The sequence below is a fragment of the Alligator mississippiensis genome, chromosome 5, assembly GCF_030867095.1.
Source record: "Alligator mississippiensis isolate rAllMis1 chromosome 5, rAllMis1, whole genome shotgun sequence".
In the NCBI taxonomy this organism is placed as follows: Eukaryota; Metazoa; Chordata; order Crocodylia; family Alligatoridae; genus Alligator; species Alligator mississippiensis.
Genome location: NC_081828.1, coordinates 214,402,284 through 214,546,047, shown reverse-complemented (window position 1 = coordinate 214,546,047; position 143,764 = coordinate 214,402,284). Strand labels below are relative to the sequence as shown.

Below are 143,764 nucleotides of genomic sequence, written 5' to 3'. Positions count from 1 at the left end.
GCCCGGCTGCTCCCAGAGACTCACTTCAAACTTGAGGTGTCTTTTTAAAGGGAGATTCCCATCTCGGAAAAGAAAAGAAGTGACAAGCTACCAGCGGCAGCTCAGCCATACTCACACAGTCCTGCTGGAAAGCATTAACACCAGCAGAAAGGGTGGAGTTTCCAGTCAAAACCCTAATGATCCCATTACATACAGAGGAAACAAAGTGGAAAAATCTTGTCTTCTGTAATCCCTTTTAAGTATAGTCATTTTAGGCCCCAGCCTGCAGTCAGATCCACTAAACCGTGTCTCGGAGGAACAGAGCCAAGAAAACCTTGCACGTGCATGCATACACATCTCCCCTAGCCTATCACAAGGCTGCGGCTTGCGCCACGTTGAAACACAGGGCTCTCAAGACATGGAGGCAGAAACGCCATGTCTCTGCATCTGGCAGCAGTTCAACCCCAGGCATAGCTCATTAACCATGAGCCTGTGCCTAACAGAGCTGCATCAAGTTGAGGCGAGCTATGAGCCATTATTAGTTCCCATAGCATAGTTCCCAGGCTGTAATCTGGCCTGAAACAGCCAGCTCTTGCACATATATATCCAAATGCATTACAAACCTTAACTAAGTCCAGAAATCACTGCTTAATTCCAGCTCATATCCCTGGGAAGCAACAAGGATCCAGGTAGCTGCTGGTCTCCCCTCTCCAGCCTCGCATCAGCGAGGTCCACTCACCCCCCCCAAAAAATCTGAGATCCATGAAATGCCAGCAATTAGCCCCACATACTCCTGACTGCTCTTCCCCCTACACAGAGCTCTTTTAGCCCTAATAGGCATCAGCTGCTCCTCAGACCATCCACCAGGCCCCAAACAGTCTGGATGATGCTGAGCTACCTGGTTCTTCCAAGCCAAGCCCTGAAGAACATCCTTAAAAATTAACCCCATGTGCCTGAGTGTTGTGCCGGGCCATTGCAGAGAGAGGATTATTTTGCAATGACTGCTTTTCACTTCCTAGCAGGGCTGTCCAGCTCATCCAAGCTGGTGGCAGAGCAGAAGTTTGGTGGTGCAGCTGTCAGAGCCGCTGTACTGACACAGCTGCAGAGCCCAAGGGTTGACGCCAATGCCACTTGCTCCCCCTTTCCCCTGCTACCCACTGGAGCCCCCAGCAGTGAATTCACTGGTGGGCAAGGGGGTGGAAACTGTGTTCACCCCCCCCCCCGGGTTGTGGAGCTGCACCCATTACCTGCAAGTCCCTTTGAATACATTGTTCCCTGCAAGCATCAGGTCAACCAGAACATTGTGCCTCCCATTTTTCCCCTCAGCTAATTATTTCTGAAAAAAATACTCAACTTGCAAAGAAAATATGTCCATCGTGGCTGTTTTTCAGCAGTGTCTCCTTCTCCATCTTTTTCCACTGGTAATGACCCCCAACATTGCGAAAGCCCTTACCCTTGGTGCACAACTACTGTCACTGTCTCCACCCCTTTGCTGTCATCCCCAAAAATGCCACCCTCCTTGCCCATCTTCTATCTATCCTCTGAGCTGCACGGAGATCGGGACACCACAGTCCCTCCAGATGATGAGATTGTCTCTATGGTGTGCAAGCTGGTGTGTGGGCGAGTTGTTGTGCAGAAGCAGCACCTCAAACATCTCTCTTTGGGGATGGACTCTCTCCATGAGATGCATCACTTTGTTCAGGGCTTTACCATACCTCCTTGGACTTTAGTGTGGGTCCCTTAGGCAAGAAGTCAACAAGAACATTTGCCATGTCCATGGCTTGCTTAGGAGATGGAAATTAGGAAGCATGACTTGCTGACTGACCCTCCTGTTAAAAGTGTGAAGGTTTCATCTAACTTTAAAAGCAACGGGAGTCTTTCCATTGACTTTAGCATTAGATGGTGAATTGATCTGAAACGCAATGAAATCAAAGAAAGGATTCCCAGGTCTGTTGATGAGCTTTGCATTTGCTCTGTATTGGTTATGAAGGACCTGAATTTGCGAAGAGGTATGCTTGCACATAACCTAAGCTGGTGATTCTCAACCGGGGTGCTGAAAATTTCAACGAGGCGCCCATCGTATCCTAAACCACAGCAGGTCAGAATGTCTTTCTGAGGTTTTATTGCAACCAATGAACTATTCTATTATTTGTCTGTGGTCAAAAATGTGAGTGAAAAAGAAGACCTGGCATTTTCCAAGGGGTACCCATAGCCTGAAAAAGGCTGAGAGCCACGGCTTGAAGCTCATGAGCATTCCCCTTGAAGTCAACAGGAGTCCTTGTGTGTTTAACTATAACCATGCAAGCTGAAAGAGTCAGTTGACATAATGGCTCATTGTTCTTCACTCCAAAGATGCTAATGATGGCTTCCTTTTTAGTGATCTTGATGTGACACTAATCAAGCTAACCTTTCTTAGGACAATTTTGCTGTCTGCTAACTTTTTCTGATCTTTCTTGCCCTATTTCATGGCTCCGGAGACTCTTTATCTGTTTTTCTGGCCATGGAAAGCAGTCATCATCAGCAGCTAGGTTTTCAGCTTTTTGTTAAGCAGGAAAGAGCGTGACAGTCAGATGAAGATTAGGGTGTGTCCCTTCTCTATGAAGGCACAACTCTGGAAAAGTCTGGGATTTTTTTCATTCCACCTTTAAAAACCAGGTGTGCATTATATTGTGGGGCAGGGGTAGATTCAGGGGAGATAAAGTGGTGCAGTTGCACCCCACTCTGATTCCTGCTCTACTCAAAGTTTAAAAGCAATATGAGTAGAAATAACTGATGGTGAAATGTTGGAGGGACTGTCAAGATGCTCAAGAAGGCTAGCTTTGGTTTTATGAATCTGAATAAGAGACATGCATTTAACTGCAATGACTATAGGACTAATGAGACAATATCTATAGCTATATCTATAAAATATCTGTATCTATGAAATCTTTTGACTATTTTTCACTTTTTTGCCTAGTTCATTTTGCTTTTAACTTACTATATAATCCAATTCGTGCACATTTCAATTGTTATATTTGTTTTTGCTTTGCACTCAAATTGAACAAGGTAGCGCTAGCCCCCTGACATATTAGCAAAGCATCTCCTTTCTCTTTAACTGGAGAAAAACACATGCTGTGTTATGCACCAGATCATTTGCACCCCCCTTTTTTAAATATTAGATCCACCGATGCTGCCATGCATCTGCACTCACTTTCATGCCAAGTAGCCACTTGCTCAAGACCACACAGGCTAGTCTTGGCTCCTCGCTGCCCATTCCTATTTCATTTAGACCTCAACCAATTTTTTGTTCCCTGTACCACTTGTTGGGTCAGCCACCCTATTGAACCACCTATTATTTGACCCGCTCCAGCTGTCATCCAACAAGCCCGCTCGCTCGTGAGAGCTGAAAATACAGCAGAAACCCTCCAAGGCAGCACTCAAGTGGAGAGCCTGCCCCCAAGGGAGCCCTACTTCCACTCCCGTGTTGTCTACGAAACGGATGCCTTTATTTAAACAAGGGGAAACTCGCTTCTTCTTGTTTCCGTTCCGCCCTGCTCCAAACACCAAAGCAGGAAGAAAGAGGCCGGGGGGGTTTTCAAGCCGCTCTGGGCAGCCTCTGCTGCTGCAAGCTGTTGACAATCGCAGGGGCTTTGGACATCAAAATGCTTGCCGCTGAATTACGGGAGGGTCCCTGGGCCCGTCCTCTGCTACCGCTTCTGTTCAAGGCACGTGGATGAGCGAGCGAGCCCATCCTCTCCATGCTTGGGCAGAAGGGACCCACACAAGCGATCTGGCACCACGTCAGCTGCAACGCAGCCAGAAGCAAGCTGAGCACAAATATTTTCGCAGTCGCCATATCAAGCCCACCCATCGAATGTGTGTTGAGTATTTTCCAGGGCTGCTGAAAACTCTCCCTGCTTTTATTTTTAGATGAAGGATGAATCTCGGTCATGTTATTTCTCTTTGCTCATTTCTTCTCTTGAATTGCGGTTCTTTCTCGCGGGGAGGAGGTGGAATACGCAGAACCCAAAACCCCGTTGCTGTGCAGATCCACGGGGGTGCGACCCATAGCATCATCCTCTACGGTCACCGTGTCCAACCCTCTTACCCAAATGCAGGAGTCCCTACCCCCCATTTACCTCCTTGGGACTCTCCTTGCAAACCTCCAGCAATGGAAATTCACTGCTTTTTCTGGGCAGCTTGTTCTACTGCGCTAAATAAATCCAGCCCATTGACTCCAGCTGCGCGCCAATCCTGGATATAATATTGCAGGAACAGAGGGTGGACCTTTAAGTGGTGTGGGCAGCTACATTGCATCCAGCTCGGTGTTCAATACAAGGCAGGAGCTGCATGATCACAGAAGCAGTCTCAACCACCATATTTCTGCTTGGAGACAGATGCCCTTTCTGGCACTAGCCAGCTGGCCTGGGGGAGAACCAGGGATTTCCCCAAGTATCCTCTTGCCTCCCCACTTTCAATTGCAGTTAAAGAACCCGTTGCAGGAGAGAGAGACCATTCGGCTGAGTTTGCAAGGGTTTTTTTTTTTTTTTAATCCCACTGCTTTTTATTATTGCTGTGACACTTTATCTGTGCGGTAACCCTAGAATTGCCCTCAGCAGGGAGCAGAGGGGAGAGAAAAGGGGTCTTGAGTTCTGTGATCGTTACACGCGATAATAAAAAGCGTAAGCTGGAAGCCACGTGAAACGCTGTTGAAAAGTGCCAGTGATTTATTTTCTTCCTTTTTCTCCTCTCGCCAGTTTTGCCTCGCCCTCTAAGCACTGGTTTTCCTCTGGGAAGCACGCAGGACTGTGGGGACATAGGGGTTGGACTAGATGAACGGCGAGGTCCCTTCCAGGTCTGTGATTCTGAGGAAGGAAACAAAAATGTGGAAAAAAGGATTTGGGGCTTTGAAAAGAAACCACCATTTCTCTCCAGCTCACTGTGGGATGATTTGGGCATCATTGGCACAATGGCATCTTCCACCCTGAAGGACCAATTTTGGTCTAGTTGGTCCTTTGATCTAGTTACACCTGAAGCAGCCAACATCTAAGCACTTCCCATGCTGGAACATGAAGTGCTGCAGCGCCGAGCCTCCACAGCTGTCGTGTGCATTTTGGCTACGGTTAACACAAAAGGGACAATTGCCAGCTACAAGAGGATGGGTTCAGCTTCATTATCCGGACAGAAGAAGCTTCCTTCAAACCCTTGCCAAGCCCTGCTTGAGTTTAGGATGGCTGTGACCTTGATTTCCAAGGGGAGGGGAGGGAGTTGAATGCGTGACCTTGAGCGGTAAGCGTGGGGGGTGTTTCCAGCTCCAGCTCTGTTTGACGGGAGCAGTAGGAGACGTGTCTTCTCTGTGTCTTTGCACACCAAAGCCAGAGTGGTTTACACGCAGATACAGATGAACACAACAACACTGGACGCTGTCTTCTGCTCTAAGGAAAGGAATAGACGGCTCGGGAAAGTTGCAGACCGTCCCAACCTGGAGGTTTTCAAGCGGAGGATGGATAAGCCTTGGGCAGGGGTGGTTTAGGGGTAGCAGTGCTGCATTTGTGCAGGGGGCTGGTCCCGATGACCCTTGAGATCACTTCTAACCCTTGGATGACCCAGCAGCGTCAAGCCACAGTGAGAAGTGCTGTCGGGAAGGCACAGTCTGCAATGCACGCTGTGATAGGACTGGACACCGCTTCCTCCCCCTGTTGCAAAGGAAATGCAGCACAGAACTGAAAACAAAATAAATACCCAGGGCAAACTTATTCTGGGGGCATCTCGTGCACACCCCGGTTGCAGAGTGTCCCATCTTAAGAGGCAACTCCCTGGTCTCAGCACATAACCCGGGACGTGTCCTTAGGTGCAGAGTCCTGTAGTCTGGGATGGCAGCAACGTGCCAGCTGCCTTAGGGTTGGATCCACTCCTGTAGGAGCCAATGCACGGCTCTCTTTTGCCTGAAGATGGTTGTGAATCCAGGCAATAAAACCTCAGTCCCAGCCTGATGTATAGGAAATAATAAAGAAGAGTGAGATCCAGTCTTAGTTTATCATCACAAGGCAAATATAGCCTGTATATTATATTGTTCTTTCACAGATAAGGAAAGTGAGGCAGGGTGAGATGTGGCATCACCAGCATCTCACAGCAAAGCCAAGGCAGAGAAAGAAATACTGAATAGGTCTCCTCAGTCCTGATCATATGTTCAAATCACAGGACAGAGCAATACTGGTTGTTCATACAGCTACAAGACCATACACACCCAGTGCATTGGGACAGCATGACATAAAACCCCGTTGCTCGCAGCATGAGGACAAATGGACAACGTGCTCTGGGAATCTGATGCTCTTGCTACTTTTCAAAGGTTGAAAAGAAACCTGAAAAGTCAGAAAGTGAAGAAAGGGACTGGTATGAGCAGGGGCCCAAAGCCGAGATCCTCTTCCACATTTGAAAATATGGCAAATTTAAGAAAAAAAATCTTTCCATTTTGTATTCTAAATGGTCAGAATAGCCCTAAAGCACTTACCTTTGCCCCTTGAATCGCTCTGCCATTGGCACCAAGGGGGGTGGTGCTGTATCTGTCTTGGAGCAGGGCACAAAAGCCTTTTTTCTTCTCTCCAGGCCTCAGCGCAGTAATTCTTCCTTAGCTTGAAATTAAAAGCACCGAGGAAACATTTGGAGGCAGCAAGGTTTTGTAAAATAGGAGGATGTCTGCTGAAATCCACCCAACCGAAAGCCTGCAGGCTTCTTCCTATGCCCGGTTGGCCGGCCGGGAAGGATATTCCAGGGGAAAGGGATGTCCCCTCGCGAAGGCCGTACCTCCAGGCTATGCAGAGAGGTTGTCTGTGCTATTTGTAGGTGCTGTGGCCAACTCTGGTTGGAATATGAATCAAGAGAAATACAAAGGAAGGATTACACAGTCTCTTCAAAGAGTCAGGTGGCGGGGAGGAGGGTTTGGGTTCAGTTCTCCTTCCTGCGTGATCTTGGCCAAACGCATCGGTGAAACGGGGTTTTACAACACAGCCTTTGTCTGCCTTGTCCATGGGAAGCTCCTCAAGACAAGTGCTGTCTCCTACCATGTGTTTGTCCACAATGACAGCCAGCTCTCAGTGCGCGGTTCGGGGGGCTCCAGTTGTATCAATAGTAATTATAGTCATGCCAAGCTCAGCCAAAGCCTGATAGATGATAAGCTGGTGCTGGCTGCCAACCAGCCCAGGACAGACCTTGGTTTGTCCCATTGCCTCTGGATGCTGGAGCTATTGAGAATGCCACTCACTTTAGGAAGGAAACACCAGCCCATAAATGTGCTTGTTGACCACTGGCTGACCTTCTTTGGCCTGTTTTATGCATCAAGGCAGAGTAGAGGCCCACACAGTGTGTGGCTATATGCACTGAAGGGTAGGATTTTTTTTTTAAGTCTTTGGCAATGATCTTGTTTTTTTTCTGTTGGCACTTCTGACTGCAATGGGGGAAGAGTGAAGCTAACCCGCAGTGCTTTAGAAAGCCTCGGCTCTAAAAAATAGCTTGCAAAGTCGAGGGGACGTGTCTACGGGTTCTCCAGACAAGACTTAGGAAGTTCTGGTGGTCTGTCAGTGGTTTTTACCCTTTTCTAAGTAATCCAGGTACCATAGACATTAGACTCAAAAGATCACATTTCCAAAGGGGGTTAGGCACCTAAAGGCACCTAAATCCTATCAAGCACCTCTCCCCAGTGTCTCTAAAGCCCTTGAGCATCCCATGTTGCAATAATAGGCTCGGTGCTAAGATTTCAGGAGCGCCGCGCCATTCTACAGAAGACCCCACAGCCCATCTTCCTGGTTTCCAGAAGAGTCACACTAGTGACATTTTCATATTTTCCCAAGCAGGAAGCAACTATAACCACCTGAAACCCGAGATCCTGCTCCTGCCTTTGTTTCAAGGTCATTTGCAGCATCACCGATCCTCACAGGAGGTGAGAGGCTCCATGCCAGCTATGAACTGCCTGCCCAGAGGAGTTTTCCATCTATTGACTTCTCTGTGAAATCCTATGAAATACGAACTTTCATTTCTACCCAGGAGAACTTTTACCATCTTTTCTCCAATGTCTGATGAAGGGTGTTGGGGCCCAAAAGCTTGCAATTAAAGAATTATTTTTTGCAATAATCTTGTTGAAAAGATATCACCTCTACCACGAGTCCTATATAGACACTAGGGTGCTTCAGAAGGGTATGGGCATTTCTGGGGGACTGAAGGACCACATCTCTTTTCCTGCTCATTTCATCACACTGTGATATGCATGCAACATCGACACAACATAGCCAAGGAAACAGGACAAGATCATGAGGTTTGTTTCTCAGAGGAGTCCAGAGAGGTGGCAAGTCCCGTTGGATGGGCATCTGACGGGGGTCATCTGACCCTGGCGCTCTTTCCTGCCCAGGCAGGGGGTCAAACTCGATGATCTGTTGAGGTCCTTTCCAACCCTACCAACTATGAGTCAATGAGTCTGTGAATCCCCCTAAATGCCAATGCGGTATTTGGAGGTAAATGGTAGGGTCATGAGATGGAGCAGGAGATACCAAGCACACACAGAGCAAGGGGCAAGATTCATTGATTGATTGATTGATTGACCAGGAGAGCCACCAAAGGAAACCACAGAAGATCTAATATTGCAGGGCACAACAGGCTGGAACGGCACGACTGATTTGGCCAGACACAGGGCTTGCTGGGATTTTAATCACTGACCCCAAATGCGATGGGATAGGCACTTTAGAGAGTACTCTGCTCAGCGCCATCAATAGGAGGGGAAAATTGTACCCAACAGCAGAAAAATCATGCAATCACCAACTGAACATGTAGGGCGAAAGACGGATGGCAGCTGTTAAACTGTAGGAGAATACATCCCAAGTGGGGACTCTTGCCCAATTTGCATCTCATGTCAATGGAACTTGTAGAAAAATGCGTAAAACCTTGGATTCCCACATCCGATTGGCTGACAGGGGTTTCGAGTGGAGTGATTACGTAACAATAATGCCATGGATCCGTCAGCAAGGGTAGTGACAAGATGGACAACTCTGGGGGCCTTTTGTATTGACCCCATTGTTTAGCAAACTAGAAAGCCTTCCTATTTGGTTAATGGGTCAGCAGACTCTGTTGCTTTAATGGTTAATCATCTACCTACATTGTTAAGCAAGTAACCCAGGCTCAGATAATGCTTCGGGCTCACAATCCATGTGACGGACTGAATTCATAGCTTGGGATGAGTGAGAGTACCTGAAAATACAGGAGTCAAAGAAGGAAAATGCAAGGCAAGGCTGTGATTTGGAAGGGGTTGAAACAACCGGAGCGTATATAGACACCAGGGTGTTTCTGAACATTATGGTTATTTCAAAATAAAACCCTTTTGTGTGCACTGAGTGGGAAACTACACCAATGGGGGCATAGCCAAACGCACCCATCATTTATGACTACATAGGAAAGTGATGAGGTCCAGTAAGGTGCAATGAATGCACCTGAATTTACTGCACAGAAAATTCAGGTGCATTAAACTGTGCCCAGGTGTACGTCTACATGTGTGCCCAAGTCAGGACAAATTGAACCCGACAGGATCAGCCTGGTCCAGAGCTGCTCCTGCCCTGCTGTGCCTCCCCCCTGGCCTCCCTGCAGCAGCCAAGGGGAGCTCCAGGCTCCCCCAGGTGCCAGCCCTGGGCTACAGGGGGCATGGGAGGTCAGGCCTGGGCTACAGGGAGGTGGGGGACAACTGTCCCCGGCTTCAGGGCAGCTCCCAGTTGCACAGAGCTCAGGATTAACCTAATGAGCAGGATTAGACTAGATTAGATTAGTCTAATGTGCAGTAAAGCGCACATGTAGACTCACCCTAAGTGATTGCGGTGATAACGGTGGAGAGCGTCATGCCTCCACAGCCACTCAGCACCTCACTGTCATCGTCAGCACCCTCTTACCTGGCTGTCACAAGGGATGAGCTGGGAGACCTTTGGCTCCCCACCCGCAGGCCCCCAGCCTCTTACCGTGCAACTCGGCTTGCTCCAGCAGATAAAGCGCAGACCTCCATGTCAGCGGACCTGAGTTGCAATCCCAAATGCCATTGGCTTGATGGTGTAACCTTGGGGGAATCCCTTAACTGGCTGTTTTCACAGGAGTTGGAGAAAAGTGGGAAGCTGCCCTGTCACACTGAGTCTTTCCATTAAGACAAGATGCCTTTTAGAAAAATGTGCTCTGAACCACCAAAATCTTCCTCATGAATCCAACGACCATAATAAGCTTTTCTTGGCCTTACAGTCCATCTGGCAGTGATGTGCATATATGCTTTAGCTAATTCAGGGCTTTATTCTTGGGTCTGAATCTTTCTTACCTTATCCCAGGCTTACAGTGATGTAACTCTGCTGAGATCATCTTGGGGCTGGACCCGATGATCTGTAAGGTCCCTTCCAGACCCTAATATCTATGAAAGTATGAATAAATCTCCTGACTCAAAAGAGTATAACTCAAAAAAGATTCAGACCCTTCCCTTCTCCAAATGGTTTTCTCTAGATGGAAGAAGGAAAAAGTACGGGGGCCAGGCCACACACACAAAACAATATGTGCTGAGGCCAAGTTCTGCTTTCCCTGACAAGTATAAATCCAGAGAAAAATCTATGGCTGGTAACAGAATTACACTGGATTTACATTGTCATCATTACTATGACCGCACCATGTCTTTTGGGATTCATGTAAACAATCTTTTGCTTTAACCCATAGTTACTAAGAAAAAACGTCAGATGGCAGGTAAAACCTTCATAAATGCTTAAGGCGGGGTGGTCAACCCACAGTTTGGGGGGCCCACAACTAGACACAGGACTCCAAATGTGACTGTACCAGTGCTGAATAGAGGAGAATAATCACTTCCTTCAATCTTATGGCAATGCCCCTACCAATACTGCCCAGGATGCCATTAGCCTTCTTGGCACCAAGGGCACACTGCTGGCTCCTATTCAGCTTCCTGCCCACTGTCACCCCCAGGTCCTTTTCTGCAGAGCGGCTGCCCAGCCCGTCACCCCCAGCCTGCACCGGTGCATGGGGTTGTTCTGTCCTAAGTGCAGGACTTTGCACTTGCCCTTGTTGAACCTCAGGAGAAGCACCAATGCACACCCACTTCGTGTGGCACAAGACAGATCTGACAGGGGATAGGGAGAACAGCCACAGATAGGGCAGGGAAGAGAGAGCAGAGCAATGGATTAGGAAAGGGAAAGGGTTTGGAAAGGCACTCTGGGAGGGGGTGAGGCTTACCTTGTAGCACGTCTACCAAAAAGGGTGGCTCCTGATGGCCTAAATGCTTTTAAACAAGCCTTTGTGACTTGCAGTCCATGGGCTGAATATGGCCCATGGAGTGATTTTATCCAACCCGCGAAGCCCAGATTTCAGTGGTGGGGAGCTTCTGCAGCGATTCACACATACAGGAGCAGCTAGATGTCATAGGGTATGTCTACACATGCAATTAATACAAAGCGAGAAACTCCAAAGTTTATTGCTCCGGAGTTTATTGCTCCAGGGGGCATCGTTTGAACGTGTGCCTGAAAGCAGTAAACTCTGGAGAAATTTGCCATTTGAATGTGATCCTGGAAGCACAACACACTGAGCCGGGTCAGAGCAACCGTGGCTAGTGGGGAGTCCTGGGGGGGTCAGGCTGCATTAGGACTGGCTGGGCCAGCTGGCAGGCAGCCCTCACACTGAAGCCAGCCCCATCAGCATCTCCAGGTGCACTGCTGCAGAGTCTTTTACTCCACAGCCTGATAGTACCTGCATTTACAAGTACTATCCTTCTGCAGAGTAAATTAAATTACTCCAGCCTAACAGGAGCACATGTGTAGACACAGAAGTCAACTGCACAGCTAATTAGTCTACTGCACAATAAGCATCTCGTGTAGATGCACCCAGGGAGAATCAGGAGCAGCGGTGGATAGGTTGGAAATGCCAGCCCACCTTCGAGCAGGTGGTATTATTTCAGACCACTGCTGCTAAGGGTTGCCAACCCCTGACTTAGCCTAAGTCCTGATTTCAGAAGTGACCGAGGCATTTCTATGCCAGCAAGGCACCGAAGTGAATGAATGCAGAAGGCACGTCTCAGACAACAAAGGCTGACAGAATAGACCAAGACTGCTAGGAGGAAATCTTGAGACCCTTGTGACGGGAAGCAGTCAACACGCTCCAAGTGCACTTTGCAACCACCGGTTACTGATTCAATCAACTTCATGTCAGTCGAAAATGAGTGTTATCCTTAAGGGAGGAGGGTAGCTGAACCCTCTTTAAACACTTGGAGTATTTGTTCCTGCCCTGCTGATACTTCTCACCTGGGAAGGGCTTCTCCAATTTTAAGAGATCAGGCGATAGACTTTGAAGTGAATGTCCCCATCCAGGTCTGGAGTGGAGGGCTAACACCTTGGCTTCTCTGGCTTTTTTTGTTGTCAAGGAGCAAGCAGCCTGCTCTGGGAAGGGGAGAGCATGGTCTGGAAGCGAGTGCAAAAGCTCGGCAATGCAAGCTTGAAAGCACCGGGGGCCTTGCCTTCACTAATAGGAGAAGGCGTGCTCCTAGCTCAGGGTAAACTCCTTGGGATAAACAGGCATTTTGTGACTTCCACCCAGGTTCACAAGTTGCGGTAAACCCTCGTCTTCACCTTTAACCTGACCTGCAGACTTGCACGGAAATCGCAAACGGTGTCATCGCAGGACTTGAATTCATGTGAGTCGATTCAGAGCACCATTTTCCCTAGCAAAGGGGCACCCTGCAAAGCTTTGCTGGAGGTTGGTTTTGATGCTCACGGGGGCCAGTAGCTTGCACTAGGTGCTACTGAAACCATATCATGCTACCTGCTGTTCTCACTGTGGGCATTTATAGACATACTTCAGGAGCCGGGGAGGGGATGGGGGAGCCATGCTAATTAAAGTGCCTGGAGCATCACATGTATCAGCGCCCCCGCGCTGAAACATGTCAGCAGGGCACTTTAACTAAAGCTCATTGAACCAGCTTTAGTTAAAGCATCCCCACCACCATTTTTCAGCGTGGGAACACAGATACACATGACAGTGGAGTCTGCTGGAGCGCACTAATTGCCATGCTTCAGCAGACTTGATTAATGAATTGCCATTACAACGCATCGGAGCCGCCTCTCTGCACGTGTATAGGTGCCCACTGCTCTCAGTGGGGGCAGATGACAGGACAAGGAGCAGTGGGCTCACATTGCAGCAAGGGAAGTTGAGGTTGGAGATTAGGAAAAACTTTTTTGCTAGGAAGGTGGTGAAGCACTGGAACAGGTTACCCAGAGAGGTGGTGGGCTTTCCATCCTTGGAGGCTTTTAAGGCCCAACTTGACAAAGCCATGGCTGGGATGATGTAGTTGGGGCTGGTCCTGTTTTGAGCAGGGGGTTGGATTAGATGTGACCTCCTGAGGTCCCGTCAACGCTTGTTTTCTATGATTCTGTGATTTATATCCCTTGTCGATAAGTGAACAGTTTAGAAGGACAAAATACCCTCAAACCTCCCCCACCTTCACCTTCACCATTACTAAGAATTACCCCTAAAAAAAAATCTCGAAGTATGCCAGGGTGCAGCAGCACCCTGGTTGAGACTCACTGGCCTAGGACAGATCGCTATCCTGGGATGGAAGTGGACATACAGCCTTATCCAGATCTAACTTCTGCTGGTATGGTGTTTACTATAGGCTTTTCCCTGGGGAGGCTAACTTGTATTCAATGCCAGTGCAGGCACGAATGTCATTTGCTCGCTCCTTGTTTGTACCATGTAAAAGCTGATTACACCACATCAAATGTGTCGTGTGCCCAAGCCCTCTGTATGAAGGGCATCGTAGAGTTCCCTGATGACCATTCCCCAGGGAATATCCCATCAAATACTCTCTATTTACACAAAGGACAGTTTCTGAACTGCCAGTGTGGGCCCAAGATGATGGGCTTGCTTACGTGATGGAGTCACTGCCACTAAAACTAACACGTGGGAACTAACACAAGTCCTCAGCGCTGGCTCTCCCTCCCCTTTGAAGCCACCAGACGCTGGACCTGGACATCTTTTGCAAGCGCTGAAAGACCTTTCTCTCTGGGCAGGCATCCAGGTTGTACCCTTATTAGTCTGGTGGCAAAAGGAATCAGGACACATGGTAGAAGTGATATCTTTTATTAGACCAACTAGATTTTTGCAACAACAAAAAAATCTTTAACTACAAATTTGTGCCCAAAAGCTTGCAATTAAAGTTTTGGGGGTTTTTTGCAAAAATTTAGTTGGACTAATAAAAGATACCACCTCTGCCATGAGTCCTGATTCCTTTCTCGCTGGGCAAGCATTTACCTGTCGAAATGAGGAGGACACGTTTAAGTTTCTCTGTTTTATCCCGATGTTATAGCTCTAGAGGGAAATGTGAAGGGAGAGGAGGGGATGAAGCACAACTGAACATAGGGAAGGAAGGAGCAAGGGAAATTCTTGCCTGCTTTGGGGGCTTCAAAAAGTCCCCAGCTGCTGCCCCTATGTCCCTACCTGAAAGTGGGGCAAACTGCACCACTGCATCCCCTTCCAGATCCACCCTTGCCTGTCACTCTCCTGCTTTTAAAGCGTTCTGTTTTCTTATTGCAAGCTGCCCCTTTTGGGAGAGGGCAGCCTATCCATCCAATCAATAAGTACATCACTCGAACTATGCTGGCATAGCTCTCTCCACAGAGCCCCTTTGTGCATGCACGGTGAAGACTGGCGGAAAGCCTCTTTCTGCTGGCCTGGCTGCGTGCCCTCCCAAACCACAGTGGCTTCATGTTGGTCTACATGTGCCCACTGAGGACCGTGTGCGTTTCCTTGGGGGAATGCCAATCAAGCGTGTTTCTTTTGATCCTTGCACACACCTTCCTAGGCAAGGATCTGCAGGGCAAAGCAAAACTTCTGCAGCTCAGTGTCTCCCAATCGCTGTCAGCAACCTCAGCTGCACCCATTGCTTTCAGCAGCCTCTGACTGGCACTCGCCTAACAATATTATTGGCAATGCAATCTGTGTACTAGAGTTCAGCTTCCTTGGCCATGATTGCCAAGGGGTCCTATACGCAGAAGATAAAGCTGAATGCACATGGAGAGCAGATCTCCAGGGGCAGATTGTTGCACCCCAGATCCTGTCTGGTAAATGGGATGAGGACAGGAAGGATGGGAAACTGAGGCACACAGCGATGGCCAAGGCCACCTAGGAAGTCACGGGGCAGAGATGAGAACAGAAGTCAGTTTGATAATGGTGTTCAAATGCATGAAGGATGAGAAGAAAAGACTTGCCATTTCTAGAGGTAGACCGTAGGGCCATCTTGCCCAGTCTCCACACAGCGGCAGAGAGTAGATGCTGAAAGGGAGAGAGAATTGGGTACAACCAGAGTTTTTTTCCACCATTTCTCTCTTGCAACCTCCAGCATTGAAGGTCTAGGAAATTCTGATTCGGAGGCCATGCCCTCGCTCCTGTGCTCGAGAGATACCGATGCTCCTTTCCTCTGAAAATGTGTCCGACCCCTTTTTGTATGATGAATACAAAGGGAATGGAGAATGTCCTGTCTGCAGGGACAGGACTAGGAGTGACTGCATCAGAAGAAAAGTAGGTTGGAGAATAGGAGGGACTTTTTGACTATGAGGATAGTCAAGCATTGAAACAGATTTCCACTCGTGAAAGTGGAAAGCCAGGGCCTGGGCTCCCGCTGCCAGTGCATGCATGTGTTGTGGGTAGGTGGTGGCAGGAAAAGGGCCTCTATCGTATGTCGGGGCACGTCAGCACCTGGGACTCCACTCGGTGCGTGCCAGCATGCAAAGCACTCCAAGCCTGTAAATCATTGTTAGCACACGCGTGTATTAGGTCATAGTTCAAAGGCTGGCTAATGGAGCATCCCCTTTCAAACCCAGGACGGCATCCCTGGTTTGTGCCCGCGGACCCTGCACACACCCCCTCGCGCTTGAGGGAACAACCCACGCCGAGTTCCTGCTTCTCACCCCGCGGAGACGCGCCGGGCGCCCAAAGGCCATCGACTGCAGCTGGGTTGCAAAAATGGTCCACAGATATTTTTGCTGACAGGGGCAAAGGGCAGTCGTGTTGCAAGGAAATGTGGCTTTCAATGGAATTGTTGGAGGGGAAAAAGTGGAAACGGCCGGTTCTGAAGTCCTCATTTCAACTTTGTTATACATTTTTGATTTCAGGAGAACAACTCATTGTGGTTTCACTTTCTCGAGCTGAGTCCTTTGGTTTTCATTTACGTTCAACAGTCATTTTAAGACAACAGTGAAGCATAAGACGTAACTGCCCCGTGGTCCTTTTTCAATGGCCTTGTGCTTTACCAAGTAACATAATGATCACTATCCCCATTTTACAGTTGGGGAAAACTGAGGCAGGGAGCACTGAAGGCTCTTGCCTGAGGTCACCCAGCACACACGTGGCAGAGCCAGGATTTGAACGCAGCTCTCCCAAATCCCAGGCAAGTCTTTTCCTTTCCTCAGCCTCATGTGAGAAAAAGGACTCATTTCTTCTTTAAATAAAGTATGCTGATTTTTTTTTAAATTTTATTTCTCTTTCCCCTCAAATGTGGGTTCTGAAAGAAATTTGAAAATTTCATTTTTCTTTCTCACTGGGGAGAAAACCCAAATGTGGACATGTCAGGTTTTCCCCTAGAATGGAAATGCTGTGTTCCCATGTGGCTTACTTGATTAAATCCACACCATTAACATCACGCAGCAAGATAGGATGTGGGCATGGCTGGTCTTCTCAGACTTCAATTCATTCACGGCAATGTTACCTATTTGCATTGCAATAAGGAAACAATAATCAAGACAGAAATACTCCAAAACAACAAGAAAACAGCCAGGGCCCTGGCACTTCAGAGCCGTGTTCAAAGCGGGAGACTACTTTGGCCTGGTGAACCAAAGCAGATGCGGAGGAATGGGATGATGAGCCACATCGATTTTATTTCTCCACCCGTATGCAGCATTGCAAAGCATTTCTTCCCGGAAAGGATTTCAATCGCAGTATGGCCATTGGGTCGTCTTTGTGCAAACAACACCTCGTGAGAGGCAGCTCCTGCTGCAGAGACATTACAGCCCTAACGAACCAGCAGTGGAGATACGGTGGGAAAGTGCCTATGGTTACACCCCAGGCCATCGATACAGATGGGAACTGAACCCCGCTGTCCTCGTGCTTTGGCTAATGCACTACCTATTACACCACCCTGTCTCTCCAAAACCTTCCTAGCCCTGCCAGTTTTAGCTTTGTTTCCCTTTCCTGTGCACCTGCACAATGATGACTACCATTAAGTGGAGGAGAAAAGACACCCCACCCGTGCTGTCTGAACCATCCAGACGGGCCTGTTTCAAAGGCAACCTCATGCTCCCACCCTGGAAACCCGGCTGCTGTGAAGAACTGGAAATCTCTTGGAAGCTGCCGAGGCCTTCAAAGACTTTGACTTTGCTACAACATCCAGGTTTTCAGTGCTTCCTAGGAACCAAAGTGGAATTGCAACCTGGGATACCCTCATATGTCACAGAGAGGTGTTAAAATGATGTCTTGTACAGGTTACCAAAGGTTAGGTGATTGCCCTAAAACTGGTGAGGGTCATTCCTCTCCAGTGCTCCAGACGTTGCAGGTTATATCAGTCCTATAGGCTATCCTCCAATATCTAAGACGCTTTTCACTTTTCTTTGGAGGAGGCCGTTTACATCAGAGAAAGCACAGAGACAAGGAGTCTCACACAGCGGAGGAAGAAATGCATCCTAGGTGTAAATGAGCCCTTAGGGAAGATCTTATGAAGTTAGCAGGCAATGTGGGCACAAGATTTAATGGGAGGAACCTGGGCTTGAATAAATTTAGTTTGGAGGTTGGGTGAAGGTTTCTAATAGTCTGAGGACAGGGGTTTTGGAAAACTAAGGCAAGACAGGGCAAGAAAGCTGACAACTCTTAGGAGGGTGCTGTATCAGTGTTCAAAAATTGAGGAGATAGATGCCTACAATCACAGAGGTCTGGACTTGACACCCCAAGAGGTTCTTCTGATCCTCTGTTTCCATCCATTGCATGCAACAGCAAGTCTCCCACATGACTAGTTGTTGTGTGACTGTCATCTGAAGCTTTTCCTACCATTATTGGGCAATATTGAAAGGTACAGTTGGACCTGCAGCCTCCGGACATATCTTGTTACACAGTTGGTTGGACTTGTCTTTTCTGCAACGGTGGTTGTTTTAAATGCTTTGCTGAATTATGCTCTCGGTTTCACACTCCGCTGTCATGGTACCTCTGGCCGAGAGGGTCTGAGGAAGGAGGGGGAGGTTGCACGCATACAGCTTCAGTGTTATGGGAACTTGGGATTCATTAGACACAGGAAACACTTTCATCTGATGACTAACAACCGCTCTGCACCACCTGGAGCAACTGATGCCCTTGATGGAATAAGGAGTTTGCAAATTATCACAGTGCAAGTGATAAGTGTGTCCCGCTGATGTTAGCAGAAAGTGCTCACAGGTTCTAGCTCTCACTTAGGTTATAAGGCGAGGACGGGGATTACTACAGGGTAGAAAGGTGCAATGTAGTATGGAAAGATGTGTAACGCTCTCTTGAAAGTCTCCATCAGCCCCTTAGGACAAATCTTTGTTTCAGCACAGCCAAATCATGATAGCAAGGCTCAGGTAGAGCAGGGCAATGGCTTTTCCTTCCCCCACGGCAAATTTAAACTTTTAAAAACTTCTGCAGCACTTGTTTAGCCTGACATTTTTCAGGCTTCAGCAGTCGGACATGTTCAGATTCCCGGGCGGGGGAGAAATACCCAGGGCAGCAGATACTTTCCCTGAAAATATTAATTTTGTGCAAAACTCAAGTTTCCATTGGAAAAAAATACTTTTTTTTTTCCTACCAGCCCTAGGTGTGAGGCAGATCAGAGGATTTGACACTTAATTTATCTACTTATAATAACCTAAGCCTGAAGTCTGCAAAGACATATCCATTGTCACAGGGCAGGCTGGTCCTTTAAAGACCAGCCAGAGTCCTCCCCCCTCATCTCCTTTCATACAGGTATGCTGGGACTTGTGGTCCATTGGAGGGATCGTGGGCAGGCTATAAAACAGCTGCCTTTGGCTCAGGAGAGCATAAGAGGTGTGCATAGGGAGGGGCAAACGTGAGCACAAGTCAAAGAGACCTGGGAGGAGTTTCCAAGACCCTTTGCTGTTTTGGCCAAGGTCAATGGTGGGCTCTTCACTCCTCAGGGAGTTGGAAACATAATCTATGAGAAAACTGAAAAATCTTCATAAAGGGCATCAGAGTATCATAGAAAAGTAGGGCTGGAAGAGACCTCCACAGGTAATCTAGTCCAACCCCTCCCTGTGGCAAGGTCAAGGTCATCCCTAGCCAACCATCCCATACAAATCCATTGCCTAACCTCTTACCCAAACTACAGTCAACCCTGACTAATGCAGAATAGCTGGGGGGTGGTGAAAGGAGTGGTCTCACTTCATGAAGCAGCAATGCAGGCTTGCTTCGGGTGGGTTCCTTTAATACAGAAAGTCTCTTCTGTAATATCTTCTATCTAGGAGAGCAAATGTCACCTACTTTTTCAACCGAGCTGACTCCAAATATGCCCAACAATAGCCCAAAAGCTGGCAATTAAAGAAATGTTTTTTTGCAAAAATCTGGTTGGTCTAAGAAAAGATAGCGTCTCTACTACGAGTCCCGATGGCCCTGTTTGTCACCTTTCCATTGATCTCTGCTTCACGCAAGCTTCCCTTTGCAAGCAAAATGGCCGGTTCTGCAGCTCCTGGATGCCTCCCCCTCTTGCTCCCTCTGGATCATCAAGCACCTGGCTGCTAAATATCTGACCTCTGCAAGGCTTAAAAAGCAATCACCAGTTGCCCTAAGAAAAAAAAAAAATCTTATGCCTGTGGCCTGGACAGATGAAGCACTGATCCTGGCATAATTGGCATTGCACCAGTGTGTGTGCTGGAGGGAAGGGGGGCATGGGGAGGCACACAGATTGGCCAAGGCCCTAACTGCAATAACTTCAGGCAATCTGGTAGAAAACTGCCTCTGATAAAATCAGGGGTACGGGTACAGCGAGTGTAAAGTACAGTGGTTTAAATATTGTCCGTCTGTACCCAGCTTGGGGTAGCTGTTGCATGTGCCGGGGTGTTTTACATGTGCCAGGGTCTTTTCAAGCCTTCCTCAGAGTCATTGGGTGTTGGCATGCATCACCTACCAGGGCTGTAAGCGTGTGTCTGCACTAGGCCCTGAAGTCTGATGGGGAAGGTTATTGGCAGCTGACTGGGGGGCACTGGAAACTGTGAAGGCCTACTGGGAAAATGGATTCTGGGCATTGTGGCGGGATCAGCAATGGGTGTTTTTAAGGCAATCAGCAATGGGTCAGCAATGAGTGTTGCCTTCATCAGAGGCACTGGGTGTTGGCTGCAACCAGGATTGTGATGGGGCTGTGCCAATCAAAATTGGCATTTGATGGGGCTTAAAGCAGGAGGTTCCTCACTACAGGGTCTTGCCCCTGCACTCAGGGTCAGCTCAAGCACCAGATTTGAGGTCAAGAAGGTATTTTATCCCCTGGTCAGACTGGTATGGACTGTGGTGGGTTTTGTCTTCCCCTGCAGTGTGGCCCTCTACCTGGGATCTCTTGAGTACATATTAATAATCTTTTGTAGAAGTAGGATTTGGCTGCCGAGGCCCCCCTGCTTTACCTGTACAGAGTAGGGTGATATGTTGTGTCAGGGTAGCAAAAAAAGACAATCATCCTCAACCGCGAAGGGCTGCAGGTGATGATGTGTCAGGGTTGATGGCAGTTTTATGAACAGTTTAGGCAATGGTTTGTATGGGATGGTTTGGACAGGGATGATCCTTCTTCAGGCAAGGGGTTGGACTAGATGAGCTCTGGTGCTCCCTTCCAGCCCCATATCTCTGTGATCCTATGATTTCTCTACGCTCCCTGATACCTAGTGGAAATTCATAGCAATTGCTGCCTGTTCCTAGGATCACTGCATGTCTGTACAAAACCAGTGTGGACCAGTACGTGGGTCTGCGATCATGCATGTGTGCCATAAAGGCTAATCTGCATGGAGAGACTTGGCAACTTGCTCAGCTTGTCCAGGCTGCTTGTAGACCTGCAAAATGAGACAATGCCTCTTTTTTGCAAGGTTTTGCTCATTAAGTGCAGGACGATCAGGCTGCAATGCAGCTTAAAGCCGGCGTTCTGCCATAGTGGGAACCAGAAAACAAATGCACCCCTGCGGTCTGGCTCTGGTCAGCAAGCCAGGTGTCTGACCCCAGCCTGGGACCTCCTGCTGCTGCGATTCATGAATTTGGGACAGCTGGATAAGGCAAGTGGCTGGATGCTTCTTATCCCTACTGCTTGGCTGGGCCTGTGCAGGGAAGGACCCAGTGCTGTCCAGCGTGGCAGTGCTCGTCTCTGGTGGCTTCATGCATTCAGCCAAAGAAATGCTGCTCTTCTAGAGGATAAGAGGTGATCTCATGTCAAGCTTTCAGTCTCCTGGGATGAGTGTCGGTCTCTTGGGCAGGGCTGTTGTGGAAGAAAAGTGCTGGTTTCATCCCATTTGGGGAGTTAGTCCCGGGGGAAGAGCTTTCTGCTTGCGAGGGAGGGCACCTGGGTATGGGGCACGAGGCACCCATCACCTCTGATGCCTGCGGCATCTCCCTGGAGTTGAGCCAATAACCAGATGTGCTCATTAACGAAGAAATGGCACCATCTCGTGGCCAAATGACCTTGTCTCCTGCTTCCAGCTGTTCTCACTATTTGTTCCCAGCGCTTACCTTTCAGACACACTGAAATTGGGCACGTCTGCTTGCTATCGAGCAGTTGGGGAGAGAGGCGGGGGACGCTCTGCAGTCCCCTCCCTCTGCCTTGAGGGTTGTTGGTGCACAGGGCAGGCTCGGAGGGACAACTGCGTGCGTATCAGATCCCTGTGCAGGCTGGGTATTTAACTACAGATGCAGGTGGAGATAGAGCCGGCTCGGCAGAGCGGTGCTGCAGTGAGTCTTGTCAATGCTCAGACGTCCAAGTTGTAATGAATGGCTCTTTCATGTCCTTCCCTCTTGCAGAGTGCTGGGATATTTGAAAAGGCGGGTGGAAAGGGGGCTGGCTGAGTCAAGAAGGAAAAGCAAGCCGTGACTGCAAGAAAAGCCCAAAAGGAGAATGGATGCAACTATGGCATTTGGCTTTGCAAAGCACTAGTAGGAAAAAGTAGTGAAACACCTGGGCCCTGAAACTTGGACTTCAATAGGGATCACTCCGGGGCTGAGGTCTGGGAATGGATGGGCAGCGCTGGAGGGATGCAATGACTGCCGCCATGTCGCACGCTGCTTGGCATCCAACACGGTGGGCAGACCATGACCTGAGTGGTTAATCCCGTCTCCTTCACCAGAATGACATATTCTTTGAAGTCAGATTTAATGGTGGTATCTCCAGAGTGAGGGAGAAAGGAGCCCCCCATGCAGGTCCCTTTCATATATGGGAGGATGTGAATGTTGAAGTCAGCCCAGATAAAACTACATGCTTGCTTTATGTAATACAGACAGCCCATGGGAACTTCTTCATGGACAGGTAAGGAGCCGATGACTTGAAGCTGAGACTCTGTTGCTGCATGGGTCTCTCGTGAAAAGCCAGCACCACCTAGTCCAGGAAAGTTTGCACACCCTCCAGACTTTGGGGGGTAAGGGTCTCAGCTATGCTGTGCTATGCGACAGATGTGGATGCACCCAAAAAGACTTCAAGGGGCTGGCAGCAGCCTCTGGAGGATGCACAAGCTGTATTGTTTGTATTACTCTGCATCTAGGCCAGGACCCAGGTGCTATTGCCCAAAGAAGGCAAAACCAGTCCTTACCTGCATCGCTGACAATCTAGCCCTGCTTCCTGCCCTTGGCAAAAAGGGGCAAGTCAGGGCTCTGCTCATACTACATCTTACAACCATTTTTTCAGCTCCTTTGGGAGACGAAAGGAAAGAAGTAAAATAGAGCAGCCTTGCTCTTGGTTCTGAGCAGGGTATTCCCACAAAACAAGGAGCATCAATGTGACTTCAATCCACCTTTCCTCCTTTCCTGCCCTCATTGAAATAACTGAGAGTTGGGAGGTCTAAGCTGGATTCTGGGAGGCTTGAACAGCTCTAGAGAATTAGGGCATTTGATCTTTCCCAAAGCAGCTCGCAGGATCAGGCGTTTGAGGATGAAATCATATAAAGCAATGGCCAGGTTACCCAGGCCTCACTGAAATCACGACATGGCATGCTGATGGGTCCGTCCTCTACAGAAGGCAGCATTACGGAGTCATGGTTTTAGGGTTGGAAGGGACCTCAGGAGGTCTCATCTGGTCCAACCCCTGTTCAAAGCAAGATTGCCCCTGTCTAAACCAGCCCAGCCAGGTGTCCGTCAAACCTGCCCTTGAACTTCCAAGGATGGAGAGCCCACAACCTCTCGAGGGATCTTTCCCAGGGCTCAGCCAGAAAGCGCTTCCTAATATCCAACCTAAACTTCCCATCTTGCATAAGACTGACTCCTCGTCCTGTCTCCTCTGGATGCAGAGAATAATTCATCTCTATTTTCTTTGTAACCACCCTTCATGCTCTGGAAAGCTGTAATCATAATCCTCCTTCAGTCTTTTCTTTGGACGCAATAATCCTTGCATTGAATCTTGCTTCACTTGTGCTGTTTTCTGGATCTCTAAGTTGTGTTGCTTTCCTCTGGAGCCTGGCTTCTTTAGTCCCTCCTCATGTGGAAACCCCCTCCATAGCAAATTTATTTGCATGTCTTTAAAGCGTGTTCAGATTGGGGTACCACCATGCTTTATTTTTTAAAGTTCTGTATTTAAATCCATTTTGTGCAGGTAAAAGCTGCTACAGGAGAAGCCAGGAAGCAGCTTCATCTCCTTTCAGACTGCAAATAAAAGTCCAGGTCGCTGCTGTGCTGAGCTCTAACAGCCTCTGTAGGGACAGCTGTCAGAGCAGCGGTGACCGGCCTATCTGCCCCTACAATCCTCCTCTGAAACGCGGCTGTACTGGTGCCACTGGGATGAAGCTATGGGCAGCCACATGGAGACTCCTTAAGGCTGCAGGCACTAATGCATGAGTTACTGCCATTCGAGGGACTAGTGAAGGGCAATGACAAGATTGCAAGTAGCTGGCTGCACTTTCAAGTGTAGATCTTGAGCTGCATTTATTTCTTTAGCATGGGATGAAGTTCGGCCTGAGGTCAGGCCAAGCTTGGGCTGCCGATGCTGGGGGTGGTCTCACATCTGTGGAATACGTGTCCTTCCCGTACCACGTTGGATGCCGGAGGAAACGGCTCTTTTGCAAGGGGTTTCATTGCTCCATTAACACTAGGTGGCAGCAGCTGCCCACATTTGGGAGTCCTGGCAGGTGGAGGACAAGAAACAAAATCAGCCCAAGTTGCAGCAAAGATTTGGGCTGGATACTGGCAAAAACATTCATTCCTCTTAGAAACCCGGGGCCAAGCTGCTGGGGGAGGTTGTGGTGTCTCCTTTTGGAGAACGGGTTGTCTACATCTCTATCAAAGGCTGGTCGAGAGATCTCAGAGGGTCACAAATGCAGCCATATATTCTGTCATCTGCCAGGCACCGAGGGTAGGGTTGACTTGAGAGTCCTGGTCACGCCATTGATGTTCACCAGTCTTGTCCGATGACGGGAGTGGAAATGAAGACAGGCTCAGCTACTTGCCTGACTTGTCACGTCACACTCAAATGTGGCTTCCAAAGGAAGTGGGGTGATCCTGTGTCTCTCTCTCCTCTCCCCCCTCCCTGTTAAAAGTGGGGGGTGATAGTGAGCTCAAGCAGAAATAAGGAAAGTGGAAACACGGCACCACTCTCACCCAACAATAAACCCCTCATTGAGGCTGTTTCCTACTAAACACGGCAGTAGGGACTGGTTGTTTGTGGCACATCACTCAACAGAGTCCCAGAGTCATGGGTTCGAGCCTAGTTAAAGGCACAGAAGAACTAGTCCTTATGAAGCATCTCTTAGCTGCTGTCTGCCAGGGGTAAGTGGCAGGCGTGCCCACTTCACAGCTGGCACTCATTAAAGCTATTACTGATTGTTGTAGCTAGAGGTTCCCAGTCTATGGTTGGCAGGCCACATGTTGCCTATGAGATAATCTGCTTGCAGCCATGTGAAATCTTGCTTTCCATGGGTATGGAGATGTTTAAAATGATAGGAAGAGCAAAGCATGATGCCATCTGCAGTGCAAGATGTGCTCATTATTGTTACCTTGCAGTGGGGCCTTTCAGTACTAACCTAGACACCACATTGACTTGGAGTACGACCATCCCAACACCCTGCATTGCTCACAGTCCAAATAGCCAGGATGGATGAAGAGTGGACAGAGACAGAGCAACTTGGCCAACATGTTGGAGCACGTTGGCTTCCAGCTCAGCGCAGAAGGCAAGTCCTCCAAAGTCTAGTCTGCTGCTGGGCTTATTACAGTGTTTTAAGAGGCTGACAGATTCGGGCCCCAGCAGGAGTGAGGCCAATGCATACAACTTGAATGTAGTTTCCAAAGCAGTCGCTGCGGTGTCTAAATCTGGGGTCAGGCTCTTAGCCAAATAACACATGAAGACTTGACGTAGGACTTGGTCTCTTCGGGCTTGAATATGGGATGCTGGAAACCGACACCACAACCGAAGTCGGCAGCGCATAATTCACAGAGAGACTCGCACTATTGTTTTAGGAAATTCTGAAATGACGAGCTTGCTGTGGCATGGGCATCCATCCAGGGGACATTCGAGTCCCCTGCATGTAGCAATGCTCACCTGGGCTGGAGTTGGACTAAAAAGCTGGCCGTGAAGAGCCACCTCGCTCATCTGGAAGATTATTGAACTCTCATTCCCTCATCATTGGGGTGATCACAGCGTCTTGTCTCTAAATGGCCACACAGATGGAGATACTTGCAAAATGTCAAGGAAATGGATGTACTAAGGAGACAAAGAAGCTGGACATCAGGCGCTAATGCCACATGATGTTGTGCCCCCTTGCACCAGGCCTAAATTGGTCCCTGTTGGGCTGAACATCACTAATACGAATCTTTCCACTCCGCTGAAGGGATCAAAATGAAAGGAGAATCAAATATCACATAGCCAATCTGTGAAAAGGTAGCTTTGAGGTCAGTGGGTGACCTGGGTGTAGAGAGAGGCTGTGCTGGTCCTTGGATCCCAAGGACATCCCAAGGACATCCAGAGGTCTAGCATCAAACCCTAATGAAGCATTCTGTCAGAAAGAGAAACCCTCTTCTTTCAGGAACGGAGGCAACTGACTGTGCCTGGTTGTTAGGAAGATATACTCCCAGGGGTTATCCAGTAACAGGGTTTTTCCCTCGGAAACTTTTGCTACTGGCTGCTCTTGGTGACTGGATAGCAAACAAGGTGGACCATTGCTCTGATCCATTAGCACGCATCCAGTGTGCATCGCTACCTGCAGTCATGTTGAATGTGATGTATGTGTTGGCCAACTGTTGCACAGAGGAGCCCCTAGGGCTCATTGCCTTCAAAGGTATTTAGGTGCCAAATTCCCATGGCTTAGGAGTTAGGCTCCTAAGCACCTTTGAAGACCAAGGCCTTGGACACTAAAGTTACTTCAAAAGTTCAAGGCTTTGTTTTTTCTTTCAGTTGTCTCCTCCAGTAAAATATACTAGGTTATGTGTCTATACCTCTCCACGGCATTCACTCTAGTGCTGTATTTCTCGCAGGAGTAATAACCTATATAGATCATCTCAGCTGTATTACACCTTAACTCCATCCTAGAGCCTTGATATGACTTCTGATCTATGGGAAGTTGAGAGGGCTTAGATAAAGAGAGTGGGGGGGGGCTTGCTAAATGCTCCTTGGTTGGATTTCCACACAACATGGCATGGTGCTCTTGCCCAGACATCGTCACTACAGTAGCATTTGGGATCAAGGCCTTCTGGCACTAGACATGAGAGAAGGCGCCACTCTACAGTCTAAGCAGATGACGCAAAGGAAGCTGCAACATCCCTCCTCCACAAAGCAGGACTGAAGACCCATAATGTGACCTTGAAGGTTGCTCCAGATGTCCTGCAGCAGGGACAAGAATTGAACCCCGATCTTTTGACTTCCAGCCTAGCATTTTAAATGCAAGAGCATTTCTCAGTGCTCCATGGACAACGCTAGCAGGACCCCATTTGAGCACCGTAAGAGGAACTATCTTGTAGAAGTCAGCAAGTGTTGGCCAACCCAACAGACCAGGGCCCTCCAGCATCCAGGATTAGGCTGTCAACAAAAGGAAGCAGGAATGATCCCAAGACAGGAGATGGAGAGAAAATGGCCTTGAAAAGAAGCCAAACTAGACAAAGCTGATTGCTGATATAAGTCTAAATGAGCCCCAGCTTAAGCAGTGCGGTGTTTTATGATGCCTCATCTGCTCGCTTGTGGAAGCCATAAGATAGTGGGTCTTTTGTAGGGGTGCAGAAAGAATGAGCCATTTGCATCTGGCGTCTAACCCCCCACAACCCTTCTCCGAAGCTCTGCAAGGTTCAGAGGGAACAAGCAGGGAAATGGGCCCCTGCGCCCTGGGGAGCCCAGTCAGGAGCTGGCTGCATGTGAAGCACCCCAGAGCAGCTCTCTGATGAAGGAGCTGGCAGGGAAGCACAGAAGAGAAGGCTTGCAAGCAGGGTTGTTGAGCCTCTGCAGGCCTAAGACTTTTCTCTTCCTCGATTGATGAAAAACCTTCTATGTAGCCTCCTGCATACTTGCCAAGGATTGGCTGGAAGCACCCAAGAAGCTTGCTGGGTCCTTGCGTTTCCTTGTAGGTAGGGCCTTCCTTTGCAGGGGATGGTCTCTAAGGAATCTCTGAAGTCTTCTTTATTTCATAGACAATGAGGGTTGAAGGGACCTCAGGAGGTCACAGCCCCCTGCTCCAAGCAGGACCAGCCCCAACTACATCATCACAGCCGAGGCTTTATCCACCTGGGTCTTAGACGCTTCCAAGGACGGAGAGCCCACCACCTCTCTGGGTGACCTGTTCCAGTACTTTACTACTCTCCTTGTGAAAGTTTTTCTTAATATCCAACCTAAACCTCCCTTGCTGCAACTATTGCTCCTTGTTCTGTCATCCGCCTCTGCTGAGAACAGTCCAGCTCCGTCCTCCTTTAAACCCTGCTGCCTGGAGTTGAAGGCTGCTATTCAATCCCCCTTCAATTTTCTCTTCTCCGGACTAAATAAGCCCAGTTCCCTCAGCAGTAATCTGCCCCAGCCCCCAAACCACTTTCATTGCCCTCCGCTGAACTCTCTCCTATTTGTCCACATCCCTTCTGGAGGAGGGGGCCCAAAACTGATTGAGCCTTCTTCGTAGCAGCTCTGTGATGCATGACTTGGCAGCTGAGCTCAGCTTTCTGGGAAGTTTTGGGACTCAATATGACAGGCAATAAGCTGTGTCCAAGTCATGTTACTGTATGTGGGGGGAGAGGAAGGGCGAGGGGTTGCTTCTTGGCATTTATGTACAAAATGGAAAAAAACCCTGCCTTGGTGGGAGACCAAGGCACCTACCCGGGCCAAAGCATGTCTTCCCAACATGGCCACCGCTTGGTGAAAACTCATCACTACTGAACCTAGCCCTGAACTAGTGCTTAGACACCGGGGCAGGAGGGCTTGGCCTGAGATGTAGGCCTCCTCACAACCGTAAGGTCTGGTTGGGAGATTGTGTGATAAAACATTTTGTCAGAAAAGGATTTCTTTTGCAATCTCAACCGCTTGGTTTTTTTAATGGTTTTTTTATTTCAGAAATATGTTGGGGGTAAATTATGGAGTACTGGCACTTTAATGAGTTTGGTTTCAGAAGCCCAAACTCCATCTTTTCTTTTATTTAAAATAGCTTTTCTGTTTAGAAAGTTAAACCAGTCTAACCCAATGGGACCCTGGTCTTTGGGATCTGTAATTGCAGCTGCAATCAAATGAAACAGACTCAGATCCTAGACTTCTGTTGAGATCTGATGCCAAAGGGATGAGCAAAAGAAGAGAACAGAAGAAGCTGAATGCCAAACGCTCACCTAAATTCATCCGTCTCCATGACCAAGTACCTCCACGTCCGCCCATCTCTATTTGAACTACACAGCCATAAACCAGACCCAGGTTTGCTTGAAACCAACTTTAGATGCATTCAAATGCCTGAAAATCTTGGGGGAAATCACTTAGTAATACCCAGAGCAACACCTTTTTGTATGGCTTGGCATTTCATCACCCAGGTGTCTCTCAGCCCTGACTCAGGACTGTTGCTTTCTTGCCTACCGTACTTAAAAATTTACAAGGAACCTTGCTTTTGTCACCAAAATCCTGCCAGATCACTGAACTCTGTATTTTGTGGCAACAAGTTCCCCAAGTTAATAACAGGTTGTTTATATGGACGTTTCCCTTATTGGCTCTAAGTTGGTTGCTTTTCAATGGCATTGTGTCTCCCCTTGTTCTTGTATTATAAGTTAAGGTAAACTGTAGCTGCTGAATCGACTCTGGTCCCATTCATTATGCCTTATACCTCTTGTGATGAAATCCTAATGTTTTTAATCTCTTCTACCATCACCTTTTTGAGATGGGGTGACCGGAGCTGGACATAGTATTCCAGGTACACTGTCTGGCTATCTAGTGATGGCATTTTTACCCTCACTTTCTATTCTTTCATGAATCATTCTTCCTTCTGGGATCCTGTTTTTTGCACTTTAGGCCATTGTTGCACATACATGTGTCCATGGAGGCCAAGGTCTTCTTAGAGAAGTTAATCTTCATTGGGCTCATCTACATGAGGCACTAACTGTGCAGTAGGCTAATAACAGTGTGCAGTAGTGGGCCAGGCTAAAACTGTACTGATATGCTACTGCGCAGTAGCATATTAGCATCTATTAGTCTACTGCACAGTAAGCATCACTAAAACCCGTGCCCCGGTGCTACTGTGCAGTAGTATAGTCTACTGCACAGTAAGCATCACTAAAACCCGTGCCCTGGTGCTACTGTGCAGTAGCACAAGTTACTGTGCATTGATCTAGTACTTCGTTAACCAAAAACACTTAATAGCCAGAACTACGGTGCATTAATGGTTGTGTAGGCACTCCCAGGGTACATCACTTTGTACTTAACTGCACTGCCGGTCTATTGGGCAGTTGCCCAACGTAGCATTTTGTTTTTGTGACGCTTCTCAAGCTTTGATAACTTTGTCACCGGACTCCTCCATTTCATGGCTTACCATTTCCGCTCCCTTTTTAACAAATAATGAAAGGTCTTGAGAGGTTTTGTGCAATGGACTCTTAACCCCGTGTTGAAAATGTCCTTTTCTCTGCTTTGATGCTCCTTCACGAGAACATAAAGTCGATCCTGAAGGTCTTCCCTGCTTCTTCAGTGTCCCCTCTGCTACAGAAGTGCCAGGTCCTGCAGACTTGAATTGCTTTTTATTTTGCTCCCCGTTCTCTTTGAAGACAAGGTGCTGTTGTGTGGTAGTCAGCGTCTATCTTCTTCTGAACTGTGCAGAATACATCCCATGCTTCTTAGTCCATCCATCCGCAATATCTAGGAGCCTTTGCGGGGAGGGGAGGTTTTTTGATCTCATCCATCCACATATGGCAGAGGACCCCTTGGATCTGTTCAAAGGACTTTTGCTAGCCTTTAGCATGGGCTGGCAGGGAAGGAGACCCTAGTTTCATGTCTGCTCAGTTGTCCTGTAAATGATTAATGAATAAGGCTGCCTTCACTCTATAGGACTCTGACACATCCATGATGGAGAATGCAACTGGGAAACAATGCTTCTTCACACTGGTGGGTGAGCCCAGTAGGTTGGGATTAGGACTGGTGTAGCCAGCTCTGGGGTGTTTGGATGCTAATGAGAAGCTCATCTGTGCACACGTGCCCTGATCTCTTGCTTCATCCCGTCTCTCCCCACTGATCAGCTAAAGGGGTTCTTCCTTCACTTCTCCCTCCCCAGTGTCTTACTCCATATTTCTGACCCCAGCCGCAGTTATGAGAGACCTCATGGCTCCACCCAACTTCCTTTATTTGAATGCAGCCGGGTTCATAGTGTCTACCCCCTGCCCCAGAGCTGACCATCACTTTGAAGGCATCACTCAGTCTGCTCTCTCTGTTATTCCCTTGGAGGGTCCACGCTGGAAGTTGTAGTCCAGAGATACCCAACATCACCTTAAACAAGAAAGCTCCCTGGCACCCTTTGTGCAGGGCCTTCTCTTGCTGCTTTGGTGAGACCTGCTACTTCCCTGGTGAGACATCCTACAACACACATCCCTCTGAACCTGAAGATGCTTCAAAGCTCATGGAAGTTGGAGACATGGTGAGGACAGCCATAAACTCCTCTTATCATTGACATCCAGATATCAGACTGGTGGCTGTTGCAGCACCCTGGAGATGCCGTGCAATCCTTTGAAGGGTGCTGTAGTGTATCACACTATATTAGCACTGCTAGGTGTGCAAATACCTATACGTGATTCACAAGAAAACCCAGAAATTTCAAATAGGAATCCAAAGGGTTAGAAACTTGCTGACCTCTCATGCCTTTCTGAATTCTTTGCAACAGAAGGCTTCCCTCCGCTATTTTTCTGTAGTGAAAAAGATTGTGAAAGCTAAGAGCTGACTTTGTCTGAGGGGTGCCTGCAATCTAAGCAGGTGGAGTATGAGTCTAACAAGGTGGAGAACCACTGTTGTAGACAAAGACCAGGGAAAACCTTCAAGATTACTCTGGATATATTGACTCTCATGCACAGCCCCTCTACAACCACCCAAAGGCAGCTCTCTGGGGAAGATATAAATGTCCCAGGGACAATCATGAAGGGTATAGCCAGGAATAGAATGGCAATAATGTAAAATTAAACCTAAAAGGTCCAGTAACTTAGCATGAGATGCGACTTGAAGCTTGTTTTGAAGCTGCCTTGGCCCTGTTTCCATACAGGTGATGGTGCTATTTCTGCGCCATCTCTGTGTGTTTCTACGGCTGTGTTGACAAGTCTCTTCATAAAAGGCATTTGCCTCTACTCTAGGAGCTGGAGGCTTATTTCTTTACAAAACTCCACTTTGGTTTCCACCCTTTGCCTTTACTGGGTGAAGATAAATGCTTGGAAACCTGCTCCCCTTCGTCTCTAAACAGTTCAGAGTGCAAATGCACCCACCAGATGGGTCTAGCTGGTATTTGAGGCAGGGTGGGCCACCAATTCACAATGCTTGAACACCTTGGATGGGCAACAATATAAAGGGCTGGTTTTTAGAAGGTCTTTAGAAGGTCTTCTGGATGGCCAGATTGGGGAACAGGTGTTGTGGGTTGCATTTCGCGGCATTTGCCTCCAGAGGGCACAGGACACTGCGGAAGAGAGAGAAGAAAGGCAGGAATAGGGGGAGATTTGCATTGCAAGCGCTCAACAGCTTGACAACAGCCAAGTATTGAAGGATGGCTGGGGGTACCCGAGCCGCTGAGCATGTCGCTGTTCAGCATCTGCTATGTCTGCAGTTATTCAGACAGTAGCTATGGCCAGGCAGAGTAGCAGGCAACTACTGGGTGGTAGAAAAGCCCGTCTGCTGTAGGACCCACATTTGAAAATCCTCTAGAAGTGGTCTTCTATATTGATCTATATGATTTATATTGATTTCTATTTTATATTGATCGAGCATGGGGGAGAAGTTTTGAAAATAGGCACCCCCACCCAGACACACCGACTGGGACTGAATGGGAGCCCCAGTCCCACTCTTCCAAATCTTGTCCTGTGACTGGTGCGATGCAATGATTGTACCAGGATTGCGAGAGGTTTGAAGTGAAGCCATCCCTGGAGCAAGCCTGGGGAGGGAGATGCCTAGCGGGGGCTAAGAGTAGGCATTTCTATCTTCCCTGGATAGATGAAGCTTTCAGACCAGTCTGTTCAATGTTAAGTCTGGCTAAGTCTACTGCCTCCTCTCCAGGGCTGGCTGGGAGAGATGGGAGCCGGGGATCCCAGGAGAGGAGCCAACTCCGGGCTCACCTGGGGAGCCACACAGCTGCTCCTCCCACAGCTTGGAAAACCCTGGGGAATGCAGCACTATTCCTGCCCGCGCCTCTCTCCGGGACTTGCAGCCGTATCCTTTGCAAAGGGCATCAACCCCACGGCGCCTGCAAGCGAGATGAATGCCTGTGCCCCACCAACACGGACCTAGCAGGTTGCTCCATTTGACTGCCTTATCTCAGGCTCCTTTCTCAGGCAAAACTCCTTGAAAAGCAAACAGGGCCTCTACTCACTCCTTACTAAGTCAATAGCCCTGTAGAGTCAGAGGTTTTTCCCGCTGGTCCCACTGGGGCTTCTCACCTAGAGAGAAAGCTAAGCAGGGCAGAGATCTCATCTAATACATTTCCATAGCAAGGAGCCTTACCAGCCCCCAAAACTGCTCTTTTTCACACAGGTGCCTTGAGGAGAAATCAGCTGGAGGTGGTGGGGTGCTGTTGATTTGCTCCCTGCACCCCACTGATGGGAAGCTCTGGGGTCACGTCCTGCTGTGTTTTCAGCACTGAAGGCAGTCACATGGCAGAGATGTTGTCAAGTCAACGGGTGCATACAGCACCTAGGAATCAGACCTCGCGGTAGAGGTGATATTTTTTATTAAGACCAACTAGATTCTTGCAACAACAAAAAAAAAAGTCTTTATTTGCAAGCTTTCAGGCCCATACACCTTTCTCTAGGCATAGGAGAAAAGATTGTAAAAGTTCTCCTAGGTAGAAATAAAAGTTCACATTTCATAGGAGAGTTAACAGGGTGCATTTTTCATAGGAGAGTCAAAGTGGGGGCAAAACCTGGGTACCTAACATATAGCATCTAGCACATTCAGCTGGATGCTGCTGCAATATCACTGGCACTAATAATAAGTGATTGTAGGGTGATATTTTTCTTTCTCTAGGACCTTCAAGCATCATGTCTCTGCTAAATTCCCAGGGCTTTCACAGCCAGCCTTTCTAAACCAGTTAACAAGATCCTCCTGCATTTGCTGCCACTCTATAAACCTTAAAGCAGCGGTCCCCAATCTGCAGTACACGTAGCACCAGTGGGACGCAGACAACCTGTCCGTGGTGCACATTAACAGATATATTACTTTATATGACAAAAATTTACTGGTGGTACTTAAGGTTGTGTCGTTTTAAATTGGCGGTGCGCAATCTGTTAAGAGTTTGGTTGGGAACTGCTGCCTTATGGCATTGCTAACACAAAGCGATGCAGCCGCAATGGCTTCTGGACCAGTGGCATCCCTGCGCATCCAAACCTTGGGGATTTTAAGGCCAGTCCGCCCTTGTACAGTACATCACCTGCCTGCCATGAGGTCCCAATTGCAGACCTCTGGCTGCCAATGTCACAGCCCTAAGTCCCAGGTGGCTGTACTCGGTGGGTATCCTGCATGCCTGCGGACAGAGCTGAGCTTCGCTCCCTATTGCTCTGTGCCTCTGTTTGCATGAGTGCAAACGTGAATATGAAGCCGCTCCAGTTGCAATCTGCAGCCTTTTACGCTCCTGTTGCAAAGCAGCCACCGAGCCTGATCGGCGAAGGAAGCCCAGGCCAAGCAAGCTGCCTAGCTGGAACAAAGGCCGGGACAGGTGGCCACCCTACCACTATATTAAGACATCATAACTTTGACTAATTTGTAAACAGTCTGAGAGCACAGCCTTCCTCCCTCCAAAGGGGAGAGCTGTCTCTTTAAACCCTGGGGATATGACCTCTTGTCCTCTCTGTTTATAAGGGAAAAAAAGGGAAGAGAGAGAGAAAGTCAGGCTGCTGGCTTGTTAAAAATCTTCTCCCCCTAGCCCCCCTGCCCTCCCCTTTTGTGATGAAAATGGGGGAAATGCTATTGGTATTCCTCCAGCTTTTGGTTTTGTCATTCATGCTTTGGAAGCAGTGGGGCTTTTCTGTTTATTTATTGACCTGGATCTCTTGTCAACACTTAACCTACTTGTGATGGGGTTTTTTTTAACACCTTGTTCTGCTTGGGTTGATTTGCTGTTCCTGATTTTGGGGGCGGGAGGGGGGGAGCAGATAGAAAAGCTCTGTTGCCCTTTTCCCTTTGCATTGCACAGATCCAGGTCCCACGTGCTATGCGTGTGCATCTGATCTGGCCAAAGCCAGCTCCAGGCCACTTGATTTTCCCAGTTGTGAGAGTTTCTTGACAAGCATTTAATGCAATGTCACTTGATTATTTTTCAGAGCATCCTTCCTAGCACAAGTCTCTGGCAAACCTACCAGGGGCTTTCTCCTCCTCCTTTTCTTACACCTTAGGCATTTGCAGATGATTGAGGTCTCTTGTAACTCAGCTGGGAAATCTCACAACCTCGCTGTAAAGGTGATGTATTAGGTCAATTGATATTAAATGCACCCAGCTAGTGCTTCGCTCTCAACCAGGGTCCCATGACACCCCAAGGTGCCTTGAGATCCTTTCACCAGTGCCCCAGGGCACCATGCCATGTCAGCAGTGTTAGGTGTGCAAACACGATTCACAAGATAAAACCCAGAGATTTCAAATAGAAATCCCTAGGGTTAAAAACAGTCTGACCTGTTGTGGTCTTCTGAGATTATTGCAATAGAATAATTTTTTCAATAATTTTTTCAATAATTTGCTCTTTTTTTTTTTCCTGTTGTCGAAAAAATGAGTCAAAAGTGAAGACCTGGCATTTTCCAAGGAGTGCCTTGAGTCTATCGAGGGGTGACTTGACTCTCAAAAGGTGGAGAACCACTGGTTGAGCTGATGGGGATCTGTGCTTACTTCCTTTTTGTTCTTTATTTCTGGGATCCCAGTTTCTAATGAAGGTCCGGAGGTGCAATAATGATGCAAATGTGGAGTAACAACACCAAGTGAGTAGATTTTTTCCTAATCAGTTCATCACAAAAGAGATGCCGATAAAAGGAAGCGATTCTGCAGCTCGAAGAAATAAAAGAAATGCATCTGCCAATAAATAGAAGAGATCTCAGTCGTACGGGGCTTTCGATCCAGAGCTGATTGGCAGCATGAAAATCTCCTGCTTTAAATGTTCGCTGTGCTGCAAAGGCAGGACCGAGCCTCCAGCTTTAATCTGCCGAGGGGATGGTGCTTTTGTTTCCGATGAAATTTTATTTAGCTTAGGTCCAGTAAAGAATAAAATTTGGAACTTTTTTTAACTCGGTGTCCAACCCAGCAAAAAACCTCTTGTGGGAAGGAGTTTATCTGAAGCCTGTTACAGGACTTGTTTGGAAACCTCCAGAGTTTCTTGTTTAGTGATGAGTTTCTAGTTTCCTGTGAGCTATTTGCGGGTGGTTTTGCTCCAAACTGTTACTTAAAAATAATGCCAAAAAGAAAAGGGGGAGCAGGAGAGGGAACACGTCAGGGAGTCAGATCCCACAATCCTGAATCTGAAGTTAGGGATCTTTTCATACTTTCCCTGCTTTGGCACGTTTTATTTTTCCTTATATTTTGCACATGCCCTAAGCCTTTGTTGGAAACAGTGACACAGAGAGCCAATAAATAAATACATCAGTGAATTTTGCTCGGCTTAGTCAGAAGCTGTAAATGCAGGACTCGTGGAGCCAAAGACAGCTCACGTTGGTTCTCATAAGTGACATTAATCACGTGAAAGGTCCCATACAACTTACCGAAGCATCACATTTCAATCAACCTCTCTACTCCCATGAGTAGCTAAGGGCCTGATTCTGCAAGTATATACAGGCGGCTTTTGTGCTGGGGCTTGGAGTTTGACTGGGGCCAAGTAGGCAGTGGCACAAAGAGTTTTGCTTGAGCCAGCCCCTGCGTGTGCATGCAACATTACAACGTGAGATTCCCATCAAGGATGTGTTGCGTGGCGTGTCCAGGATCATGCCCCGCTTGGTGGGCTCCTTCATCTCCTTTTCAGGCTAACAAACTGCCTATGGGAACTGGGATTCGAATGCACAAAGAACGCAGGGCCAGCCCTTAAGGACATGAATGTCCCTGGTTATCTTAATATGATACCAGCAGCAAGAAGGAAAATGAAACAGGTGATTGATCTGATACCATCAAGCCCTGAAACCACAGTGTGGAAACTGCATTTATGCAGCACCAGATGTTATTGCACCTTGCACCCTTTACGGCAGTGGGAGCCAACCTTTATTTTTGGCAGGTGCACCACAAATGAGCCCCACACCCTTCCCACCTCCCACCCCGAGCCCCTTCCCCACCTGATATACTGCTCTGCTTCCTGCCCTATTGCTACCATGCTGCTTCCTGCCCCTGCACCTGCTTTACGGCAACAATACATTGATCCCAAAAGCTCATCGACAGAGGATTGACCCCGCGCTGTTTTCATACCATTCCACTTGAAAATCTCAGTCGAATTACTATGTGGTATCTGGCCCTTTAAATGCATTTCATTCAGTCGCTGCCTGGGCATGAGGATTAGTGGATGCAGTCCTGAAAAAAGTTATAAGTGGAAGTCAGTTTATATATCCAGTTAAGAGCTGGCAATTAAGGTCTGGGAGGATGTGAGAGATCCCCAGGGAAGAGCAGGGCAGTGAGGAGGGAGGCAGAGGAAGAGGCAACTATACAACAAAATGAAAAATGTTGCAGAAACCCGGGGTTGTGACTCAGCCCATAGCGGTGACTGGCAGCTACTGCCATAACAAGTACTAAAATGACCTTTTCTGTTACACTGAGGCCTATCCCGAAAACAAAGCCCTGAGGAGGATCCAAGGGAAAGGAGAGTGCTTCCCATGCTAGCTGTCACGGCGTGCACAGCGCACACCCGTCGCTGCCTGACCCCTTCACCTGGAGTGCTGCTCTGTGTAGCAGCAAAGGAAAGGTGTGATGTGTGTTGTCCCTTGTCATCCTTCCAGCACCCCTGAGCATCCTTGGCCCCTCCTGGTACCCAGTTGTGCATGTGAATGCTCTACAGCTACCCTTCTTCCCCATAAATACTGATTTACCATCCACTCAAGCCCATGAAAAATGCCATTGGTGAGAGTCCAGCCTTTGCGGCCCCCGAGTTAAGACAAAGCAAGTGGGTTGATGAGCCCAGTCAGCCAGGGGTGCCAGACAGCAATTCAGCTGGCTTTACACATGGGAAGGCAGAGCTATATGCCCCAGCTCCATGTTTCAGCTCTGTTAGGGTCTCAGCCCTGCTGGAAGAGGGGAACTTCACAGTCCCAATGAGCTGAGCATCTAAACAGCATGGGCAGTGGAAGGGGAATTGCCTTAAAACCTGGCAGAACTGGGCCACCCACACCTAGTTCCCTTGTGTAGGAGCAGGGGGATGGCATTTGGCCTGTGGTTCTCACGCTCACGCCTTCCCACTTGCATGGCTGCATCAAGGTATGAATTTCCAGCAGCTGCTTCTTGCTTTAAGAGCCCAGGGGGTTCTCGGGGGATGCACCATAATGATGGTGTTGGCCCAAGGGGGTTTTACTGTACCTGGAAGGGAAGGTCCCTATCTTTCCTGACCTGGAATGACTTGGTGTAGTTGAGGGTGGAGATCTGCCCCTTGCACTGCGGGAGTCTGCTAAAGCCTCCCAATGGGAGGATCTCGGCTACATGTCTTATGGCAATGGGGGATTCCTCTCGGGCTTTCCCTCTAGCTTGCTCCTATGGCTTTTTGGCTAGGGGCAAGTGAGACTACGGGGCATCTGAACCCCAAGGCCTCCAGGCTTGGGGCTTGCATGTAGGATGCCTGGGAGACAGGATACTTACCAGTGGTAGCATCACACAGACCTGAACAACTGAGCTCTGCTCAGTCGATGGAAGTCGGAAGTGGCTGATTTGGCCTGAGACACAAAATTTTAAAAAATCATTGTGTCTTTGAAAACCTCTTCTGATACTAACTGCAAGCTGACAACCTTGGTTTCCTCTTTTCTAAGATCCTAAGTCTTCCACAGAAATCCAGCTGGTGATAGCAGGGCTTGGGGATATGGCACTGACTTGTGAAAAGAAGCGATACCAGTTCAGCAGTGCCATTGATTTACATGGCGAGCCAGTCACCTCCCCACCCTCTGTCTTGAATTCCCTACCTATAAAATAATAAATCAATGATTACTATAAAATAGTATATCTTGACTTCCCCATCTATAAAATAATGTAAATCCATAATAATCCATCATAATTATAATAAATCATGTAAATCTATAATAATAATAATAATAATAATAATAATATCTACCTACCTTAATGCCTGCTGTTCCAGTAGCACCCAGGCCTGACTGAGACTGGGATCTGAGCTCTGTGCATAAGGCGAACCAGTCCCTGCCTTAAAGACAGACAAAATGTGGAAAGGGGAGGACATAGATCTTAAGTGATGTGCCCAGGGATAGAGAACAAGTCGGGGGCAGAGGTGGGGGTAGACTCCTAGCTGCTCTGCTGCCTGTTGGCTTTAACACAGGGGTTATTTATTGCTCATGAAATACGTCAAGCTTCTTGGATGCAAGGCGTGGTGGAAGGACACAGGGCAGGGGTTTGCTCAGCATCCTTCTTGCAAAGGACAGCAGGTCTTGGAAATAAAGGAAGTTGAGGGGGTGCCTTTTGGATCCTTTGGTGTGAAAGGGGCCTTGCCTGAGCTGCCTGCTCTGCTCCCATTGCAACACATGCTCACTGCAGAGCGGGGCAAGAGAGGGTTGCATCGGGGTGTTTCTCATCCTTGTTGCAGCAAGCTTTGTTGGCCTGTAAATCTGCCTGCCTTCCTATCAGCTTATCCCCTGAGGAGCCTGGCTCTTCTCCTCCCCACAATCACGCAAGGCCAGGAGGGAGCTCAGGAGTCCCTCCAGTCCATCCCCTTTCTATCTCCCCACGATGCGCACCGTTCTTTGGCAGTACAATGCAGTGAGCGTAGCTCGGTGAATGCAGCACAGCATGCACTGCCTGTGCCATGGCTAATCCAAACTCCCTGCCCTTGGAAATGGGATCTGCTCTCCCCCCCCCCCAAGACACACAACAGGCCCCAGTAGAGATTGAAGGGGCCGCTCTTATGAACAAACAGGGTTTGGCCTGGCTTTAAATTGCACTTTCCTATGCCTTGATGTAGCAGCCAGGTTGGTTCCCTGTCCTCCCTTTCCACTTACCCTCTCACCACCGTCACAGCTCTAGTGCCTACTCCTTTCCCAAGCTCCTTGCATCAGAGGGGCTCAAAGGGGGTTCTCTCTGCCCCAGAGGTGCCACATATGTGGGGGCCTGACGACTCTGCCTGCCTCCCCCAGGAAGACGGAAGTCACCTGAAATGTGTAAAACTTTCCACATGTCCATCATCTTAGTCCTCCTCCCCAGCAAAATAAAAGTCAGTGCCTATGCTATGATCCACCCAGCCCTGGCAGGCAGAGGGAAAGGGATGGAGCAGGGATGGTAGCCGGTAGCCACTTGGAAGAAGGGCCGTGGGGAAGCAGGGGGGTTGAGCAAGCCTTTGATTGGAGTCAGGCATGTGATGTTTGGCAGCACTGGGCCCTTAAAAAAATTAATAAATAAGAACCAGCTCTTTGAGGGAAATAGGGCAGCACTGGCCTAGATTGAGCCAAGCCCCTGAGCTGTTGAAGCTAATACCACCTTTGCTCCCGCATCGCTCTGGCCCGCAGGATCAGGCCCAAAGTGGCCAGGGCTAGCGTAAGAGCTAACCAACTGCAGCGTTATTTAGCAACCTTAACTGCGCCAGGCATGGAGGCTGTTTGGCATCAGGCTGGTGTCTTCATAGTTAATTAGTAGTGTAATTTAAAAAAAAAAAAAAGGTGGGTTTAGGAATTCACAGCAGTGCTGGGGCTGGCCAGGAGATAAATAGGATGGGGGGGAGGGGTGTTGTGTGTGTGTGTGTGTGTGTATGTGTGTGTGTGCTCTGTGTGTACACACACCTAAAGTGGATTATCTCCATCCTGGCTTAAAGAGCAGCTGAAAAGAGGAGAGGGAAAGCGAGAGGGGCTGGCTGGGATCCTGCAGGTAAAGCTGCTTGTGCTTCCTGGATGGGAGGGGCAGGTTTCATCCCTTCCAAAAACGCCCTTCCCCAATCGGCTCGCAGGTGAGGGACCCTGGGGAGACCCCCTGCCTGGCACGGGGGGGCAGAGCAGGAGGGTGAGCAGTTCCCCTGGAGAAGGCAGAGAAATCCCCTCCTTGGAGGAGGCTCCGTGCATCCGAGGGGGACCCGGCACGGCCGGGCAGCGGGGAGGGGGCACGGGGCCAGGCGTGTCCCGGTCGCGTGGGGGGGGGGGTGGATATACACGTGTGTGTATATATGTATGTGTATGTGCGTGGGCATGTATGCCTGTGTGTATATATGTGTGCGGGGGGGTGTAGATATATGTGTGTATAGACGTGTGTTTGTGTGTGTATGGATGTGCACATGTGTGTGTCTATGTATACGTGTGCGCGCGTGTGGATGGACGAGTGTGTGGGGGTATGTGTACAGATGTATGCGCGTGTGTGTATGGCTACGTGTGGCTGTGTATTTATATACGTGCGTTTGTGCGTGTTTGAGTGTGCGGGTGTACACACATGCCTGGGTATTTAAGAGAGATACATATATAAGAAACGCATAGATGTATATACAACACGCGTATAGACAAGAAACACGAGTATACATACTCACGCGCACACGCACAGATACACACTCATACACATCGATATATAAATATGTATGTGTATATATCTGCGTGTGTGTGTGTGTCTTGTCTCAGCCCAGGCATGGGTGCCATGCTGAATTAAAACAAGGAACCTTCCTTTTGATTTAAAACCAATCCCCGGACCCAGCCTTTCTCCAACCAAATTATTATCCTGATTTTTTTAAAAGCGATCGGATTTTTTTGGGGGGGGTAGTGTCGGTCCCTGGGGTTTTCCCCTCGCCCCCGGGGGAAAGCATCACCTTCCAGTCCCCCTCGCCGTGCCCTGCGCTCCCCGCCACACTCTTATTGTTCACAATCAGCCCGAGCTCGGCTCCCGGTCCGCACCTTGCTCTCCCCAGGCAGGGGGAGCGGGACGGGTGTCCTCTGCTTCACACCGGCTCGCAAATACAGCTGTTTTGCAGGCAGATGTCCCGGAGGAACGAGGATGGAGACCCTCTTCCCCATGACAAGCGACCCCTGCTTTCATATATATATATATATATATATATATATACACACACACATATATATATATATATATATATACACACACACACATACGTATGTACATATATATTTATATATGCGTGTATACACATATATCTATATTGATATATGTGTGTGTATACAGATATCTGTATAAATGTGTCTGTATTTATAGATGCGTTCTTTTACCTATGTGAGTTCTTAGGGTGTCGCTCCAGAATAAACCTTCAGCTTCGCCCCGTTCTCAGCCCGCCCCGCCCTCCACGCCGAGATAACTCGTTCCAATTCGGAACGTTGGGACACGGGGTTTGGAACGTTGGGACACGGGGTTTGGAACGTTGGGACACGGGGTTTGGAACGCCGGCACACGGGCGAGACAAAGGGATCAGGGCTGTTTGGGGGTGACCAGGAGGGTGAAGCGATGTCTTCGCCCAAACCCAAATGCAATCCATGCCGTTGTATAAAAGAGTTGTGCCGGGATCGATCCCTCTGGGGAGGTTGGAAAGGGCTGATTTTTCCCTGCTCATTGGAGAGCTTCGTATGTTGCTGGAGAGATGATTTGGGGGGGAGGGTCTGGGTTTGTGTGTGTGCAAATCCTCTTTTTTTAATGAAAAAAAAAAAGGGGGGGGGAATAAAACAGCCCCAAAGAAAGTTTCTGGAAAGGTGTTTGGAGCGCATCAGCTGGGGAGGAGCAGGGGATGGGAGAAGAGAGCGTGAAAGTTTCCAAACCACCACCCCCAAAAAGAAAAAAAAACTTCACACATTTATGGATTTATTTTTTTTCTTGCATTTTTAGTCGCTTCCACCCAGGGAGTGAAATCCGGGCAGGTTGTTATAGCTACCCAAATCCGCAGGGGTCCCCCTGTCTATTTATACCCCTTAAATCTTCCTCTCCACCCCCCACCCACCCTTTTTTTTTAAGCTACATTTTATCCGTGGCTTGTGGGCCAACGTGCCCCTAATGACTATTAAAACACTATCTCTTTGCAATTAGCTCATTCCTGCCTTAGCGTTCCTGATTGACAGAGGAAGCTGGAGCATCAGAATTCTCCCTTTGGCAATAAGTGCTGATTGGGTCCTTTTAAAGAGAGCTACTTCAAACTTTTTTTTTTCTTTTTCTTTTTTTTTTTTTTTTTTTTTTTTAATATTTGCCTTCAGTGTCTTGGCTGAGAGAAGAGGGTTTTTTTGCGTTTTTTTTTTTTTTTTTTTTTTAACCTCTCTTGAGATTTTTGCTTGAGAGGAGTAGAGGAAGGAAGAGAAAAAGGATTTACCTGGCTTGGGCTTGAGACTTGGCTTTTCTTTTCTTTTCTTTAATTATTTTGTATTATTATTGTTCTGATTACTGACATCCATCATCATACCTCAGAAGAAAGAAAAGTTTTGGCAACTCTGGTTTCCCCCTTCCAAAAAAAAAAAAAAAAAAAAAAGAAGAAAAAAAAAAAAAGGGCAACAAAAAGGGACATTTTTTTTTTTTATCCATGGCCTCTTTTGGATATTTCCTGTTTCTTTGTGGGTTGAGTCAAGCGATGTCAAGTTACCCAATCTGGTGGTAAGTTTTATTTTTCTTCTTCTTCTTTTCCCCCCCTCGTTTGAAAGGGTATTTTCTCCTCCTGCGCTTTCCTGACCTGGGAGATGACTTGATAGACCCCATCCGCTGCCACTGAGCGGGAGAAGCGGACTTGCTCCAGTGCCAGAAACTTTCCAGGATCCGCGTTTCACCTCTTTTATTTATACATCCATCCCTGTGTTTATTTTGACTGGGTTATACCTGATCTCCCCTTCTCCTACTGTAGAGCAGAGCGCGGGCGAGAGGCACACACGCAGATCCGAAAGTTAGTTGTTGTTTTTTTTGCCCCTTCAAGTCCTTTGATCCTCTCCTGCGAGGAACAAAAGGCACGGAGCGAATTAAAGAGATAATGATACAAGTTGACATGAGCATTTCAAGGTGCTTTCGAGCTAGTCAGGTGGAAGGGAGCTGGGGGAAAGGATGAAAAACATCGCTCCCCTTTGCTTTGAGGAACATTAAAATTAAAAAAAAAAACAAAACACAACAACCCAAGAACAAAAAAAAAAAAAACCCCCGTAGGTAAGACAAGATTGAACAACCTGAGCTGGTTATGTAAAGGGAAAGAAGCGGGGTGGGAGTGGAATGGAGAGGGAATTGGTTGGGACTGGGATTGGGGCGGATTATAACACTATACTATGCTGTGCTCTGCTCTACAATGTATTGAATTATCGTATATTGCATTGCATTGCAGTATAGTATAGTATAGTATAGTATAGTATAGTATAAATTTCATTCCATTGCAGTATAGAATAATATAGGCTATTACACTGCATTGTATTTCACTGTATTGCAGTATAGTGTAGTAAGACATATGGCATTGCATTTCATTACACTGCATTTCAGTATAATAGAGTATATAGTACGGTATAGCATAGTATATGGCATTGCATTGCATTGCATTGCATTGCATTATATTATATTATATTATATCTTGCATGTCATTGCATGATATGATATGATATTCTGGGTCACGCTCGGACGACAGACACACGGATCAGGCCCGTCCCCCCCGGTCCTGGGCGCTGCGGCCCAGGCCCAGCTCTCAGAGCCGAATCAGGCCCGTTGTCCCGGGGCAGCGATGGCCCCGACAGCGGGCTGCAGGCGCAGGGCCCGAGCCGGACCCGGCGCGCCTCTCCCGGGGTAACCCGCGGACAGACGCCGCGCGGGCTCCGCGCTCTCGAGGGAGCCCGGGGGGCAGCGGGCGGGTTGCACCTTTAAGAGCATTTCAGCAAAAGGGAATAGGAAAAAAAAACCAGGCCGTGGAAGTGCGCGGGGCCGGGAGGCAAGTCGGTGCACATCGGTGTAATTACTGCGGCGGGCACGGATGGAGGAGGGAAACCCCGGCCGGGGGGTCGCTGCTGCGGCCGGGCTCCCGGGGAGGGGAGGCAGAGCCTGGGCACGCACACACACATGCATGCACATACATGCACACACGCATGCACAAAGAGGCGCACGCATGCATACACACCCACACATGCACACGCACACCCACGCGCAGGAAAGTGTTGCACACCCCCGCTGACTCCCCCTTAGCTGGGCCAGGGCTTGCCCCAATGTGTCCCCCCGGGCCCGGGTGTTAAACCCGGTCTCTGCTGCGGGGTTAGTCGTGCCCGCCCGACGGGCTGGGGCTCCGCAGAGCACTGCTGCTCCTGCCCCCCTTCATTGCAAGGGGAAACAAGGCAGCCTTCAGCGCCTCTTGGGCACATCAGGACAGCACTGCCCTGGGCTGGGGGGGACCTGCTGGGCACCGGGGCAGAGAGCGGGCCCCCATGGGGCAGAGAGCGGGCATGCTCCCCTGCTCCTCTCCCACTTACAGCCTCCAGCGCTGAAGGTCCGGGGAGCTCTGGCTGAGCCTGCGCCCCTCGCCCCTCTGGCTGAGACGATGCCCCTTTCCTCCAAGAGCGTGCCCAGGCCCTGCTCTCTGCCCGGCTGCATCCAGCTAGGGCAGGAGAGGGCCCAGTGCCCTGCCCTCGCTCCATCTCCCTGCCCTTTCAAACCACCCAGGGCACAGCAGGAAAGACCCCAGGAATGGGGGGGGGGGGTGCGTGTGCACATATGGGGAGGAGAGGGGGTACAGGCATCAGTGTGTGTGTTTGTGTGTGTGTTGTGCATATGGGGAGGAGAGGGAGTACAGGCATCTGTGTGTGTGTGTGTGTGCATATGCACATATGGGGAGGAGAGGTGGTACAGCCATCAGTGCGCGTGTTTGTGCGTGTGTGTGCAAGAGGGGAGGAGAAAGGGTACAGGTAGTGTGTGCATGTGTGTGTGTGCACGTGCATATGGGGAGGAGAGGGGGTAGAGGCACGTGTGTGTCTGTGTGGGGGTGGTATGTGTGTGTATATATGGGGAGGAGAGGATGGTAGAGGCACTCTGTGTGTGTGTGTGTGTGTGTGTGTGTGTGTGTGCGCGTGCGCACACATGGGGAGGAGAAGGGGGTAGAGGCACCATGTGTGTCTGTGGGGGGGGTCTGTGTGTGTGTATATATGGGGAGGAGAGGAGGTAAAGGCACCTTGTGTGTATATGTTTGTGTGGGGGGGCATATAGGGAAGAGGTGGGTAGAGGCATCATTGTGTGTGTGTGCGTATGGGGAGGAAAGGGGGTAGAGGCACTGTGTGTGTGTGTGTGTGTGTGCATATGGGGAGGGGAGTAGAGACACCATGCTCAGCTATGTCAGGTATGTCTGAAGCTGGAAACTCATTTGGATGGATGGGAGGGGTGGGGGGGAAGGTAATAAAATGCAAATGTGTTCTTGATAAGACAGGCAACCTGAACACCTGGACTGGAATCATTAAAAAGCGATCTTTTATTCCCAGCCCCGATATAACTTATAATTAGAAACTCTCTTGCATTCCTGATTGGAGAAGGAAATGCATTCCACCGACACCAACATAAATATTCCCTTGTCACCTACCCAGGGGGAAGGAGGTGGGGGAGAAGGCAGGAGGTGGGTGGAAGATCTGCATCTCCACCGAGGAAAGCCAGCAGGATCAAAAAACAGTGGCAGCCCAAAGTTAGGCTCCCCACCGAGCTCTCTCTCTCCCCCACCAGGGTGCATTTTGCTTTCATGCCGTGCTGCTGGCTGGTGGAGGAGCTGGGAACAGGCGGGGGAAGAAGGGGGCTTAATCACTGCTGCATTCCCCCCGCATCTCTCTTGCAAGGTTGGGTTAGCAGGTGTCAGACCCTAGTGCAGGATTTTTAAGTGCATCAGTCTTGATGTACAACCTGCCCTTTGCAAGTGCAGCAGGACAGCACCAGACATGGAGTTGCAAGGAAGATTTGGGCGGGGGGTTGATGTTATGCCTGTGTCCGAAATCCCAGCTTTTCCCCACCCCCACTCCACATTAGGTCTCAGACAGCTGCTTCTCAGGCCCCTGTGACACATTACATATATTACGTGAGTCACTGCTCAATCGCCCAATAAACTTAGGTCCGCCACAGGCGGCACACGCAAAATAATAATCACGAGAGAAAAATGACTATCTGGCTAGCCATAAAAGAGTCAACCAGCTAGAAAGTCAGGGCATGACAATGTGTAACACCTGTGTAGCTGGTTTCTAGCCAGCTTGAATTTAAACATGTAGCAGGGCCCTCAGACGCATCTCACATCCGTGGTATAGAGGTGAACGAAAGATGACTTGCCGCATAGCGCTGAATGGGTAGGACGGGCAATATGGGATGAAGATCTGCACATAAACCCCCAAATCTAGAGCAAAATTCATTCTCCTGTACATACACCAGCGTTGTTTAATTATCCTTCGCCAAGGCGAAAGCTATCTGGGACCATAAGTGTGCCTCCAGGGCTGTGTATGTTCGGTGGTGTTTGTTTTAATAGCCCAGTAAAAAGAAATCCCTTCACTGTTTGATCTCTCTACTTAAACGGCTCTCATCACCATAATATCAAAACACCTCTGCAGAAATAGGGGCACGGATGCAAAAGAAAACTGCTCCAAAAGCGATGCCAAGTGTGTCAGGGACCTGCTCAGTAAAGAAAAAAACAAGTAGGACTGAACCAGCGTTTCTGACGTATGCTTTGAACTGGCCATTGATTACGGGCAAAGCTTCCTTTATTCCCCCCTCTCCCCCCATATCATTTCTGTGAAGGGACTAGATGAGACTCTGGCACAACTTGTTCTTTTGGGTTTTATGTTTTAGTCAAAGGCATTGCCCTTTTCCGTGGGGCTGCTCCCAGGATTTTGAAGTGAGCTCAGCATTATCCCGTGAGCCGGTGCAGGGATCACACCGTGCCATTGCTCCTTCAGTGACGCAGCCCTGAATTCTTGTGCTGGCGCTGGAAGAGCCACTCCACTGACGAGCAGCAGTAGTAGGCTTTTACCCTAGTGGCCCAGGCACAGGACAAGGCTCTCTAGGTTTCTGTATTTCCAGGGCACGTGTCCCCTAGAACTAAAAATGCCTAAAGGATCATTGCACGCACAAATGTAACCACCCCTTGCATTGCTGTTGTATCCATGCACTATAGCACCCGGAGCCCACGAGCAAAAGTGGAGCTCCCCAGCCCAGCTCCACTGCCTCAGGTGTGTGAAGTGCAAAGGGGCAGCCAACAGCAGGTGTGGTGCAAATTAGATTTTTAAAACCCCATCAGTGATCTAATGTGTTATTTGTGCTGAAGGTGATGGAGGGGCATCAGGAGGTCTTGGAGAGGCCTGAAGGATTGCTTTAGGACAGTGGTTTTCAACCTGTGGTCCAAGGACCCCTAAAGGGTCTGCAAAAAGTGACTGTGATCAATCAAAAGCATGTGCCTACCCACACTTACAGTTCAAAGGGGTCTGCCCCTCCATTCACATTTTTTTTAGGGCTCCACAAAATAAAAAGAAGGTTGAAAACCACTGCTTTAAGGAAAAACCAATAACAGCAATGGACACTGAGCTCTTATATATTGAATCTGAATATCGAGGAGATCAGAGGCTGCTAATGCATCAGCCAGCGCTAGGGGAGGTGGGAAATGTGGGTGGGAAAGCAGAAGGTGGCATTAAATGCGTACAGACTTTTAGCTGGAAAGCTCTTTCTTTTTGGCGAGGAAAGGAAAACCAAAGCAGAAAGGGGTAGGGAAAAGAGCACGAAGCGTTTGCCTCCTCTGTCGTTCTGGGTACAAGATGGCCACGTCTTTTCTGGAGAGAGCAGAGTCGTAAAGGCTCAGCTCACAGGAGAGAAGAGGCAGCATGGTTGTATAGCTGAGTATTACCCAGGGAGATGCCGTCTGGGGGCTGCTGCACACATCCATCCTGGGTTGACAACCTACAGTCCACAGGCCTGACCGGGCCCATGAAGAGGTTTTATCCGGCTTGCCAAGCACGCCTTTTTTCTATATCCTGCCATTGGCAAGTTTTGCATGAGAATATGCCATTGCACGGTGGAATCGCTAACAGCTGCCACTTCTGCCACATCTTAGGTCTGAGTAATGCAAATTCAGCCCTGGGATTTTGACATGCACTGCATCACTGCAGAAATGGGGATGATAGGACACGGTGGTGGCTTTCACGTCTCCGTGCCTGGTTCAGGCACGGCTCCTTAGTTCAGCAGAGCTGTTCTGCATCTATACAGGATTTGGGTGTTATTTGGTCAGGCCCTCGTTCTAGAAAGACAGCTGGGTTATTTTTTTATTGCAACTCTATAGGTGCAGATTTCATCTCAGCATGGGCCGTGCCTTAAAGATGATCTGCATTTAGGCTTTGAACTGGGCACGTTGAGTAATGATTGCTATCTGGCTGGTGAGTCAGGAGACACAGAGGGCTGGAAAGTCACTCAGGGAACAGCGGGAGCAGTGTTTGTTGGCATAAGAGCACTTTAGCCATCTCTAGAGCAGCGAACGATGTATTGCATTCACCTGTTTGAGCTCAGCTCCGTTCATCTCAGCCGAGGGCTTTGACATGCCACTGGGGATGGTCATGGCCTTCATTTCGGGTGCTGTCCAGGAGTGTTTCTGCCTGTGGTTAAATAGCTGCTGTGTTCTGCTCTAGAAGGGGCTGAGGCAATGGGCAAAGCAGTCCCTGTTCATAAAAAGTCCCCAAGGGTGATGGCTATGTCTGCAGCCACACCAGGAAGGCCTAGCTGTCAGGTCAGGGCCCTACTTTACCAGCTGCCTTCACCGTATGATTTTCAACAAGGGTGCCATGCAGCGTTTGGTGTGCAAACACCTGTTCAGTGTGCAAGTGCACCGTTCGGTGTGCAAACACATACACGACTCACAAAATCTGTTATGTTTCCATAGGCAAAACCTTAATGAAGGAGAAGCAGTTTCTGAGGGGTGTCTTGAGTCTAAGGAGGGGGGACGGGGGCTTGAGTCTAAAAAGGGTAAGAGCCACTGGTGTCGACATACCCCTTCCCTTGTAAAAATTGCCTAAGGATGCAAAAGGTGGGAGAAACTGAAAGCACCACTATCCCCACTTTGCAGAGCTAGTCCCAAAAGGTTTCCAGGCACCTGGTTCTCACCGAAATCAAGGCTTTGGGTATTTAGGTGCAGAGATTAAGTGACTTGATCGCTGTCACTCATGAAGCCTGTGTCAGAGACAGGAACCGAACCAAGCTGTCTCAAATTCTAGCTGGGGTCTGAGCTGTGAGACCAGCCTCCTTGCAGATCCAGCTTGATAAGGACGTTATCTAATCATTTAAAATGTCATTGCACATCCTGGAGTATGTAGATATAGATATATATATTTCAATTTCAAGAAAACTTTATTAGAAAAAATAACCTAAAAAAAAATAAAATAAAAACCTCATGCAGCCTTCAGTAAAACAAAAAGAGCAAACTGAGTCACAGATAAATGTCCTCTTTCCAAGACAAATAAAAGAAACTTTTCTCTCTTAGAGCCCAGCCATCTTTATAAAGCATCTGTTACAGAGCAGTTCCAGTTGCAGGGATTTGTCCTTCCATCATGCCTTTCACCTGAACATCTCAAAGAACTTTACTAACATTAATTAATAGCATCCTTGGAAGGAGGTTAATGTTGCTATCCCCATTTTACAGATGGGTAAGCAGAGGCAGGAAAGTGAATGGTTGTATCCTGGGGGATAAAATGAGTCCATAGGTGAGCAGGGAATAGACCCAAAGGCAGTGTCCAGATGAGCGGGAACGTGTGTTTCTCTGGGGACAAGTAGCAGTGGCACTCAGTGGCAGTGGTGTTACTTATCCCCAGGGATCACCCATGCCATGTGTGCTCTGGTGCATGGAGGTTACCCAGGTGGGGTAGAGGTAAGGTGTGCTGGTCCCAGCAGCCTTACCTGGGGTCCCGGGGGAGCTGGAGCCGTGGCACTCCTGCAGCAGGGAGCCTGGCTGGTTTTGTGCAGCACATGGCTCTGGTTTTGGGCAGCACACGCTGCTGCCATGTGCGTCACCCTGCTTCTTTTCGGCATGGATTTTTTTGACCCCGGGATATCCTGGGGTCAACCCCATGCCACAATCCTGCGAAGTAGCAGTGCAGGGAACACCTGCATGTGCAGTGTGTGTTGCCGCAGACAAGTGTGCAGTGCCACATCTGCGCTTGTCTGGACATGGCGAAGGAGTGCTACTTCTCAGTCTCATCATTGGAAAGCTGGACTTCCCTGTCCTGCTTTGGAAAAAAATTAATCTGCCACCCAATCCTCAATAAATCAATGCTTAAGAGGCAGGGGGGCCTAGATGATGGCATCCTGGGGTAGGTCTCAAAATACCAGATTTTGGTCTGAGTTTTGGCACCGACCTGCAATGTGAGACCATAGATAGTTCACTTCCCCTTCCCGTCGTCTTCTTTCTCACCACGTGTCTACGATCTAAGCTCTGAAAGGCAGGAGCGGATGCATTCGTACAGCACCGAGCACTATTCTCGATCTGCTCAGCATTGCTGGGAAGCAGGCACTAATCATGGTTGCTTGCAGGTTTGAGTGGGGGATTATTGTTCCAATTTGTTTTCCCATCATATATCTTATAAAGAGAAAAAAGAAGTGGTCTCTTCTGCCATCCCAGAGCAAACAGGCCGAGTCTTTGATTCTCCCCGGAGGTTTTTATGTGCTTCTCCTCGGGGGATGACACTCCTACGTTTATATTCCTCGAGTGCGTGGGTCACATAACCAGACGGAGTTATAAAGCGCTTTATGGGCATAATGACAGCACTTAGCAAACATTACACAAGCGTGTCACCGAAGGGAATCCTCCAGGCTCTGAATCGCGGCGCGCCGCATTCGGACAGCTGAGATTTATCGAGGGGCTGCGGGAGCGTGTGATCTATATTGCTCAGCCCATTGCTGGCAGATAGCGATGGGCTGTCCTGTCCTGTTCCCAAAGCTACCCCACTGGAAAAGGAGTTGGGTCCATGCTTTTGCTTCAGACTTGGAGGGCCAAAGCCTAGAGCTCAAAGGGAAGCTTGGAGCACAAAAGTTCTCCTTCTTGGGGCAAGTCTTTAGCTGCGAGCCTGTATCTCCTGTCCTTTTAGGGGGGTTATAGGTCAAATCCTGGAAGGAATTAGGTGCCTGGCTCCTATTGAAATCGCTGGGGTCTGGATCTGAGTGCTGACCGCCCTGCCAGCAGGTGTTTGGATCCCACGGTTATGGGTATGGCCATACCCACAATTTACCGGGGGGGTTGGTGCTGCACTATAGGCTAACTACAATGGTAAGTGGAAGTGAAGCCATGATATATTCTTCTATAGCAGCTTCTATTTATTACAGGGTAAGACCTTGCACGCGGGCAGTTATGCACGTGAGTAAAAGGCCTTTTCTCTTTTCCCTCGTGGTCAATTGTGCATATGGCCAAGCTTTCCAATGAAAAGCAAATGAAATTTAAACATAAACTCCCTTGTTCTTCACTCTCTAACATAAGGCACTCTTTAGAAGGGCCCTCTGAACCAAAGGAAATTGTTAAGCATCACAAAAGGCACGGCTCTTAGCACTCTTGTTTGTCAACTGCCTATTTAAACTCCCCTTCCCTCTTGAATTAGACTGACAATGAAAGAGCCCTTTGCATTTCTATGGCACCTGCCATCAAAGGAACTTGACACATCCTAGGTCTCCAGAGTTTTTGTACTGGGATAAATAAGATGTGTGGGGATGTGATTTTTTTTTAACTTGAACGTAATACAGCCCCTAGCATGAATACTGTGAGGGCAGAACAAAATTTGCTTTATACCAACATGACTTGCTCCTCTTCGCCTGCAGGGAAAGCTATATTCACTTGAAGCATATTTTGACACAGGCAGACAAAGTTCTTTGGGTCAATATGATATCTTTTATTAAACTAAATAGTTGGGGAAATTGTTCTTTGCAAGCTTTGGGGGTGCAAACACCCTTCTTCAGGCAGAGGGAGAGTGTTTTTACACTTGTGTCCCTTCTGACGTGTCTGTGCAGGGAATTATAGACGTTTACCCAAAGCTGCACTACTTTTGCAGAGCGAAGAAGCCCTTATAAGCACGTGACACAGAAACCCTAGTTAAAATGTTTCTAGAACAGGCATTAATTCCTCACATTACAAATGGCTTTCCTGAAAAAAATGGTCTGATTCCCAAAAGCAAAGCTTTTTGCCTCCAAATGGGCAGCATCATTGATACGTTATTTTGGTGACATCCCCACATTTTTCCCTTTACCGAAACCCATGTTCTCTTGCTGGAAACCTGGTTTCTGGGCAAGATATATATATATGTATGTATGTGTGTGTGTGTGTGTATGTATATATATGTATGTGTGTATATTTATTTATTTAAATAATTGTGATGCAAATTTCAGTAAAAAAAGAAAAACCAAAAATCTACTGGAAAGTTTCAGCGAAAATCTCATTCCGGTTCTGGAAAAGAGGGGGGAGATGTTGGCATTTCAGTAGGCATGAAATTGCTGTCCTGGGTTTTTTTCTAAATGCTATCATAAGAGATTGATAGAGTCAAAATAAAGGCCAGAAGAGACTGTTGGATCATCCAGTGAGACCTCCTATATACCGCAGGCCATGACATTTCACTGAATTATCCCTGTCTTGAGTTCAGTAACTTATATTTGCACAAAGCCTCGGTGGGATTTGGCTTCTGCATACTTTCCAGAAAGGCACCCAGCCTTAATCTGAAGAGAGGCAGAAGTAGAGAATCCATCACTTCTTTTGCTAGTTTGATTCATAGCTAATAATTCTGCTTGTTAAAAAAGTGCACCTAATTTGTAATTGTGTTTGTCCAGCTTTAATTGACTTGTTTCTTGCTGCGCCTTTCCCTGCCTCATGGTGCAGTAATCTCCTTTCCCACAGAGGGAGAACCTGAAGCCTTTACTGTCTTCATCTCCTCATATCACCTATGGTCTTACACACATCTCTGTGTTTCATAGTTTCATAGTAGATAAGGTCGGAAGGGACCTGAGCAGATCATCAAGTCCGACCCTGCCATGATGTGAAGAGGCATCATTCCTGTTGATTCAAGGGCACGCTCTGTGTTTCGTAACACAATTTCCACCTCTCCATTTTATTCTTCCCATCAGTTCTTTACAATCAGATCCTTTCTTTCTTGCTCGGATCTCCTACCATCTCCTTCGCTGCCTGTGTTTTTCTTACTGACCTCTGTTTTGGGATACTGCTTACAGGATAGAGGCTACACACTTTGTTGTTTTTTTTTTAATGGAAGGCAACACTGTTCAGTGCAATTCATTGCACAAGGTAGAAAAGAATCGATTCGGCTTTGAAACAAAGAGCTGTAAGACCTTTCCTTTAACCCAGCTGTTAAGGAGGCCTTCTGCTTCCCAGAAGGTGACCTCTGTATGTTAACTAAAAAGAGAAAAATACAATTATTTGGATAGTTTCTGGATGTACAAGATCCCCCTCTTCTTCTGTAGCAGTAGCAGAAATAATAATAATATGCCTGTTCCTAAACATAATAAAGTTTTTAACGGCACAAAAGTGCTTTGGTTCCCTTCAAACATTCATAGCAAAATCTTTCATTGTTTTGCAATGCTATAATGGAAAGTGAAGAAACGAGGCAGTGGGTACCAGCAGGCAGGGCCTAATCCAAAGCGTGGTGATATCCATGGAAAGGCTCTTTTTTATATCAGTGGTTTCGGAGCAGGGTCTCTTCTGGGGAGCAGCAGCTCTTAGAAGCCCTCTTAGAGGCCTTCCGGTTGTGGCAATGGGTTGGTACTCAGGGGGTGCATCCCGACAAGTGTGCACATGCATTTCCCTAGGGACAAACAGCAGCAGCACATAGTTGTGCCATTCCCTGGGAAATGCTTGTGCATATGCACTCTGGCGTGTGGCAAGTTGCCCTAGGTAGGGCAAGGGAGCACCTGGGCTCCTACTGAAATCACTGGAGTCTAGATCTGAGTGCTGACCGCCCTGCCGACAGGCCCCAGCAGCCTTACCTGGGGTCCTGGGGGCCTCTCCAAGCTGCAGCGGCAGCGATCCAGCATGCAGAGCCTAGCCAGCAGATGCAGCAGGGCCCCACCTGGACAGGTTCTGGTTTGGGGCACATGTGCCACCCCGCCACATGCATCACCCTGCTTTTATCTAGCACGGGGTTTTTTTGACATCAGGATCCCCCAGCATCAAGCAAACCAGCTGCGCTGCAAATTAGCAGCGTGGCAAACCCCTGCACATGCGACACTTGCAATTTGTGGTGCCACATGCCCTTCTGCAGTGCCACGTCCCGCACGGGCATGCTCATCTGGACGTGCCCAGGTGGTCCAAGTTTAATACATGACTCTGCCCCTGTATGACCTTGGTCAAGTCACTGGGGGGTAGATTTTTCTTTTAAGCTCTTAAGACACTTTGGGGGGGCCATGGGGAAGGAGTCAAGGCCCTTTGGAAAATCACACTAGGTGGCCCCTACCTCTTTAGGAACCAAAATACCTTTCAAAATTGGGCCTTCATCTCTTTGCGTTTAGCTGTCTGGCTGCAGGAGAGGAATAAAAGCAGCATTTCCCTATCTTGTAGAGCATGCACAAGGACAAATCGACAAAGGGTGTGAGGAGCTTAGATGCAGTGGTAATGAAGGTCTCATATACTTCAAGTCCCCTGAGCAATAGGAACAGACCAATTGCTTGCAAAGGAAGGGTCATCTCCTAGCCCTCTCCTCCTCACAGCACCAACCACCAAGCATGGGAGCAGTTCAGACCTCAATAACTTGGTAAACTAGCTGAATGTGCACAGCTGTGGATACCTTCATCTCTTCCTGGGTCTATCTCAAAGGAGCCATCTCCAGAGACAATCGTTTAGAAGTTTGAGATAGTTCAGCATTAAGGGAAGTCTGGCTTGCTTGCTGTTGAGAAAGGTTTGTGGTTGTAGGCAATGAAGCAATACAATGAGGGTTTAAGTCTGGGAAGGGAAGAGGGGCAAGTTGAAATCCCACCAATATATTTAGGTAACCGCTCCTATTAGGCACCTAATTCCCTTTGTTTGATTGCAGTGGAGCTAACTGATTTTGCTGGGAGTTGGGCACTTATGCACTTTTGTGGATCTGGATTGCTGTGACTAAGGGATGTCTCGTAGTCTGCAGATGTCCTTAGAGTAGAAGAGCACACCTGGTGAAGTCCCTGAAGGAGGATTTGCAGTAGAAGGAGGATCTCTTCACCCCTGTGTTTGAAACAAAGGGATGAATACAGATCCAGAATACAGACAAGTGACCATTTCAAACCAATGTCATGCTGCGGTCTCATTGGAGTCTCTCTAAGTCAGACTGGTGAGCTGGTCTCTCCAGGGTCCTGCAGAAGCCCGTGAACCGGGCAATGGTGAGTGTTGGTTTTAGATCTGCAGACCCCTGGCTATGTGCAGATACACCACAATCTGCAAAATCCAGTGAAATCTGACTCATGGCTTCCTTGTCTGCCATGCAAATGTTCAGTACAAAATTCATCTATCCATTGTCCGATGTTTTAAAACATAGAATGGAGCAAAGTTTAATGCAGCGATCAAAAAACGCTGATGCAAACTGATGATCTGCTTTGCTGGAGGTATAGGCTTTGGCCAGGTCTGCAGCTGCAGAGTGAAGCAATCAGAAAGAAGTCACTGATGGGAGAGACACCGGGCATCTGGTTATTAATGATCCTAGTAGCTGGAAATAGGAGTGGCTGATTAGATCAGGGCTTATCTCCAAAGCCTCATCTATAGTTGGTATTAGGATTACTGCAACAGGTAAAAGTCCCCATCAGCAGTCCCACTTATGCACACAGTGGAAGCCAGTCCCTGCTCTATGCCTCAGTTTCCCTTCTGAAAAACAGGAGCTTTTTCATAGGGGATGGTGAGGATGAAGTCACTAAAGGGTGGGAGGCAGTCATGTGCTATGATGATGGAGGCCAGATAAACCACCATGGATATCTCGATAGATAGGGATCAGGATGCTGAGGAACCAGAAAAGCTAGTCCACAAGTCTTCCTTGTGTAGGTCAGCTGCATACCTGCTGTTTTAGACTGAAGCTGCTGCTGATCGGGTCCTGGTGGCATCTTCCAGAGAGGAACAGGAGGAAAGATTATGGTTGTTTGATCTCTTTTCCCAGACACTGATGACTGGGTCTCCCGAGCACCAGGACGCTGCTTTGGAGTCAGTGAGACGAAGCCCATCATTTGGGCGTTTTGCTTCATCTCTGGGGATAGCCACATGGCAGCGAGTGCCATGACCGTGGCATAATATAGACATACCCTTGCCAGCTTTCAGTGAGCTGGTTTGGATACCAATAGCAGCTTAGCTGCATGCACATAGAGCTCAAAACCCACCCAAGAAATTGGGCAAATGTAGAGGTGATGAACCATTAGCATCACTGCTAATGGGATCTGACCCAGCATTTAGCACAAAGCCAGCTTGGGTATGGTCCCACGAGCTGCAGGGACCTCAGTGTAGACCTACCCATCCTAAATGAGGCACAGGACTAATGACTGCAGTCCAACGCCATCATATATCTGCTTTCAAGGCCTGCTGGGTTGGGCTGCACAGTCTACATCTTGAGGCTGTTCTTTATGGTCCGAGAGGTTGTTTTCCATCCTGATGGCAAATAATGGTGGAAGTGTCTCCGACACATCCATTCGATCTAGGTACCATGTCTCACCTTCTGTGCCTCTCACCAATGCCGAGCTCCTGTGAGCCAAGTCCTGTCTGCGTTTGGACAGAGGGGGAAACTGAGGCATAAGGTGGATTCAGAGACTTGCTCAAAAACCTGACCAATTGAACCCCCCTCTCCTCCTGACTTCCACACTAGTGTCCTACCCAGAAAATCCTCTTTTCTGCTTGTCCCAGCATCATATCATCCTCCTCTCTCCTAGGGCTTTCACTAGACCTCAAAGCACTTTGCAAAGCAGATCGGCAGCATCATCCCCATTTTACAGCTAGAAAGACAGAGGCACAGAGCAATGATGTGACTTACCCAAGATTACCCCTCAGGTTTATAGCATGGCCTGGAGTAGAGCCCAGGTCTCCTGACTCCAAGCCCAGTACCCTACCCCTTAAGCAACCCTGTATCTTTCCCTTTCCCAGCCTGTGGTTTTTAGACCTGGTCCTGATGCTTTTGTGGGTTTATGGGAAAAAAAAGTTGTGACCTGGCTTGTATTAGCCATGTGCAGGAGCCATGTGCTTAAGGAGAAAGGAGCAGAAAAACAAGGGAAGGGAAGGAGAAGACCACAAGACAGAAGGTCCTGGACGGCTGCGTGGGCAGCCTGCTCTCACTCCCCCCATCCCAGGCTACCAAACCTTCCACCTCCCACGCTGACCCCACAAAAAACACCCCGTAATACATCTCAAAGAGGACCAATTGTTTTGGCAGGTTTTTTTGACTTGGTGGTGGGCAGCGCGTGGCTACCAATGCTGCTTTGTGGCAAACGTCATCGACTGGGAAGAGTCAGGGCTCAGTGTCAGACCTCAATGGCGTGTGGGTGAATCTACCAAGATTGCCCTTCAGATCAGCACGGCCACCCCCACGCATTCAACATTATGAGCAAAGCTCTCCCGCTGCACCCCGAATTATGAAATAGGCTTCAAAGTCAAGGGGAGCTTCAAACCGCAATCAGTGTCCAGTGCTTTTTCATTTGTCATCAGGCTCCCAAAACATTGAGGTTCCCATTGTCAAGCTCTTCTTTGCCACCCTGAAGGTTACAGACACTTCAAAGGGAAAGAAGAAAGCCAACTTTTTTTTTCTTCTCACCTAATCATCAGATGCCAGGAACCGGTGCTTGCAAAAAAAATCACCAGCGACAATGAGACTTGTGATAACATCCTAGGAGGTGACTACTTTCATAGCAGCATCAAGACTTTGAAATGGCCGCGAAGGTAGAGCTGCGTGTGGTTTCAGCATGCCTTGTCAGTTTATCTGGCTGCAAAACAGAGCAATTACTTCTTTTGTTTGCTCCTGTTTTTCTGAGAGCTCCTCACCGGAGCCGGCCTTAGCTGTCCTAGATAGCTCTGCACATCGTCCATCTGTCTTTTTTTCTTTCTTTCTTGCCATCACCACAATGACGAAGGATTCTTGTCGAGTGTGATCAGACCCCTATGCCCAGACAGCTTGATGACCCTTTTTGGAGACTGTGGACTCTCCTGTCTCCATAATGCTGCCGTTCCTGTCTTGTCCATTGATGTCTCTAACTCCTATAAGAGGACCTAGTTTCAACACTTCACTTGTCTCTTTTCCAACCTGTGTCCACTTTTTCTTCACAGAAGTATAGAAAATTAGGGTTGGGAGGGACCTCAGGCGGTCATCTAGCCCAGCATTTCTCAACCTGTGGGTCACGACCCAAAACTGGGTCACAAGAATATAGGAAAGGGTCACGACTTTGAAAATGGATTCTCCTTTCAAGGAGAAAAACATGGGAAACCATGGCTTTTCCCTTGCAAGCTGGTGGGGTTCGGCTGCTTTGGGCCCTACAACCCCACCCCACACCCTCCCTCTGCCCCACACACTGCGGGGGCAGGAGGTTGGGAGTGATGGGATCTGGGTTGGGACTGGCTATCCATGTTTACAAATGGGTCCTCGTAGAAAAAAGGGTGAGAACCACTGGTCTTGTCCAGCCCCCTACTCTAGGCAGGATTATCCCCAGGAATTAGTGGACTAATTAACATCTTGAAAGTCCTACTCTTGCCCGGGCCCAAAAAACTCAGTGGGCATCTTCCTATTGACTGCAGCAGACTTTGGATCATCCTCTTGGTCTGGTGTCTTAAGCCTTTAAACTTCTTACGCTTTTGACCCGAACCATTTTGACTCTGACCAGCAAAGCCAGGCTTACCTTTAAGGATCTCAGCAGTTCCATTTTCAGTGGATGTGTTCACAAGTTTTTAAGTGCTTAGTAGAAGCAGAGAGCTCAGGAGACAGCTTTCTAAAACAGGGACACTACCATAATTTGGGGCAAGTCCTAGCACATTTTTTTGGGTACTACTAGAATATATATAATAAAGATGTCTATAAGTGTGTGGGGGGGGGTGTCCCATCACTCCTCCCACTGCAGGATGGGGAGGATCCCAGCTGTTTGGGTAGCACAGAGCAAATTTTGGCCAGAGGCCCTTTTCTGGACAGGCTGCGATTCCAAAATCGGTGACATCTCCAGTCACCAGAGAAGGTTTGGTGCATTCGGGTAGGCACCGTGCCCACAGCTCAGTGTGTCACTGGTACCTGCCTCTCCCAGTGTGGTCCAGATGTTAGGTCTTCTGCAATCAACTCTGCCAACCCTGGGGTTGACCAAGATGAGAGCTGGGAGAAAACCCATGGTGGAACAGCTATACCAGGAGGGAGAGTAAGGAGACCCCCATCCCATGTTACCCTCAAGACCAAGCCTGGGTGGTGATTTGGAGATTGCAAGTAACCTGCTATCCTGGATATTTCAAGGCCCTCCTCATTATAGAAGGCTATATGGTTTGTAGATCTGCAAAGGCACTGTTTCTTCTTGCTGTGCCCTATTATGTAGGACACTAGATGCCCATATTAGTCCCAAATTTGGCCTGCTCCAGTCATAAAGTGGGAGGCACCTCCAAAAAGGTGACCAGGCTCAGAGGAAATGGGAATTGCCCTTGCTGGCTACATAGGGGAGAACTGTGTTTGAAATGTTTCATAGACTCATGGAAAGTTAGGGTTGGAAGGGACCTCAGGAGGTCACATCTAGTCCGACCCCCTGCCCCAAGCAGGACCAGCCCCAACTACATCATCCCAGCCAAGGCTTTGTCCACCCGGATTTTGAATTGTATTTCCTGGCTGCATTCAGGTTTCCAGGAGAAAGGTGTGAGCCAGTACAGGGAGTGAATGGCAGGGGGAGGTTTGTCCAGGGCTCACTTGTAATGGGTCCAGTTTTCCAACCTGGGTGACTCGGTTTACACAGTTTAGGTCTCCAATGGCAGAGTAAATCAGGAAGTTTGGGGTCAGCCACTAGATGCCGTAAGATGTCAGTAATTTTGAAAAGAAGGTGGCCTAGGAGCAAGGGTCAGTGTCCTTCATTGGGGAGTACGATTCCAGGTGCAGTTTCTGGCTCCTGCTGCTGGACCTATCACTGTCCCACCCTCTGCCTTAGTTTCCCCATCTGCAAACTGGGGAGAAGGATCCTTACTTCCCTTTCGTCTGGAGATTAGAAGAAGGTCCCTACTCGTTAGAGCAATCAGAGTCAGGAGCAGCACTTTAACATGGTGTTTGACTGATGTATCAGAGAGGTTATAGTACATGGGACTGGTGATAGCAGAGGGCAGCACTGACTGGGTTATAAAGATGGGAAGTCTTATTTTCCCATCTAATTGGTATTTCTGCCAACTGGCATTCATAAAGGTTACGTGATGGGGCTGGTCATTTCTTCCTGGCCCCGTGGATCAACCCAAATCAACACAGATGTCATCTAGAAGTAGTAAGCAAAAGACCAAATTCAGCCCCAATGCCAGGCCTACGGCAATTGAAGATTGCTGCCTGCACTCACTAGCACCGAAGCCGAGTTGATGCTGGCCCGTGGAGCCCCTCCAGAACCACTTCCACGCGGCAGTGAATATTGGCGGGCGTCCTGCAGATGCCGACAGGCCTCAAATCGCACTGAACAAGGCCTCTTCCAGCAGGGACTCATCCTCCTCGTTGTCTGGAGGAATCTGCCAGCATCCCCAGGAAGCTGCTGAAGCCAAGAACTTAAAAAGACTCAAGGAGGATATTAACATTGCTATCAGGAATATCCAGCATTGTCATCATGAATGGCAATGAGTGTTTTGGAAGGGATATAAAACGTTGTATTTCAGGGCTTATGCTAAACTCGGTTGGAGATTATAATGAGACCTGCGTGGAAGGAGCTGTTGCCAAGGTTGTAACTCTTATTGTAGGGTACTTAATGTCTTCCTCTGATGCAGCTGGTTCTGGCTGCTGTCAGAGACAGGCCATGGACAAGGCGGACCCCACTGTTGGTCCAGGGTGATGCTTCCTATATTCCTATGGAACTGGAGCCGGTTGTCTCCTGCAGGGTTTAAAGAAGTATCATCCATGCCTGAAAGGGGTTTCATGGCCTTGGTAACCAAAGCAGTGAAATAACAGTGGTGGGAGCAAAGATGTTGTCATCACAGGAGGTTTCTTAGAAGAGGCTGGTCTTCTGGGATGGATTAGGAACAGTGCATCCTGCATCTCTGCATGGGTTTGGAGTAGATGACCCTTGAGGTCCCTTCCAACCTTCTGCTTCTGAGACCAGCTCACAGTTTGCCGGTGGCCCTTTACAGCTCTGATCGTGGCACGCGGGACTGCAGACTCGTGGCGACGTTCCCCAGTACAGCTACTCTCTTAATGGAGAGATGCTTTAGATGAAGAGAATGAGCTCGGAGGAGCATTGGACCTTCCTAGAGCTCTTACGGCTGGAGCCATGCAGATTTCCTGCAGGCTGCTTGAAGCTGCAGACGGTAGGTCATATCCCGAGGTGGTGGAGAGCTAATGTAGAGGGTGTAGATGTAACCTGGGAAAACGTGTTAGTGCCACGTGGTGATGATGGAGTAGCAGAGGAGGTTATAATGGAGCACCAGTGCTCTGGAAGCTCCCTTTTTGTTTGGCTTCCCAACCACAGGCAAGATTTTGGGTTTTCCTTTTGGAGGGAGTGATATATTGCACCAGCGACATCTCTCCCAATCACGCAGTCCGTGCAATCAAAGATAACATCTCCTCCCGAAAAATTCCTCGCCTCTTGAATATTTCCTGGACCGTCACAGCTATAATATTGCTCCAACGCTACCGCAGCATTCAGCCCATGAAAGGCATCATAGCCAAAGTGCTGGCCTCAGCAGTATAAACCTCAGGACATTTGTAACGTGCCACGGAGAAGCAAATCCTGGTACCCTTCGCTGATGGGAAATGAACAGGACTTATGAGCTACTTGGAGCTCACATTGCCAAAGTAAGAAAGCTGCAGTAAATCCACATAACTCCTTGGAAATCACCATGAGCTCCTCTGGCCCACATCTGTTTAGTTCATTTTGTCTTTGTACTCACTGGGCTTTTTTCCCCTTTTCCCATTTACCCCCTTCCCCATTTTCCTTTTTTTTTTTTTTTAATTTTGCCACCAAAAGACGTGTGTGTGTGTGTGTGTGTGTGTGTGTGTGTGTAGGAGGGGGAAGGCCCACAGGAGGCTGTAGGAAGGAAAAAGGTAAACCCTACCTTTTTATGTCTATATCGTGAATTAAAATCACAACAGTTTCCAGTTGGGGGAAAACCCCAGGATTTCCTTTGAAAAACATTGACAAGCTGTCATGGAGATGGATATTTTTTCACTCATCTTTCCAGCATGCCCCGCTCTCCGCTCCAGCCTGTTCACTGCTCCTTGCTCAACACATTTTCCATAGCATCATTTATGAAGAATGGAAAAATACCAGATCTGAAAAACACGTCCCTGCTTTGGAGAGAAAACGGATGAGATGCATGCACAGGGAAGCCAGCCCGTGTCTAGTCCTGTCTTCACAGACTGCAGGAGCTGAGGCACAGAGGTCTGGATCTACGGAAGAGCTCGGGGGTTTAACTGCCCTTTTAAACCTCCTTTGCAATGGATCAGAGATGGGCCCATTTACCATCCGTGGGGGATATATCGAAGCACCTTATGAGCCTGGAATGGGTCCATTGGTGTTGCTTCAGTATTAGATAGAAAGACCTCTGCACCAACGCCAGCATCCTCTCTGCGGCAAAGATCATGAAACATCAGCTCCACTGGGCTGGCCACTGCATGCATGACCCATGGAGGACAAAGGAAGTGCTACTAGGTCACCCTGAAAAGATACCTTCAGAAGAGCAGCATCAACCCTACAAATTGGGAAGTGCTGGCGGGTAACAGGTCTCAGTAGCGCTGCACCATACAACCAGCTACAGCCCACTTCGAAGAGGACCGTCTTGCTCTGGAAGCTGAGAAATGGCAGAGGAGGAAGAAAAGTGCACAACTTCCTGGCCAACAGTTGTGCCCCCCACCCACCGCAAGGCACCACTTGTCATATCTGTGGAAAAACTTGCAGAGCACGGACTGGACTCCTTAGCCATCTTAAAACTCAGTAATCCTCCCCTGGCAGACATCGTCGTCATATTGATGTATCTAAGTATCTAACTCCAAAATTTAGGCCTTCAAAATCTTCCAAGGGCTGCTCCCAAACTCTGGACCTTTCTTCCTCCTGGAGGATTTGAACCCACAGCTTAAAAGCTTGCTCTAACCATTAGGCAAGAGTATTCTAGAGCAGAGTGTACTACTCACTTTCTTGTGTTGAAATTAGTCTTTGTATAAAGCAGTTAAATATCCATTAGTCTATGGACTGGGACCTAAGCCTTCTACCCAATGGGGTTCCTAATCACTTGGTCATAATAAGTCTCTCACTGACCCATGAATATTTAACCATTTTATGACAAATGGAACAGCTTGAACAGGAGCGATTGCAAAGCCACCCTCCAGACTGCCCTCCAGCCACGTAGTTGGGAAATATCCCTTCAAATCCCCAAAGGCCCAGCTGACACCTTGGTTTCCCACCTCCCGAGTGAATCCTCCACCACCAGACTATTGGGAATGAGCCCTAAGAAGTGAAAAAAGGCTGATTTGGGCATCTAACCCAGGAGATGATTCATGGCCAAAGTGCCCAAATGGAGGGACGTGCTTTTGTTTTCCGTTGGATTTTGTCTGGCTTCCTGATCTAGGGTGGGTCTTGTCTAAAGAAGCCTTCAAAACCTAGTGTTTCGTCCGTGGGAAGTGTCATACACATTGCAGTTAGGTAGCTCTGCAAGCTGTGCGTCGTTAAACTGAACGGGCTGAACTCTTTAGGTCCCTTACAGCAAAGCGGGGTGCAAGCTTTTTGGGCAGGTGCGCTACAAATTCGCCTTGCACCCGCCCTGTTTACCACTCCAATCCTCTCTCCCTGCCTGATCTGCTGCTCTGCTTTCTGCTATCTACTGCTGTCCGCTCTCTGATATGCCACACGTCACACAGCTTCTACCTGGGCTGCGGGCATTGGAGAGAAACATGCAGCGTGTCTCGTGTAGGCCAGCCTTTCTCACTGTGCGTGGTAGCCAGATTAGAAACCAGACTAGCCCAGAGCTAGCTGGGACGAGCCTCAGCTCACGTGCAAGGAGAGCGGTGTGGTCTATGTCACGTCCGTCAGGCCCAGAAGCGAGGGTGCTGTTCAGTGGGGTGTGCTGGTACCTGTAAAAATAAATGCATTTTATTGCTGTTCGTTAGGTACGGATGTGCCAAGGGGCAGTGATTGGCTTGAGGGAAACCTTATTTTCCATCAGGAATGCTGTCTCCTGTCAGCAAAATCTTTCTCGGTGCTTCTTTCCACGATGGGGGAGACTCGGCGAGGTCTGATAAGTGCCTGGACATTTCAGATGCTTATCTGAATTAGCCAAGGATCCAGTGTTTGCAAAATTCAAATGGAAATTTCCCAAAGAGCAAGGCCCTCTTGTGAAATGTTCATTCCTGCTGCTTTGGTGCCTTAGGCGCTAGGGGAGATCTTAATGACTCCCGTGACCATCGAGAGCCAAATGAGTCTAAACCCTTAACAGCCCGATCGTGTTGTGCCTCTTGCACAACATCATCTCCAGTGGCGGGGTAACCTTCAAGCTTTGCCTTAGTGTGGCACACAGGGGTTCACATTGAGCCTAGTTCTCCACCACTTGGTGTCTGAGTTAGTCACCTAGGTGCAATATGCTACCAAACTGGAATTGGTCCTCATGTATGCTAATGCCCCTGTTGATGGTATAAAGAGGTCTTGACGTGGGTGTAAAGGTGATTCGTCTGCTTTACTTTACTCCACACAGAGGCTCCTTTATTCTGCCAGAGCAGTGTAAAGGGGCACATGGGTCAATGAGAACCTGGACCAAAAAACTGCACAGAAAACATAGTTAAGGTGAGCATCTATGGTGCATTTCCTGGGCTGTACCAGGGCATTTATAGTGCCCTGGTAACTCTCCTGGTAACTCCTGGGGGTCCACAGACCATGTCTGAGGGATCTGCAAAAGATGACTAAGATCAATCCAAAGTATGTGAATACCCACACTTACAATTCAAAAGGGTCCGCAGCTTCATTCAACATTTTTTAGGGGTCTTTAGATGAAAAAAGGTTGAAAATCACTGTCCTGGAGCCCTTCCTCTCAATCAACCAAGGGCTAAATGCAGGTCTTTGCATATGGCAAAATCCCAGAGTAGGGGACACACGGAGATATTACTTTCTGCAGGAAATTTTCAGTGTTGCAGTTTCTTCTTTTAATGCAAAGAGCTCATGCTATGAACTCAGCTTCACAATTTTTTATTTTTTGTGTGAATTATCTTCAGTGGCAAAAGCCAGATATGTGCAAAATGTAGCTAACTTCAGCAGGGAAATGAGGAGCCTCTCTCAAAATGAAGGGCATTTCAAGGGCATGCCTCTCGTAGCCATCTGAGAACTAGAACGCGATTGAAAGGGAAGGGGCAGCAAAATGCATCCAAATGCAGGGAAAAGAAAATGGTCAGGACCCTCTGAAGTAGGGAAACAACATTTTTAATATAGCAGCTGCCAACAGATCTGGCTTTAGACTTTCTGAACGTGACAACAGTGCTTTATAGCAATATTTAAAACTCATTGACAATAGACACGATCACTCACAGGGCTACAAAGCAGGACACGGACCTTTCCCAATCTTAAACAGCAGTTGTTAGCAACCTTGTTGGCTATCTTGCCAAGGATGCCAAAGAAAAAGGGGATCATGAGAAGTAACCTACCCTATCGTTACGCGAGAGTGGTCTGTCTGGTCCTGGCTGAGACAGATTTAGGAGCTAGGGCAAGGCAAGTGTCCATTGCCACTGCATATGGAGGGTGAAGAAAGAGGTCTCTGGACACCAGCACTATTCTCCAACATGAGATTCACTTTTAAGGTCTTTAGAAAATCATCCTTGCATTGCAATATTTTATAAGATGTGATATTTTATATGGTTTTGACTTAGTTGCCTGCAAGCAGAGGCTTCTCTGAAACAATTTGAACCACAACAGAGCTTAGACAGGAGCTAGGTGGCATGGTGTGGCCTAAGTACTCCACCTGAACCACTTCCACGCATACTCAGATACTGTTTTCTAGAGGCCTCGGGAAATGTGTAGCCCGAATACAGGCACCTAATGAATTCAGGCTCCTTGTGAGATGTGTGGCTGCTGGCACAGGGCCAGTTTGAGTTGCTCTTTGGAAGTGTTTAAACTTTGCCAGAGTCCCATGTTAACACCTGCCCTGGGCGATCTGCTGCATGCATGGAGGCATTAGGAGCCTAAGGAAGTGATCCACTGAAACCAGCTGAGCAAGGAGCTGCCTTTGAGAAAAAAAAAAGACATAGGGCTTATTGGCTGACCTGGCTGGAGATCATCAGTGGCGGGCACACCTACTCCGAGAAAACTCCTCTAGGACTTCAGCCTGAGTGAGGGCTCCAAGCCAAGGAAGCATCAATTCTTGGGCCCCTTTGCACATGCCCGCTGGTGGAAATTTAGCTTTTGATGGGGCAAGATGGTCCTTGAGGATTTCTGTGGCACCTAAATGGGCAAGGATAGGTATTGGAAGAGCTAGCTGGGCATGAACATACTGGTGAGGCTCTGGGTTGTAGCTCCTGGGAACACCAGGCTGATTCATGCCAGCTGAGGATCTGGCTCTAACCACGTAGTTTGCAGCTGCACTGGTGCATCTTTTACCTCATCCCATGCTCAAAGGCTTTGAGAGGGCTGCTGGATTCGGTCTGCAAAGAGTTCCCTCCAGCTGTGACAAGCTCTGAAAGAAGCACTCAAGCTCCTGGCCTCCGAATGCAAAAGCAAAAATTCCCCCTCCCACTCGCTGGCCAGACTTCACAGCCGGTTAGCATCTTACCTGCAGCCCCAGCTGAGCCCTCCATGGCCTCGAGGCTGTTTTTCCACCAGGTGAGTCAAAGCAGAGCCTCCACCCCTTGGCCAAGCTGGTAGGAGATGTGTGGGGCTTGTCTCAGCTGGAAGTCACTGTTTACATGTCGTACCCTAGCTACTGGAACATGATTGAATCCAGGCTGAGGCATGGCACGCAGGGTTCCTAGCCTGCAATTTGTTTTGTGAGTTTGGCGTCTCTCCCAGCTCGGGAGTTATCTGGCAGCTAGGACTGCTCATCTGGAGCATGTTGTGTTGTAGCTGCAGCACTGATGGGCGTCGTGCTTGGATGCAAATCCAACCCCAGCCGGACTGGCCAGTGGCGATCCCCCAGTAAACCAGGCCTTGCCTTGTGCTACCAGATCAGGGCTTGATGCAGAGATTCGGCTGGGGATCTATCAGGTGGAAGAAGTGTCTGGAAAGTTGTTGTGCTCAGTGGTTTGGGGTCTATAGGCAGGCACGTGCAGCTCAGAGCATGATCGTGTCCAAACCAGCCCTCAACTTGCCCCAGCATCAAGCAAGATGGGCATCAAGGTGACCTAGAGGCAGTTTTGCTCCTTTTCTGTTTCAGCACAAAGTAGAACTTGGACTTGATGCCAAGACACAGAGAGCTGCATTGCATCCATCTTTTCTGCACTATATGTGTATTCACACAGCCCTTAGCTGACTCCCGGGGTGCTGGCCCAGCATGCCTCGGCGGCAGCGCGATGCTAGGAAGGGATCTGTTCTGACGTCCTTGTCAAGCATGCCGTCTTCATAAGACACCCCCACTCCGCACAAGTGCAATACAGCTAATACAGCAGGCCGACGCAGCAAGATAGTGTGCAGTTTCCATCACTGGGGTTTTTCAAGAACTAGCTGCACAGCCCTCTCTGTCTAGGCAGATTTAGGTATAGCTCATTTTGCATCTCTGCCAGGGGTTAGACTAGATGACCCCCAAGGCCTCCTCCAGCCCTGTGAGTCCATAAATGTATCCCTTGTGTGACTCTACCAGGGCTTCAGTTTGACCAAGCTCTTAACCACGTGCTTAATTTTAATCCCATCCTTATGCATCTGCTTAAACTTCACTGGTCCATGAGTTCCTTATAGTGCTAAAACACCTCAAAATCAAATTAAGTCAGGGTGTCATGATCTGTAGCTCCAGGGAGTGCATTAGTAATAAGGTGGGCCAGGTAGACTCAGAGAAGCATAGAAAACGAGGGTTGAAGGGACCTCAGGAGGTCACATCTAGTCCACCCCATGCTCCAAGCAGGACCAGCCCCAACTAGACCATCCCAAACCAAGGCTTTGTCTACCTGGGTCTTAAAAAACCTCCCAGGATGGAGACTCTCTGGAGATCCTGTTCCAGTGCTTTACCACCCTCCTAGTGAGAGAGTTTTTTCCTAATATCTAAGCTCATAGCAACCTGGATAAGGAAAGAGCAAGCCCAGAGATAGGAAGGAGGCAGGAGTGCAACAGTAAGCGGAGGCAGCTAACGTTAGTCATCACCGTCCAGTATTGCTGATCTAGGTATGTGCTAGCAAGAGTGTTATCTGGGATCTCGTGTCAGTGCTGCCAAAGACTTTTTAGTAAATCACTTCATCTCTTTTGGCATGTCTATACCATCAGAGGACTGTGCTGAGGAAATGCCACGGCACACCTGGTCGGCACGTACTGCACTCCCAAAGGAGCAAGGCACTGGGGACGTGACAATAAGCATCTATCAAACAGAGAGGTTTGTGGCATATCCAACCTCGCACTACATCCTTTGAGGGTGTAGCATGCTCAGAGCACCCCACGGAGCCATCCTTCGATGGTGTTGATATGCTCTTTGCGTATTAGTCTCTTCATTAGAAATGAGATGGCTGTGCGGCTTAGTCAATCCATGTTCGTGAGCTTCCACCCATGCTCAGCCCAGAAGTGAGAACCTCAGGCCAGCCCGAAGAAGGGCACGGTGGAAGCATGCTCGTTGCAAGATAGAAGGAAGTAGAGGCAACCTACCACAGCTTTGATTTGTCATGGCTTAGCTCAGTCTAGCTCAGCCCAGTCTAGCCAGCTGGGCTGAGCTAGTGGGCCAACTGGGCTAGCTGGCCAACTGGGCTGAGTTAGTTTTCATGGCTCAGTCCAATCTAGCCAACATAGGTCAGATTGTGTCATTATGGTCAGATTGTGTCATATTCCCCATGCCCATCAGGTTTGGGGCTGAGTAGGATACCTCCAAGAAAATGGTTTTGAACCCAAAAATGATCATTCTGATCACCTACTGACTCCTGCATAGCGTAGCCAGGGGATGGTTAGATAGGCATCTAGCTGGGGTCATCTAGACCCAGCACTCTTTCCTGCCTATGCAGGGGGTCGGACTCGATGATCTATTGAGATCCCGTCCAACCCTAACATCTATGAATCTATGAATGTATGCTCCTACTCAATGTTCCCCAATTGATGCATCTGGGAATCGTATTAGCCCTCTTACCTGCACCATCACACCAGGAGCGAGCATCCTGTTCATGATCCATGATAATACCGACATTGTTCCCAAAGTCACTGATTTCTAGGGCAAAGTCCTCACAAATGAGAGTCACAGTCTTTGGTCCTAGAGGAATAACTCTGCATGTGGTTGTGTTTAAATGTCTATTATTTGATCACATGCTGTTTCCCAACTGATCCAGTTCAGGGTGTAGATTTACCACTTCACCAGTTGGTGAGTCTTTTGTAAGCTTAAGCAACGACCATTTTATATTTTCTTAACATCTTTGATAAAAATAGCAAATAGCAGTGGGCAGAGAGCTGATGTCTACACAACCCCATTAAAAACATCCCAACTTCCTGAAGATCCTCCTTAGCCATTACATTTAGAGATCCATTGATCCATTTAATATGTGTTACTGTGTTTAGTAACAACATTATGTCACGCGAAGCCAACCGTCCTAAATAGATCCAAGACTATTGGGTGAACAGAATGACAATGATCATCCCAACGTTTAGTATCATCAAAATAATTATATCAAGTTCATTTGACAAGACCTATTTTCCAGGCAGCCATGTTGTCTGGCTTTAATTCAGTTGCCACACACTACTTCTTTATTGATGTTGTCCTATATCATTCCTTTCAGTATTTTGACCAGGATTGATGAAAAACTCACCATTACTATTGGCTATCCTATTTACCTTTAAAAAATATATCAACCCAATATTAATGTTCTCTAAAATTCCCCTTGTAGCCCAAGATTTATTAAAAATTAGCATCAGATGACCAACTCTTCGGTAGAAGTTATACATGCTTCTTGATTTTAAAAATGGCTAAGGTTAGCAATTGCTGCTTAACATCCTCACTAATCATTGCAGGAATAGACATTAATTTGCCATCCTTATATCATATGAATACATCCCCCAGCTTCCTTCCAAGAATGGATCACAAATATTCATTTAATGATTCTACCTTGTCTAGGTCATCGCTGATCATTTTCCTATCTCCATCTTATAACAGGACTATCATATTTTAGAATTCCCTTTTATTCTTAAATATATTTTTACAAAATCTTTCTAATTTTGATCCCCTTACTTGATTCATGATCCCTTGCAAGCCATGGATTTTTCACTTGTAGCTTTAACTTTCCTTATCAATTGCCTGATGTCCTTAACTCTAGTTTGCATTCATTACTATCCACTTTTTCCCATGTGTTATACATAGCCAGTCTTCCTTTGAATCTGCTTAACGATTGACTCAGTGTGGTACATATGGACACCGCTATGGATTATTGGATGAACCATAAAACCAATATTCTGGCTACTCCAAGACATTATAGTTACCCTGGCATTTTTCATAAGAGCAGAGCTATTAAGTTCAAATTTCTGAACATATTCCAATTTGGGTATTTGCACGTCCTGTGTTTTTCCCACTGGAAATGGTTTTCTTTTCCACTTCCTGTCCTAAACTACTGTGCCATACTGCTGGGCTGCTGTCTTTCATACCAGAAGTGGATGAACTAATTCCTCTTTTGTGCATTTACATTTGCATTTATATTTATATACAGGCTAGCTCTGTTCCAGTGTGAACTGGGAGTAGCATCACTAAAATGTATGGACTTGAAAGCAGAATTTAGCCCATGGCTTACATCCACCGTTTAATTTTGGTAGGGGTTGTGGAACTTCTTGCTTTAATTGCGGCATCTTCTTTACTACTTCACATAAGCACGTTCTTATTCAACTTCCCTGAGTCCCATAGAAGCTTCTTCAGTCAGCCCGGTGTCAACACTCACTTTTCCTCGGACAGCACTTTTATTAGCTCTTACGATCTAATCGAAAGGGGGTGAGAACAAGAAGTGTTGCTATGATGGACCCATGTCCATGACTTCTCACCCTGAATCATAGTTTCATAGACAATGAGGGTGGGAGGGGACCTCAGGAGGTCATATTTAATCCAACCCTTTGCTCCAAGCAGGACCAGCCCCAACTACATCATCCCAGCCAAGGCTTTGTCTAACCAGGTCTTCAAAACCTCCAAGGATGGAGAGTCCACCACCTGTCTTGGTAACCTGCTCCAATGCTTCACTGCTCTCCTAGTGAGAAGGTTTCTCTTAATATCCAACCTCAACTTGCCTTGCTGCAGCTTGAGCCCATTGCTCCTTGTCCTGTCATCTGCCCCCACTGAGCACAGCCCAGCTCCATCCTCTTTGCAACCCCCGGCAGGGAGTTAAAAGGCTGCTATTCAATCCCCCTCGGTCTTTCCATCTCCAAACTAAATAAGGCCAGTTCCCTCTCTCCTCATCAGTCATATTCCCCAACCCCCCCAACCATTTTCATTGCCATCTGCCGGACTCGCTCCAATTTGTTCACTGGTGAGAGTCTGATCCCAAAAGGGGTTCACACATAGGTGTCCCAGTTCAATACTATAAATATGGCAGTAGTAACCTAGGACCCTGAGGCACGTAGAAAAAGGTTTGCACACACACACACACATACACACCCACACACCCTATTGCCCATGATATTAGAGTTTGCTGCTAGAGTTCATCTTCTCATGGAAAGCCAAGGCGGGTTGAGAAAGAGGAACCAGGAGAAGGTGATGACGGCCGTGCTCGTCAGGATGAGTGTGCATTTGAAGTCCCCACCAACCCCTTCTCAAAGACCGACATTGCCACAACCTGACAACCCCAGGAAAGCATCCTCTTCTTCATGTTTGAAAAGGTGCAGAGGACAGAAGTGTTGTCTGGGCAAGCAGCAAGCTCCAGCCTGTGTTCTGCTACCCCAGGGGTGGGCAATTATTTGGGCTGGTAGGCCACTTAATGAGTTTTGGTGACCTGTCGAGGGTCACCCCTCTCTCTTTCTGTCCCTCTCCCTCTCCCCATCTCTCCCTCCCAGGGGTGCGACCGGCGCAGAAGCCTAAACCTGCCCGCAGTCGGGCATGGATGAGAGCAACTGAACAAAACAGACATATGTTGATCCCAAAAAAGCAGCATTACTAGCATTCGCTATACCAACCAGCAGCTCTGTATTGGCCTTGCTGCTGGGGACATAGTAGTGCCTAAGGGACCCTATTATGGACCAAATACTGAACAGAAATATAGTCTGGGCCCCAGGGAGCCTAATAACAAAGGCTGCCTCAATGGATGGGGGAAGCTCCCTGAGTCACACTGGGGAATGGGTTGTAGGAAATAATTCGGGGCCATCAGCAGGAAAAGGGCAGGTCCTGTTGCAGAGGTCAGCGTTTGGCCGCTTGCAGACATGCAGCCAACTTGGGCCGAGCTTGCTTTCTCCCTCTCCCTTGGTGCTCCTGAGCTTTCCAGATAAATAGCTCCAGGTGAAGGCCTGCACATTCTTTCTGAAGCAAAACGTGCTGTCGGTGTAAGCAGGCAAATCTGTGGCCCGGGGCGCCATGTGCAAAGTAATGTGTCTCGAGTCCCTTGCACGGGCTTGTTTGAAATATGTGTCAATAACCCCAGCCGCAGCAGCAGCAGCTTTCTGCTCAGGAAGGAGAAAAGGAGGGTAGAGCGTAGGGGAGCCGCTCCAGGGAAAGGGAAATGGGGGGGAAACCTTCAGTACACGCTCCCTTTTCCAACAGACACCTTAAAGAGCATAACTCTGCTCTTTGTCCCTGCTGCCAGCTCCTTCTCGGGTGGTGAGATAATGCTCATTAAAGCAGAGATCTGGCATAGGTGCTTGCCCGCTCCTTTGCAGCAACCGCAAGAGATGATCGCCGAGCCTTTCCGGGGAGTGAGTGAATGGCCTCTGCTTTATTTTAATAGCTCTCTTTCAACCTGGATTCAACCATGTCGGGGAGGCTGGAAAAGTAAAATGGGATCTGATTCCCCTTCTCGCCTCATGCCTTCCGGTCCAGTTGAAACTCTGGTATGACCCCCTCTGACTCCTGGATTAGGGAAGAAATCGGTCCGCTCCTACCAGCTTCTGGCCTCCAATCTGTACTTGTGAGCAGGAATCAGGAACAGGTGGGCATCAGGATGGCTGGAAGTCAAATTCAAGTTAGAAAAAAGAACTTTTTACATTTTTTTTAGCAGTGAGACTGTCTGAGCAGCCTAGCAAGGGAATAGCAGACTCTCCATCTCTTGGTGTCTTCATGTCCAGGCTGGGTGCCTTTCTGGAAGGGCTGCATTCACCAGGACGCACGTTCTGCTTTAATGAAGCACAAGTTATTCAACTCAGTGCAGGGATAACTGGGTTAAATGTAATGGCCTAGTATAAGGAAAGGATCTGATGGGTCTTATTGCTCTGTCTGGCCTAAACTTCTATGAATGGCTAAAGTTGAAGGGTTAGCATGCAGTTCTGGGAGGATTTCAATGTGGATTCATCCATCCCCAGTTAACCTGTCCTCAGGTGTGGGGAGCTGGGGTGTCACATAGGCAAGTAGCACAATGAAGAAACCAGATGCAAGATCCAAGCAATGGATCCGTCTTTGGCCTGGGTTACAGTAAGACCTTGTGCATTTTTGTGTCGCATGTCCTTCTTCACCTCAGTCCTTCAAGAAAAACTGAGATTTCCCATTGGGAGGCTACCAAAAGCTAGGCCCCTTACCTGACCAAAGCTGTCATTATGAAAAGAAACCAAAGTCCCTTTCTCATCCTTCCCAAGGTCTGAGTCTCTTCAGATACATACCCAGAGGTTGGCAAATTTGGCCAAATCAGGTCTGAATGGCACATTTGCTCAGGGTTAGAGCCAGTAATAATGGCAAAGGGACACAAGAGATTATTCAAGGAGGTTTCCATTGTCTTTCCCTGATGAGTCAGGTCTGCCAGAAATAGGAAACTTGCTGTGAAATGTCCCTGGGACCATGGAGTGTGTGTGTGTGTGTGTGTGTGTATGTGTGTGGGTGTGTAAAGGTTTGGGATGGTGACATGGCACACAAGATCAGTCCTTCTGAGACCTCCAGACCGACACGCTTCAGAGGAAGGGGAAGAAAGCCCACCGCAAGATAATCCCTGCCTCCTGATCTCCCTGTTCAAAGTTGGCTCTAACTTTAAAGCAGGAGGATTCGTAACCCTCCCGACTCTCTTTGATTGCTGAGAATGACAGCAATAACTGCACATGTCCATCCAGTATAGTGACATAAAGCAATGTCCCATCACTTTCTGAATCCAGCTGAGCTCTCCCTCTCAACACCGTCTTGTGGCAATGAGTGCCATGAGCTAGCTGAACATGCATAAAAAAGGTTACTCACAAGTAACGACGCTGCACAGTTTGCAGGGCATGCCAAACCCAAGCTAGTAGTCACTTCATATTGTGGTGTGCAAAACCTGAAATTTCTGCTTGGCAGGAAATCCTGTGAACTTCCCTTAAAATGAAACGTTCTCAAATGTTTCGTGTTTAAATCGGTTGAAACCTCGAGCTTCGGTTTCAATATTGGAACGTCCCGACATGAATGCAAATAGCATCATCAGAGTCGAACTGAAAACAACCTTTGAACTGTAAAGGTTGAAACAAGGTATTTGCACCTTATTCCATTTTCTTTCCCCCACAAGCGAAAATTCAGTGGAGCCAACACATTTCCTGAGAACTTCTCGATTCCATTATCATGATGGGAAACCAGTCATCTGGGAACACTGCAAGCTTTGTACTTCTGTGTATCTCGTGGAGATTGCAGAAAAAAACTATGTTATGGGTGTTTCAGGATTTTCAACTGCTTTGGGCCCAACTCACTAAGTTCCCTTAGGGGGGGATGCTGTTATCAGGGTGGAAGGATCGCCCATCTAGACTATCTGCAGCATTCTCCAGCTGGTCCACAATGGGACAGTCTGTTGGGACCTGCTTGGGTTGTATCAATCGGAGCTGCCCCAGGACAAACATGTAGACACTAGGATCTGGGGCTAAGTGATCCACTAAAGCTCAAGAAATGCAAGCAGGGTGCACATGAAATCCGCTGGCTTCTTTGCTCCCCTAGAATAGGGTTATGGTCGTTCGGGTCTCTGGAGAAGCCCAGTCGCTCCCATAACTGCAAGCCCATGGCTGCTTCAATTCTGTAGGTGGCAAGAAGAAATGCAAGGTAGAAGTAATCCATCTGTTAAAGTGAGTTACCCTGGAGCTTTATTATGATGATGATGATGATGATGATTATTATTATTATGACGAGGAGGAGGGTTAGACTGGCTTCTAAAGTAAACAGAAGAGGTATCTTGGCAAAGGAGCTTGCAGCAAAGAAAAGGTGGGATGACTTTACAGAAATCTTGGCTGCCTCCCCAGGGTACATGTCAAAGCTGGTCTCTCTGCCTAATAGTGATCAGCCCTTTGCTAATTGATCACTATCTGGCAGGCTGCCTGCATTGCCCCAGCCACTTTGAGGAAGAAATCATTACTGCTCAGACGTCCCGGGAGGAGGTTTGTGGGCGCGGTGCTGGGAAAGCTGCTCAGCAGGCGGTTGCTTATACTGAGCGCGGATGGGGAAACTACCCTAGCGTGCTCCATTTTACGACCCCACCGTCACAGCTCCCCCTGACCTCCCCATAGGTTCCACATTCATCAGCCTGTCTGTTCCCAGGTCAGAGGTGTGAGCTGGTTGCTCTGGGAAATGCACAAGAAAGACTTTTAAAGTGTCTGGAAATCCCACTCCTACAAACAGGCACACAGTTGCAGCGCACAAAAGGGCAAAAAACGTGGTGTGTACAAAGGCCCCTGGTCTCCAAAGTCAACTCCCAACTTCCCTCTCTTTCTCCTTCTATTTTTCTTCCTTTCTCTCTCATCACCTCCCTCTTCCCCATTCCCCAGCTTGGCCACAGCACCGCTGTTTTCCCAGACACTTACCACAAGCCCCTCTCTCCAAACATTGCCCTGTAGAAGCCAAACCTCAATGTTTATGTTGCTTCATTTCTAGGTAATCTTTGACCAAGTTGATTGCAAAATACTGCTGACCTCCTTGCAAATGCAGGGGACATCCATCCTGCACCCCAGACCCAACCCAGGAAACAGTGGAGGACCACTGCTTCTCAAACTCTAGGTTCTTCATTGGGATCCAACCCATTGAAGTCAATGAGACTCTTTCCATTGGCTCCTTTGAGTCGCCATGAATCAGACCCAGATCTGCTGATTTCTGATGAGATCCCTGTGGTCCCCACTCCTATTCTGTGTCCAGAGGAAACAGTGGAGATGCTGCCAGTTCAGTTGCCCCAAGCCCAGGCTGTTGTGACCTCGTGGCTCTGTTCCTCCATCCCGGCACCAGCTATCTGGGCTGTTACAAAGACTCCCCAGTGCCAGCAAACAACCAGCCTGAGGGTGGAAACTGAACTGTCAGCAAAGGTGAGGCCTTGGACACAAGACCTTGTGTGCTGGTTGGAAGTCAATCTCTACCCATTGCCTTCCTCTTAAGTGCACAAGGCAAAAAGGAAAGTGGAGGATGGAGCAAGGCCTGGGCTGAGACCCAGGCCAAAGAGTCCTCTTCATCTTGCCAATGAGACAGCTCTATACGTGCTCTGCTCTGTGACCTTCATCACTTATATGCCCACCGACAGGATGACCATATATCAGTGCTCTCGTTACAGCAGTGTCATATTGCTGTGAGTCCTCTCTGTCACTCGTTGCTTTTATGCCTGCTGCATATTTCTACATCCCATCCCTCCTGCAATGGACCAAATAGAGCTCTATCTAGTCATCTAATTAACTTTTAGGTTTGGCAAAAGTGATGCCAGCATGGCTGTGTGTCGAGAGCTCTAATAAAGATAGATTCACGTGCCATTGAGCTGGTTCTGAACAGCTATTAGGGATGCTCCATTGGATCTAAAGTTTGTTGAAAAATGTATTTTATTGTCTTTATCAAATTTAGAAGGGGAAGAGGAAGCCCCTTTTTTCCTCCAGACTAAATTTTTATATTTATACCTGCAAGGGGGAAGTTTTTAATTTCTGAAAATTAACATTTGTAGATTTTGTGTGTGGAAAAATAGCCTTTAACATTTCAGCCCTCAAAACCCAGAACATTTATTTTCAATTTCTCGACATTCCCTCCTGATGCCCCCCTCAAAAAAACCAAACCCCACAAAACATAACAATTATGAAAATGGAATTTATCTTACAAAAAATGTTGACTAACACCACAATACATTTATCTAGCAAGGGGTCTCAAGCACATCTAACTTTTAATGCCCACAAAGGTACCTGTGGAAATCAAAGGAGCTACAATGATTTACATCAGCTGAGTATCTGGGCTGTATTTTTTTTTCCTAAGAATAAATCATTAATTCACTTATGGGAAGCAACAGAAAATGAGGGCTTGATGCTCATCTGCACTAGACCTATCGTAAACCAATCTGGCTATAAAGGGGCCAAACATTTTAGTGTTGGTTATATTAATGCTTGCTTCCCTGCATCACCACAACGGCATAATGTTATAGACTCATAGAAAATTAGGTTTGGAAGGGACCTTGGGCTGTCACATCTAGTCCAACCCCTGCTCCAAGCAGGACCAGCCCCAACTACATCATCCCAGCCAAAGCTTTGTCTAGCCAGGTCTTAAAAATCTCCAAGGATGGAGAGTCCACCACCTCTCTGCGGAACCTGTTCCAGAGAGAAATTGTAAATGAGAATAAATCGCCAGGAGAGATTTGAATGAAATGTGGTTTCATTCAGACCTGGGCAGGAACTCCATGCATAGTGTCACAGCAGTCAGATAAGGCTTCAGTTGGCAGGAAAGCGTGACAAAAACTAAATTTTGAGTTCAGTGGAAATTTTTCAATGAAAAAAATTCTGATTTAGAACAGGAAACTTTGTTAAAAAAATTGCCAGGAAATTGTGCATGTGAAAGGTTGCATCTACACATGAACTTTAACGTACATTAGCCTATTTGAATGTGCATTAAAGCGTCACAAAAAAACTGTGCTCCTCTGCTAATGAGCATTAAAACAAGTGAATGCCTGCATTTTTCTAGTACCTCACAATCAAGGTACTAGATTTAATGAGCATTACCTAAAGCTCATGACTTGAATGTGTAGACGCGCCCGGAAAAAAATAATCCTTTCAGATTGACCTAAACATCTGGTTCAACACCATCACCACATTTCAAGTTTGAATTTTTCAATTTCTGTTTTAAGATGAGAGTTTAAAGAATTTGAAACAAAAAAGGACTTTCCTGACTCCCCCCTTGCAAAAAACAAAAAAAACCAGAACAAAACAGTATTTCTTTTTGAAGATGTCCAAACTATACTTGTTAGAATTTGATTAGGTTTCTTTTCTTTTCTTTGGGAGTGGGGAAAATGATGGATTTGGCAAAACTGACCCCTTGGTAAAATGTTCTGGAGTTGCCAAATTGGCATTTTTCATTTAAACAGGGTTTGTGTGTGAAAAGTTGCACCCAGCTCTTAGCGGGTGCAAAATTGAAACCCATTGCACCCAGCTCTTAGTGGCTACAGGATTAAACCAGTATAAGATCGTAGGAAAACAGGGCTGCAAAGGACCTCACAAGTTCATCTAGTCCAGGCCCTTGGTCAAAGCAGGGTTATCCCCAACTAAACCATCCCTGCCGAGTGTCTGTCCAACCTACTCTGGAAATCTTGCATGGATAGGGATCCCACAAATTTCTGTAGGTAGCCATGTTTGAGCATCCTCATAGTCAGAAAGATCCTCTTAATCTCCAACCAAATTTCCTCTGCTGCAGCTTGAGGCTGTGACTCCTAGTCCTGGCCCCTACAGCCACAGAGAAAAACCCATCTCCATCCTGTCTGTAATCACCCTTCAGGTATTTGAAGACTTATCAAATCCCCACTCAGTCTTCTCTTCTTCAGACTAAATAACCCTACTTTGAGCCTTTCCTCATAAGTCTTGCTGCCCAGACCCCTAATCATTGTTGTTGCTCTGTGCTGGACTCTTTCCAAACGGTCCACATCGTTCTTGAAATGTAGGGTCCAAAACAGGGCACAGTCCTCTGGGGGAGGCCTCATCCATGCTGAGTAGAGCAGAAGAACCACTTCCCTTGAAGTAATTTAACTTTTTTTAATACAACCCAGGCTGCTGTTGGCTTCTTTTTTTGCAACCAAAGCACGCTGTGGGCTCATATTCAGTTTATGGTCCACAATAACCCCCAGGTCCTTCTCTGGTGTACTGCAGCCCAGCCACTCATTCCTCGGTCTATACTTGTTCATGCAGTTATTCCATCCCACATGCAGGACTTTGCTCTTGTCCTTGTTGAATCTCATCTGATGCATTGCAGACCACTTCTCCACCCTCTTCTGCTCATCCTGAATCCTGGCCTTACTCACTGAAGTATTCACAACTTCACCCAACTCGGAGCTTACTTTCTTCTGCCTTGCCTCCAAAGACAGTGTTTCAGGACAACTGGTGGAGTTGGAGAAGTGGGCACTACTACTACTGTCCTTGCAATAGGTCATAGGGAAGCATGCATCCTTTAAGGGCAAATCTATACAATGTCAGCAGCGGGTCCTAGGGGTGCTGGGATTGATCACACCCCACCCATGCCCTGCCCACCCGCAGCTGGCCTTGTTTCAGCAAATGCTCTTGAACCCTACATTTCTGGTGGTCATCAGGGATGAGTTTGGTGCAATTTGCGCTCAACAGATCCAGGGAGGCAGGGTGTGGGTGAAGCATGCTCAGTCCTACCCTCTCCAGGACCAGCCATTGACCCCGTTCCCACAAGCCTTGGGGCTACCAATCTTAGCTTTAACTTTATATCAATACTTAGAAAAGGTCTCAGCCCTTAATGTGAAGCCCTTCCTAGTTTGGTGTTCCTGAAAAGCACTTAAACACATGCTCCATTTTAAGCATGTGCTTAAGTCCCACTGATGTCAGGGTTGATATGAAGCAGAAGCTTAAGAAGCTGTGTTCTGGATGAGGATACTTTCCAAAATGAAGGCCTTTCCCTTCATTTTCCTCTCCAGAACTTGTTGACCAGAACTGAAGTCATTCATAGGGACCCAGGAGAGAGAGGCAGGGAGGGAGAGAAAGAGATGGGAGTGTAAAAGGAAGGGAAAAGAAAGAGGAGGAACTTTATGGCTCTGTAAACAGCTGTAAGCAATGTCTCCCGTCGGGTCGGACCGGTCTGAGTTGACAAGGCAATGTCTTCAATTAGACAGCATGCTGTAGCCTGTAAAAATGAAATCAATTTGTTATTTTTCTGGGAGAACATTATGGCATGAGTTCACACATGTGCTGTGCCCAGTGACGCAGTTAAAGCCAAAGGAGGCATTTTCAGCTATGAGCATACGTGTGTGCTGCCTGTCTGCAAAGTAGGCTTGAAAGTCCAGCTGGGCGGAGGGGTGTGACTTGTATGCAGCTTGGTACAGGACTATTAGGACACTAGGTGCACATATAAAATAATAACAGTGGTGTTGGGGATGACAATCCCACAGCACTTCCTTCACATTGTCCACCCATACCTCTCTTTTGAAAAGTCACTTAACCACCTAGGAACCTTAGGATAGCATTTCCCAAAGCACCCAGGTACTAGGAGCTTATGTTTCATTTCATTTGAAACGTTTTGACACTTATCTTGCCCGGGTCCTTTGGCCCTAGCTGACTTCCTGCCCCTGGGACGGGGTTGGACTTGATGATCTTCCAAGGTCCCTTCCAGCCCTAGTGTCTATGAAATCTATGAAGTCAATGACATTTCCAAATGTGTCCTCCCTACTTAAATGCAGATCCACAACATGTATTGGGCAGTGCCACCGTTTGGATTGGAAAGTTGGCCCTGCCTCACGATAGACAGGCAACGACCACAAATCTGAGGTCCCAGCAAATAACGTCAGTGGCAAGTGATTCAAAACAGGCTGTGTTTTGGGTGGCCCTGAATGTAAATTTGGGTGGGCAATACTCAGTCCACCAGTCTCCACGTCCCTACTCTTTCAGCACTTACTGAAATCAGCAGAAGGAGCCTCAGTATCTTTGAAGATCAGGATCGTTGTTGTACGACTTCTCTAAAAACAAACTAGCTGGTTCTCCATAAGTCATGCGGCTCGTCAGATGCGTGGATTCAGAGAGGAACGTTTTCCACGTGCCGTGCAAAAATGAAAACTGCAGACTGGGAGACTGCAGCAGGCCGTGGAGCAAAGGTGTCTGCCAAAAAAATCTCCCCTTTGATCTTCTCTCAGTTCCAAGTAATGGCCTTTGATACTTACTTATACATACCAAGTCAATCGGTACATCCGCAAGTTCATTAATTGAGTTCATTATTCTGACCATGAAATTTACAGCTCTCATAAACTTCCATGCAGGTGGTAGATTGAAATGTTAAAGTGCATGAAACTGGAATATGGTGTCTGGTGGTCCTGGTCGACCTCACAAGGTCAATGGATTTGGGCAGGGGTGGAACATAAGTGGAAGGCCTCCATAGAGTACTACATACTGAGGTGTGCAGAGGACAGCAGCATCGTGGGTGCCTTGGAGCCATTATCGAGGCTATGATGTGAGGGACGGCCGTGCTGCTCAAGGCGTTATCTTTCAGATGTGAAATGGAGGATTCGGACTGTCTATGGTGATCAAAGAGCTCTCCGAGCTTTCTGCAGGGACCTGGGCTCCTAATCCTGTTCCCTTCCAGTCTGCTCTATGTAGGTTCTTAGAGAATGAAAGCAAAGCCATAGAGACCTCTCTTGAGAGCAGAGAGGAACATAGATAGCAAGGTTTGTGATGGCATGAAGTCTTATTCTGGATGTATCTCGACTCAGGTAATGATGTTCTGCCCTGTAACCTTCCCCCAAACTTTCCCTTAAAGATGGCACTTCTAGACCCAACCTTTTGGGTGCAGGTGTTGCAACAGGTTAAATAGCTGCCATGTTTTATACCAAAAATCAGCTGCATTTCATTGCTCAGTGAAGCGTTTATATGTCTTCTTTCCCTGCTGTACAGGGGTGTTATGACATTAAGCCATGTCATATATGAAAGCATGTATAAGTCTTCTGATGAAAGGTACTATGGAAATATTCAGTATTTGAATTAGCACAATTCATAAAAATTCATAAAGAGAAAGGGTGGTAGGGCTACTCGTGGGAATAAAGTTACCTACATGAATATGTGAATAATTGTTTGTAGGCTCAAACCCATGCACCATATACTTAAGTCTATATATAAATACATGTGTGTAGGTATAGATATAGATATAGATATAGATAACCCTTGTTAAGTCTACCTTTTGAGATTAAAGTCTTGGTAACCTGAAATCCTTCTAATCAACTGTAAGGGGTGGGGGGGGGGGTTCTGAATTTCTGTATGCATTAGAATTTGTATATGTCTGAATTATTATTTGAAAAACAAGGGCAATAATATCATTGGAAGGATGTCAAACTGAAAAGCCAAGTGGATCAATTTTTTGCAGAATATTTAACAGTTTGCACATATGCAGCAGCTGCATTGTCTGCAAGTGGAAACCAATATGGTTGCTGAAATATTTTAGAAGCAGAATGGCTCATCCATAAAAAAAATCATGGAAAAATAAGTATTTTGGCCCACATTTTCGGTTGCCTTTGAATGAATAGACAGGAAGCGAAAGCTGGCTTCTTTCCTCCAAATGGTCCCATTTTCTTGAAAAAATAGATTTTCAGGAAAGGTTTTACCAACACATCATTTTCAAACAGTTGACAGCTTTCGATTTTTTGTTCTCAACAGTTGAAAAAAATTTATACTACTTTTTAAAAACATTTTCAAAATACCTTATGAAAAATAATTGGCATTCTCTCCCTCTCTCCTTCTCTCTCTTGGTCTTTGGCCATCATGGTGGTTACCGTCTCTAAGGAGGAGTGCGGGGGGAAGGATTTGTGGTGGCCAGGAATTGCCCCTTTTATTGGAGGGTATGGGTGGGCATGAGAGGGCAACCTGTGACTCCAGTCCCATGCTCTACTGTACAAAGAGCTCACCCTGATATCTGCCATTCACACATCCCACCCAAGGAGACCTCAGAAGACTATTCCCATTCACAGCTGTGTTGTTTTGCCCATAATATCCACATGCTGCCAAAGACCAGATTTGGTCCTTGAATAGTTGAACTTTGGGCTGTTTTTGTGCGTCTGGCCCTCCCAGGCCCTGGAAGCTCACCCATCACCAGCAATATGATTTCTCAGATAGTTTTATACCAGTGCTGTAGGATAGATCTAGATCTTCCTGGCAGCTTTTCTGTGCACCTTTCTGGTTTGTGCAAGGAAGAGGTGTTAACATGGTGATGTCCTATTTACATGATGCCAAGTGGGGGTGTGATGAGTCAAAGTCCTTACCCTGGATGATGAGAAAACCAAGGCAGGAGGAAATCCCCATGGGATTCTTCTTTCAAACACCCAAAATGTTCTGAAACCCCCCAAGTCCAATCCCGCATGCTGACTCAAAGTGAAAACTTACCGTGTTTCAGTCTGGGTGTGGGTCTGACCCACAGCCTCATGGCTCCCATGAGACCTCCACACACCTCTTGCAAGAAGATAAGACGATCTGTGGACAGAGCTGGTGTTTGCTAATCTTTGAGAGATGAGGAACCTATCTCCCTTGGCTCCCATAGCATGGCCCCCAAAGCTCCTTCATTTCCCTTTATGCCATGGTCACTGGCGCTTGCTGTGGAAGGAAGGATGGCGTGCATCTTCTTCGCCTGACCACTCGTCCCCCAACCGGGGAGCAGCAAGGTCCCAGTGCAAAGGATCCCCTAAATGTGTGGGTCAAGGAAGCATGATTGAGCCTGAAGCAAGATGCGGCACAGGGTGAGGTCAGTATTTAGGAAAAGAAAGTAGGTTGTCAGGAGAGAGAAAGAGGGGAGAAGAGGTCACTTCTGCTGTGCCGAGAGAAAAGTTAGAGACACCAGCAAGAGAGAGAAAGGCAGTGAGACCTGGCATGCAGCAGGGCATAAATGAATCTGGTTTCAGTTCAGTTTGATTCACTTCACATCAGGTCTGACTTCAGCCCAGTCTCGACAACAGGAGACACAATTACTGGTGTCCCTGCCATTAGCCAGGTCTGCAAACTGTGGTGCTCAGGCCTAGTGCCAAGCCCTTCAAACAGGAGGAAGAGTTTTGCCGGCCACATACTGTTTTATGAAGCAGCTATTTTGCTGGAGAAACCTAGAGTTGGAAGAGACCTCAAGGGTCTTCTGGCCCAACCACATGGAGCGATAATGATGATGCTCTCAGTAACAATTCGGGACCAATGAAAATGTCTTTGGCAGTGAGTAGCCAATAGATGAGCCCAAGCCTATAGGATCCAAGGGACCAGTGATGCTGGTTGATGGACAACGTTGTTACAGCTGAGGTCAAGGACTTTTGAAAGCTGTAATGTGAAGCAAGGGACTCAACAGCTGCTGCATGGGTTTGTGTTGTGCATTTATTACCAAAGCCTTCTCTTCTTTTTCCAGCAATGTGAGTTTAGAAATAGGGGGTTGAAAATAATCTTACCTTTTTTCCCCCCAGAAACTAGGTCTGGCCTCTTCTCTGAAGAGGAGAGGGATAGAGCATGCTAGTTAGAAAAGGGAATTGGGCATTGAGATCTACAGCTGGCTTATGGATGGAGGAGCTAGCTTCAGTCACATCACTCTTCTGCTGTGTTTGCAAAGGAAAATGGTTGCTACATGAATGAAACGGTGCAGGGTAAGCAAGGTCTAAAGACCACCCCAAAACTACCGTCGGGGCATGCAATATAACTTGAATGTAAGTAGCAAGGGGAAAGCTGGTTTTATGGAAAAGCCACCAGAGTCATCCTCACGTTGCAGCTCAAGCCGAATCTCACTCTACAGCTAGTCGACAACTCTGGCTTGATCCCGCAACTTGGGATGTGGGGAATGAGGCCTGTCCTCACAAGCCAAATCTGTGGGGTTGGTTTCTTAAGCTCTCAGGCACGTCCCCATGAATGGGGAAAGACGCTCTGTGGCTTCAACGGCAGCCGGATGAGACACGTAGCGGGCAGAAACCCGCTGCCGTTAGTCCCCAAGGGTATGCGCTGACTTAGGTTTAAGGCTGTATCATTAAAGTCATGTACAACAGCAGGCACGAGCCTAGCAGGCAGCTTCAGGACATGTTTGCTAATGCCTTTTGAGAGCTGGCAGGCTCCCTCCTGCCCTTAGAAGGGTTGACACCAGGCCAGGATCTCTTGCAGGCCATTGCTTCAGGGCTCAAGGACTGAAGCAAACAGGTGACGTTTCTCAGCACAGCAGGCATTGCCACCCTCCCTTTTCTCCACCCTCCAGGGCCTTGCCCTCCGCTTACCAAGCCATCGGCTTGGCAGGCACTTCATAGCCGGCTTCATTCCCCGGCTCCCACTCCAGGCTCTCCTAAAGGACCTTTGCTACTTCTTGGGGTTCATCAGCTCAGCAGAGCTCCTGCCAGCAAAGCAGTCATCAGGTTGGGCCCATCTTCCCTTAAAGGATCAACCTCCCCGTGGCACCATCTAACACAGCGGTTTTGCACCTTAGTAGACTCGAGGCACCCCATAGAAAATGCCAGCTCTTCATTTTCACTTGTTTTTGGCGGGGGGGGGGTTGACTACAGAAAAATACTAGAGTGACTCTCCTGTTGCAAGGAAAGCCTGCCATGGAGCAGAAGGGTTTTTTGACACTGGGGATTCCTATTTGAAAACTTTGCATTTATCTTGTGAATCATGTTTAGGCACCTAACTGTGCTAGCTTTGTACAGCACCCCAGGGCACCCTTGAAAGGCTCTCAAGGCACCCCAGGGTGCTGCGGGGCCCCGGTTGAGAATCCCTGTTCTGACACAACCTTTATGCCAGGTTATGCTCACTGCAGAACTCAGTGGTGACAGCAGCACTGCAATTTTATTTAATTTTAATGCAAAATAGACTTTTTAGAGCAGTATATATTTTTCTGCTGTGTCCCTAACCCAAATACAGCAAGCTATTCCCAAATGAAAAGCAGGTAGAAAAGATAAGTGTGAGTTAAGTTTTCCACCCAAGATTAATTTTAAACAGGGCAGGAAATGAAGAGAGAAAGTGAATGGTGCAAAGAGATTTAGACTTCATTTTTAATAAGCTAGGTTGTGACGAAGAGCACTTTTACTCTATCTAACAAGCTACATTTCTCTCTGCCTTCCAACCTGCCTAATCTGGTTTTAAAAGCTTTAACCCAAAACGATAGCTATTCTGCAAGCCATCTCAGCATAGCTAAACACTTAAGTGTGTGTTTAACTTTTAGCTCTTGCAGAAGTACAGGGTTGGAAGAGATGGTGCAGTTCATGCTTTGCTGGCCGGGGATGGATTTTAGGCTAGACTTAAGTGCTCTGCTGAATTAGCCCCCATTTGAGAGCAGTTCTTTTCAATTTAACATAGGATTTACATTTAAGTTAATCCTTTTGAGTTTAATGAAAGAGGTGTATAGACTTCAGGTCACAGAATCATAGAAAACGAGGGCTGGAAGGGACATCAGGAGGTCACATCTAGTCCAGCACCCTGCTCACAGCAGGACCAGCCCCAACTAGATCATCTCAGCCAAAGCTTTGTCTATCCGGGTCTTAAAAACCTCCAAGGATGGAGAGTCCACCGCCGCTCTGGGGAACCTGTCCCAGAGCTTCACCACCCTCCCAGTGAGAATTTTTTTCCTAATATCCAGCCTAAACTTCCCCTGTTGCAACTGGAGCCCATTGCTCCTTGTCCTGTTGTCTGCCACCACTGAGACCAGTTCGGCTCCATCCTCTTTGCAGCCCCCCTGTAGGGAGGTGAAGGCAGCCATTCAATCCCCAATGGTCTTCTCTTCTCCAAACTGAAAAAGCCCAGTTCCCTCACCCTCTCCTCATAAAGAGATCATAAGAGTCCATTACAATTAAAATATCAGCACAGCAAGGCTGGCCTGATTTTACAAACAGGTTAAACGTTTTGAACGCTCCAAAGTCCAATCCCACATTCTTCCAAGAAGTGAAAACTTGCTGCATTTCTTTCTGGAAGACAGAGAGGGGTCATCTGAATGACCCAAGCCAAGAGCCCACCCCTATGAAGCAAAGCTCATATGCACATGCTTGAAGTTAAATGTCCATTTAAATGTTTTCCTGAGTAGCAACAGTAAAGCTGGTTCTGCCTCTAGGGTAGGTAGCTGTAAGGGATGTTTCAGCTTGATCTTGCAGGCACCCTATGCATTGTTTTATTCCCATACATCAATATTACTGACACATGGGGGAGGTTTTACAGAATCAGGTCCTAGGTCAGACAACAGAGCAGGCCTGCTTTCAGATTGCTTCTTTCCATAATGAACATTAGAGCACAGTCTCAACCCCCTTTCAGCCCCTTTGTGATGTGGAAAGCTCAGTTGCAGACACAAATGTCAATGCAAAAGCTGAATGTGCCTGGTACATCTGCAGAAGGCAGGTTGGGCTCAGTCTTGATACCTCTTCATTATGTGGTTGTTGGTACAGTGTCTTCAGGGCCAACTTCAGAGAGAGGCCGTGCAAGTGGCCAGTCACTTTCTGGTAGGGTCCATGCAGGCAAGTCCTACAGGCAAGTCCTACAGACAGATCATAGGGCTGATCTCGGGGGTCATGTGGCCAAACCCCCTGCATGAATCCTATTCCTAAACTTTCATATCCAATGCATATCCACCCTCCTCTTGAAAACCCCCAGTGAAGGAGACAACCCCATTTCTTTGGGCAGTGCGTTGCACTGCTGCATTGTTTGAACAGTAAGACATTTTCTCCTGTGCCCTAACAGGCAATGATGCCCAGGACCCTGGAGTGTGCTGTTGTCCTCCAACAGCACCACTCACTTGTCTGGTTTTATACTAGACCCTAGTAACCAAGCCTCCAGCTTTCCTGGCTCTGGGCGTGTGGTATAAAGTGGTGTGTACATTGCCCTCTAAAACCCACTTATTGCAGGACAGTGCTGCGTTTTCCATTTTTACATATAAAGAAAATAGTTTCTAGCCCTTCAGGTTACCAAAAACACCAGGACCGTGTGAACAGATGATCCGTGGAACAGGGGGTTAATCAGGGAAGGTTGTGAGGGACCAGAAAGGAAAGGGGGAAGGAGTCTAGGTCATGGGACAAGTGGTGGTGCAGCTCTTTGATAGGGACGATGTGGGTAGACGGGCTCATTGTGCTGCGGGGAGAGACCGGACTTGGAGCGGGACATTTGTGGGTGAGGAAAAAGCACTTGAGGAGCTGACGGGTCTGATTTCCTGTCCCCATGGTTGGGAGAGTAAGCAGGGAACACATGGAGCGGAGCCAGCCTGATGGTTAATGTATGTCACCATATTTTTTCCTTCAGGTCCTTGGCCATTGGCCACCAGTACTCGTCCCTGGGAACTCAGCCCATCCTCTGCGGCAGCATCCCCGGGCTGGTCCCCAAACAGCTGCGCTTCTGTCGAAACTATGTGGAGATCATGCCCAGCGTCGCCGAAGGCGTCAAGATTGGGATTCAGGAGTGCCAGCACCAATTCCGCGGGCGGCGGTGGAACTGCACCACGGTCAACGACAGCCTGGCCATCTTTGGGCCGGTTCTGGACAAAGGTGAGTGCAGAACCATATGGCGAGAGGTGACGGTGTCCATGGCCTAGCCAAGGAGATGGCCATCAACACCCTGTTCACTCATTGGGAAGAGCAGTGAAACCACATATCTCCTCCACACTGGCCAGGGGACATTCATTGGGTCGTAACAACTTGGAGTCTCCTCCAGCCTTGGGTTGTGAGTTGGTCTACACACCTGGAAAGCACTAGTAGCTATAATGCATTGCTAGAGCAGCAGCTATTATCACTGGTAGAGCTGAGCCTTTAGCTCCTGTTACAATCACACATGCTTGCCAGGCTGCATCTCATCATCTCAGTAACTGCAGATTGGCCTGGCCACTTAGAGAGATGCCCAAGTAAAGGGTTGCCAGCCAAGGCTACCTGACACCATGCTGTTCCTATTATAAGCCATCCCCGCGTATAAGTCAGCCTTACATTTTCAGGTTCTGCTTTGGGAAAAACAGCGTTTTCCCTGAGTATAAGTCGATAACTACAAATAAAGCCCTTGAATTGTGATTGCTCTTATAAAACTCCAGAGGGGAATCAGAAAACAAAGGAAAGGACTTGAAGGGTTAAATGCACTAAAAATACTAAAAGGCAATCAGGACTTGTAGTAGAGATGATATCTTTTATTAGACCAACAAGATTTTTGCAAAAAAAAATGTCTTTTGCAAAAATCTTGTTGGTCTAATAAAACAGATCATCTCTACTATGAGTCCTGATTGCATTTTCCTCTAGACCAACACAGCTACAACCTGGATACCTAAAAATACTAAAGTATTTCAGATCACTAAGTGCAATTCTGGTTTACCCTGTTCAAGTCCTCAAGAGTTTTGCAACTTGGTATTTTTATTGCATTCACCAAATGCGACATGTGCAACAGTCAATCATAGGTTGACCCTGCACAGAAGGCAAGTACACATGGACATGTTTTGTGGAGAGAAAACAAATGTAGACTTATAATCAGGACAATGCAGTTTATGAAAAGCCACCAGGCCCAGTGGGGCTGGTTTTTGAGGGCTGGTCTCTTATGGTACCATGATGATATCATGGGGGGAGACAACTCCAAAGCACAGGAATGAGGCATTTGCACCAATTAGCAGATCCCCCTTCTCAGAGCAGATCGTGGGTTTAGAAAGCATGGCGTGCTGGGAATAGACGTAGCATCGGTTCTAATCCAGGGAGTCTTTCGGCTGGCTAGAATAAGAGGTAGATCAGGGCCTCATGCTGGATGTCAGTGGGGACCTCTTGTAAAGCAAGAGCAGTGGTTTCACTGTCCTCTGCAGCAACGACCTGTCTTCTAGGGCCCAGTCTTGCTCCCATTTATTCAGCCTTGGACTCTTAGCTTGACCATTGCCCAAGGTCATTCAGCTGGAAGGCAAAGGGGCTGTTGCACTTGACCTGCACTGAGATGGTGAGGCCAGACACCATCATGAAAGGGATAAAAAAGCTGGTGGGATAGCACCCGTCGTACAGACCTGGAAATAACCTTTTTGCTGTGCAGCAAAGACACCGTTGCGGGTTCCTCCAAAGATTGACACTCCTCCCAGCGCAATTAGCTTGTCTGAATGCCAGAGCAACAGCAATTGACCTCCTGTCAGCGGGGCAGGGTAGCCTCTGGGATACACTGCAGGGAGACCATCCTAAAATCTGTCTAATATGATTGACCTCATAAATTCACGTCAAACAAGTGCTCCTGATACTTCCTATCAGGAGAAATAAGGGGCTTAGTGCTCTGTTTCTTCCTGCTGTGTAATTCATAAGAGCCCTGGATTATTTTAGGTTGATTTTTCACAAAACTACTCAGGAAGGATCCCAGCAACCTGTGGGGAATCATGCTTTTATTACAGATTTGTATTACAGTAATCAATGAATCAAACTCTATTCCTTTACTTAGGCATATAAGGGTGCCTGTAGAGGTGTGGGGAGGCTGCTCCAATGCACCGTCATTACAGTGCATCGGAGCAGACTCAATTAATTGAGTAATGCTAATTAGCATGCACCATCAGCCTCTGCATCTTGTGCATTCAGTGTCCCTCACACTTCGAAATGGTGGTGTGGGCACATTAGCTAAACCTTGTTGAATGAGCTTTAGTTTAAAGGGTCCCCACCCTTTTGAAGCATGGGGCACTGAATACACAAGACCCTGCAGGTGCTTTAATGAGAGCAGTTCCCAGAGCTGCTCTCATTAAAGCACTCCTCCCACCTCTAAAGCACCTGTAAAAGCACCCTAGGCGTACTTAGGCACCCAAGTATAATTCTAGTGCACCTCTTCAGGTCCTGAAAATCTATATTGTTGTGCAGCATATCATCTGACCCTTAAGACTGGGTCACATAAAGCAATGCGGAAGAAGATGAACCACCTGCCGGTAACAGTTTTCCAGAGTTTTGACCTGGGTGGAACCGAATTGCACTTAGATGCCTAAATCCACATTGATGCCCAACTGGCTGGACAAGCATCTGGCCCCAGGAGACTCCAACAAAAATAAGGGCATCGTTATGGATGCCATGTTGAACAAACAGCTTGCCATCTCAATAGAACAAGAATGGATCATTTCCCCTCTTTTTCAGTACTGGGGAAAAAGGTACAGAGGTATTTGGGTCAGGTTTTCCCTTCAAAGTGTTACCACTATCATCAGAAGTGTTATTTTTTTTAAATAATTACATCAGTAATATCCCTGGTGTGGACCTGAAAAATTAAGACAGAAAATACAGGGTAGATGAAAGTGCTGTATGGTGGATATATAACTGGTTGGGTCTTTGTGCTCAACGAGTACTCATCCATGGGTCAGTGGAAGGAGGTATTCAGTGGGGGTCTGTCCTGGGTCCAGCATTGTTTAATATCTTTATTAATAATCTGGACAATGGGATTGGAGACAAATTTCTGAGCAAATTTGCAGATGCCACCAAGTTGGGCGGTGTTGCCGACACTGGAGGGCAGGCCCAGGATCCAGAATGACCATGATGCAGGTATCAAATTTACGCTCAAGCTGGCATAAGTTGCCATATTTACTGCATGGTATGGGCATGCATGTGTAGACGTGCACCCACACTGTGCAGTAATTTCGGTTCCTGCACAGTAAATGTGCACGTGTAGACACACCCGCTGTGACACGCAACTGTGCAGCATTATTACACAGTTAGAGTCTCGTGTAAATGCACCTATGAGGCCTCATCTGGAGTATTACATCCAGTCTTCAGCCCCACACTTGAAGAATGACGTGGATGCATAGAGAGCGGTGTAGAGTGGCAGAAATGATGAGCGGCTTGGAAAGCAAGACTTTTGGGGAAAGGTTGAAAGAAGTAGGGATATTTAGTCTGGAGAAGAGAAGACTGGAAGGGGATGACAGTCTTCAAATGCCCAAAGCGTGATTATAGAGACAGTGGAGATAGGCATTTCTCTGTGACTAGATAAATACATGGTCACATGTAGGGGACAGGACTAGGAGCAACGACCTCATGCTGCAGCAAGGGAAATTTGGTTGGACATGAGGAGGAACTTTCTGACTCTGAGGCTGGCCAAGCATTGGAAAAAGCTGCCTAGAGAAGTTGTGGAGTCACAGACCAGGTCCTCCCCTCCATCCCGCTGTACCCCCAGGTACCCATCCCTGCTTACCGAGAGGCACAAATCCCTGGGGATGCTGACCCCGCGTCCCTGGCATTGAAGCCATGGGAGTGCCCATCCCAGAGTTTGCAGGCTCTCAGCAGCCGGGCGACCGGCGAAGGGAAGAAGGTCGGGACGATTTCAGAACGGAAGAATGTTGTTCCTCGAGGGAGAGTCAAGCCACCCTTCAGCTTTGCTTCACCTACAGCAGGAGGGGGAGAGGGGAAAAAACAGCTCGGTCACATTCTTGTGCAGACCCCCGAGGGGAGCAGCATACTTGAGCTCCTACCAAAAAACAAGGGCTGGATTTCACAGCATAAAAGCCACGCTACCTAGGAGCCTAGTTCAGCTCCGCGCTGAAGCCAACAGGGCCAGATTCTCCCAGCCTGTGTGCATCCGCATCGGTCATTGAAGTCAATGGAGTGACTCCCTTTGTCCTCAACTAAGCCGACCTCAGTCTGGCAACGTTTGATTTTGTGCCCTGAAGCTCTCTGCCGGTCTGAGTCTCATTGCCGCTACCTTGCTCATTGTATCCTTCGTTGCAAGTTCTGCCTCTGATTCAGGAGGTGGATGCCTGATGGTAGATAGCCATGCTGGACGTGGGTAGAGAGCCGGTTTAAAATAGGAGCCTCTCCTGTGGTATGAAAGTGTGCGCGGCTGTGGGCTGACCACCCAGGCAGGTAAACCCCCTGTGCTCTTGTGTGGATGAGCTATGAGCATGGTTGGAAAAGGATTATTTTGGTAACAGAGGCAAGTCCTTTGCAGGGATGGCTGAGGCCAGGACTAAGCAATCGTCACACTCGTGCCCGTGCATAAGATACGTGATGTTTATGGACCTCCAGGGAATTTAAGCAAGGGGGCCTGATACCATTTGGATAATCCCCTGCTCATTTACTAACCAGTTCTCCTCTAGCTTTGATCCAGGTCATGAGGAGCCAACAGACAAGTTGCCCATCCTTTGCACCAGAGCAGCTGGATGTTGATGCAGACAGAACCACTGCAGGTTCCCCATGCTAGGGTTGACTAGCATCACCATGCTCCAGGCCTCGGGTACCGGATAAACCTTGTGCTGGTAAAGAATTGTTGGATCCAGCTTGCTTTTCTTTCAGGCAGGTAGAAGTCCCTTGAGAGGCTTTGCTAGTGCCAGGGGATGGGCAGCTCTGCCAGAGGCATCCCAGCACAGCTAGAAGGCTTGGTTCTTCCTCCTGCTATTGGGAATAGGCAGCCCAGACTGCCCCAGGTGCTTGGGATTACCTACTGACATCTTTTTTCTGTAGGAAAATTATTCTTGTTTTAAATTGTTTTCCTCCAGGACCATCTTTCCGGCCCAAAATGCTGTTCCCAACACCAGTGGACACCCATTTTTGTTCCAGGGGGTTGCTTCTGATGTTATGTCACTGCAATATAGCAGACAGTAGTTTGGCCTGTGCTTTCAAATGCTCAAAGCGGTCTTATTCTTGCAGGTTGTACCTAGTTGCATATGTATTAGGCTCAGCTCATTCACTTGGGTCACCGTAGCTTTTGACTGCAACAGGATTCACTTATAATGCACATTTAAAACTGGATTGAATGAAGCCCTAGAGAGTGCACTGTAGACTACAGCCCTGCATTGACAACTGTATTATATGACTTTTCCTATTATAGGACTTTTGCTCCTGATTATATGACTTTTGCTTCCCTAACTTCTGTGCTTCTATCTGTCAGTCCATTTGTCTGCCTGTCCAGACACTTAGAAAATGCTGGTGCCTGTGGCATTTAGGATATGCTGCTCTTTTAAATCTCCCAGCACAATGCAGACTCTATTTAAAACTCTTTTCTTTTCTTTTCTTTTTTTTTTTTTTTTGAGGCAAATAGCACAAGCCAACATGAAGGGGGGAAAAAAAGAAGCAACAATCTTATTAGAGCCCTGTCCTTTTAAAAGACCTCAGCACATAATTAGACCAGAATAAAAGTCCCCCCTCCCCGACCCTTTTCAATAAAAGTAAATTACCTCAAACTATTTTCAGCCCCCTGTTCGTTTAAATTTAAAAAGAGAGCCCTTGTCCACCCACTTCTTTCACTGCCTCCTGCCCCTCCTGCTAAAGACTGGCTGGGGCTTTAAACCTGCCAGCTGGACTGAGAAATGGCTAATAGTTATTGTGGAAGAGCAGCTTTTAATGAACTATTGAAGAATGATACATTGATGGAGTAATGGGAGTTTAAGTCGCCCCGTAATGAAACAGGTTCTCAGTGCGGGTTCATTGTGGTGCAAATCCAGCACGTCTCTCCCACTGTTTGGTCGGAGCTCAATAGGGGAGGACAGAAGGGGGTCAGCTGATGGGGTCTCTGCTTTAGTTAATCAATCTGATTGGATTAGGGTCACTGCGATCCCTAATCATGTCAAAGGTCGCGCCGGGCTGGATTAAATGCTTTGTCCGAGAGGCCTCGGATTCTTTCCGCTTTCCCGAACGGGGCTTGTTTATTAGAGTTTAACACTGATGCAACCTTTGAGAGTCGCCCTCTCCCTCTTTGTGTGTCCAGGCCTTGGCCGGCCTGCCAGCGTGCGTGTATGCGAGTGCGGGCGCCTGCACGTGTGTTGCCGGTCAGATATGCCCTCGTGGGACTCAGATCAAACTCCTACCAGACACATGCGAACCTCGTGGAAGCGTAGGCATTTGGGAGCGTACATTTATTCCTGCAAAGTCCCTTCTTTATCATCAGGTCTGCTAGCGAGCGAGCTGCAGAATTCAAGCCGTGAAGCTGAAGACGTGGCCCGTTGATTATTTTTCCCTGTTACGAAGCCCCCCAGTCTGTTGCCAACACTCTGCAAAAAGAGAGACCTTTTCTGATAGTCTTCTGATTTGTGCTGTTACTGGGATTAATGTCGCAGGAGCCCTGCCTCTCGCCCAGTTGCACAATTGCACCTTCATTTGAATGCAAGGGATTCTGATTTTGGGGTGGGGGAGAAGAGAAATCACGTGGAGTGGCCAGGATGTTGGGCGTGGATGCGTATGGCTGACTCATTACTACTTTGCTCCTGGATACCAGCGCGTCTTGAAATCCAAACTGTGCAAGAATGAACCTCCCCTGACTACAATTTTGCAGATAATGCCATCAAAGCAGTACAGTAGCTTTCTTAGCGATTAGAGTTGCTCCTAAATGATATTTGTATGGCTTTCAAGTCATTGAATGCCAGCCTCCCATATTTATTTCCTTATTTGCTTTATCGGTAGATAGATTTTAAGGGCAATAGAGCTATCAAATCACCTCCTCGCAGGAGACCATAACATTTCATCCAGCGACTCCATTATTGAGCTCAGCAATACTTTAACCAGAGCTTATTTTCCTAGAAAGCCTCCAATTGTGATATAAACACTTGAAAGTGTGAAGAATCCTACTTTTCCTTGCGTGTCAGATCCAAAGAGTTAAATCCGATCCTTCCCAAGTACATGTCCTAATTTGACTGTCTTGGCTTCAGCTTCTAGACATCAGTCCTTACTATTCCTTTCTCTCCTACATTTAATAATGCTTTAAATCCCAGCATTTTTCTCCCCAGGAAGCTACCGATGCTGGAAAAAGCTCCCATCCCTGGCACCTTTGCAATAAGATCTAACTTATAAATAAGTTATCTATGCATACATACAAGCAAAGGAAATTTTCCTGCCCTTTGAAATACAGCTATGTCTCCTATTGAGGCACGGCGTCTATTAATCAGTACACAGCAGCACTGGAACATGCTGAGGGACAAAAGGTCCTGTTTCCAGTTTAATCGGTGATGGTTTCCAGTGATCTCGATCGTATAATCCCACCATATCATTTTCCCATGACATGGCAATCAAGAAGTTGGGAGATTTGGATTATCTCATCCTACTTGCATCAGGGCTTCTGACACCTTGCTGTGTTTTGAGTCCCGTCACCTCCTGCCAGGGTAGATATCTTGTGATGAAACTCTTTTCTCACTCATGAAGGTCTTCCCAAAAGATCTTATTCCCCTTCAGCCTCTCTGCTCAGGGCAGTTTGAGCAGCTGCCTTGGCATCAACAACCACCGTGTGCAGCTGTTACCCTGCGACTAAGGGGGCAAACAAGCTGGTAGGCTCCCAAATGAAAATTTAGCTGCATAAGTTGCACTTGGTCATTGGGGTGAAAGACCCACATTGCAGGAATGCTGGACTCCTTGTTCCTCCCTAACAGATATGAGAAAGGCTTTAAAAAGAAAGGCAGCAGCCGTTGAATTCAGTAGCAAGGTGGAGGTTGGACCGGAGGTGTGAGTTGAGGGATGAAGCAAGAAATCCCAGCTCCACGTGCAGCATTGCACAAGCAACTCGAGTCCACCCAGGGGCTGTCTATGCTGCCATCTCACTCAGGGCCTGATGATAACCATGCAGGTCCTGGCCGCCCAGGGTTTAGCACGAGCTGAAAACCCTTCTGGGGGCTATGGGTCAAAACGTGGTCACTTCGTCTCCATGCTACTGTGGCCCTGTGGTTACCGGTACCCAAACGCTCTAGTTTAAGGCTTGCTCGGTTGCATTTTTGGGAGCTGCAGTGAGGTCTGGATGGTAACATTCAGGAGCTGTGAGCATTTCCCTTGGGGTCAGAGCAGAGCTGCAAGGACGGGAAGGGGAAGAGGATAGAGGAGGAGTGTGAATGCATCAGTCTTGCAGCGGTGTGAGGAGTGTACCGATGAGACGCGAAAGCGGCAGCGCTGGCAAAATCCCTTTCTATTATCCCGGTGGTGCTTTTGTGCCTATCGGGAGCGACAAACAACACCCAAAAGTCTCTTGTGACTTTAGGGAAGGGGTCAGGAGGAATCTGTTCCTCTGTGTCCAAGGGAGGAGGCCACCGTACCCGTAGCTCTGGAGCTGGGCAAAGCCCGGAGCTGACACGGTGGAAGCCCAAGGGCAACAATCACAAACGAGAATATGGCGTGGAAGATATTGCCTCCCCGTGGCTCACAATCCATCCCTCCCTTCAGGTTGGCTTTGCTGACCGGGAGGTTTTTCAGGGACCAACGTGAGCAAGGAGGGAGTTTGAGGGGGGTGGGAAAACCATTGGGAAGCCAGCCGTGTCTCTTCTGGCGACGAACGGCATCGGAAATGTCGGCTGGCCGCGATGCCTCAGGCGCCCTGCAGTAGCTGGGGCCTGGCAGGGAGTGGGCCATGCTGAGGTTTATTTTTTTCCCTGCTGGGTACATTGCATTCCCCAACTGAGCTAACACTGGCTGCAACAAAGAGCTCCCTCTGCCGCGTACAGAAGTGCCAAGTCCTAGCGTGGGAGCTAGCCCTGAACAAAAGGGAACAGTAGGGGGAGCTAATTAGCATCTCTTTGTCCTGTGGGAATCGCAGCTCTAAATGGGCCCTCTAAATATAACAGACACGCACAAACACACACACACACCTGGAAAGGAGCCAGGGGAGCCGAAAGACGAGGCGACAATCCCACCGCTCAGCCCTCGCCGGTCGGGTTTATCTGTCACAACCGCCCATCGGCGGCCCGCGAGGCACCGCTCCAAGCCCAGACACCGGGGAGCCGCACCTGCAGCGGGTGGAAATCAGCCCATCTCCCACCGTGGAGCCAAGCCAGTTTGCACCCGCTGAGAATATGGCCTCGCCGCTGAAATCCCCCCCCACCAGTCGCAGTCTCCTTGACAAAGGTGCCCAGGGCTCCAAAGGCATGAATGTGGCTTTTCTTTCCCCTGGGCGATGCGTTACCAACTGGCAGCCGTGAATAGAGGCAGGGGTTTTGAGGCCAGAAGCTGCCGTCATGCCGGACCTCCTCTGCAATGACAGCAAGCTGGAGAATTGCATCCCATCACCCCCGCCATGGGTAGGACGGAGGCAGGAGAGCAACACGGGAGCACCTCCCGGCCCCGGCTCGCCGGCTCCTTGCTCCCATAGGTCTTATTCCACTTGTGTCCCCAGGAGCTGACGAGTGACGGCTGGCATCAGGCAGACGGGAAAGGGGAATGGTTACCAAGGGTGATTGCACCGATGAGCACACCAGGAGAGGTCAGGGGGAAAGCAAATGGGTGCCAAGAATTATGCATGTGCTCAAACCTAAGAGGCACACTGAGGGATCGAGGCCCCAGTGCCATAGACACCGCCTCCTAAGGGAAACCCCTGTCCCACGGGCCTCCCCTTCTTTACAGACAAGCCAAACCAAGAGCAGGGAGGGGAACGGAGGTATAGGAAGGGAAAGCTGCTTCCCCAAGGTCTCCGATCACCTCTGCAAGCTGCAACAGAGAAGTGGGTTTCTAAGCAGAGAGACTTTTGCAGAATGCCCGGTGGTACCAATGACAGATGGATGGCGGGCAGTGATATGGGCAGAGCAGGGTGTCATGGAGCCAGGGAAGATAAGGAAGGAGCTAAATTATCCACCTCTCGCCTCTTTAAAGCCAGTGCCCTCCTGTGCCATCCTGGAGTCTTCTGAGCTCTCTTCTGCGCTGTGTCCCCAAGGAGCCCATGGCACAAAAACTCTCCTCTGCTTGTTTCTGTGTCCCTCTGCTATTTCACATCGTAGGGGTCTACTTTCCCTTAGCTTCGCCGCTGCTATCCTGTTGCCTGGCTTCAAATCCCATAGATATTAGTCTCATAGATGTTAGGGGCTGGAAGGGACCTTACTAATCATCGGGTCCAGGCCCTCTGCACTTGGTTATAAGAATAGCAGCAGCAGCTAAAGGCCCCAGACAGAAAACAGAGCTCTGCTGTTTCATATGGTGCTGGACATTGCACACACCATGTTAGGAAGACGGGCTCCTGTTTGGGAAGTTGACAGTGGAAGTGTGACAGGTGCAGCAAGCTGAGACGGGGAGGGCACATCTGAATTAGCGTAGCCGGTTGCTGCCTCGTGCAACACTGGTATCACAGCACGGGAGAGCTATAGGGGAGGACATAGGACCCCGGGACTGGAGCAGGCTTCCCGAGCCAGCGAATCCAGTCCCCTGCATTCACAGGCAGGGACCCCCCCACAATTGCCACTTCCCGACAATCTGCATGGTCCTGTGCAGCGCTAACAACTATGAAACTATGAAACCCTCCCACGCACTACAAAGCTGGAAACACTAAGAAGCCCCCACAACATGCCACAGGTCAAAGCAGGGGAGTCAAGAGCCCGGCCAAAATCCTGCCACTGCCACGACAGAGAAGGATGACGTGCTTGGGCTTAGGCTAGAGGAAGCCTGTTGGTTGCATGTGCATGCAAAGAGGTCAGGCCGGACTCCTTGCTCTCCTCCAGGAGCTCTCCATATGCTTACAGGACTCGCTGAGCCGTCTTTCTGTTGCATTTAATTCATTAGCCCCATGCTTCCAGGCTGCTGCTGGTCACTTGTAAAGGCCAGGGAGGAATTTATGCTCCCCGTCCTGCAGAACTGGGCTTCTCAGGGTTGTGTTTTCACTTTCCTCTGAAGCACAAGAGAGTGGGCACGGCTAGATTGGGAGACCGGGCAATTGCACCGGTGCTCTGCTCTCTCAGGTGCCTGGTGGTATTGCCCCCGTCCCGTGCTCAAGTTGAAACCAATCCCCAGATCTGGGGTGAAAAAAAGGAGTTTCCCCACGTCCGATCGGCGGGGTATTTCTTGCCTTTTTTCATGGCATGGGGTCTGGGTCTCCCCCTCAGGGCATCAGGACGTATTTCACCTAGCTCTTTCCTTGCCATTGGCACATTGTCACTTTGGAGGTTTTGAGTTTTTGGGGTCCTCGTTATTACAGGATGACGAGGACTGCCCAGGGGGGCATGGGGATGTCACTGTGAACCCCTCTGCCCTAAACATCAAGTCCATGTCTGTCCGTGCTTGCAGGTGACTGTATTCAGCGACCCAGGCCGTCTCTGCCAGACTCACGATCCTGAACTGGAGGCAGGTCATGCATTGACTTGGCCGATATTTTGCAGAAAGCTTCTCCCACGCACAAGAGGCAGCATAGGAAGGCGGTTGAGGGAACTCTTGAGTTGGATCTTCAGGCACGCACGATGCCTCAAAACATGAGTCCTGCATAGTGGCCAAGGGCCAACTGTTGTGAAGGAAGGGATATTCTTTATCTCTGGGCATCAGCTTATCTTTCCTGGGCAAACAGGTTGAAAAGCCTGCTCTTTCCCTGGTTTTCTTTACGATGCCGATGGCTCTGTTGGAGTCCGCTTATTTGAGAAGCGGTGTGATCCAGCCACCGGAGGTCAAGGTTCAGGCCTCAGGGGAGCAGGACTCTCGCCCCTCTCTGCCATTCACTTGCTGCATGACCTCAGACAAGTCTTTTCATTCCTTTGTGCCTCAGTTTTCCTAGCTGCGAAATGGAGATAGATGGTTCCTGGTCTCCATACAGTTCTCATCCTGAACACAAGCTACCTGAAAATCAGGCCACTTCAAGGTGTTTCAGCTTGGGCACCTGATATTGTTAGTCCCCTAAGACAGTCTTGAATTTAGGGATTGTTTCTTGCTAGATTTTTAAGTCCTGCATCAGATTGAAAGTGCCCGGTACCTGGGCTTGGAGTGATACTTCTGTATCTGGGGAGTGCACATGAGAGAGGGCAAACTGCACTGTGTTATATTGGTGCAACTCTTGAAAACTCACTTGGCATTGAACAGGGATGGCTGTGAGAGCAGAATTTTTGCTATCAAGTTGGGCTGTTTTCAAGATGAAGAGCATTTATTAGTGCTGGAGGTCAGGGAGGAGACTGAATGCTGTGTTCATTCAGCCCCTTAAATGGGCCTGCGACCAAAAATGAAGGGCCCTTGAAGGAAACATAAATATAAAGTTTTAGGGGTACATGTGTGTTCCAGAGAAACCTCCATTGGATCATCTTACCTACACATGCCATCCTACCTACTGTGCCATGAAGTCAACATTAACATCAATTTATTCACTGGGACCAGTTTGATGTTGGCTGAGATTTGCCGGGAACTTGGATGGCTTAGCACAGTGTTGAGAGATGGCAGAGTTGGCATTTTGGTAGGCCTCAGCCAGGGACTTCAAGAAGTCCTGGGAATATATTGCATTTAATTAATGAGTCTCATGCTTCCAAATATATTGCATTTAATTAATGAGTCTCATGCTTCTCAATATATTGCATTTAATTCATTAGCCTCATGCTTCCAAATATATTGCATTTAATTCATTAACCTCATGCTTCCAAATATGTTGCATTTAATTCATTAGCCTCATGCTTCTGAATATATTGCATTAATTAACGAGTCTCATGCGTCTGAATATATTGCATTTAATTCATTAGCCTCATGCTTGCAAACACATTGCATTTAATTAATGAGTCTCATGCTTCTGAATATATTGCATTTAATTAATGAGTCTCATGCTTCCGAATATATTGCATCTAATTAATGAGTCTCATGCTTCTGAATATATTGCATTTAATTAATGAGTCTCATGTTTCCGAATATATTGCATTTTATTAATGAATCTCATGCTTCCAAATATATTGCATTTAATTAATGAATTTCATGCTTCCAAATATATTGCATTTAATTAATGAGTCTCATGCTTCCGAATATATTGCATTTAATTAATGAGTCTCATGCTTTCAGATATATTGCATTTAATTCATTAGCCTCAAGTGAAGTTGAGGTTGGATATTAGGGAAAACTTTCTCACTAGGAGGGTAGTAAAGCACTGGAACAGGTTACCCAGAGAGGTGGTGCAATCTCCATCCTTGTAGTTTTTTAAGGCTCAGGGAGACAAAGCCGTGGCTGGGATGATGTGGTTGGGGCTGGTCCTGCTTTGAGCAGAGGTTGGACTAGATGTGACCTCCTGAGCTCCCTTCCACCCTCATTTTCTATTATTGTATTATATGAAGCAGCAAGCAGGTCAGGCCTCTCTCGGAAGCCAATAACCCACCAACAGGGTCAAAGACTCTGCCTAAGATTTCTCACCTTCAACCCACGCTGGTCATTAACTTCCAGGAAACTCCCGTCTGGTCAGTCTGACTCATCACTGCATTCTTCCAGATTTCCATTGCTGTGACTCCACTGAAACCACCAGGTCCACTGGGCACTGGGGACAACATTTCAAACATATGGACTGTGGCGGTGAGAAATATACTTCAGACAAGCAGTCCATGCCATTCTCCATGTTTAATTGGATTTAATAAACAAATGCATGGTGATGCGCTGCTGTCACAACTCAATGTACAGAAGAAGTCCTAAACTGCTGGACCAGTGGAGGAGAGCACTATCATTTTTACTAGCATTGTGTCATGCAGAAAGGATCCCATAAAAAAAGAAACGAGCGCTAAAAATAGGCTGAAATCATCAGTGCTGCAACTCAATGAGGTCATTGCATCAGGTCTGCCAGAGCTATTAAAAAAATTAAGGTTGTTTCCTGTTTCATGTGATTGACCACTAACTTGTTTGATCAATGGCAGGAAATATTTTTGGTTTCTCTGGTTAGGGTGGAGCCTCCTGATACTTGAGAGGACGGTTTTAATATGTTTACACTGGGCGGGGGGGAAGCGGTGTGTTTATAACTGGGGTTGACCAAGCCAAATGAACCGAGTCAGGCTAAGATAACAATGAAGGCGAGGCAGCTCTGGTTTTAACTAGCGTCGGAAGCCTGATTTTAGCTTCCATAGGCTTGAACTTGAGATGCTAATCAGAGTGAAAGCCCAACTTGCCTTGGTTTTCAGTGCTGGTTGAACCTGTTAATTAAAACAGATTAGTTGACCTGAGTTAAAAGCATACCTCTTGTGTTGCCATCCCCTTGGAGTTATCCTTATTGGGCCAGGAACTCCTTCTGCACTCACTTAGCTTACAAGCATAATGCTATATTTGGACTTATTGTGTAGGTGACTGGCATTTGGTTATCTTATATTTAGGGCAGGAGGCACAGAAACTGAAGGCCTCTGCTGATCATCAGAAGAGGGGGAACGTAGGCCCAGGAAGTCCCCGGTTCCCGGCAAACAAAAATGCCTTGGACAGATTGCATTGCAAGGGCAAGGGGAGGTCTAGTCTCCAGCTTCATGCTCCATTTGATCCCTAACCTCTCTGCCATGGGGTTGAAAGTTAGTGCCAATGGTGATGCCAATGTTTGTAATATAGTTTCTTCTCCTTTAGGAGCCAAACCCTAGATCATAGCTCTGTAGCAATAGATGACTGGATGTCCATCTAAAGAGAACAACAGCTTCCAGCCCTCACCAGCTTATACTCAATGGGTGCGTCTACATGTGCAAGAAGACATACAAAAACCTAGAACTCTTGGTTCCAAAATGATACCTTTTATTAGACCAACTGGAAAATGGCATTAATGTGCAATTAATTTGAAGCCATGAACTCCAGTGCATATGGCCTATATTAGAGATTGGGCATATTGCACTGGAGTTTATTGCTCCCAAGTGCACCATTTGCACATGCGCTAAGTGCGACAACACACTGAGGTGGGTTGGAGCAGCTGCAGCTGGCAGGGGGTCTGCGGGGTCAGCCTGACGGCCCGGGGCTGCTCCCACCTGGCTCAATGTGCTGCCGAAGGGCTGACTGGGGCATGAGGGTGGCCCGTGCAGAGCGAGGCAGCAGTCAGCCCCCGCACTGGACCACACTCGTGCCCCAGCCAGCCCCGTCAGCACCTACACGTGTGTTGCTCTGCAGTAAATAACTCCACAGTAGGATAATACTTGTATTTTCTTGCATTGCAGCCATCCTATTAGTATTCTACCAATAATAATATTCTTTCAATGCAAGTATATACTTGAATTTACTATCCTACAGCAGAGTGAATTACTTTACTGCGGCCTAACAGGGCCGCACATGAAAACGCGGAGGCTTTTTTGTGGAGCTAATTGAGCGGCTCTGCAGTAAAGGTCTCATGTAGATGCACCCAAAGTGAACCAGTGATTTTGAGAGGAAAAGCTCTGAAACCTATTACCAGCAGTATAGCCTATGTCTTCTTTCATGTCTGGTCTTCTATAGCATCTCACCCCAAGACACTGACTCATTTCTCATGCTGGGGAAATACCCCTTCCATGCAATGCAAAACAACAGGATTTATCTCTACCGCTCGCATTTAAAAAAGTGAATGATAGCTGATCTGCTGAAATCCCCACTCCGACCTGGAAAACATACCTTGGTTAGCATATCTAACACCCCTCAGGTGTGTTGTGTTCTGCTGTTGCTACACAGATGCGTATCACATACCAGGGCAAGCTTTTAGCCATCCTGGGATCTTTCCCTGAGGACATCGTTGAACAAGAGTCTGCAGCCGCCCTGCAAATTAAGTTAAAAGAAGATATGGGCCAAATTCAGAGGCGAGCTCTCTAAACGAGGAAGCATCCTGGCAATTCGATTACCTGTTTGCCAGGGAATTTGAACCTCCCCTTTAATTTAATGGTTCACATAGTTGCAATAGGGCTTCACGCCTACTTTCAGGGTTGAAGCGACTCGTTAGAGGTCTACGTGGCAGGAAATTCCACAGGGAGGTTTCAAACGTTGTCATTCTGCATTGGAAAGCAAGCATTTCCCTCCCCACCAATGAAAATATCATGGCAAGACCCAGCCAAGAATAGCCGATAGCCCCTTCCTTCAGGCACCCACCTGGGGTGTGGGGAGACCATCCACAAGGAGGGATGTGCCTCATTCAAGACCAGGATTTGAAGCTGGCGCTCGCACAGCCTAGGTGAGCACTCCTAGCAGTGGTGCCATTGGGTAGCGGCTCTGTTTCTCTTTGGTTGGGACCAGAGTTCCCACCCTGGACCCAAACGAGCAAAATTTTCAGTAGCAAACGATCAAGTTCTGCAAAAACACTTTTTTGGGGGGAGGCTTTGCATTTTCCCTGCCCATCTCTCACGCTGTTTATAGGCACGTTGTTCCTTTAGCCCACAGTGATAGGTTTATCTTCACAATGGCCCTGAAAGATAGAGGGGGTTATCATAGCTCATCTGTCAGACCAAGAACATATGGAGCCTGGTGATAGTTCAGGACACAACCCAGGTTTCCAGTCTTAACTTCTCATCCCTTGCTTTTTTCCATCTGGCAGGGTGTTGTGAAGCTTGGCTTCCATGACATGCGTTGTGGTTGTGGCGTACATGAGCAGCTGGCATGGATGATTTTAGGGCATCTTTGGTTGCCTGATAATGCAGGGCACTGAACTGGACGGCCTGGACCTTATCCTTACCTATGTTCCCACCCATAGGACCATCCTACCTTCTTCTCCTTGCTCTTATGGCAATAGTCAGAAGAGCCGCCACCATCACATCCCTATTAGAGATTGGGCAAACTGGTCTCCCCCTTTTCCGGAGACCCTAGCTGAGCCACCACAGACCCTTCACAGCGATGAAAACAAATCCAGGTAGCTTGCTCCTGCATCACATCCCTGCTTCAACCTGGAGCTGAAAGGCCCCACCTCTTGCAATACTCAGCTGGACGCGGGAACCGTTGAGCCATCTGATGGAGCAAGTAGTTTTATGAGATTTGCTGGCCCACCAGCTTTGTGTGGCATTTCCATGCCATGAGAGGTTCTCCCAGCCCATTGCCAAATCCTTATCTCCAGGCTTCAACTCAGAGTCCAGCAGCGATTCTGCTTGCAAGCATGGCGCTGCTCTTGCGACGGTGACCTGTTTGCCTGCTTGGAGGTGGCAGGACCAGGTGGTGTAGAAAAAGTCTGTAGATACCCCCCCACCAGAGGTGAACCATATATCTATGCATTAGGAGGATGGCCCCATACAATACCAACCAGCCCCTGCGAGATACTTGGTGTCTTCTACTCCCATTGCCTTCACGGAGGCCTGAGGGTGCCCTGAACCTCACAGGACTGGTCTCTGCTGCAGCAGAGCCAATACTTATAACTATTAGCGTGAGTTTTGGTGGCTCTTTCTCTGATTCTTTTTATTATCTAAACCTCCTGCTTTGATCGGAAGGGGGAAAACAATCCAGCAGAGTTTTCTGGCATTTGGCTCCTAATTGGAATATTCCCTTTGGGTATGTTAAAAAAAAAAAAGTAGTTGGCCCAGATATTTTTTAATGAATAACACTTTAATTAAATCTTTATGTATTAACCGTACATCAATAGAAATAGTTAGACAAATAGCTGGAGCATTAATCACGTACAGGCAACAAAATGAGTCATCCCAAGAATGCGCATCTTCCAACACCCTGTCTCTGGGGAGGCCCATGGGAGATGCTGGCAGGCTAAGGGAATTAACACACGAGATGGAAAACTCTGCAAGGAGAAGAAAGAGACACCCAGTGCAATGGATAAAGAGCAGGATCCCTTGCCCAGAGTGACGTGGGCACTGAAAGGGGAGTCAGAAAAGCCAGTCTCGCCCCAGCCCCGGCACTGATCTGTTGTAGGATCATGAGCACATCACTTCCTATTTCTGTGCTTCCTTCTTGATTGTCTGTCTTCAGCCTTTGGATGCAGGGACTCTCTCTCACGAGATGTTTGTACAGCGTCTGCATCGACATTAGGGCTGGAAGGGGACCTTGCGAGATCATTGGGCCCAGCCCCCAAATCATCGGGTCCACCCATCTTGCACACTGGATGGGGAGCATCTAGACCCAAGGGAAACACAGCGCAGCAACAGCTGGAATCAGCACAAGGCTGCTTGTAAAAACAGACAAGCGCAGAACAATACGCTCTGTTTCACACCTTGAGCTGAACACACGGACTCCTGATTTACACTAGACTCCGACTGTCGAAATCCCAAACATTTTTTTTTTCCATTTCCTTAATTAATTCAGTCACTCGTCTTCTTCAAACACTCCTCCCAAGGGTTATGCTATCTTTTACATAGTATAGCTACACCTCCCTGCTTCATTATTCCACATGACACCACCATCACCACTAAGGTAGCCCAGAGTGAAGAGCGCAAGATGCAGCTTTTTGCTGCTTTCATCCCAAGAGATCACAGCATGGATCACTTTGATTTCATTGCTGCGAGGCAGCCAGGCAGGAAAGTGCTGCACACGATTTATAATCCTCGAAAGAGCAGTGGTTTGCCAAATGCCTTCCCACCCCCATTGAAATCAATGAGAGTTGTGTGTGGGTGCTCAGTGAAGTATCGAGCCTGGATACACTGCATATGCCTACGGGTGGTTTATGGACTCGGGGAATCACTCCAGTTATTACTGGAGTGCAGCCGCTTCTGATTAGCAGGCTGCAGCTGCGGTAGAGAAGGACAGGAGGCAAAGGATAACACCGCATGCAGAGATATGAAGGCAGGGTTGGTACAAACCCAAATGAGCATAAATGCTCAGGAATAAGTTTAGCCTGGAAATTGGAAGGAATCAGGCCTCAGATGTATGAGATCCTGGAGCAAACTTGCAATGGGAAGTAGTGTGGAGGAAAGCCCCTAACAAGCTTAAACCTGGAAGGTGACAAGGATATGGATGGTATGCTGTAGTTGTCCGAGAGAGCAAGAGCCTGGACTTTGTGGTCCAGGAAGGATGTTCCATCCAGTCCTATTTCCCAAATGTTTCTACATCTGATCCAACTCCCATGGAAGTCAATAGAAGTCAGTCCATCATTCCCACTAGAAAGAGGCACAGTGAAGCATGGGCTGCTCGTCCCAAGCAAGCTGCACCTGAAAATGCATGGCATATAGCCGTCTTAGCATGGCATTGCATGCACTTCAATATATTCTCTGTCCTGGGCATCCTTAATGCTATGCTTTAAGAGGTCCACATTACAGGAGGTCATGTGAGGTGTTCCCTAGCCTGGCCCTTTGACAGTGTAGACGTGCCCTTGGAGCTCTTTTGAGTGCCCTTGGATTTATAAATAGACTGATACAGTTTCAGCCTCCTGAGTTGGTGTCTGAATTTTTAAACCTGGTCTGAAAGCCGTCTCCACGTGCGCTAGACCATAATGGTGTTGGAGGAACTTTCAGAGTAGAGTCAGTGTTTAGCTGGGATTATTTGGCCTGGCATTGCAGTCAAGCAGCACGATTAGAGCAGTCTTCTAGGTTTGATTTCTTCTGCTTCAGTACTACAGTCCACACAGTGTCCAGCTGGCTTTCCTGCCAGCTGGGATCTTGCAGGCCAGTATGGGAAATGCAAGTTGGGGTCTTGAAAGACAGTATCTGGGGCAGCTGCTCTCTGAGTGAACCCTCAGGTTGTCTGGCCTTTCCTGTCCTGTTCGAAACCAGAAGAGAGTGATGATAAGGTACCACTCAATGGTGGTTGAGCATCAACCATTCAACGGTGGTTGCAAACAGGGCTGGTTTCCCTAGTTATATGCAAAAAGTATATATGTTGTCAGCTGTTAGTCAGGGCAGGGGTCTGGGGGCCAAGAATTCATCAGCTTATTTGTACTTCCTGTTGTGTCAACTTGGGCAAGTCTTCTCTCTTCCAACTTATCCAGCAGTATCATGCTACCTATCTCAGGGGGATGTTGCAACACTGAAATAAGGAATATCACTGAGGTCTCTGAATGACAAGATGATTCATGAAGGCACCAATAGTTTGCGTGTCGTGGGCTCATTTGGCAGGACACAAGAAAAAGCCATGAAAATCAGGGCATGCCTCTAAGACCTTATATTTCCCCTTTGAAATAATGAACCTCTTCTCTACCCCTTTATACCCAGTATCCTCTACCCAGAAATGGCTCAATTTAGCAGCTCCCTGTAAAAAGTGGTGCTCAACTTATGCAGCCACACACAGTAGATCCAGCCAAGAGTGACCCTGCACGCCAACCCGGTCCCACATCCTAGTGCAATCCAAGACATGGGGCTCAGTTAACACTGCCCTTGCTCCCCCACTGCCAAATTGCCAGACCTGTGGTCTGAACAACATTGCTTCACATGCCAGGTCCAGCCTGCGGGCTGTAGGTTGAGTACCGCTGCTTTCGAGGGTCTTTATTCCCTGGATTGCTATTGTTACCAGTGCACATCTCCATTCCTACATGGGAGAACAAAACCAACTCACTCTGAATAATAATGATGAGGGATGATGAAAGCGTTATCTGGGGAGCTCTCGACTTCATTTTTGGTATCCCTCAGTTCGACAGCAGTTTCCTCCTAAGCCACAGTAGATGGATCGCGCTTTTATGGCCTTTGAGGCCTTTGTTTCTAGACTAAGGGTTCAGTATCTGCTTGGTTCAATAACAACGAGGAATTATTGTATCAGATCTGAGCAAATGCAAACTGGTGTCTCCGTTCAGGTCAGAGGCCCCAGTTCAGACCGTTAAATATCAATATTTTTAAGGTTCAGCAAAGACTAGAGGCATCGGATAAGCCTGTAGATGAATCAGTGTCAAGCCAAACAGAGCAACCATTACAGAGCAGATTCGGCGTGCCGACAAAGCCGCTTCCGCAGGGCTGCTGCCACTTCTCCTGCTGTGTGTGTGTTATGTGATTAATTAGGAGACGCATTTGAGATGCATTAAAATGCACAGGGGAAAAGATGCGGGCTGTGTGTGTGGCATGATTTTTGCACAGAGTTTAGAAGGGAATAGCATTTTGGCACTGTGCTGTTTTCCCAAATTTGTATAATCAGCGGTCCTCAACCTTTTTAGACCCTGCCCCCCCGCACGTTAGACTCAAGGCCCCCCTTGGCAAATGCCAGCTCTGAGCTTTCACTCCTTTTTTTGAATACAGAAAATACTAGAGCAATTCTTCTGCTGCCAAGGACTTGGGAAAATCAGGACAGGTCAGAAAGCCTTTTTGATAGCATGGATTTTTATTTGAAATCTCTGCGTTGCCCTCATGAGTCAGTCTTTGCACACCTCAACATGCGTGAATATTTGATGTGGTTTAATTACATAGCAGAATCCAAAAAGTAGCCAGTTTAGAGCTTCTGTGTACAAGTTAGCATGGGGGTGAGGGGTGGGCAGTGGTCTGTTCGTTTGCATCCCATCCATCAGCTTAGCAATTATATTGGGACTGACTGAGGTCTTCCTACTCGTTTGGTTTCTGCTCTCTAATGCTCACCAACTGTTTGGCTGTAGCTCTCTGATTTATACCTATAGCAAAGAAGGTAGCTCGTCTTGTTGGCCTGAAGTCACGCAGAAAGCAGAGGAGATCTGCACCTGATAGACTCGCTAAGTCAGAGATTTATAGTATAAGCTTTTGTGAGCCCCAGTTCACTTCATCTGATGAGACATAAGGTTGGTGAGATCTGCTCACTGTGAATAATAATGCCAAGGGATTAGGAAAGCGTTGTCTGGAGAGCACAGCTGATGAAGCGAGCTTGGGCTCACGAAGGCTTATGCTACGTATCTCTGATTTTGTTAGTCTATAAGGGGCAAAGTGACAGCAAGTGCATTCAGTCTGGGAAAGCCATAAATAGCTAGATAGCTTTGTGCAAACATGTCGGTGGTAGCATGCCGCTGGGTTTGAAGTCACTGCGGTTAGGACTCTCACTCCCGGCCGTTACAAGTACCTCCATGGCTGAAGCTCAGTCCTCATCCTGGTCACGGGGCTACATGACTCCAAGCTGTGACTTGTTTTACAGCTGGGATGTCTTGTTTTTGGCTTAGCTATAATGGTAATGCAGACATTTCACGTGCAAGGTTATGTGCAAGGGTGCCTTTCCCTGCCACTGTTAACCTTCTGCTGAGTAAGTATCTTCCTAGGTTTGGCGAGCGTGAGGGAGTCTCTCTTAAAACATTACAGACTTTGGTTGGTTTGGTTTGGGTTTGGTTTAAATGGATGCCAAAGGCTCTCCGACATCTTTAGTAGTCACATGGCCAAGTCCTGGACAGTACCTGCAAGCACAAAGAAATGGTGACCTGTGTCTCCTGCAGCGGCGTGATTTGAATTTTTGTGACTGCTTTTGGGTTTTTTCCCCCATTAAATCCATACTAAGACCCTATACCTCTTGCTTAAAGTATAGGAAAATCACTGAAGGCGAGCATGATGCTAAATTCACTACCTTTAAAGTACGGGGAGGGCATTTGCAGAGCTTGTCCCTGGCCCAAATGTCCCTGAGCAGCACTGCATGGATGTAGAGGACAGAGCTGATTGGCAATATGTTCAGCTAAATTAGTTCCCTCTTTCTGTCTGCAAATGATCTGTGCTCTCTGGTTGCTGTAGTTCATACAGACTGTTACATTATAGTGAATATAAGAAAGGACATCTTCCAACATACCAGGTGCTCGTGCACTATCCACGAGCTGCTTTGAAATATCCAAAATGGTACTTCGAGTCTTTGCCATTCCTGTCTTTTAGGGAGGTGCATAGTCTCCATTGCTTTAGTACTGGGCTTTTCCCTAACAAACTGTGGTCCAGGAGAAAAGCTATATGATCATGCTGCATTTCACAGATGGGGAACAAGATGGGGACAGATTGAGTGCCGTATTCAAAGGGACACTTCAGTTGTGCCAGAACTAAAACCAAATTACAGGATATTTTTCCTTCCTGTGCTGGCTGAGTGTGGGACATGGTAGCAGAGTGAGGAAGGTGTCTTGCTTTGACTTGGGAGATATAAGAATAGGCCTCACTTTTGACTCATGCTGGGGGCTGCCACCAGTTGACTACGTGGTACCCGGTTGCTCCAGCTGGGAGCCAGAGGCAGCCAGATGTGCTGCTCATTACATCGCTGTCTTGGCGACTCAACCATGAGCCGTCCCATCTCCACTCAACCCTTGACCTTGTGGTTGGTGAATCTGAAGGCCACAGTGAGCACTTAGGGACGCCAAACACCATTCAGATGACCCTGAATACACCCAGCGCCTTTCCCAAAGCACTTCTGATGTGCCGTCTGCCCAAAACTTACTTCCCGAGCAACAGCTGTGCACAGTTATTGAAGCAGCTCACGAATACCAGAACGTTGATGCCACAGCTTTGTAGCAATGAATATCCGTGCATGCTTCTTTGCAACCGGACCCAGCTCTCTCGCTGCTAAATGTCTGTGTTATAGTGGATATATACGGTAGCCAGGACAGGCCCAAGCACACCCCTCCCAAACCCTGCTCCCCTGAGTCTGCTGGCATGCTCCAAAACCATCCTGCCATCAGGGAGCCCACTCTGGGCTTGTCCCCAACACCCATCCCAGGCACCCCAGAGACTAAGGGCCCGGTTGTACTTGAGATCAGGACCTTATTATTCACGGTGCTGTAGAAATGCATAATCAAATAGACACTCCTTGCCCCAGGGGACTTAGATGCTTAGAGTATTAGTGGAAGCGCAGCGCTGAGGTGCGGAACAAATGCTGATTTCAACCTCTTTTTTTACAAAGAGTGCCTGGGGAATGCACCAGCTATACTGGATAACTTAGGCCTTTATAGCCAGCCGGGACCATCCAGTCTGTCCCCAAGCCTGAAATACACCCTAAAATTTCTTCTGCATCAAGCTCCAGTTGTCAGGTTGAACTTCAGCAGAGGCTTTCCAAAGGCACCCCGGGAAAACACCTAACTACAAAAAAAAAAACAACCCAAAAACCCCTCCAAATCTAGGCACCTTCCTGCCTCCGACCTTGCCCAAACTTTGCTGGTGGTTGGAAAAAGCCGGCTGCTTTATTTCCCCCTGATCTTTCCTTTCCACATGCCTCCGAGCCCCAGCATTGGAAGCCAGGCTGTGGGGAGGTTTCATGAAAGAGCTTGTTCCCTCGGGGATTTCCAGCCTTGTTTTTGCAGACTCAAAGGGCTCCTCCGTGCAGGTAACGCACGGACATGCAGCAGCTATTGGGGCTTTTATCTAAAACCTTCTGAGGCTCCCATAGCACTCGCCCTGCCTTTCCCCGCTCCCGGGCTGGGGCTTGGGACTAACATAAAGGGAGTTGGTGGGGAGGGACTGCAAGCAAGCAGTTAAATGCAACCCAGGAAAGGCCCAGAAAGCTGCAGCATCTCTTATGTGCATTGGGGATAGGATGTGTAGGAGACCCCACAAAGGAAGGGGCTTGGGGCTGGGGCAGGGAGGACCCAGGCCAGTCCGATGGACTCACTCCTGCTTGGGACAGACTCTTCCTTCCCCAGCCCCTAGTAAACCCCGTGGGCCCAATTGGGCTATTCAGCCTCGTTCACGGGGGCAGAAGGTAGTTCTCTAAATAGGCTCCCGAGAAAGACATGTCGGATCCCCTGGTTGCTGCCTTTCAACCTGGGTGGTTCGGATCAGGGGAAGGAGCAAGGGCAGCGAACTCTAGGCTAGGTCCAGAAGCGAGCTTGAGCCGTCACGTGGCTGGCGAACACTGAAATCATGCTTCACGTGGAGACCTGCGGGTGTGCGGGGATGTGTGTGTATGGGGCGGGGGTGCGTGTGTGCGTGTACGGGTCTTGCAGCAAGCCCGAGCTTTGAAAAGGGGCTGGGTGGTGTCACAAAATCCAGGTTACGACCTGCGACCTTTGGATGAGAAATTGTTGCCATTTAGGATGTGTTAGGAGGTCCATCCTTTTCATCCCAGGCGTGTTTCTTCTTGCTGCGGGAGGCAATCACACCGGTATATCATTAACTCGCAGAAAAGGGAGCTGTAAAAAGAGTTGATGGGGGACCTTGGCCCGCACCCTGCTGGGGTCTGCTCTGAGCACAATATCCCAGCGACCATGAGATTAAGCTAAAGAGAAAAGTGAAAATGCTTTTCACGATTCACACGCCCTTTAGATTGTTTTATTAAACCATTTGAATAGGGATTTCCCTTTCGGCCGACAACGGGGCCCGGCCAATGCATAGTTCTAGGTTGCTATGACTTACTTGGTCCTGGCTAATCACTAGTGAGGGCAAATTTCATATAAAATATCTCAGGCCATTGTTCGCTTAATGCGGCGTGACAGTGCCAGCACAAAAGGGGATTCATTCACCCCAGCAGGTAATAAGGACGATTTGCCATACCAACCAGGCGGTGTCGAGGGAGGCTGTCAAAAACGATCAGGCCAGTTCGATGGAGCCCCACATTCCTTTCTCAGGTGGGCCAGGACGATCCTTTTGTTCGGGGATGTTGCTCCTGAGCAGAGGGTACAGTGTTTTTTTCCCAGCTATCCTATTGACCAGAAGAAGGGTTTTACACAGCACCGGGTTTTGTTGTTTTAACGTACGGCCAGAAGGGACCATTCTCATCCTTCAGCCTTCCTGCCTATCTAACACATCCCGGAGGATTTGCAAACTCCCCTTCACCTCCTGAGTTCCCTTTAGTGAAGGGGTCCGGCCTGCCGCAATGGACCCGCTGTATCTCTGCGAACAGCATCCGCACGCACGCGGCTGCCTCGGTCGAAAACATTACAGGGATGCTGAACTGAACCCCTGGGGGAATTTGGGGCTGGGGATTTGGAGGAGTTTGGGGGTGAGCAAAGTATGTGCAATCAAGGCTGCAAACAAGATGCAAGGTGATTGGAGACATGGGCTGAAGGGGGTGAGATTGAAAGTGTGTCCTCTGTGGTTTGACAGAGATGGATAGCCCAACAGGCAGAATTTGACCTTTTGCACCTGTATTATAAAAGATGTTGAAGCCAAAAAGCATAAGGGCAAAGTACAGAGTTTCACCAAGGACTGGGGCTGAAACTTTCATCAGTCAAAAATCACTATTATAACCAGCGAGTGAATCCCCTTTCCCCGAAACTCCTCCTGTGGTCACAGTTTTATGGCAACTTGGGCATCTTCCACCATGCAAAGTGCTCCCTTGATGGCGCAGCGTGGCACAAACTGGACCATGGGCTGTTGTAAGGTGGCGTGTCAAAACACAAACGTGAACATGCCCAGACCAGGCGCCAGAAGAGGTGGAGGGCATCGTGAGAGCCAACCCCCGAGATCCAGTTTTGGTGGCAGTCCTGGGTCCCACCTTGGCCTGGCCCAGAAGGAAATCGGCCAAGCAGGTCACGGTCCTCTCGGCTGCATGGTATGGGATAGAGAAGATGCCCGTTGTCTCATAGAAGTCCAAACCCAGTGCACCAAAGAGGAGACTGAAGGCAATAATGTGCAGCTGCAACCGGGGGCTGTCCAGAAAGGCATGGGGGAGCACCACCTCCCCTTTCGCCTTGCAGAAGGGCTGGGCTGCCAACACGGCCAAGTCTAAGTGGCAGGTGAAAATGCCTCATGCATAGATAGATAGACGGATGGATGTACGGATGGACTGATTGATAGGGAGAGAGGGATCAGGACTGGGTAATAAATACCAGCCCTGTCCGACTGGTTTGCCCATCTTGTGGTTCAGTTTACCTGGGATTAACCAGCGGTTGCTTGGTTGTTTTGATGGCAGCTAATTAGCAGCCTTGACCTCATCATCATTCCATAAAATCAGATAAACTTGAATTGCAGAGCTCAGCCTCGGAGCCGGCTGATTTCTGCTGGACTTGCAAGCTTCGGGCTCTCCCCATTTGAACACGGGGAACATCCAGAATCCATAACGTGGCTATAGGGTTTGGAGGACTTCTCTATCCAATTAAAACAAAAGCCTTTCAGCTGTTTTGGAAGAACTTGGCCTTCTATGTCTTGTCAGCTCCCTTAATCCTACCTCATTCGTTCCAACACTGCATCTTATCCCAGTTCCCTTCATGTTCCCTGGCATGAGCTGCCCACTTAATCATTTTACTCCAGTAAACTGAATCACTGCCTATCCGATCGAGTGTCTCTTCACGTCCTTTCATCTTCCTGGGGATGTGTTCTTACTAGCACGTGGGTTCAGAGAAAACAAGAACTCGCTCAAAACTCAACGGGAACCCAAGCCCAGCTGTTTTAGACAGGGAAAAGCTGGGTTAGCTGGTTCTTAATATCCCCCTGATTGTGTGCGCTTTGCAGGGGGCTGGTTTTTAAAAGGGGAAAGGAAAAAAAAAAGCCTCAAAAAAGCCTTTAGGGCTGTAGGGCGTGGAATCAGCTCCTGTCTGCAGTTGACGTGGCTGTTTGCAAAACAGGGCGCTCGCTCGAGCAGGATGCAGTCTCACGCCCAGCCCAGCACGTAACGCTGTAGTGACAAGCAGGCTTCTGGAAATCAGGCTTTCCTTCCAATCGACGAACCACTTCATGCCGCGAGTGAGTCAGCTTGGGGATTGGCTGATAAATCTCTCAGGCAAGATTTCAGGTCACAGAAAAATGACCAAGCCAAACTCTCCATGCACCAGGGCCGGATCGGGGTGATTTCCCAAAGGAAGGGGATGAACTTCCACGTCGCTATGAAGTCCCAGCTATTCTAATGGGAGTCTCCCCACTTGGGAGCATTTGCTCAGAGAGGCATTCATTACCTACAGACTAGATCCTCCTACTTAATCCTAATCTGTAGCATCGGATGGGGACTGTGCTTCCTCAGATAATGATTAGCCTCCTGGAGTCAAGGGAGCAGCACCTGGGCATGCGGGGCAACAAGTTTTCCCTGAGGTTTTCCCAGAAGACCATTTTGCTTGCATGAGTTTGGCCTTCAGCAAGATCAGGCTTTTTAACAGCACACAGCCATTTCCTCGCTGAACCGAAATGAAAGGGCCTCGTAGCTCAATGCAGGAGTATTGCTGTTTTTCCTCTTCTGCGGAGACAGCTGAGAAACCCCCCATGATGGGAATAGCTCAGCATAGAAGGGCTCAGGTCCTATTTCCATGATAGCAAACTAGGCTGTATGGAAACCAGGCAGCCAAAATGCAAACGAGAACCAGGCTGACCGGACCTGTTCAGTCTTGACCCAGAAGCAAAACGATTTGTAAGTAGGAGACGGTTGAATGTTTGCCCGTGAGAGAGTTGGAAGCAGGATGGGCTAAGGGAGAGCATGGGCATTAGGTCACCTGAGCACCTAGAGCTGGATCCTTGGAGAGGTTGGATTAACCCGTCCCTTTTTAAGCGGAGCTAACCCACAAGAGCTCAAGACTTCCACTTATCCACCAAGTTGGAGCCGTGCCGCCTTCTTCACCCTGACCCCTAGGAGTAGAGGGGGTAGCTTGGTCCCCATGCTGCCATTCAACCCTTGGCCCCTCTGCTTCGGCTGCCTTCAAGGAGCCCCAGTAGTACTCAAGGTCGAGACATGCAAGGGACAGAAATGATGATCCTTAACGCTCTTTAGATGCTCTCGCCATTGGACCAAACAGCAATAAATCAGGTTATGGGTCAAGTTTCTGAGCCCAGAACATATTTTTCCTGGGGGCAGGGAGGAGGCAGGAACCATGTTAAAAGGATTTGTGATGACACAGAGACAGATAGCTTGGCAATCGGAGCGATTAAATGTTGGCCCGGCACCAAGCTCAGATGGATACCATCCCAGAAAGCTGCAAGAGACAGGGAAGCCCTTGGCATCCACTGGCTGATATCTCCATGAGCACCACGAAGGAGCAGCCAAGTGCTGGAGGGCAGCAAAAAGTCGTTCCCATGTAAGAAGGAGGTGTCAGGGCGTCAGCGAGGCAGACTTTGCCTATGGGGAAAATACTGGAAACGTTGGAAACAAAATATTGGCTTGTTTCCTCACTTCCCACTTCATTGTAACCCTGGTGGTGATCCAGCCTCGGGGCCCGCATCTGGCTTTCCTTTAGGCAGGCAAGTAGCGCTTATGCACCTAGCGTGAACAGCGTGTGGTGCCACTTATATGGGAGGTAGATCCTCCTTCCCCCTCCACAACCTTGAAGGGGGGCGATGCTGGATCCCCACTGGGATAGCAGCTATGCCTCCCTGCAGTCTCTCCATTTTAACTCCTGGTCTTTAAATGCACGAGGCAGAAACAACCTAGGAGCAGAGGCCGAAACCCAAGAGACCTTCTCTTGTAGGGCAGTGCCCATCTCACCTAGATCCCTTACCTGCTGACCCCATAATTATTTTCCTCTTGGCTGTCCAGTGGGGCAAGTGCAATAGGAGGGGTACCTGCCCAGGGCACTTATGGCCTGGTGGTTAGCCAACTTTGCTGATGGTAATACAGGTTCAAATCCACTTGTGGGGGGCTGGAAAACAGGTTTCCTTCTTCCTAGGCAAAATATCACTTGCACATCTAAAGTTAGCCATCTAAATGCCTCTTATATCTAAAGCAGAGCTGGATTTGGCACAAAGTGTTTATTATAAGCCATCTGGGTTAAATTCCTCTTTGGTGTAACCCCAGTTTGTCTGTCTCATCTATCTAAGCCCATGCCTCGTACCCTGCTCTCTCCCTTCCAGCTCTGTGGGGCTTTAGGACTCTCCTGAGGAAAGGGATGGCAGATGACCCATCACCAGAGTTTGTGAGAGCTTTATCTTCCACATATCTTCCAGAAGAGATGACTTTAACAGAGACCGACCACTGAACAAGAGGGAAAGAGAGCAAGTCAATCAGTGTTTCTAGTATGGGCACTAAGACCTTATCCACAAGGCATTTAGGCACCTAATTGCCTTTGTGCACCTAAATACTTTTTCGGTTCAGGCAATTTATGCACTTCCCTGTTGAGTTTTGAAGGCACGGTCCCATCAGAGCCAGAGGAGCTCCAGGCAGAGCTTAGCTGTGCTGTTTTCTGTACACGAGGAGGAGGGAGGGAGTCAGCTTCCTGGGCCCTGCAGTGATCGGCCAAAGGGCTTCGATTATCCTTAGCTCATATAGCTACAAACCCAGACAGGCGGGCTCTGTCCTAGATCCGGATGTGATGCTGTCCTCACAGCCTACGCTAGTTAATCCTTCTCCTCTTGCAGGGATTTTCACACATGGAGCCCTGAGCATCCTCCCTAGTGCAATCCCTCTTCTACCTCATTGGTAACTGGCCTGTGGTCGTGCTCAGCACAGTGAAAGCAGCAAGTCCTTTACTAGGCAAGTGAGGATGCTTTAGCCTGGACCAAGTTGCACATGTGTCCAACTGCTGTTATAGATTTCGTAGAGAAGTGGGGCAGAAAGGGACCTCCAGCGGTCCTCTAGTGCGCCCACCCGCCTAAGGCAGGACCATCCCTATCCAAACCATCATATACAGCCCATTGATATATTACTGGCGTTTCATTTTAATCATGGAAAAAGGTGGATTTGGGGGTAACTTTTTTGTAACCGAAAATTGGGGATTTTTTTTTTTTAAATCAGAGAAAACCAGGATCCCTGATTATCACACAGGAAGCCTGTTGTAGAGCCGAGAACTGTTTCCAGGTCTTCAAATTACAAAGCTAACACTTTAACCACTGGACAGTCCCTCTTCTACTGCCAACAGTTTTCTATAAATCCTAGACGACAGGTTCAAACTCAGCCCAGAACGGGTAGCTCTGGATGCAATGAGTTGAGACACGGGTGTATTGTGTGCTAATTTGCTTGCATTGTTGTTCACTCATCCTCCTGTTGTTTGTCTCCTCCACTCGTCCCATCTTGTCCAAACCTGTACTGGGATTGATTTGGGGCAGGGAGTTTCCTTTCCTTGTTTTTCCGAGCATTGCCCAGCACCTCGGGACCCCGCTTCTGCATCCGGTCCTCATGTCTACACTTGAAAAACAGCAAAGACCTACTGCAAAAAGCTTGCAGAGCAATGCGAGCCTGATAGAGGAAGGCAGATGGGCCTCCATCTGATGGCTGTATTCAAGAGAAGGTGAAGGGTGGTTTACTCGCAGATGCCAAGGAATTGCATGGGGAGATTTCTGAGAGGAGAGGGCTCTGCTGTCTAGCAGATAAAGGCACAAGATCTTATGGATGGATGGTGAAGTTCAACACCTTTAGACTACCCATATAGAGCCAAATTTTTAAGGGCGAGGCTTATCGATCATCACAACAACTTGCCATAGGTTGCAATAGCTTTGCTCATCCTTGAAGACCCTAAATCAAGATGGACTGGGGAGGTGACATTTTCTAAAAGCATTAAAGTCAACCACCCATCAAGAAGACTTGGGGTTTGTCTATCCCACCACCACGGCAAGTCTCAGGGGTTCAGCATGTACTAGCCAGGTCCCACACACCAGCATCCACTGACACCCTCCACAACTGGAAGTTCACCCAGTGTGTGACTCCAGGCTCATCCCCATTGCTTGCTCTCAGACACACGAAGAGTTCATGAGCCAGTGCCAGGGATGAGTCTGGAACAGCCTCACTGGAGATCTTCTGGCATGGGGTGGGTGAGATGCCCCTGGCCCATTGCAGTCTCAAAGCTCAGGTTGGACCTGGTAAAGTCCTGATAGGGGGGTGATGCCCATTGTTTCGGCCCCCAATGCCCACGGTGGGATCCAGACCCTTGTGTGGCGAGCAGGCAGTGAAGTGCCCATACGGCAGCCAGCCCCCTGAGCCAACAAGAAGCGCTCAGCTCAAAGGGCCTCTCTGGGACCTGGGTGCCTGCACTGAGCACTGCGGGGAGGCATCTTGATCTGCTTGCAACCCTCCCCTGAAGATTGATGCCTGCATCTTGCTTTCCAAGAACCGGGCAAGCCTCACCCTGCGGTTAAAGCACTTTCCCAGGAAATGGGAGACCTAATCTCATTTCCCCTATATGCCCGAGGGGGTTCACACCCACATCTCCCATGAGAATGCCCTCACCTCCACCCTGCAGCCTCTTCTAGGGATGGGAGGAAAGGCGGCGGCAGGGGGGGACTCTTTACCCTTTTTTTGGAAACAGTATCACTGGGCAGAAAGGAATTTGACATGACTTAAGCCAGGGAAAGAGACCCCAAGAGGGGCTTACCTAGTGGTTGCAGCATTTCCAGGAAAATGCCAGTTCACCTCTGAGGATTTCACATTAAGCACCATGCAGGAACTGCCTCGGAGCCCTTTAGCTTGAGAGAAAGCAGCAACCATGCGTGCACTTTGTGTGGGGCCCGATCTCAGCGGTGCATGCCGGGCATGCTGGAAGGGCAGCTCCCGGATCCAGCCGGTCAGGGAAGAGAGCTGGAGGAGCACCCCGTTCCTGGGTCCCAAGCAGCCAAGCTGTCAAGACTGGGCCAGTTCTGGGCCTGCCCAGAGGTACGGCTCTAAGCCCATGGGGAAATTTAATGTCAAACAGGGAGTTTTGGCATCTCTGGGATTAAGCAGCAGCTGAGCTGGGGTTTTCCAGATCCAGATGCCGGCACCTATAATCCAGTCCAAGAGCCATTTTGGATGCCTGACTGCTCCTGGGTCTATTTGTGATTGCTTGGATTTGTCTCAGCTAAAGGCTATTAGATGGAGAGGTTAGGATTTCTTGGTGGTATCTTTTCTTGGATTCACTGTATGGCTGAGAGAAGTGTTGGGCAAGTTTTCAGGCCCAGATTTCCCTTCCTCAGACACGTCTTGAGGAACTCCTGCTTGAAATGTATTGATTCGTTGAGTTTAAATAGAGAAGAAACCATCTGAATGGACTTCTTGTTCCCCACGGACTATTACACTTCACTGTTCCCCCTGGGTTGAGTCCAGTGCCATGGGCTGGATGAAAGCACACACCCTCCAGCAAGAGTTCAGGGCCAGATCTTCAAAGTGTCCAGGTCACTAAGCAGAGGCACTCGGTAGCCCCCAGGTATCTCACCACCACTGTCTGGCCAAGCACAGGAGAAATGAGGAGGCAACGATAGCTTCACTACCCACATAGCGTAATAGCCCACATGTCTGTGGCTCTTGATATGCTTCAGATATGGTCAGGTATGTAGGCAGGGAAGATGCCACGAAACAGGGCAAGAGGGAACGTCCAGTTTCCTGCCCCACCAATTAACACTGAACTGTAAGAAAGACTTTGCATCCTCTACCTAAGACAAAGACAGTGCAGATAGCCATGCTATCTTCCTGTGAGATAAGGGCATTATGCATAAGGAAGCGGCGGCCCAGAGAAATGAAGGGCCTGGGCCACACTCCTGTAGAAAGTTGGGAAATGAAATCTCAAGTCTCATGACTCCCCACTTCTCAGTTCTCCGGGCTGATACCATCGCTTCCTCCACTGGCCCACACACCTCTGACTTCCTGCAAGGTTTCTGACATCAAGTAAGATACACTCAGGTACGTCCAATGCCAGGGAGAAGGGATATGCACCTACAAAGCGCGGTGAGAGGGAATGTCAAGAAATGACGGCCAAGCAGCTAGCAATTTCAATTGCAGAGGTACCCTGGTGAGACAGCTTGAAGCAGCTTGATATTCAGAGTGCACGAGCATGCACCTGCCAATGATCAGCTCACTTAAAAAGGGGGCATGCAAGCATTTCAGCAGGCCAAAACCACCTTGTCCCTTCTAAAATCTTGACTGTCATCAGAGGCAGCCTGTGAGCTTAATGTGCTGGAGCCAGACGCACGGTGACCTTGCATTGCCTGAGATAGTGTGGTTGAAACGATCAGCCCCGGAGCCTCCCATCGCACTCCCCAGAAGCTCCCTTCAAGTCATAAGGAGATGCCTGTGGCCTGTTTTCAGAACCACCCAGGGAGGAATGAGACTCCCTGACAAATACATTGCACTCTCCTCTTATCTCTGCAAAGTCTCTTGCATTTTTATATGGCACCTTAATAACCCCTCATTTCCATTACAAGTGCATGCTTTCCTTCTGCTTATCTGTATCTCTATCCACTCCTTCTCCATTCCTGCAGCCAGGCTGCCTGGGGCTATGACCCGGTGAGATCTCCACAGCTCGACAGGGTCAGGGCTGCTTAGTAATCAGGGAAAGGGCCTCGTCCTCAGCCTGGCTGCAGGAAGTGATTCACCTGACGGTGCTCTTCCATCTGCGTCACAACTGAGCCCCGTGCCCCAGCTTGAAGTTAGGGGTGAAAGATGTAATCCCTATGCCCTAATTATTCGTTAGGTATCCAGGTTGTAGCTGTATTGGCCTAGAGGCAAAATTAATCAGGACTCATGGTAGAGGTGATCTCTTTACTGACTAGATTTTTGCAAAAAAAAAACCCCAAAATAATGTCTTTAATTGCAAGCTTTCAGGCACAAGCACCCTTCTTCAGGCATTGGAGAAAAGATTGTATGGGTTCTCCTGGGTAGAAATGGAAGTTCATATTTCATAGGAGAGTTGCAGGTATGGTCAAATCTCTTGTTCTTTTCTCTGAGCCTAATCTGCTTATAAAACGAGCTGTTCCAAACAGGAGATTTGACCACACCTTCAACTCTCTTGAACTTTCATTTCTACCCAGGAGAACATTTGCAATCTTTTCTCCTATGCCTGAAGAAGGGCGCTTGTGCCTGAAAGCTTACAATTAAAGAATTTTTTTATTTTTTTTTTTTTTTGCAAAAATCTAGCTGGTCTAATAAAAGATATCACTTCTACCTCGAGTTTTGGCTCCTAATTATTTGTTGTTTTTCAGGGATCAACTGGCAGCTTTCTCCAGAGTTGGATTGTTAGCCTTGGGGCCCTGAGCTAGATTGCAGACTACATTCTGCCTACCTGAAATCCCTGGTAGTGACAACTGAACATAGTGCCATTTACTTCCAGTCTCATGCTGCAAAGCATGGCTGTGTTCCACCCCAAGCATGCCTGCATTGTGTAGGCGTGGAAGTGATCCCTAAATATACAGCCTGAAGATTGCTTTTGGAGATGCAGAAGTGCTGTGTTAAATCTGAAGTTATTAAGAACAATAAAAAACCTAGTGCAGAAGTTTCTAAAAGGGCTGACTCCAATAAGGAAGGGATTTGGCAACTCAGGTGGAATTCAAGTATCTAAGTCCAAAGCTGTGGTCTTAGGGACCCCTGTCTAGCTGCCACCTAACCTCCCTAGGCACTGCAGGTTGTGTCTTTAAGGTCCCTTAGCGCTTGAAAGTTTTACTTCTGCCTCTATTCAGAGGTGCTTTTGCTTGGACAGGGCTGAGTAGGCCCTAAAGCCAGTCAGCATCCAGGAACTTGGTTTCCCTCTGCCCTGGAGAAACCGATGCACGGGGCTTGATCCGCTGGTTGTTCTCAGAGCATGACTAACCCGCTCGCATAGAACCACGATCTCTAAAATTTCAATAGAAACAAGGTTTTTTTCCCTAAAACAAAGCCAAAGGGAGCAGAGGGTGATGCTGTTCCCCTTCCATAGCACATCCTAGTTGGAGCACTTGCCCAAAAAGTAGGAAGCCTGAGTTCAATACCAACCACCCTAGGAAGTCCAAATGCACATCTCCCCCTTCCTAGAAGCATGCCCTATACACTGGGTCTGGGGTAGTCTGGGGAGGGACACTCCACTTAACCTGCTGCATCTGTGTCATCGTGCAGAAAAGAAATCCAGATTTAACAGGGCAGAAAAAGAGCGAGCAAGAAGGAGCCTGATTCCATAACGGCTGTTTGAGGCACTCGGCTGGGACAAGAGGAGTTCGCGGTACAGGTCCTTGTTTCCAGGACCACATTGCTTCCTGTTAAACATTTCCTGTGTTCCACCCCAGAGATGGCTGCATTTCCAAGGGGACTGGGTGGTCGCCACACAACGCAAGCTACAAAGCTCTTTGGGATCTTCCCAGAGAAGTGTTGTGTGACATTTAGACTTCCAACCCACGTTTCCCCCACTTCCTCCACGTAGATGCTTTAACTTCTAAGCTACTCAGAGCCATGCTCCGTCTTACAGAAGAGATTGGGAGCACCGCTGCCCAGAAGGATCTGGCACTATTAAGTGAAAGGGAAACTAAAGGGCAGAGGAGAGGAAATTCAACATAGACGGATAAAGTGATGAACCGGGACAAAAGTAACCCAAACGAGACCTACGCTGTGATGGGCTCTACATTAACTGTTCCCACACAGGAAAGAGATCTGGGAGTTCATTAAACACATCCACGTAGTGCTCAGCGAGCAAAAAGTCAAAGAAAATACTAGGGATTATTAAGAAGGGAATTGTGAACAAAACAGAAAATGTCATTCTGCCCCTATGATGCATCCAAACATTGAATACCCTGGGTAGGATGGACTAGTCTGACCCAGTAAATGGCACTTCTATATTCTTATGTCACATGGTGATTAGGGCACCTTCCTACACGATGAGACACTGTAAGTATCAATCCCCTCTCACATTGAGACAGGGTTAGCACTCAGGTGTCCCACCTCCTGGGCAAGTGCTTTAACCACTGAGCACCACACTCCTCAAGATGCGTTCTCCAAAGACAGTGGTCACCGCTGCATGTTCAAAAGGGCTCTGTCCTGATGGTGTGCATTATGCAAGCTTTGAGATGTCCACCAGATTCAGCTGTTCAGGGAACTTTGCTGCAGGAACACCTGGTTTCTGGATCCCAGGAAAGCTTCCAGGCACTGGGAGAATATTCACATCACCAACCACAATCCCCATGAAGTTAAGGCACCTCTTGGGTTAGGCAGTAGCCAAGTGGAGGTTTTCAGGATCACAGCCTTGGACTTCAGCACCTAAATAGTGCCTAAAAGTCCCACTTGAGGCTCTGGAGACATGTGTTTGGCTCAACCCCTGAGAACGACTTACTAACCTCGCTGACATTATGTTCCAGGACATTGCTCATAGCTTCTGCTTGTAGTTTCATGCATTTTCCTTCATTTACATATTATTGTAGTTTGGTAGCTTTCCCAAAGGGAAGCAGGGCAGTGCAGATCCTGGCTCCAACGTTCAGTCTCGATGGGGCAGGCTGTCTAGCACCTAGCAATGTTTTTTATCCAGAGAACATTTGGGTGTTGGACTAAGCTTGTTAAACCTGCTCCTCCTATAGCTTAGAGTTGTAAGTGATACATTCCCATTATGAGCAAAAAAAGGGCCCAGAATGGGCATAAAAATGCAGTGCAAAAATGACTGGAATAAAATTATGGAGAGATTATTAGCTGATGCCAGTATGGCATAGGCTTGTTGAAGTCAATGGGTCTAGCTTGTATCATTCTGGTCCATTATCTCTATGGATCCTGGTTATCAAAGATGTATGAGTGCCCCCAAAGTGTATCTGAATGATTTGAAGGCCATAGACAAAGAAACAGCTCACTAGGGCTGTTCAAGGTACAATTGGTTCAAGGGTACGCTTTATTGCGATCTTTCCATATTTCCCTTTTGGCTGCAATTAGAACTCGCTGGAACAATTTTGACCCTAGTATCATAGGTAAGAAGGGACTTCACAGGTCATCTAGTCCAACCCCCTGCAAAAATGGAGCATAAACCATCCCAGACACATGCCCATCCTGCCTCTTCTTGAAAATCTCCAAGCAATGAGAGTCCACAGCTTCTCCGGGCAGTTTTTTTCTATCCTCCTATGTTTTTTACAGTGAGACAGTTTATTTTCTGTGATATAATCTACAACCACTTTGCTGCAATTTAAACTCATTGCCTCCTGCCCTGCTCTCCATGGCAGGGGAGAACAGTCATTCTTCCTCTTCTCTATGGCAGCCTTTCAAAAATGTGAAAAAGTGCTATCATGTCCCCCCTTCATCTCCTCGTCTCCAAGCTAAACACACCTCATTCTCTCAAGCTTTCCTCATGTGGTTTGCATTCCAGCACCTTTATCATCTTCATTGCTCACTTCTGATGATGAAAGGCTTCTTTCGGGGGAAAAAAAAAATGCTGTCCCAAGCCAGACCGCTTTGCGGGGTTGTATCGGTTTCAGCGGAGCCGTTTTTGAGAGCCACTTCAGAGCCTTTCAGGCATTTTCAGACAGAAAGACCCAGATGAGAAACTAAACATATATATCTATCTCTATCTATAGATATAGATATAGATATCTATAGATAATATATATAGATATCTATATATATATAGATATATATGTTTAGTTCATATATATATATACACACACACATATATATATATCTATATATCTATATAGATATATATATGTGTGTGTGTGTGTATACACACACACACACACACACACACACATATATATATTTTATACAGTTCTGCTCCACCAGAAAGCTCAAAAAGTTTCATTTCCCTCCCCACGTGGAATGGAAACAAATTTTGCCACCTGGAAAGTGAGTGAGTCGCCTAGAAAGTGGCTCATTCCCCAGCCAGCTCTAATTCTGGCTCAAGAGCCTAAAGGACGAGAGGTAGGGACCGTGCCTCATGATCATGAACTCTTTGGAGTTGCCCGGCCCAGAGTTAAAAGTGGTTTCCTTTGCATTTGCTGCTGAAGGGGAGACAGAAAACTCCCCCCCAATCTCAGCTCCCAGCACAGGATTTAGGCAAACATATAAGGGAGACATAAGATGCGATGTATAGAGCATCCTTGTGGCTCAGTCAAGTTGGCAGGAAGATGTGGATTTAGGATGGCTAAGGAGAACAGCCCTTGTTTTCCATGAGTAGGAAAGACGAGTGCTGGAGTGCCTGTTGACCAGGACTTTTTCCCAGCCATCACCAGTAACAGGGATCTGAAAAGTGTGTGGCTTATCTGGTCTGGGTTGCACCCCAAAATTGCAGAGCATGGCAACAGGAGTTCTCCCCTTCCAGAGGGGAGGAGGTCAGGGCCCAGCCTGTATGTACCTGAATCCATGCTGGATATCGGGACTTGGACAATGACAGAGCTCCCCTGTGGCTTTTTATGTTGCTATGGCCAAATCTTAAATTAATTGGGTGAAGCCTGAATAAGGACTTTGAATTCAATCTAGCTCTTACCCACAGTGTCTTCTAGTGCCGGAAATGCCCTGCTACAGGACTTCATACAAGTAGCACTACAGGCAGAAGGAGGCTTTCCTGTATTGGGACAGGTCAGTCACATCCTCCTCTGAGTGACACATCCTTCCCTGCTTCTCTCCTCCACAGCTACCAGGGAGTCGGCCTTCGTCCACGCCATTGCCTCCGCTGGCGTGGCCTTCGCCGTGACCCGGTCCTGTGCTGAGGGCTCGGCCACCATCTGTGGCTGCGACACCCGCCACAAAGGGCCCCCCGGTGAAGGCTGGAAATGGGGAGGTTGCAGCGAGGACGTGGAGTTTGGAAGCATGGTGTCTCGGGAGTTCGCGGACGCCCGGGAGAACAGGCCAGACGCTCGGTCAGCCATGAACAGACACAACAACGAAGCTGGGAGAACTGTAAGGCCATTTGCTTTTCATTTATTGCAACCCTAAAAGGCATTTTGTAGCCTCTTAAAACCCTTACAGATGGTGGGAGGAAACTCTAGTGCATACCTGGGCTCAGCACTGTAGGAGATTGGTTTCACTAATAAATCGGGGGGTACCGATCCCAAGGATATCACGTTGTCCAGTGCATGGGTGTGATGGGACCCCATCTCTGCCTGTCCACAGGGCATATGGGTTTGCCATAGCATGGAGACAGAGGTTGAGATCCACCAAAGATGCCTAAAGGTGGGCTTAGGTGAAAGTTAGGCATCTACATTCAAAACTGCAGCCAGGAAAACCCCCGCACAGTGCTGTCTAGCCCCGAAGGCACCCACAACCTGTAGAAACCTCCATTTTCCATGCTTAACTTCCTCAGGTGATTAAAGCTCACCTGCCTAGAAGTGCCTCGCTCCTGGTAGGCACCTCTCTTATACCTAAGCTCGATCAGGATCTACAGGTCAAGACATGGCTCCACCAGCCACCTTACAGAGCCCAATCGAGTAGATACCCTCATAGTATGCCCACAAGCCCAAGCCAGGCACAAGGAGGAGCAGGCAGGGCTGCCCCCCACCCAGGGTGTAGGAGACCCATCATGAAGGCCCTCCTCTGCTTGAGGAGATCAAAGCCACCTTCCAAGGAGATGCAAGAGATGGTTTTAGACCCCCTCAAGGCAAGCTTGGAGTTGAAGATAGGTCTTATATACCCCCTAGTGAGTGTATAATGGCGGGGAGAGGGGCTGCAGCAGCATTGCCTCTTCTGGCTGTGTTTGGAAAGATGAGGCAACCCCTGTTCTGTGTTGGAAAGAAGCCCCCAAAGTCCCCAAAGGAGTCAAGACAAATGATGGCATTTGCTGCTTGCTGGTTTCAGCAGGTTGTTTTTTGTGTGTCGAACCTAATTCTCCCCCTGCATTGTGCAGGGAGCCTCAGACGCCACTCACTGCCCTGCCTTGTGCCTAACAGTTGAGGGCTGCAATGATGAATGTCACGGTGCCAACACCCTGTTGTAGATCAGAGCTTTAAGGCCAGGTTGTATGCCACCTCTTAGCCATCTAAGCGGTGCCTAAGTGTGATCCTATCTGACACAGCATGCCATCATTTGAGGCTTAGGATTATGTCACAAAAAGCAGCAAAGAGGAGGAGGACCCACCCACCTTGCCTCTTAAGTGTTTTTTTCTGGGACTCGAGCAGAGTGGAATAGGATTGCACTTAGGTACTTAAATCTACCTAGATGATTAAGAGGTAGATTAGAGTCTGGATCTCAGCCTCTAGGTCACGGTGTGGGTGTTAACCTCCCCGGCTCTGAAGGAAGCACCCAAACTCAGGATAAAAAATCCATGGATAAAAAATCCAGGATAAAAAATCCATGGCCCCAAGACTGTTTCTGTGCTCACAGAGGCTTTTCTGTGTCTCTTCAAGCCCCAGTAGACCCACATTTGCTCCCAGTGCTGGTGTTTCCCAAAGGGAAAACAGCTCATTACCAACCATGCCACCGCCAGATTGCACTGTGGCCTTTCTGGGTTCAAGTTGCAGCAAGGGAAATTGAGGTGAGATATTAGGAAAATCTTTCTCACTAAGAGGGTGGTGAAGCCCTGGAGCAGGTTACCCAGAGAGGTGGTGAAGTCTCCATCCTTGGAGGTTTTTAAGACCTGGCTTGACAAAGCCTTGGCTGGGATGGTGTAGTTGGGGCTGGTCCTGCCTTGAGCAGGGGGTTGGAGTACATGTGACCTCCTGGGGTCCCCTCCAACCCTAATTTTCTAAGATTTGGCCTATTCCAAGAGGCTCAGTCTAGGAAGCATTCTTGGCTTAGAGTCAACTGTTCCAGCAGCCTCTACAGGAGTCACGTCCTGATGCCTCCCCTCACAAAACGTGACCTTATTGCTTATCCTATATAGAAGATAAGTACCAGTGACTAATACAATCAAAATAGATTAGGCTGTTTCTACTCCTTTGTTGCCATTGATGTCAATGGGAGTAGGAGCAGACCCTGTTCATGTATGTAGAAACACGTATGACTGCACACGTGGATAAACTATGGATTTCCACCAGTCTATGGACCACCATCAAGGACAGGCCAAAACTTCAGGGGGAGTTCCTCATTTCACGGAGAAGAATAAATCCTCACTGGGGATATTCTGGCACCGGTGGAGGATGTGGCTTTAGACATGAAGCACGGCTCTTTTAAAAGGAGAGATGCCGTCCTTCCACAAAGTCAGGGAACCATCACTAACTAACAGAGGAGGAGGAAAGAAATAGTTACATGGCTATAAAGCTGGCCAGAATAACACGGGTACCACGAGTTACCCAGCACTTCCAATGGTAACGGGTTATAGGGATGAAGACTAGAGCTGGGTAGGATGAAAAGGTGCGTTTTGCTTTATAATGAGCATCAATGGAAAAATACTGTCTAGAGCTCAATAGGTACAATTCAGACTCGTTGTAGGTCCAACGTTGAGACTCTCAACTGGTTTTAGGCCCTTTACAAATATCACAGGATACAGAGCAGATACCACACCTCGGCAGCAAAATCCTTTTGTTCCATAAACAGCTTATGCTTTCCATTCTCACCACGCCAACACTCATTTGGTGAGCGTACCTAGTCTCCATGTTCAAGTATTTCCAGCTAAAAATGAGCCGCTGGAGTTGTTTCAAGCCAGTTCCCATAAGAATTCAAATCCAGTCTCCAGACCGAAAGCTTTGATTAAGAACAGCATTATTATATAAAGCAGACACTTTGTGGTTCTCTCGGAGCTAATTACAACCTCCTTAGCAGTGAGTGATGCTACCTCAATCACAAAGAAAAACCACCTGGAAAACATTGATCACGCACTATAGGTGCTGATTCATGGCATAGCTTTTAGACGCAGACTGGAGCTAGTCTGTTCATGCACCCAGAAATTTGCTGATCCGTCTGAAACGCAGCTTATTGAGTACGGTTGCATAAGGCTGTCTCTCGCCTAAGCGCCTTTGAAATCTGTGGACCGACCTCATCCATAGATAAAGGCGGCAGGACTTTTATTGAAACCTATGGCCACAGCTATCATATCAACCAAGGATGAATTTCACCCTTTCCATCTCATAGCTCGGCCCCCTACAAATGGAGATATTCCAGCTTGAAGGATTCAAAAATCAGGAACCAGGCTTCTACAATCAAAAGATTGGTTTCAAACTCAGAAAAAAGATATTGCTTTAAAAAATATCAGTGCCAATTTGGGTCCCTTTTATTTACCTTCTGGTTTCTGCGTCTTTAGCAACCAGGAAGGTGAGAGCTAGACTTTTTTTTTTTAAAGAAAAGTTGAGATTTGCACCATTTCCCTTGACCGGGAGATGTGATTTTAAAGAAAATGCTTACTATTATGAGGTTGGTGAGAAAACGTAGGCAGCGCTGTGGTTGTGCTCTCAGCCGCCAAAGTTTGACCTGCTCAGCATCCTCGAAAGCCCTCGGAGAAAACGCAAAGGGTGCAGCAGGAAATAGCCGATGATTCAGTTGGCGATACTCTTCCTTGACTTGAGCCTCTTTCTGGAAAGAAAAGGGAGTGTTATCGTGCGGCACCTAACCCAAATCCCAGGTTTGATAGTCACAGTACCTCGGGATTTTCTCTATGGCTTCAGACAACAAACAACTTCTTTATGTCCTGTCCCAATTTTTTGGCTATTTTGGCTGACCACTATTAAAAAGCCATTCATAGGAAGGGGAAAATCCAGCAACTCTGTGGGCAGGTGGCGCATCAGACTCTCAAGTTCTTGCAGAAAAGTCTCTGTAAGTTCCCGTGCTACCAAAGCCATTAGTAATGTCCCAGCAGATGTATAACAAGCAACTAAACAGCCGCCTATCACTCCTGGGTGAAGGGAACATTTGGAGCGAATGCAGCTCTGGTGATGTTTCCACACCCCTATACAGGAGGGACTTCATCCAGCAGTGAAACTGCTTTGTATATTGGGAGACATTGGCTTGTCTGCCAGGTTTGACATGGGATGACACGACACAAGATGGAGCTAGATGCATAAGGCATCTATATGTGATGTAGCTACATCAGGGGTAGGCAAAATGCGGCCCGTGGGCTGGATGCAGCCCACCAGACCTTTCTATCTGGCCTGCAGGGTCCCTAAAAAATTTAGAAAATTAATATTTATCTGCCCCTGGCTGCCTGTCATGCAGCCTTTAATGGCTTGCCAAAACTCAGTAAGCAGCCCTCCGCCCGAAATAATTGCCCGCCCCTGAGCTACATTAATGCAGCTCTATTTCACAGCAGCTTAAGGGTCTATCTCACTCACTGCGATTCTTTAGGATGAGAGATGTTGGAGAAATAACAGTGTCATAATAGTTTCCCTCTTCCTTTTTTCCCCCCTTCTCTTTCCAGTCTATTATTGAACTCATGCATCTCAAGTGCAAATGTCACGGGCTGTCGGGCAGCTGTGAAGTGAAGACGTGCTGGTGGTCCCAACCAGACTTCAGGGTCATTGGTGACTATCTCAAGGACAAGTACGACAGCGCTTCCGAAATGGTTGTGGAGAAGCACCGGGAATCCCGTGGCTGGGTGGAGACACTGAGGCCCAAATACAACTTTTTCAAGGCCCCAACTGAGAAAGACCTGGTTTACTATGAGAACTCACCGAACTTTTGTGAGCCTAACCCTGAGACCGGCTCCTTTGGGACCCGCGATCGGATCTGCAACGTCACCTCCCACGGGATAGATGGATGCGACCTGTTGTGCTGCGGCCGCGGGCACAACACGAGGACTGAGAAAAGGAAAGAGAAGTGCCACTGTATCTTCCACTGGTGTTGCTATGTCCGTTGTCAGGAATGCATACGAGTCTACGATGTCCACACGTGCAAATAAAGCCGGACGTCTCTCTGGAGGCTCCCCGTGGAGGAACAGACTAGAGCCTACATCTTCCGAGGTTGCGTATGTGAGAGAGCGCTACTTTTTTATATTAAAAGAATAAAAAGGCTAAAACTGGTTGGATAGAATAGGTCTAATGACTTCTTGGCTTTCCCAAGATCTACCTGCAGGTAACAAAAAGGTCGTGCCCAGATTATCCCTCCTGTAGGAGACTGTGATTTCTTTAACTAGCCAACAACACGGAGCTGAGAAGAAGATCATTAGCAAGAGCGTGAGTCTGCTTCTCCCTTCCCTTTTGCAGGAGCAACTCATGGTATTAAGTGCCCTTTGAAAGACTTGCATTTTCCTAAATACCGCCTTTCCTAACCAGGAGAGAGGCTATATTAGAAATCCCCAATGCCAAGATGCTGTGTATAAAATGAGTGGCAAAAATAAATTTAAAAAGGGTTGATTCATTAATTTAAAAAATCCTCCTTCTCCTTCTCCTGGGAACAGGAGAAGTCTGCAAACATTTTTTAGCGCTATAGCATGGACAAGCTATTAGCATGGACTTTTTAACATAGTGGCTTCTGCCAGATACGCCATAGCACGAAGCGACGCATATAGTGCTTCTGCGGAGCGAGAGCAAGACTACGGCTGGATCTCTACAGAGGGCCCACTGACACTCCTGTATTGCACGTGCTGTAGGATGTGATTTGCACACATACGCCGTGTATAAACGCTCAGTGCCTGGAGTGGATCACGAAGAGGACGTAGGATGTGCATGGCCACTGGGACAGAAATGGCTCTTTTCTCCCCCAACTCACACGACCAGAGACAGTGTCCCAGCCGCGGGTTGTGACATAGCAATGCAGCAAGAAGACTCCCAATGAGCCATGCCGGGCACCGCAGGCCTCTGGATGGAGGTAGAGCCTTTTCGCTGGCGATGATCCAGGCGATCGTGTCTCCTTGCATCCCAGACCATCGTGGTAAAGGGAAAAATGGGAAAAGTTTTCCCCTCCCCTTCTGCTTAAAACACAATGTAATTACCGCTGGAAAGTGAAAGTGCACTTAGTTCATTTCATCGTCTCCATCGAGCTCACTCAAGCTTCCTTATTGCAGTCCTTAGAGCAGAAGCTTGTCAGGAATACGGTCCTGAAGGACAATTTGTCATCTGTTACCTAGACACGGCCCTGAACCAAACCCCCAACTTGGAACCGCATCAGACTCTGGCTCGGTTTGGATCCAAATGCCGTTCTGGCATTCAGTACCCGTCTCTGTCCCAGGCTGGATCAAAACCTGGGAACTGAACCAGCCCAGACTGGGAGCAGAGTTTAGATCTGTGCCCTCTGTGCAAAGCTGCCGCCTTTCTGCTATTGCAATCTCGGTTCTGTGACTCCCTTCCCATGCATGTGTTTCAAGCTGCTGTACTTATTAGGGTCACCCGTTTACAGTAACATCTAACTTGCTGTAGGGTTATCAGGGCTTCACTTGGAGCGATGGGTTCTTCGGTCTGTATCTCCACTCATCCATGCTGGGCTTCGTACCAGTGTAAATCAACCACATTTGAGTTACGCCTGGCATATGTTGCTCTGAGTGAGTGGTCAATCAGGCATAGAGTCACGGTGTGGTTATCTCTTACCTCCTTTGTCTCCTTCCTCCTCTTCCCTTCATCTTGGGCTTCCATGATGAGAAATAGACCACTGTTTTTATTTTCACCCTCGAGAAATGGGGATTTTAGAGAGCTCTTCGGACTTTTTCCATGAACCGCAGCGACAGCTGCAGCTAGACCATGGGCAAGCTTGTGACTACCAACTTGCATAGGGAAGAAATACCACTCATTCCTCCTTCCCCTATCTGCTTATACCCTGAAACCAGAGCAGATGAGCAGGCAGCATTCAGGAGAGGCAAGGAACAGAGCCTAACCCCAGCAGAACAAAGTGGAGTTGGAGCGGTGCCTCAAAGGGGATGCATCTGAGTTACGGCATCCCCTGGGATAACTCTTAGGTTGGAGCAGCTCAGGACTGTGCCTAGGAGTCAATTGATGGAGTCAGTTCTCTCCAGGTTCCCCCCAGGCTGTCTGATGCTAGGGTGACTTCTGCTTAGGCAAGGAGAGAGAGAACAAAAGAAAAAAAAGATGAATAGAGAATGAAGTCGTTGCTGAGAGAAATGGCTGAGGTTACAGCTATTCAAGTGTTTGCTTTAAAAAAGGAAGATATCACCCAAGTATTTTAGAAATCCATGTGTCAGGTTCCTTAAGCTGGAAAAGGGCGGGTATGGAGAAATGAAGGCAATTGTTGAAGACCACGAGTCAGTGGTAGGACTCGCATGGAGAAGATGTTAGTCACGTACCTGAACGCTTTTCTAGAAAGAACTTGATTGCTGCACTCCTGAGAATTGTACGAGACCCTAAGTAGCACAGGACGCAGGTGTATATAGTTAACGAACATAGACAATGATAGCTCAAATTTGCTGCTAAGCCTACTTCCATTGACTTCTGTGGGGTGATACCAGCAGAGAATTTAGCCATACTTCATAGTGAGGCATCTAGTCCTGCTCAGCGGACTTGCAAAACTAGTGTTCAAGAGGCTGGGCGTACCCTGGAAGAGCTTGAAGGCGTAATTATGATCTCACACCACTACCCCAGCACCCTCGTAACTTCAGTAATCTTCTTCCTAACTTGCAGTGGTCTAGGGCAGATCAGAATCAAGCCCCATACGAGTAGTTGCTTTACGCTTAGGAAGTGCAGAGAAAAGCCTGGGTCATGGCAGGTAGGTCAAGAAAAGTAGCAGTCTGCCATGGAGATGAACCTCAAGCTACATCAACCAGTCCTGGGTTCAAGCATCCCACCGCTTGAGCCCGTCCATGCAGATCAACGGATCTGAATCTAGGCCCACATGTAATTTTTCAACATCTTCATTTTTATGATGGACTCATTCATCTCCCATTCTAGCATTGCTAAAAAGAGGAGCAGGGCCAATTATCTCCCATGAAATTCAATGAAAAAACACCCACATCTTTGTTTAATGGACCCAAATGCATTTGGAGGGTCTAGACCCGGCTCTGAGTCTCCATGCCTACGGGGAGGGGGAGGACAGAGAGGCCGTGTAAGCATAGGCCTGGGAACGAGGTATTCTTAAGGTCTAACGTTAGCCCTAAAATTGATCCAACCTATAACCTTAGCCAAGTCATTTGGGGCTTCATTTTCCAAAGCAGCCATTGATTTGAGGAATCCAGCTTATGACACCTTTTTTGTTGGGCTTTCAAATGCCGAAGTACCGCGCATCAGAGACTGCTTTTTGGAAAATGTAAATTATGACCTCTATCTGCCCCAAGGAGAGAAACTGTCTGGAGAGCAGTTGGAGTGCTAAGAAGACTCATCCTCTTAAACAATATTCCCATTTACGTTGCCTTTCCTTTCCACCTTTATTTATTCGGTAAGGAGAGAGAACGCGCCGAAGACAAAAGACCCGGCATCATTCACCTCCCGCCGGTGACAAATGTGAACTGTCCAGCGCAACCTTAATAAAACACTGTACGGTCCCCTTGTCTCGTGTGTGTAACCAATTGTGTCCTGGATGCAAAAGATTGGTGCCAATAACAGGGGGAAAGTAGATCAATCCAAGAAACACCGATGTAACTAAAACACCCACGAGAAAGAACAAAAATACAGAATCCATTTTTTTTCTCTATAATGCTGCTATCAATCCAAGACTTACTGGAGCTATACAGACAGATACAACGAGTCCTGTTCAACCCTGGCCCAGCTCCATCGCAGCCCCTGGAGTTATACCAGGGATGAATTTGACCTGATGGAGTTTCTTTCTATGAAAGACATAGAGGGATTTTTTTAAGACTTTTTTTTTTTTTTAAATGAGAACAGAATTGAAAAAAAATAGGAAAAAAGAGGGGTGATTGTGTGATGTTTTCTACTCATTGATGTCTGAGGTACCTGAGCAGGAGGTGAAGGCTTTTAATAGGGGCGTGCCATGCTGGACTCGGTGGGTCTGCTCCAAAGCTTATTAAAGTCACTGGGAATCTGCCCACTTACTTCAATGGGCTTTGTGAGAATTTTTTACCTTGTGATATTTTTTACCAGCCCAGCGGTATGACTGGTATAGACAGAGGCAAGCTTTCGGGTATTACAGCACCCTTCCTTAGGGCTCGCAGCAACAATGGGCTTTGCATCTCGACTTTGACAGTCAGGACCCAACCCCAAGAAAAGACTGAATATTATAGGCTTCTCAATTGGCTGTAGATATTTGTAGCGTGCCTTTCCATAGCTAATCCATCTACAGGAAAACAGCCTTCTAGTGCTGCCCATTACTGAGCTGGCGCGGTCGAGTTGGGCGGCAAAGCTCCTGGATAATGCACAATGGAGAGTCATGGGATACACCTCCTGGGAGTCGCGGGCACTTACCTGCCTCGAGGATCCAGTCTTCTGTGCAACCGTAGGTTTCTCTGGATGCCTTAACTGCATGTCTGAGAAGAAAGACCGCTAGTAAACCCAGCACGTAAAAAGCCATATAGTGAGACTATACCAGGGACAAAGACACCAGCCATTGCAGCACAGCATAATCTTTGGTGGCAAATGATAAGAAAAGGACATCTCGTCCTCTTCTGCCGTGAGCCTTTCCTTCTCAAGAGCAGACGCGACCAAGCAGAGGATGCTCCTCAGATAGTGATGTATGCAGGGAAATGGGCAGTGGGATCTGTCTTGTGTATATAGCTGGACATCTACCCCCTAGCAGAAATTTGATGAAAGGGAGGAATAAGATGTTGTGAGACGAGGAGGGAGGTTGCGTGGGGTGATAGAAAGGCTGTACTCCATGTTTCCTTCATCAGCCAGATCTCTCCAGGCCAGCTGCAAAATGCTAGCTCAGATGACAGTGCTGGGGCCCATCTCTCTGAGGTCTTCCTTCTCCTCCTGGGCACCAGGGCCATTTGGGTTGCTTTCCCCAGGCTCTGATTGCATCTCCTTCCACAGCTCAGGCCCCTATGGCAGCACCTGGTCCCATGGCCTTCCTCCCTCTCTCCTACCCTCCAGCAAGAGCTATTGATTTTTTTGCATCCTGGGTAAGAGTCTGTGCTGGACCTCATTTGGCCATCACAAGACACAAGACATTGCATCTGGCTGAGGACCCACGTCTTCCAATGGTCTTACCTTCTGACACTGCCGCCGACTCACGGTGTGACCTTAGATAAGTCCATACCCATTTCCTTTTGCATCGGTTTCCTCATGCGTATGGCAGGGGATAATGACCGTTCTCATTGTAAGACTTGACTGGGGAAGTTTGCAAGGCACATGGGAGGCAGATGGGCTAGACCCAAAGCACCTCAGCAGGAACTACGTTCCTAACTCCTTTAGGTCGCTTTGGGAATCAGCCAATGGGCTCTTACAATGGGAACCTGTATGTGGGCTGTAATGCCCAACAAACTCCATTGACATCAACTCCATGACTCCAAATTTATACCGATACAAGAGGCAACACAGTGTGGGCCTAGTCCTTGCAAACACTTCTTTGGGTCTACATGAGGGATGGGCTAGCGAACCTACGATGCATTGTCTGTGCGCATGAGACACATCTCTGCTATTCTTGCTCTGACCACACGACGATAATGGAGAAGACCCAGCAAAATCCTGATGCTTTATGAATCTAATCCAGGCAGGGAGATCTCCCTGGTTGCAAGGGTCACAAGAATCTTTTTCCACTTGGCTTTTGCTCCCTCTTTCTAGGCCGGCCTCTCCTCCCGGTGTGGCTCATGGAGGCCCCTGGATTGGAGGGAAGCCTTTCTCAGCCATACGTGGGTGCCGGCGATGGGCTAGGAAGCTTTCCCAGATCTCCTTTATCATTTTCCAGGTTGCTTCTCCTTTATTTATTAGTATTTATTTATTTCTCATCGCTCAGCCCTCTTCACCAAAATGAACCCGGGGCATGACTGCTACAGGCACAGGCTGGAACATGCTCCTACAGTGCTCTGGGCTTCTCGGGGGGGCATCATTTTGATCCAGATCCCTTCCCAGCATGAACCTGATGCCACCAGCAACCAACAAAGCATAAGAGGCCCGATTCTTTCCAACGTAGGCTCCCAAACCCTCCCACTGTGAGGACACCCTTCCCAAAACCGTGACCCTACACCCCATTGCCAAGTCCGTCAAAGTCATAAGCCACCCCTATACTCCCGGCTGCTGAGCTCTCTCACCCCCACAATGGGCTGCAATCCAACCTTAAGCCTCAATGTCCTGTTCTGCATGGAGCCCGACCAACCCTTCCTGCCCTGCTCGCATCCCATCAGTGCCCGTAGCTCCTTGAGGGATCCCTCTCTTTGCTTTGGAGGATCCAACAATCCTGTCAGCTGTGCCGAAGGCCCGAGACACCACCCCACAGCTGGCACAGCGCCACAGCCGATCAGACAAGCATGTCGATCAGTCATTTCAATGCCTTCACACGTGGCGGGGGGCTCACCCACCCAGCACCCTCTCCCCTTCAAACACTTCCTGCCCCAACCCGTGCTACATCACCCCATAGTCCGTCATCCCTTCCACCCCTCCGTTCCCTTGTACAGGATGCACATATTATAAAACCTGAAATTCCAAAGCTATTGTATAAAGTAGGAGTGTCACCTTCTTTTTTTCTTTTTTTTTTTTTGGTTAAGTCTGATTTTTTTTTATGATTATTTATTTTATGAATAAATGTATATATTAGCAAGAGTATATATTTGCAGAAATAACTCTTCGGGACAGTGTTGTGGCTGAGCGGTGGTGCTTGTGACCTCATTGTCTTCTCCCTTATTTTCTACTGACCGCACACTAGCGACATCTAGTCACTGTTTTTTGGGGTTTTTTTGTTTTGTTACCAGTTAAGTTTGATAGCTGTGTTAACTTTATAATGAAAATTAAAAAAAAAAAAAAATGCATTCATTTTAACCCGTCTGCTTTGGAATTTTATTTCTTCTTCTTCGTCTTGTGGGCAGTCAGGGTACGGTTTTCCATTTGCATTTGCAACAGGAAGGAAGAAACACATACTTGTCTCACACCTGGCCTGCTTCGTAGCCTTTCACGGATCCAGAAAAAAGTCATGTCTGGAGGTTATAAGAAACTCATGACCTGCTGAGGTTAGTAAGGGCCTAATTAAAAAAAAAAAAACCTATCTCAAGCATATTTAATGACCATTAAAGCAACAAGAGTTGGGGACCCTTCTTCAACCTCTTGCCTCCAGTGGGTTCAGAGAGCCCCCACATTTTTCCCTCCCCAAAATGCTTATCGCACTGGATCAAGGGGGCATATTGGCTGCTCAGTTCCTCTGAAAACCTGAACCTCCCACCCTAAAAGAGACACAAGTATGAACACAGACTTTGGCTTTCTTCTGCACATTTTAAGTGTAAGTGGTTCCCATGAAATGTTGTGCTCTCCTCTGAGCAGATGCTGCCGCCTTTTTCTGGAGACATTTCACCACCGACCAGAAGAAGGATGTAGTAGACCATCCCTGCCTCTAAGGGGATCTTCATCCCTTTCCCTGTTTTATCCTCCCTCCTTTTGAGGGACAAGAGTCTTCTAGTTCGGGATGTCATTGCTGTGTCTGCTACAGCCACCCCTTGTGACCTTGGGCAAGTCACTTCTTCTCCCTGGGGGGACAATTCAAACCTCCATAACTCAGAGTTAGTTGGACAGTCACAAAGGTGTGTCCTGGAAATACCCAGAAATGAGAAAAGCCTTTAAGACAAACTAAGTAGGAGGTATTTTCAAAACATATATCAGCACTGTGATGCCCCGAAAAATATTCACCCCCGTTGTTTCGAATTACACAGGCCAAGCACTGCAAAGTGCTATCCGCATACCGTCCTCAGCATATTTTCCAAGAATAAATGATCAACATTCTCCGCAAAAGGCCCTTGAGATAAGTTTATTTGCTGAGCTGTGTTGCCTGCTTTCTTGGTATGGAGAAAGCATTCTTCTGCTTAAATAGAAAAAAAACCCCAGCAAAGGCATAGACTCCCCAGCTCCTATTTCCAGCTCTGTGAAGGCCAAGATACTCCAGGGGTATGGGGCTTGTCCCATCTGAAGGGGAAAACTTGGGGATGGGATGTAGGGATAGCAAATTTGAGGATGGGATGTAGGGATAGTGGGAATGTAGGAATGAAAGGATAGCAAATTTGGGGATGGGATGTAGGGATGTAGCAGGGATGTAGGGATGCAGGAATAGAAAATCTGGGGATGGGATGTAGGGAAAGCAAATTTGGGGATGGGATGTAGGGATAGCAGGGAGGTAGAGAGGTAGGGATAGCACATTTGGGGATGGGATGTAGGGATAGCAGGGAGGTAGGGAGGTAGGGATAGCAAATTTGGGGATGGGATGTAGGGATAGCAGGGGTATAGGGATAGCAAATTTGGGGATGGGATGTAGGGATAGCAGGAGTATAGGGATGTAGGGATAGCAAATTTGGGGATGGAATATAGGGATAGCAGGGATGCAGGGATGTAGGGATAGCAAATTTGGGGATAGGATGTAGAGATAGCAGGGGTGTAGGGACGTAGGGATAGCAGGGATGTAGGGATAGCAAATTTGGGGATGGGATAGCAGGGGTGTAGGGATGTAGGGATAGCAAGTTTGGGGATGGGATGTAGGGATAGCAGGGGTGTAGGGACAGCAAGTTTGGAGATGGGATGTAGGGATAGCAGGGGTATAGGGATAACAAATTTGGGGATGGGATGTAGGGATAGCAGGGGTGTAGGGACAGTGAATTTGGGGATGGGATGTAGGGATAGCAGGGGTATAGGGATAACAAATTTGAGGATGGGATGTAGGGATAGCAAGTAATTTGATCTGTGACCAGGAGCAGCTACTCCCAAAGGCCGTGTGAAACACACAGCAGCTTATCCATGGATCGCACACAACACTCCCCTCCCTCAGTTTCAATTAACAGACTGATCATAAGGGTGGTGGAGGGGTCTGCAAGAAACTCCGAGGGCTGAAAGTGCTGCCTGGATCCTAAAAATGATTGGGAACCTCTGACCCTGATCGATAAAATACAGCAGATCTGTGGTGAAGTCCTACCTCTCTCTGATGAAGGGGAAGTTACCAGTCACTTCCAGCTGTGACAACAGACTTGTGATCATCTACCTGCTTGGGGTGGGTAGGAGCCAACCCATTGGCAGCAGCTGCACTGAAGTCTGGGCCAGATCTGATCTGGTGGCACAACGGGTCCAGCCCTGCAAGGTGCCGTGTGCCCTCCATTCCCACTGAAGCCGTGGGGTATTGGGACACACGGGGCAGATTGCTAAGACATATGAGTCTCAGTTATGTGAATTTTAGCATTCTGCTTCACCATCTCATAATGGCCCAAATCTCACGTACGTGCCTGGCTGCCTGCCACAGCTACACTTCTGCCCAGCTCGACTGTGTCTCTGCTGCACACGCCTGGAAGTCATTCAGCAGAGCATCATTTATGCTCCGTTTAGATACCCTTGCAATGTGTCCCCACCACAAATGCCCAGATGTACAGTGGAAAGTCCCTCAAGATCTATGGGGAGCTGACGTCCCTCCTGAAATCCCACCTCTTGCCGCACACCATGACACTGGAGGGTGGAGTGGGCCCACTAAGGGAGGGTGGTCCATTTGCTTTGCAACCACTTGGTCCCCTCCTGCTTGCATTGATGCAGTTCCCCTGGGTCAGATCTTGCAACCAAAACTGGGGTGTCAAACTCACCAACCCCCTGTCCCAGGCTGGATCCAGACCAGAGGACTCCCTGCAAGCTGGGTCCAGGCCCACTTGCTGTGGCAGGGTGATGGCAGGGGGGTGAGGAGCATCAAGGAGCCGCAGGGGTTATCGCTCACCCATCACCGCTGAAACACATCTACACCAAGCATCTCTATCCCAATGGCTGTGGTGGGCCTCACCCCCACTCAATGCACCCCGAATTTCCATCCCCTCTGGGAGTCCCGTGGGCCAGACGACACGGCCAGACCCATATGTTTGACACCGCTGATGCACATGGGTGCAGTGGTAGGACCCCAGCCATACAGGGCATGCACTGTGTTTGACCTTGAAGAGTAACTGGGTAAAAAGCATCAACATCCTTGAGAGCAGGGGCAGACCCAAAATCCTCCACTCTCTTCCAGGGCTACAGAGTGAGGCTCCTTCTTGCTTGTTCTCCATCTGGCCCCA

At 48.1% G+C, this 143,764-nt stretch overlaps 1 protein-coding gene across 1 annotated transcript; it reads left to right on the top strand.

Annotated features, from left to right (window-relative positions):
- Positions 1-42,782: 42,782 nt before the first annotated feature.
- WNT3A (Wnt family member 3A) lies at positions 42,783-140,525 on the top strand. The gene is made up of 4 exons (XM_006258943.4): positions 42,783-43,528; positions 89,366-89,607; positions 128,486-128,751; positions 133,136-140,525. Exons 1-4 carry the CDS (start codon positions 43,458-43,460, stop codon positions 133,613-133,615), a joined length of 1,059 nt encoding a protein of 352 aa, XP_006259005.3. The 5' UTR covers positions 42,783-43,457; the 3' UTR covers positions 133,616-140,525.
- The last annotated feature ends 3,239 nt before the right edge of the window (positions 140,526-143,764 follow it).

Coding starts and splice junctions, on each gene's coding strand:
- WNT3A (XM_006258943.4), top strand. CDS start 43,458: ATGGCCTCTTTTGGATATTTCCTGTTTCTTTGTGGGTTGAGTCAAGCG. Junction 43,529..89,365: donor TCAAGTTACCCAATCTGGTG/GTAAGTTTTATT, acceptor TTTTTCCTTCAG/GTCCTTGGCCATTGGCCACC. Junction 128,752..133,135: donor ACAACGAAGCTGGGAGAACT/GTAAGGCCATTT, acceptor TTCTCTTTCCAG/TCTATTATTGAACTCATGCA.